Source organism: Fistularia commersonii, chromosome 5 (assembly GCF_037954325.1).
Source record: "Fistularia commersonii isolate RoL2024-O1a breed Wild chromosome 5, RoL_Fcom_v1.0, whole genome shotgun sequence".
Classification (NCBI taxonomy): domain Eukaryota; kingdom Metazoa; phylum Chordata; class Actinopteri; order Syngnathiformes; family Fistulariidae; genus Fistularia; species Fistularia commersonii.
This window is the reverse complement of record NC_141288.1, coordinates 21,324,097-21,464,876: the sequence shown is the minus strand read 5'-3', so window position 1 is coordinate 21,464,876 and position 140,780 is coordinate 21,324,097. Positions and strand designations below refer to the sequence as shown.

The window sequence follows — 140,780 nt, the reverse complement described above, 5'->3', positions numbered from 1 at the left end:
GGGTTGCGAGGCAGCTGCGGTCCGAGTCCAGCAGATGCGGCTGTGTTCAAGTCCGTTAGATGGTGCGACTGCCAGATTGCCTGGTAAAATAATCCTGTGTGTTCTTGTCTGATACGTGAATGAACAAAGAGTTTGAAATGGGGAAACATCCCTGTGCCCAAGTTGTTCCTCCAGCCTGCCACACCACCAACCCGCCACTCGGTGGCAGTATTGCTCAGCATGGAAGTCCTGGGAGCCGACCAATCAGGTCATCCGGTGCAGGCGCCGGGTCTCCACGCCGGTCACTGCTGCTTTCAGACCGTCCTGTGTGACTTCTTTCCACCAGAGAATCTGTCCCGGAAGGACCCGTGGCATCGGCCAGGATGACTCGCTTTGCTGGTGTGACAGTGACTGAGGTGGAACCCGAAGGCGGCTCGCCTTCAAACAATGAATCACTGCGGTGTCAGCCTGGCTCCCCGAACAGGCCGGCGCTTCCTCAGATGTGAAGAAACGCCGGGAGCCGGAACTCTGAGCGACGTTATCTTGGTTCTCCTTGTGTGGCTGTTAATCAGAACGGGATAAAATGGCGGCGCAGCAGGTTGTGTCCTTGGCCGGCGCTGGCCGGCCGAGCTCAGGACCCGTCTTTCCGCAGAGCTCTCCTGCGACTGTTCCGGCTGCCAAGTGGCCCGACCATAAATGACCCCGAGGGTGTTTGTGTTTGGGGGCGCAGACGGGCCTCCTGATGGATGGAGGTCGTTCTGGGCCGCCGGCATCCATCGGCTTGTGATCGGATGTCTGGCCTCCGGGTCGTTCTGGGCCGCTCCGATTGCCGTGGTGATCACAGTGAATTCCTGCGGAGGGTTGAAGAGCTCGGTGTGATGTTTATAGTTCACCTATATGATGCACCCAGATCAGTGTGAGCAGGGCTATTATAGCACGTAATGAAGGTTTATTCCATCTGCAACCGGAGGTCTGCTGACATGGTGTCTCAGCCAGCGGTCGTTCTGCGCTCTGATGAAGAAGGTTTTGTTTTGCACTACTTCCTTGAGTTCTCGGATTTTGATCCCTTCGGCTTTGGCGGCCGTAACAACCAAAAACTTGCCTTAATTTATTTTCTCTTAAATCTGATAAGAGTTGCCGAGTCAGCGGCCCAAGAATCGTCACATCACTATTTGCTGCTCTTGACATTGAAATGGGTGAATTAGCATACAGTCATGTTTTGTTGGCGTTCTTTGGCGCTGCCGGTGAAGTCGTGGATTACCGTTAGGAAGCCGAGGTCTGGTGGCAGCCAGAACGAGACCAATAGTTACTGTTCCAGCTTCAGGCAAATGGAGTTGGATCTAAGGAGCTTATGAAAGCTAAACCTTTTCACGAGTCGAATGTCTTTGCTCTTCTTCGAACGCGCGCTGCCCTCGAAACTGAAATAACACCGTGTGCTCGCTACTAAGCGACACGGCGAATAGAAGGCACGGATGAGGTGAAAATCCCAAACGTTTCAACGGACTCTGTTTCCGCAGGGCTTTGATTGGACCTCCTGCGCGGAGAAGCACCGCCACCTTATACCTTATCAGGTCTCAAGTCTCCCCTCCAGTTCTTTGAAGGGGAATCACTTCCTGCCGCTCCGACGGGGTGCCATATCTTCTCGGGGGGCGTCGCCCGAGGCCTTTCCTGTCCACGTCCATCTGCACCTCACACCCGATCCGGAGTGGAAGTTTGGCCACTTGGCTCCTCATGAGTGGAGGGGCGGCCGGCCAAGTGTGGGGGATTTGGCCGTGACAGGACTTTGGACTCAGCTTCCTTTTAATTGGAGCTGTTAAAAGAATCTGGTGTGTTAGCAAAGTGTGTGTGTGTGTGAGAGTGAGAGAGCTGGAGTCCCACTTAAAGTGTGAAAACACATCATGGATAAATGTCAAGACTTTGTGTGTGTGTGTGTGTTAGTGTGCGCGTGCATGCGTGCAGAGGGAATTAAGAGTTAATCTTCATCCTGGAGTCCTTCCACACCCCACATGAAGGCAGGACGCTTAGCTGACAGCCACTGATAACTATCTGTGTGTGTGTGTGTGTGTGTGTGTGTGTGTGTGTGGCTCCAGGATGTACACCAGAGAAATGAGCTTAGAGAAGTTCCCCACATGAATGAAAACAAGAGAAGCTGCAGCGCTGAGAAGGTCTGCTGGCAGAGTTCTTCTGCTCGGAGAGCCTCCTGGAGTCTGAATGATCCAGCGGGCCGGTGTTCCTTCAGCTGCTCATCTCACCAATCATCAGCGAGTATCGATTAGCGTCGTGACGGCGTGGATCATCTCAGCAGACCGTTATAGAGATGTGTCTGACTTTGACCTCTGACCTGAGGTGGACGTTCCTCCGGAAGCAGCTGAAATCCCCGTCCGTGGCCGCTCAGCAGGTGGCTGCAGATGGGTCGCCACGGCAGCCGTCTTACGTGGTGGATGGCTAGTTGGTCCCCGCGGGGTCAGAGGTCACGGACGCAGGGGCCGGTGTTGATTTCAAACGTGCCTCCAAGATGCTCCGGCGTCTGACTTCCTGCTTGTTCTCAGAGGTCGGTGTTTTTTAAAGCTGTAAAGCTGTGAACTGACTGCTCTGGAGAGTCTTTGTAAATCCCAGTCATTCAGTTTGTCAGTCGTTTATTGCGGCCATCATCTTCTCGCTCGTCTCAAACTGTGTTCTAATTCGGGCGCCATAAAACTATAGGAGCTTCCTAAAAGTCAGGAGCGGTGACTGTATGTGATATCGTTACGTTCATCACTGATGGATCCATCACAGCCATAATATTTGACTTGACTGAAAAATCCTTCATGCTGAAATGACTGAAAGTCATTGACGGCTGGTTTTAGATCCTTCCTGAAGTAGTGCGGACAGACCGACCAGATGTTTATGGCACGTCTTCATGATCTGTCATTTGGTGATTCTTTTTCAACAAGAATTGTTTCTGTCTTTTCCTAACTGGCAATGACAGCTCTATCTTCCCCCTCACACCATCTGACCTGCTCGTCCAGAGATCTCCTCTCTGGTTTTCCTTCAACTTCAGCATCTTTTGACCCAGATCTCCTCCATCCCTCCTGTGTCCATGTCCAAACCATCTCAGTCCGACTTCACCATCGTCCAAACCTGCAGGCAGATCTTTTCTTCTCCGTAGACGAAATCAAAAGTCTTTAAATCTGCGTTTGCAATGATTTAGATGTTTAACCTGCAAGAGTTATTCACTGTGACAGAAGGAGGAAGCCGTCCATTGACCGTATGAGGGTGATGGTTGCTGTCCAGTCAGTCACGAGGAGGTCCTCGATGGACGGAGGCGGCTCATGTTCTTCTGCTGTCCCACAGCAGGACAAGTCTCCGCTTCAACCTGGGAGGTGGCGGTCCCTCACGTGACCTTCACACCAGGTGGTCGGGTTCACCTTCTGCCTGATGTCCAGGGGTGACAACACCATCACACACACACACACACCGTACTGAGCTTTCCACTTAAACATTTCACACTTCCAGCCACGACAAGGGCCTTCACCTGCTGAAGAACGCCGGCTCCACCTGAGGGCCTCCATGCTGGGCTTGAAGCAGCAAAACAAAAACACACGTTGTCACCTGGAAAAGAGCCCGGCAGCAGCTCATTAACATTAGCCTGGCGAACGTCAGGGGAGGAGGGGGCACATTTTACACACACACACACACACACACACACACACTAACACCCCTGTGGAAGGTTAATGCGTGATTTTCAAGAACCAGATCACTTCGTAAACATGATTAGCAAGAGCACATTGGAGCAATTATAGCTGTGCTTGTTAAGTATAACACATTGAAATGATTCTGTGTGTGTGTGTGTGTGTGTGTGTGTGTGTGTTTGAATCTCCATGATCTTTGTTACCTCATTAGATTCTATTCACTCTCTGCTTCTTACCGTGTGTCGGCCGTTTTGATCATCGTAACCTCTGGGAAAGGCGGCGCTCCTTAATGTGGGCGTCCTGGGCTGGCGTTTGCCGACGCTCTGGTCCTCCGGCCGCACGCCGCCGACACGTGACCATGTGATTCACTCGTTGACGGAGCCCTAAGTGTCACTCGGGCTCCGTCCCGGGCCCACTTTACAGTGTGACCCAGATGGAAAGGCCTAGCAGCTCACGCACACACCGCATGCAAAATAGGACAAGGAGAAGGGGTCGCTGACGGTCTCACACACACACACACACACCACTGCTCTGCTGGTTCATTAGTCAAAACAGTCCTCAGTGAGGAAATAAGCCACATCTATTTCCATCCTGGGCTCGGCGCTGCTGCCCTGCTGCTTCCCTGCACACACCCGGGGCCTGCGTGGACGTGGGCCCGGCAGCCTGGGTGAGCGGGCAGGTGTGTGTGTGTGTGTGTGTGTGTGTGTGTGTGTGTGTGTGTGTGTGCCTGGCTGCATGTGTGTGACGGTCTTATAACTGTGTCAAGGGCATGAACCAAAAACCTGATTGCGTTGCATGAGTTCATGGGCAGAAACGTTGGTCCTGAAGAGGCCGGGGGGCTCAGAAGAAGAAGGATCGTGCACGAGCTCGCCGGCCTCCGCCGACGTGCTCCGCTCCGGCCTGTGTGATCGGCGCCGCTCCTCGCCGCCGCCGCCGCGCCACCCGGGCCGTGTGCGTGCGGTGTCGTGACGATGCTTCACGTGGAAAGCTAACGTGTGACTCGGCCGCGCTCACGCCTTCCTCCGCCGGTCCTGGTCGGGAACCGAGCGCTCGGCCCCGGTCGTGAGCGCCGCGAGCGGCCGATGGGAGGATCTTACCCTGTCAGCCGCCGTCGGCCTCGAGCTCGGCGACTCGACGGCGTCTCCGCTCAGCCGCCTCTCCGCCGGGCTGAGTCAGGTCCTCAGCACGCTTTGAAATACACCGTTATGTAAGACGAACCCCTGCTGGTGATGATGAGAGATGAGTTAGAATAATGAGAGCGTTTGACAGGGTGGCGCCGCGGAGCAGCGCCGACAGCTTCCACCTCTCAGCCAGAAGGTCCTCGCTTGGATTCTGACGGGGTTCCTTCCTGTGAGGAGTCTCCATGCTCTCCCCGTGTCTGCGTGGGTTCCTCAGGGTTGTCCATGTTGCAGAAGGTTCAGGGTTAGGGTGACCCGACATTGTCCAGATGTGTCGATGATGGTGATGATTACCACTCGCCTCTATTTGTCAGGTGTTCAGCAATGTAAATTAGCATTTTATATAAAAATACAAGCATCTCTATATATGCTGCATTGTGAAGGTTTAGTGAGCGACCGGGTCCCATGAGCCATAACTCTAATGAAAACACTTAGAAATAAATCTCAAACGCTGATCACGGGTTACGTCTCGGAGATCAGCGGCGGTAAATAAATCGAGCACTGATGGAAAAACTCCCGGGAGGCCCGCGGTGCATCTGCGTAACGATGTTCTCTGAGAACACGCCTGAAGCTCTTGTACCCGCGCTTGTCCAGAACTCCTCCGCGGCCCAGGGGACGGCCCACCGAGCAGCCCCCGGCAGATGCGTCGTCCTCAGCCGCTGGAGCCGAGAGACGCCGGGGTCCGAGGTGATGGCCGGGAGTCAGCGGGAGAAGGGCAGCCACGCCGTTCCCGGCGGTGGCTGTGGGCAGCGGAGCGTGAAGAACATGTGGCGGAGCAAGAAGGTCACCTGAACAGCTCCTCAAGTCCGGCCTGTAGAGGACCCTTCCACCTCAGTGCGCTCACACCTGTTTGGGACGGTTTCTCCTCCTTCGCGCCGCTTTGAAAACCTCCGACCTCTGAGCTGGACCTCGGCCATCGCACGTCCTAGGAAGGACTTCAGAAGCAACACGGGGAGGGAAGTCTCCCGGGTCAGATGTTTGTACTGACCAGGCGGTGGAGCACCGCCCGGGTCCACGGCTGCCGCTCCGGGCCGACTCGTTTCTCAGGTCCGACAAAGACAACGGATTCTGGAATGATGTTCGGGTTCCTTGAAGAACGGTCACGTTCCACCCTCTCCGCGAGCAGAACCTACCTCGCTGCCCTTGGGTCTTGAAGACGATCGACTTCTGGACCTCACGGCCGGAACACGCGTTCACTCGGTCACTTCACGCCGGGACGCACAACCTCTGGACGACGTTGGATCTCCACCGAACCTCCTGCACGTGTTTGGACTGAGGGAGGAACCCCAGGCAGACACGGGGAGAACATGGAGTCTCCACACAGAAAGGCCCCCTGTGGGAATCCGACCAGGGACCTTCTGGCTGCGCGGAGCTCCGACCCCTGCGCCAGTGAGGACGCCTTTTCTTGGTGAAGGCGCTGCCTAGATGTTTGTCCCAGATCAAGTCCGAAGCCCCTCAAAAGCAGACGATTATCTGTCCAGTGGGAAAAGTGACATTTTCTCACAGAGGTTTTCCTCCGATCCGTCCGTCCGTCCGTCCGTCCCGGAGCCACTTTGTCCCGACGCCGCTGCCCGGCTGGACGGAAACAGGGCGTAATAAACCCGAGCTGATGCAGAAGCAGCGGTCCTGGCAGGAGCTAAATCATAAGATCAATAAGATGCCGGCTCCGGGGACGATGTGAGTCCGGACCTCCGCGACCTCAGCCTCCCGTTCAGGATCTGCTCTGGACTCGCCGTCCGTCACCGGAAGCCGTCACGGAGGCGGAGTCATGTGGCAGGTGTGCTCGGTCACGAGGAGAACGTCTCGGTATCGCGGCCGGGCTACGAAGCTCCGGGACGCGGAAACACTCGGTCGTGCGTGAAAGAGCGAGTGCGTGCAAACGTGCGACTTCGCCGTTGTTATTCTGGACCGGCGTGGGCCGTGAACTGCCAATTGCGGCGCGATTGGGCGGCACTTCCCGCGGCGTGGAGAAGCACTCAGAGAGCGGCGTCCGCCTCCTCTCGCGCCCGGCTCTAATCAATATGCACGAGAGGAAACGGCCAGGTTTCACGAACAGGAAAAGAAAACACATGTCACACACTCCTCAGGAGAAGAGCTACGGGTTCAATTATGCTTTCACTGCCTTGCCAGCGACGGTTTAAAGGAAAATTGATTTTTTTTTTTCCCTCTGAATTCTCGGCGGTGATGGATGACTCACACCGTCTTATTGCCGTGAGACTAAATGAATGGCGGCCTGGCGTCGCACAAACAAACCCCCGGGAGAAGACGGTCCTCCAGGCTGGTCGCTGACAGAGGAATGGGTTTGTCCGCCGTGGCTTCTTCTTCTGCGCGTCCAACCTTTTCGAGACGGACCGCTCCAGAGCCAAGGCCCACTCCTTCATTCTTTGTCCACAACTGCTTATCCAGGAAGGTGCTGAAGATGCAGATCTTCTATCATGAAAACCTGCATTCAGTGGTTCATCTGATGCTGTTCGTTTGTTGCTGAGGCTGGAGCTGATCTAGAGGCAGAGGAGGATGGATGGATGGATGGATGGATGATGGATGGATGGATGGATGGATGGATGGATGGATGGATGGATGGATGGATGGATGGATGGATGGATGGATGGATTCAGACTGTGTAAACTCATCAGCAGCAGCATCACAATGCCACAATGTTTGAGGTACTGTAGGTGACAGCGGGATTAGAACCAGCGGCAGGTTTACCGGTAGAGAGCGTGAGGTGGAACCTTGTGGAAGCGGCATGGAGATGTTGGGGTTTTAGACGCCAATCTTGTACATTTAAGCCATTGCCTCAGGAAAGGCTCTTGACTTTTCGATAAGATCGGGAGGGCTTTCCCGTCACGGCCGTCTTCTTTCTATTCGGTCCCGTCCGCTCGTCGCCCTTGGCAACAATATCTGCTTTTGGTGATCATGCCAAAGACCCGGATCTCCGCTCATAAACAAGCGACTCCCTGTGTTTGTCTAAAGCGGCCGTGAGTCGAATGTCACGGCTCATTTCTTTTTGCATATTTTCAGAAGGCCAGTTTGCGAGCGACGCGTCGGCGTCGGTTCCCCCTTCCGATCTCTGGACCGATGGAGAACGGGGGCCGGAGACGGGGACGGATGCTCGCTCCCCCTGTGTTTTCTTTCTTCTCCGCCGGAGAATCTGCCAGGCGGAGTCTATTTCTGTCGTCGGCGGTCACCGGAGTCATTTGCGGTCTGCCAGCGCTAATACTTTCTATCAACCAATCACCCAAACATTTCCACTTCCACTTCCAGACAGAACAAACCGTTCCCTCCTTTGTTCCATTTTCCCCTCGTTCGTCCATCAGTGTAATTGCACTCTCTCCAGGAATAGAAAGTAGCTGTCGCCGACTGTCAAGGAGCCGGTGGTTAAAGTGTCCTTCAGCGGGCCCTTCAAGCTCCGTGGACTTTCTGTTGTTTCCCTACAACTTATTCAAACCTCACGCCGAAGGCGGAAGGATCGACGGTGTATTTGTGATGGATTTCCATCATAAGCCGCCATTCTGGCGAGTCCAGGGAGGCCGTCTTGGTTAGAGATGCTTCCAGAGCCTCCCGAAGGCTGACAGTTTCACAATTTTGCAGGTTTATCACGAGCGTCTCCCTCTTACTCTGATCAAATACACCTGGATAGGATTCCAAGCTCCAAGCGGGGTGACGGCGGCGCCGAAGGCTCAGATGATAGTCAATGAAACGTCATCAGCGAGCATCATCCGTCTTCTCACGCCGGCACCGTCCCAGAGAAGGAGGAGGGAATTAAACAGCAGCTGCTCCTGCAAGACATTTGAATGTCTGGAAACAAACCACCAGGAAGAGGAGGAAGAGGAGGAAGAGGAGGAAGAGGAGGAAGAGGAGGAAGAGGAGGAAGAGGAGGCTGGATGGAAAATGTCCACTGCCAGATTTCACCTTCCAAGGGGGGCCGAGGGGGAGGAGGTCCACCGATGTCCAGAGAAGACGGATCCGTCTTTAGATCTGAACCTCATTAATGATAGATGGCCTCCGCTTTCATAGCGCTTTCATCACCCTTTCAAAGAGCATTCATCCATTCACACACACACACACACACACACACACACACACACACACACACACACACACACACACACACACACACACAATGGCAGAGCTGCCATGTCAGGAGCACGTGGGCGCTCAGAGTCTTTCCACTTGCAGACAGAGAAGGCTGGGAATTGAACCAGCAACCTTCCTCCCCCAAACAGTGCTGCTCCTGTGTTGGACTTGTTATCTCCTCAGGGTTCTCCAGACCCTCAGGGTTTCCTTCTCAGCCCTGACGTTGGTTGGAGCGGTCGCTTTCGGTGTCGGTGCGAGGTCCAGCTGGGGTCCGGGACTGGACACGGAGCGCCGGTGCCGCCGCACTGGTTTTGATCTTGGAGGCCGCCTTCTCCTGAAGCCGCCCATTGGTGGTGGAGATGTTAGCAGCACAGGAGCGGTGGAACGCAGCGCGGTATCGTGTCTCAGCTCATCGTAGCACGCCGACGCGCAGCGAGCACCGCGTGAGCTGCTTCGATGGCTCGTGACCTCGATACTACGACTATTAGAAGCACCGCTGCTGGAAATGACATCATCTTCATCTTCATCGTCCCGTGGCTGCGAGCGGCACGAAGCTCGCCGCTCTGACAGCTCGACCCGAGAGCCGGCTCATCACCCGTGACTCACCCGCTCCGAATACCGACCATTTGACGTACGATTTAAAGAAAGATCAGCTCTCCGCCGCTTTCAAACCAACTCTTCACCCGTCGCTTCTGTCCAACTCCTCATCCTTCTTCTCAGACCTTCTCCTCGCTCGCTCCTGAATGAATCACTCCAGGAAGAGGAATCTACGGCGACGCTCCTTCCCTCCACACCGGCCGACACCCGGACATGAAGATGCAGCCGTGGTGACAGGATGACCCGTCTTCTCAGTTGTCCTCAGATCTGAAAACCGCGACCCGGTACCGTCGCAGGAGATCGGTGGACGTGCAGAAAGGCACCACTTGGACTTCAAAGTGAAACATCAGGACCTGGCAAACATGACATGGCTGGGAAAGATCTCCTGTCCAGCTTGTTTTGGAAGCGTTCTGGGTGCAGAAGGACAGATGGAGGCTGCGCTGTGCTCACGCACGCAGGAAGAGGTCCAGGACAGCATCCTGGAAAGTCTCTGGATCTTCTCAACTATTCCAGTGACATGATCCTCAGAGCTCCGGAGCACCAGAGAGCTTTCCAGAGCTGTAGGACCAAACGTCTCCATCTCACGGTACGTGGACGACGCCTTTCTTCTGGCTGCGTCGGAGGAGCTCCGGAGACGGCTTGGTGAGGCGGCCGACGTGAAGGTCGATGGACCGCAAGAAGAACGGAGGGTCATTTCACAGACCTGAAAGGGACGACGGGACGGGCAACAGAACGGTCGCGAGTCTCCACGCGACATGTGGACGGTTGCGCGTCCGTACGTGGCCTGTGATTGGTCGGGGGTGAATGAAAGCCGGGATAGGCTCCGCCTCTGCTCAGGAAATAACCAAACGCAGTTCCTACAAGATCTAAATGTTTGATTTTGATTCTTTGACGGAAGCGACCGAGCAGGAGGAAGGACCTGGATGCACGTCAGCCCGCCTGGTCCAGAGGAGGAGACACCTCCTCATCCATGCTCCCTCTAATTTTCCATACATCTGTGCATACAGTGAACCTCTGAGCACACTGAGGACCGCTGGGCGCAACATTACACGTGCACGCTGTGGCTGCACGCCAGTATCACACCTGGGATCACGGCTTCCATTTAGTCCATATTTTTCCTTGAGAAAACAAGCTTACTGCTTCAGCTTGGCTGCATGTTTTGCAGAGCGGATCTTTCTCGCTCCAAAAAGAAAAGTTTCACCGTTTGTTCTTGTATTTTCATCCTCAGACAGTCGTTCCAACTTAGAAGAACCGCGTTTCTTTTTTCCTTCGGTTTGGTTATTGAACGTTTCACGTTCACCGCCCGCTTGTTTCACCACGATAAGGGGTTCACTTACCTCCGCCACACCGTTATTATTGTTATATAGCGTGTGTGGGCAGAGCACGTGCGCAGGTACTGTCAACGCCGTGATTGGCTGCGTCGTGTGGTTGCATCGAATCGTTCGATTGGCTGGACACCCGTCACTCACTGAGTTACACAACAAAATGATACAGAAAAAACTGTAATATATCTGGTTCCTTTGCAGCGCGCTCACTGCGCTGGACAGGTCGTCTTGTGCGGCGAGAGTGTGTGAGCCGTGCGCAGCTTGGAGGGAACATTGCTCCTCATGCTTTGGTGGTGGAGATGGCGTCCTCCTGGATAAGGGTCGGCCAGGCGGGCCGGCGGGGACACGTGGCGTGCCGGGCGTGAGAGACGGCGAAGCGGGAACAACGTGACTCAGCTCGGCGGCGGGATCCGTTGGTGGCGATGAAGGTGTGACTGGATGGCGCCGGTCCCGGTTCTTCTGGCGAGCTTCCGGCCTCGGAGCTTTGCTCTTCCTGCTCGGGTCCGTCGGACTCGCTCAGCCACGCCTCTGCCTTCGTGACACCGGAGGATCTAGGTAGAGGTAGAGGCCCTGCAGGGACTCGGAGAGGGGGTTCGTGACCGTGCATGTGTGTGTGTGTGTGTGTGTGTGTGGTAGAGATGACGACGGGAGGCCGTTTACCCTGCATGGCAAAAAAAAGGAAAAAGAAATCATTCTGTTGACTCAAAATCAATGCCATCCCTCCCCGGCTCTGCGAGGCTCTGGGGTCTCCAGAAGATCCACGGCCACCACACGGTGGCGCCGGAGATCCAGGATCTCCTCCCTCCTCTGCTGCCACCTGATCGCCTCCGTCCTCCATCACCGTCTCCCGTATCCTCTTGTTCTATTGGCCTCCACTCACACACTTCTCATGTAGATGGAGGTGAGGGGGTCAGGTGTGTGTGTGTGTGTGTGTGTGTGTGTGTGTGTGTGTGTGAAAGTCTTAAAAAAAAATCACCTTTTGTATCGGACACGCTCTCCTCAACACTGAGTTATTGGCCTTTTGAATTCTTGACTGCAGACGTTCAGTGTTTCTGGAGATGATCTGAAGGTGCTGTGATGAAGAACCCAGCCGAGGCCCTTCTCTTCTTCATCGCTTATCAGACAGGAACCGTATTTGCAACGTCTCCACAGACCATCGAGGACGGATGTGACATCTTCAGCCTGGTCTTCCTCCTCTGAGCGAGCAGATCCTCCAAATGTGGCCCCGCATGCACTCGGGTTCCTGAAGGTTCAGTTGATTTCTGCTCTTCTGAATCGCCTCTTTACATCCGCCATTTTTGTAGTTTCAAGACTTGCCTACGGAGCGAGGACGGTGGTCTGATGTCCCCAGGCGGTCTGTGCCTGCGGGCTGGTTCTTAAATATCTCCTCAAGGCTCCGGCGCCAAACATCGCCTCCATAAGTCTTTCTCTTTGGGCGCGTTGACGTTCTCTGCGTATCACGGACACGCGATGCTGATTTGCTGGCGGCATGTGAGGAATATCAGCAGGTCACCAGCATCATTCTATCTCAGAGGACGGCGTCCCAAAGTGGAAAACAAAATAAAGCAAAGCGGCTCCAGGGTCGGATCCGGCGGGAGCCGACAGGAAGAAGAGTGGCCTTCGTCCATGATATGCGTCGCTCATCCTGCGGTGGCGAGAGGCTCCGCCCCCGCCAGGCCAGAGGCGGGTTCAGCCCGGTCGATCACACCTCCGACCGTGCGCCCTCTCGCTCGCACGCCATTGACCGCTCGCCCGCCCGCGCCGACCGAGGTTCCCGTCAACCTCCTGCGTGTTCTCAGAAACCCCAGCATGGTGTTTTCTCCTCACAGACACACCGTAAGAGGAGCTGAGCTGAGGTGCACCTCCTGATCTTCTCTAGGTTGATGTTCTGCATTCTGATGGAGCGGGAGGGGGCGGGGCCAGGAGCCGGGGGGCGGAGCCCGAACCTGGCGCCGCACACCGGGGCCTCCTGTCGCTTCTGCTCGCAGAGGGCGCGGCGAGACGCCCGGCGCTGGAGAAGCCTGGGGCAGCGGCCCGACAGGCAGGACCGGCACATGGCGGGTTAATAAGGGTATCCACATGCATGTGTGTGTGTGTGTGTGTGTGTGTGTGTGTGTAGTCGCCGGGAAGGGAGCGGAGTGTGGATCAGCTCCGATCAGACTCACAAACACATATAGACGCAGAAAAGCGTCCACGGCGGTTATTTTTAGCGTCCGTCCAAGGCGGCGCTCGGCGTCTCTCACACAAACCCCCGCCTGGCAGAGGAGGCGCTCATTCCTTCTTCTCTCTTTGAGGGGACAAACATCAGTCCTTCACCCTCACACACCCTCCCCTCGTAGTGTGTGTGTCCTTCAAAACATCTCTGTGAACATGGTTACCGACCAGCGTCCATCCCCGGCCGACCCTCGGTTTATTTTTACACGGCCTCCTCGTGAAGTCCCAAATGTTGCGCGTGGACGTCGGGCCCGTCGGGGACGCTGCTGCTCCCGGCTGATAATCTGACGTCTCCTCGGTGAAGACGTTGTGACAGCTGATCTTTCCCGCCGAGAAGCTGCAGCAGAGCTCCAGGAACTCTGCGGCGCATCCTTATCTCCACTCCAATTCTTCTAGCAGGTTTCCATATTTTGTATTTAATGCTTTTTACAACCACTTTGCCTCGCAGTCAGAAGGTCCCTGGTCTCCATGTTCTCCCCGTGACCCAGAGAACCCGGAGGAACCCGCGGAGAGAACGTGGAGACTCCAGACAGAAAGTCTCCCTGCGAGGATCCAACCAGGGACCTTCTGGGCGTCACCAACGCAGAGGTCCTCCTCCTCCCGGCACCTCAGTCAGCGAGGAGCGCTCCTCGTTTCCTGCCGCCAAGCAGGAGGACAGAGGCAGGAACCTCTGGACGGCGAGATGTTCCCGTGTCCTTCTGATCGCTCGCACCGAGTCACAGAGGGTGTGAGAGTGTTGACAAACATTTCTTCTTCTCTTCACACGAGCGAGGCAAAGGCGTCTTCTTTCACACGGCTCTCCGAGCAGGACGACTCACACGTTCTGCTCCACGACCTTGCAAGTGCCAGAATGACCTCCTGCCGCCCGCCGTCGCATCCACCTCGAAGCCATGAGGTTTCTCCCGCTTCTAAGTCAGGCCTGCCCGATACGTCGATCGCGATCTACCGGTCGATCGCAAAGGTAGCGTGCAGATCGCATGGCATTAAAATGAGACGTCAGCCTATCATCCTCACTATGAAATTTGTCACTTGATTGACAGTCGGTCCGTCCAATCGGACCTTTTCTGTCACTGCGCATGTGCACATAGCATGCCTTCTAGCAAGCTAGCGAGTTAGCCTTCAATATTTGTCTTCTAAACTTATGGGTATAAAAATGAGTGGTAAGAAAAAGACTAAAACGTATCACTTCTGTACGGAATGGGAGGTGGACTTTTTTTTTAATATCCCATTTTTAAAGTGCGTTTGCCTCATCCGCCGGTCTGCCGTTGCTGTACCAAAAAAGGGAAATTCGGAGCGTTCATAAAAACCACGACACCGACTTCCCTCGGAAAAGTGAGTTGAGAAGGAGAAAGGTGAAGGAACTAAAATCCCAGCTGTCATTTTTCTCACAGCTAACTTCAACTATGCTGCAGACTCCATTCAAGTCATCAGAATAACATATTTACCAAAAAAGTACTCTACAGAAAGTACTTGTAGTGTGCCTTAAGAGTTATGCAAGATCTCCAAACATTTATTGTGTTACGTATACTCACTCAATATTTATCCAGCATTTTTAGTGGAGGTAGATCATTCTCACATGGTCATTTGAAAAGTAGCCCACAAGGTGAAAAAGTGTGGCCACCCTTGTTCTGAGTGTTCCAAGTGGGCGTGAGGCCTCTGGAGCGCCAAACATCTGCAGAGGGTCTAACTCTGCTTCTCCTTCAGACCAGGTTCACGTCCCTCTATTCCAGCCGTCCATCTGCTCTGTAAGCCGAGCCCAGACGTCCTTCTCCCGACCGTCTTCTCCGAGGGGCTTCCACAGCGTCTGCAGGCCACGTCCTTGTAGCGTCTCATGGGCGGACCGGTCAACTTCTGCAAGAGAGACCCGGCTCGGAGGGTCACCTCCTCCGCGCGGCTATAATTGAAGTTCTTCTCACGTCTCCGAAGCCCGCCGGCGATCGCCATCTTTCCACGGCGAGCCGCGCAGCCGGGCGTTCCCTCCAAGTCAGAACATGGGTGATATCGCAGCGACGCGACGACCTTTGCGAAGCGAGACATCTGCTGAGTCCGTCTGATCTTTGCACGCTCTCTGCACAGCCCGGCCTCGTCCCAGCCGGGATATTCTGAGGGCCGGCTTGACGTGATTGATGGCGCTGCATGAAAATGAGTGGAACTCGTCATTTCCCTTCATAGGCCATTAATGCCAGCGCGGACCTCGGGGGAAATTCAACCGGAGGAGACGGACTCACCTGGGACGTCTTCTTCAGCGCGCCGATTGAAACATGCACGGGTTTGTGTTCACAGGGAGTGAGCAGTGTGTGTGTGTGTGTGTGTGTGTGTGTGTGGTCATGGCATTCATACAGCTTGAGAACACGGAGATCCGTGGTGAAATTAAAAACAAGACTTTTGAAAGAGCCGACTGCATCACAAAGGTGTCCGTAATTTCCCCGGCGATGCCTTGAAATGATGAAAAGCTCCCGCCTGGTGCTGCCATTCCTCCTCCCAAGATCTTCTTTCTCAGCTCGTGAACAAGGTTTTGATCATTTGAAAAGCCAACTGTCTGGAGAACAAGTCTTTTCTCCACATGCGTTCCCAGCTGTACCTTCAAGTGAACGCGCTGCTGATCAACCTGTAGAATTCCCAGTTGATGCTTCGCCTCTGTTTTTTTTGTTCATGTGTTCTCTCGCGTGATTCTCAACTCTCTAAATAACTTCTCACGGTGACTCGACTTCCTCCACAGCGAGCAGAATTTACTGGTTCCAAAAAGTAACAACCAAAGAAAAGCCTTCTCTGCTGCGACTGAGCGTCTCTGGACCGACGCCTTCAGCGGACCTCCTAGCATTGATGGAACCCTTTGGTCCCACAAGCCCTAGTAGATACACGCAGACCTCCACCTGGAAAAAGCATTCAGTTGTTTGCCAAGATAAACCAGAAGCTCGTAGCCCAAGCATACAAGTCATGCGTCTCTTCCTTGCGCCGATGGCACCCCTGTGTTTCAAGTTGAGGCACCTGGAGGACAATCTCACAGATCTCCAGACAGCTTGACTGACAGTCATCGAGGTCCCACCGCTGACCCCAGGCCACGTCATGTTGTTCAACATTCCAACTGACGCATATTCCCATATGCTATGCTATGCTATAGTTACTTCAGAAAGCCACAGCAGACATGTCCTCATGTCCAATCAACACGGCTCTTTTGGGTTTGTCGTTGTCAGTTCTCGTCGTGGCGTCTGGACTTGGTTTCGTCTCAAAGGTTGTCCAGTTCTAGGTGGCTGCTGGGGTGCCTGGTGTTCCCCTCCTGGGGTTCGATGTGGATCTGATGTGGATCAAGCGTTTGTCATGTAGATGAGTAGTTGTTGTGCAGCACTCGGGTTGAAAGGGACGGTTGTGTTACCATGCGTATCCTTCGGTGTGTGTCGTTTGGGTCGCAAAGGCCCAACTCAACTTGTAAAACACAAGATGTCCATTTGATCAGCTGGGCTGAGGTTCAGGTGGAGTCCCCTGGACCTGCTTTTGGTTGCAGACCTCTCCAGGTGAGGTGCAGGGTGCAGATGGATCTGTAGGTGAGATGGCTTCTTGGACTCCTTCCAGCGAGTGTGGACTTCACTGCCTTCGAGGAGGTAGCCTAGGTGTGGGAGGACCAGGGAGTCCCGCCATGAGGAGGTGGTTCTCCGGTGTTGGACCATCGGAGGTTGTCTGGTCAAGTCTAGTTTTCTTCAACGAGGTCGGACGGTGCCGGGCAGATACCCTCCCACCCGCTGGCTGTGCCGACCGCGGCTTCATGTTGCAGGCGGGACGTCAGAGGCAGAATCTGCCCGACCGCTGGTCTTGCGATGACTTCCAGTGCATTGTTCAAACCCTCCCACGACCTTTGGCGGACCTCAATCATTCTCGCGCCACCTCTCATGTGATGTTCGAACTTGTACTGACATCTGAATGCTATCACGCGACGGCCGCCGGTGGGTCCGGAGAAGCGAACCCTACCCTCGCCGCGGCCCAACAGGTCAATCTTGGCTTTTGACGGTCGGGAGGTGTGAGTCCACGGCGAGACGCCTGCCCTCATCTGATTTTTCTGGTGGACCCTGCAGCACCTCGCACCTTTCCGCGTGGTTAGCTCGACGCCGGGTAAACACAGTGACCTTTCGGTCGCCAATTAACACTGTGTACCCTTCATATGTTCACATAAAGCTAAACAGGAAATGGGATATGAAATAATTCATGCAGGATTCGGTGACGTCTGAGCCGATGTCACCCGCGCTCTCAACCTCTCATAAAACCATCCTTGCTCAAATGTCAGATGTGGTGTGCAAGCATCCCCGGGACAATGAAGGGTATAAGGTTTCCTGGCAAGACTTAGCAACACCCAAACTTAGAACTGACTCCCTAAGGATGTTGGTATGTGTGTGTGTGTGTCTGTGTGTGTGTGTGTGTGTGTGTGTGTGTGTGTGTGTGAGTGTGCGCCTGAATGTGTGTGTACGTGTATGTGTTGATCTTGATAGAAGGGAGATGCAAGGTAAAATTAGCTTCTTGCCCAGAGCCCTCACAGTATGTTCCACAGTCCACAGCGTACTGTAGATTCCTCCGTGTGACGAACCCAGAGCATCGGAGCGAATGGCGAGGAAAGGCAGGATGGAAATTTGGAAGTAAGGATATGGAACATCTCAGCCCTTCCATTTTATTCAGATGTTGCGAAGAACAACTCAAATACAAGGGATCTGATTCCGGTATGCAGTGACGTGAAGGTGGACAAAGACGGTATCGGCTGGTAAAGGCTGCGGCGCTCCGGCGCTCCGGCGCTCCGGCGCTCCGGCGCCCCGGCGCCCCGGCGCTCCGGCGCTCCGGCGCCCCGGCGGCCCTCGCCGGCCTCGCTGCAGGATAAGGAACGGTTGAATGTTTGACACTGAAGCTGTGGACTCTTTGTGCAAAGCAGCATGTAAGGATGGATTTTATCGTGACGGCGGAAAGTCTTCCGTCGTTGTCAGGTGTTGTGGCGCCCGTGGGGAGGGCGCCGCTGCTCCACCTGAGAGCGCCGCATGGGGCCGTGTCTCCAGAAGTCGATAACGGGGAGCTCGTACGCCCGCGGACCCGTTGCCCCTCGCCATCGATCGAGCCGCCGCTCCCCGCGAACGTGCGGGTTGTTGTTCCGAACAGACAAAACGCCTCGCCGATGACGGCGACCGGCTCCGCCGTGCGATCGCCGATCGGCTTGTGTTCGGCGGATACAAGCGCGGCGGCAGAAACTATAGCCTCTCCAATAATACCTGGTCGCATTACGAGCCGAGCAGCTGTCGGTCAATGCCAAGCAGCCGAGCGCCGGCTCTGTCGCCATGGAAACAATATATTTTTATGAATAGCTAATTACGGCGATCGCTCGCCGTCTGATATCCATAGTTTCAAGGACCGGTTGTGCGGAAGCCTTGCCATTCTTCACCTCGGTATGAGTCACAAGCCGCTCAGCAAACGGTGTCCAGATGGAAATGCGGGTCTCGTCGTCCTTGCCGGCTTCTTTTTCAGCAGCCTGTTTACCGGCGTCGTCACGCTGAGCGCGAATCGATGGCTGTGCTCTTGAAATCGATGGCGGAATCGGCGGCATCGAAAATCGGTTCGTCCGCCATCGGAAAGGAGTTGGTTTTTAGTCGTCCGCACGCAGACGTACCCGTGTGTCCGTGTGACGCACAAGATGGATTCTGCATCCCGGCAGTCGACTCTTTGAATGAATGTTTACCCAAAGCTATTCACTCTTTTTGCGGTCCCGTCATGTCCTTCGGCGTGCCTGCCAACGGTTTTCAGTGTAAAGGACCTCAGAAATATCCACCCTGCGGGAGAAGTCAAAGCCCAAACCCGGCGGCCACCGCGGACCGAGCGCCCTTGAGTAAAGTCGACGCCGCTCTGGCTCCTAACCGTCAGTCACCTGGATTCGCCCGGCCGGATTATTCGACAAAAAAAAAAACGTATGGTTGAATGCACGAAAATACCCCCATCAAAGCAAAGGAGCCTGAATGTGCTGCACCCGAGCCCAGGCTTTTGCAGAGAGTCGCTGAAAAGCCAGCGCATAATCGAGTGACGACAGCAGCGACTACAAAAGAGGCTCACTTTGTTACTTGCCAAGGTAGCATCTTTTCATTGAGGAGGCGGCGGCGGCGGCGGCTCCGTGCCCTCCAGAGACTGACAAATAATGTACTCGAGTCTTTGCAGAGAGGACGGCTTTCATTGACTCCCTGAATGTCGGCCGTGATAAAGCGCAGCTTGAATGAGTGCAGTGAGCTTTATCGTAGGACACTCAGACATGAGGCTCCTTCAAAAGGCACGGAATGCCTTTTGGACATCTACCAACTGTAGCCCGTCTGATTTTTCATTTTCCACCCTGGAAGGTGTTTCGGCGCGTCTTCGGATCGACCCGGGGGTTCCGTGACTCGGCCGGCGGAGCGGAGCGGAGCGGAGGCCCCTGCGATCGGGAGGTCGCTCCGTCGGTCGTCACGACTCGGACGTCGGACGGTGTTCTCGGCGTGGAGCCGGTCCGGAGCGCGCTCTTTAGGGCGATCTACGGAAACCCAACGTCCCGCCGGGAGCAAGCACTTGCAGACGGCGGCGAGGAAACACCGGCTCTGAACGGCCAGAATCCTCGGACTGAGTGCCGGCGGCCTTCTGCCTCGACCGGTGGGGAGGGGAGTAAGAAGGACAGCGTCCTTGGCAAGACTCTGAACCCCCAGGTGCTCCCGCTGGTCTGCTCAGCCCCGGCAGTGTGTGGGAATGTAAGAAGCACATTCAATGCTCCGTAGATGGAGGGCGCACCATTTACTGTAAAAGCAAAGGATAAAACCCCGAAAGATGCGGAATAGGTGCCAGTGTGGGAGGTAGCTGTGTGGCTCAGGTGGTCGGGAAGGTTGTCTTGGAACCAAAAGTGTCCGGTTCGATTCCCGACTTCCTTGTTGAGCAAGACCCTGGACCCCGAACCCCGGCACCAGGGAGTGCTCAGGCGTCGCTGATGCTGTGCCGCAGGTAGAGCTGAATGTGACTTCTTCTTCTGGAAACACTGCTATGTAAAGGAGCAGACGGTGAGCACGGGGTCAGAGGGTCCACACAGGTCTCCTGTCTTGCGACTACACTTTTCATACATACGACCCATTTTCTGCTCAAATGACTTAGTAAGAAAGCCAGATGGGGGTTTGACTGCTGGGGCAAAACAAAATAGTCCTTGTAAACAATGTGTGAGTGTGTCGGGGCAGAATGGGCCGAGGACAGAGAGGACCCATTAACCTGGAAATAAGGAGGACGGGACGGTGCTTCAGAAAAAGCATAAAAATGGTGAAATGAACTCAAGAATGCAGGAACGGGAAGAGAAGGAGTGAGAAGGTAGACAGCGGTGAGACGGAGGAAACACTGAGGCTGGAGATCGGCCATTCACGGAGTCTCCTACCCTGCCGTCAGATGCCGACTTCAAAAAGCGCATGAATCTTTTGAGATTGCGAGTGCAGCCTCGCCGCCCGGCGCCTCAGGGGGAAACACTACTTAGAGCACACAAAGGCAAAGGCTTTGAGGATCTACAGAAGCGACGTGAACGTCCACACGGCAACAAGTGCTACCGCCGATTCCACATTTTAATCACCTCGCTCATTACTTCATGCAAATCAGAGCTGCGTGTCAACATCTGGAGCCGGAGAGGGTGGGTTCGGATTGAGAGCGGCCGGATCTTCTCCGGGGCGGCCGGATCCACCGGGAGCGTCGTCGGGAGAAGGCGGCTTACAGTCCCGGATGATAATTTCCTTGTATGACTCCGGGAGATCCGGCAGAGAAGGCCGATGGAGCCGGTGGCTCCGTCAAATTGCACTCATCCTTAATGAAAGCCAGTCAGGATTGGATCAGCTTAAACAGATTTTGGACGCGGAGCGCTGAGCCTCCCGGCGAGCCGCCTCGTTATCGACGGGATCGGTGGCTCTCGGAAGCATCGGCGAGCGGGGTTTTACAGCTGGTCCGAGAGCGACCAGGTAGGGATTCACGTCTCTGAAGCTGCTCCATACGTTAGATTTCCTTTAAAAATGCACCTTTGGACCGGGAGGCCGTGTCCGACACCGTCGCGGAGGCCCAAAGTATCCCGGCCAGATCGTCGCTCGCCGGAGCTTCTGCATCCATCTTACTTTAGTTGGTGTCATGTGATTTATGCCATGGTGTTGGTCACGGAGGCGCAGCGGTTAGCGCTTCCACCTCGCTTCAAGAGGGCTGGATTCCCACACCTTCCTGTGCAGAGTGTGTGTTCTCACCGTGTCTGCATGGGTTCCTGCAGGAGCATTCATGCAGGAGCTTCATCGGAGACCCTTCATCGTCCAGACGTGTGAGCGAGCGGTCGTCTCCACACGCAGCCCACGCATAATTCACCCATTCCGTCACCAAGTAGTTCCGACCCTGCGCCCGCGGCGGCCCGACCCCGGCTGCGATTGGACGAGAGGCGGGTTCACCTGAAAACTTCCGCCGCGGGGACGCAGATGGACATCCGAGCGTTCGCCCGCTCCTTCACCGCCGGACATGTTTGGGGTCTGAAGCAGAAACACCGCCTGGTCTTCCAGAGATGCTCCAGCTGAAGAGTCCAATCCTTCCTGGTTCGGCTGAAGCTGAATCAGACCGAATTCTCACCGGGCCGTTTTGAAGGCGTGAGTCCACGGCGCTTTTATTTGCCCGTCCCGGCGACGGAGGGTCTCCCGCGCTTTGACCCGCTGCACCGACCGCAGTCATCCGGAGGATTTCTCGCCGGCCGACTTCCTCCGCTCTATTTTCCTCCGCCGGCCGTCCGCCGGGGAATTGCTCCACATTTTATTCTTAGCGTTTTACTCTCCCGAGGCCCCGCGGATCATCTTCTCCACGGTGCTGGTGGTTCATCCGTCACGGTGACCTCGGACCGCTCGCCGACTCCCGGCCCGCCGTTCCGTCCCACATCAGCGAAGTCGGACGCCGGCGAGCCGGCGAGCCGCCGCCACCCGGAGAGACCTTTCCATGAACATCCACGCCTGTGCTGCTCATAAACCCAGATAACGGCTTCTTAATGACATGGATTGTTGTTTATGCACTCAGTCACACACACACACACATGCAGGAGAGCGATCGTGCATGCTCGCACACACACACACACACACACACGAAGCGGGTTGTGACTGGCCCGTGATGTACGCCACGGGTCTGTGAAGTGGGTCCATGCTAAGAAAAGGCGCCGCTTCTATCGATCCCCTCAATCTATTTTCCTTTCTAGCTCATCCCCAGCGCTGAGGGCGCCGCCGCTCCCCTGGCGGTGTCATGGTGACATGTAAAGACACATGTGGTGTTGCTGACGTTGTGTGTTCTAGACAGATTACCAGTCCTGAAATAGATCAACCTTTTTGTCACCCCCCCCCCGCTCCTCCCCCCCCATCACTTCGTTCCCGGTGATCTGCCGTTTCCATCCCGCCGTCTTACCGTCATTCATTCATATAAGATAGATTACGGCGACGCCGGCCGGGATGGTGTAGAATTATGGATTTGTATCAAAGGTCAGGATGGTCTTATTCCTTGGGAGGATTAAACGGGAGTGTGTGGGCCGACACGGGACCCCGTCAAAGGAACAGCGGTGGCGCTTTGACCCGCTTCACGTGGCGCCGGGCCCGGCCGGGTCAACCCGCTCTCGGCATCGCATGGCTTCTGCACGGATATTGTAACCAAAAGTGGAATTGTGGCGGCGGGGGGCGGAGCCTATTCCGGCCGCGACTGGGCGAGCGGCGGGATTCATCGCCGAGCGGACGGTCACGGGGTCATCAGTAGGGACCAGGACCGTCCTCCCTTCTGTTCACGTCCGCCCGTCCACCCTGGAGGTCCCGCCGACGTCGCCCCAGGGTGAGATGGTTCTGCTCCACCAAGGAGGACGCAAAGACCACGGCGGCTCCACAGCCGAGTCTCCGGGGCTGATCCTGATCTCCTGATCAGAAGCCGTTTCCCACAGACTGCTCCACCTCACCGGCCGCCAACATCTAATAGGATTTACTTTATTGATCCCCATTGGGGAAATTCTTTCATCGATGGAGGCAACACAACATCTTCCTCCCTAAATCTTCTCGTCGTGGCAACTGGACTTGAATTTCTTCACTTGAGGACGTTTCAGAGGCTTCTTCAGTTCACTGCAACTTCTTCCTCTTCTTCTTCTTCTTCTTTGTCTGTTGGCCGCCCCTGTGAGAGTCAACCTCCTCCATCTCACCACATCGCGCCCAAAGAAAGCCGACCCTTCCCGGCCCTCCGTCAGGAGAAGGTGCGAAGCGGCGGCGGAAGCCGAGACCTTCCGAACAGACGCGGCCGCGGATCGGTGAAGTCCATGTTCCACCTGGTGGAGCAGCAACCGACACCATCAGCAGGAGAAGAAGAAAGTGTTAACTTCATGTATTTCGGGCTTCTTCTTGCCTCTATTTTAGGCAGGAAGAGGCTCGACGAGCTCAACGAGAGAATGGCGCTGACGACCAGAGGAACCAGAGGAACCAGAAGGACCAGAGGGACCAGAGGGACCAGAGGGACCAGAGGGACTAGAAGGACCAGAAGGACCAGAAGAACCAGAGGGACCAGAAGGACCAGGGGAACCAGAGGGACCAGAAGGACAAGGGGAACCAGAAGGACCAGAGGGACCAGAAGGACCAGAAGGACCAGGGGACCAGAAGGACCAGAGGGACCAGAAGGACCAGAAGGACCAGAGGGACCAGAGGGACCAGAAGGACAAGGGGAACCAGAAGGACCAGAGGGACCAGAAGGACCAGAAGGACCAGAGGGACCAGAAGGACCAGAGGGAGTCTCCATGAGGAGAGGAAACAGCAGGATGGCCATCCGGCTCTCCGTCCTGACAGCCATATTGTCGGCTCCTCGCTGTCGCCAAAATGCCAGGAGGAGAAACCAATTACCGGGACCTCAGAGCTCCGGCGGGCGCCGCTCGGCCCGCCGAACAATACGGCGAGGAGCGTCGCATTGGGGCGGCGTCGGCGTCGGGGAGGCGGGCCTATCAGGCGGCTCAGGCACGGCGTGGAGAGGAAGCCGGCTCGGCGGCGTGACATTTCATTCAGGCAAACGTCGCCGAGCCGGCCTTTGTCCGCCGAGCCTCCTGACGGACGTCCAGGAAGGAGAGCGAGGAGATTGTACTGTTACGTAACGCCGAGATGGATGTGTGTGTGTGTGTGTGTGTGTGTGAAGCAAGTGAATTGAAATGCCAAGGTAAAAGGGGTCACTGACTCACATCGCTGCGCCCAGGGTTTAATTTACTATCTCACCGCCCGTGATTATGAAATGCAATTTCATCAAATAAAACAGGGGACATTCATAATGCTGCTTTGATTCACTAAATTATTTAATCCGCCACAAATGCCCCCGCACACACACACACACACACACACACACACACACACACACACACACACACACACACACACACACACACACACTCATGCACGTACAATATATTTCGGTCCCGTAATGACTCCTGGCTGGAAACCCCGGCGAGCAGCGGCGTGTGAAACGGGTCCAGACTCTCTAGCAACAAGTCTGTTTGACCAACGCCGATTTTTATTTTTTCAAAGAAAGTTGACGGGAGGTCACCCTGCCGGCGGATTATGCAACGTCTGCTCATGTAACTTCTGTGGTCACATTGGACAGCGGCAGTCAGAAGTGTGTGTGTGTGTGTGTGTGTGTGTGTGGTGCCGGAGGAGGCGTCAGGGCTGACACACACAGTGAGAGGCATGCTCTTCACACCCAAGCTGGATGGTCTTCACCAGATCTTTTGATGGAATCCCATGGAGCAACTTCACCGGCTTGGGATGTGCTGAAGGTCACTGAACGTCTGCCCGACGCAGATGTTCAGTGACCTTCTCGGTCTCACATCTGGACCACGCAGGCTCTCCGTGGACCTCCTGCATGTGTTTGGACTGCGGGAGGAACCCGGGGAACCCTGAGGAACCCCATGCAGACTCCACACAGGAAGGAACCCTGTGGGAATCCAACCGGGGACCTTCTGGCTGCGAGGTTGATGTTCTGACCACTTCTCCACCATCTCCTACTCTTCCTCTGTCACACCGTCAATCTGTCTATCTAAGCGTACATTCATGGTGCAAATGAGAAAGGAGGTGTTCCTCTCAGGGTGCAGCGACAGCAGCTGCTCCTGCAGGAGCTCCTCGGTGGAGGTTCAGAGATCTTCAGAGATCTTCTGAGATCTTCAGCCCTGTGTTTCCCTCCCAGCAGCAGAGTTTAAACATTTCAATCGCCTTTCTTTTCCAGCCCCGGGGAGGGCGTTCTCTTTTAAATAAATGAACCTCCCGACACACACACACACACACACACACACACACACACACACACACACACACACACACACACGCCTCCCAACCCACCCATTCCGTCATGTCAACATGGTTATTAGTGAGCGCGCACCGGCCAAGATGGCCTCCAGGGGTTTACCTCTTTCATTCTCCCGGCAGAGTCGTGTCGTGTTCCCGTGTGTTTATATTTTTACACGTCTGACGAATTGCGCACGGCGTGGACGGATGTCTTCCCGTCACGGACGCCACGGACGCCCCGGCGCGGCGGCGGCGGTGAAAAGGTGGCCGTGACAAATGGTTTTGTTCCCGTTCCGCCGTGAGCCGCCCGCGTCCACAATGGCCTCGGATCTTGCGATGAAACTTGCTTTCACTGGGTGAGTGTGGGTGGTGTCGGTTTTAAGCATATCATCTGTCAACACGCACACACACACACACACACACACACACACACACACACATACGCACACACACCTACCTCCCTCCCTGTTCTCATTTTGGCATCCAAGGCCAGGGGATAATAGTGTCACAGTGTGTAAGGTTTGCATGCGTGTGTGTGGGTGTGTGTGCCCTCAGGCTGCATGAGTGTGTGTGTGTGTTTGTGTGTGTGTGTGTGTGTGTGTGTTGTTGGCAGGGGAGACAGCCAGACACATGGCACATGGGAGCCAGTGTAAGCAAGTGCCAGAAACACCTGAGCCCCAGTGTTTGCATGCATCTATGTGTGTGTGTGTGTGTGTGTGTGTGTGTGTGTGTGTGTGTGTGTGTGTGGGCAGCCGTGTTGCAAGGTGAGCTCCTCTCCTCGCCGCCTGTCTCCGGCCGATGAAGGCTCGCGCTGCTATTCTTATCAGCTCCTCCCTAATTGGTGATTAGCGTCCTGCTGTCTCCTCGCTCTGCAGGAGGTCTTCTGCGTTCACGCGTCTGCTGATTTCAAATTCCATCTCGAACCCGTCCCGTCAAATGGGCGTCCGTTCACGTCTTCTGAGGTCCAGGGATGACCTCCTTCACCGAGGCAAAGAAAACGCAGCACCTCAGTGGTTTTGAGGAAGGGGGTTATTGAGATGTCGCCAATGAAGGAATCTTCTGGAATGAGGGATTCATCTTGAATCTCCTCCGTGATGATTTATATCTGCAAGAGAATCTGAGGTTCTCCAACGCAACAGATCTGCCTTGAAGAAGAAGGAGAAGAAGAAGAAGAAGAAGAAGAAGAAGAAGAAGAAGAAGAAGAAGAAGAAGAAGAAGAAGAAGAAGAAGAAGAAAAAATGCAGATGGAAATAGGTGTGTGTGTGGGGTGGTGTGTGAGGTTGATCTGAGGGCCGACCGCTCACGGATCTTCTCCTCCCTTCAGGGGTTTCCACAGCTTCCATCCTCTCACTCCAACTACCTCCTGTCGTCTCCCTCAACCATCCAGCTCATCTCTGGTCTTCCTCCAGACCTCCTCCAACCTCAGCATCTTCTGCATCCCTCCTCGGCGTGACTTTATCTCCTAGCTTCTAGCCTGCGCCGTCCCTCCGATGGACCTTCAGCGGCGCCGTTCAAAACTATCGCTGGGTCTGTTTAGCCGAAGCGTCATCATCTGCCTTGAGTCGAAGGGCAGCTGGTTTACGGCGCTGCGTAAACCAGCTCCGGATTCTAAGAATAGACCCTTAAAACCCTCCTCCGCTAAACCGGAAGCCTCTATATTTAACTCATCTAAGTCTGGTAACAGTGACAAACGAGAACACGCATCCCAGATCGCGGCTATAGACTCCCATCTCGCACGGAATTAGCGCACGGATCTGATCGAAGGACGGCGGCCGAGGACGGTCACGGGCATTGACGCCATCCAACGGTGACAGGGTGAAGCCCGCCCATATGAAGGATCCCTCCTCTCGTCCGGTGGTTCCGGTGGTTCCGGTGGTTCCGGTGGTTCCGGTGGTTCCGGTGGTTCCGATGTTTCGCCCCGAGGGCCGCAGACCAGCAGCATGGGAAGGCTCTCCACACCATCTGCTCATTTCAGATCCGAACAGGGAGAGCCGGGCGCCGGGCGCAACTTCCTCTTGGACGGCCGAGACTGTCATCAAGGCTTCCGGTCAGAAGCTCCCCAGAAGCTCCCCTGAACTGCAGTACCGGCTCACGCTTGTTCGAACCTCGGATGGACTCCAAACGTTCTCGTTCAAGGCGATGGGATGTCGGGCCGTGGACGAGAAGGCCGTGGTCGTGCATCTCGGGACGCGTCCTCGAATCCCTCTGGGCGTGTCTGCCCGCGGCTCGGCGTACGGTTGCCATGCAGAGTCGGTCAGGTGACGGATCCGCCGATGAACCGCGTCGGGAGCCTCCGGAAACACTCGGATGTCCGCGAGTTCCACGCCGAGCCCCGATAAGACCAGAAGTTTCCCTCCTTCCCGGCCCGGGGGGGATGAAGATGGCGGCCTATCTGACCGCCGTCGCCCGGTCCTCGATCTCGGCGTGCACGTGAGTGTGCACGTAAGCACGTGAGAAGCCCAGGTCCGCCCGGCACGTGCCGGGGTGGAACTCCGAGCCCCTCCGAGCGTCGACGTCGGCGTGTCGCCGCCGCTCACGCCCGGCGCCGCCCGCGGCGTATTGTTCATTTAGCGTCACATTCCATGTATTTTGGAGACAAAGTAATTGAGAGAAATCAGATTATGTTAGATCAACACAAAGGATTATATTGCTGGGTCAAATCTCGAGCGGGCGCTCGGTAATCCGTAACAGATTACATTTTTAAATGGAGCCTCTTCCGTGGTGTGCGACCGAGATTGAAAACGGTTTTGGAAAACAGAGCCTCGCCGCCGGAGGAGGGCGGGACGACGGGTCGACGCCGACGCTCGCTCTCACATCCGGCCTTCCTCGCCATCACCGGGGGGAGGAGCTGATCAGGGGAGACGGCGGGAAAAGAGTCAGCAAGGAAGAGCAGGGAAAGAACAACTTTTAGTTTTCTATTCTAATGATTGCTCCGTCAGGGTGACGGGGAGAAGGGAGTTATTATGAATGGTCTACTTGCGTGACGCAATTTTTCGCAGGCGCCTCTTTCAAAGATTTCATGTGAGAAAAGCTAAGACGTGTGTTTGTTGCTTGTAATGGAGGCTGAAAAGGTCGGGAAATATATCCAGTTCAGTTGGAAACACATTTGTGTGCTTTGTTTTGATTTGTCAAGGGGTTTAGAAAACAGCTTTTATTTCAGTTCAAGGCATTAACAGTTTTTATTTACCGCATTTTCAGACTTTGTGTTTTTCGTTGTGGAGAGACAATGTTTGTCCCATCCAGAGGAGGCAGCTTCTAAATATATTGGAGGGCATGTTGTCATGGCAGAGGTGGAGCCTGGTGTCTGCTGTGGAACTCCACATATGGTCAAGCTGCCTGCGTGGACAACCACCGCCTTCCACAGCTTCCACTCTTCTTGTCTGTTTACGGTGGGATCGGTTTCCTAGTTGTCAACCACGCACTTTATTTCACTGATGTTGTCACCGATCCCGCTAGAAAAGCACAAACGTCCTCCTGGTGGCTCCTTGGCAGCCGCGGAGCCTCGCAGACTTTATCAAAGTGTGCCGTCCCGCCCTGCCACGTGGCAAACGGCCTTCTTCCTCCTGTGGGCATCTTCTGGGCAAATCGCTAGCTTACGCGTCTGGAGGTTGGGATCAGATGTCTGACAAACACCAATCTGGAAGACGGCGATGCCACGGCGGAGCCGCCGCCTCGGAGCCACGGGACAGAATCGATTGAGATGAAGCCGCCGACGTCCGACGGCACCGACTCCGATTCACGTCTCACTGCTAAACCCGCCGTTCACATCCGTTTGGCAAAGCATCCGCGTTGCTTCTCCAGTCCTGGTTTATTTAGAAGGCCTGCAGAAGATCTCCAGCCTCTGAAGGTCACCGACGTGGACCGGATGGACCCGAGAACCACGCGGACCATCCAGGACCCACAGGACCGTCGTTTGGCCGAGCTGGCAGCATACTGGGGATCCAGATGCTCTTATATTTCTTCATCCATCCATCCATCCATCCATCCATCCATCCATCCATCCATCCATCCATCCGTCCATCCATCCATCCATCCATCCATCCATCCTCCCATCCATCCATCCTCCCATCCTCCCATCCATCCATCCTCCCATCCATCCATCCATCCATCCATCCATCTGTCCATCCATCCATCCATCCATCCATCCATCCATCCATCCATCCATCCATCCATCCATCCATCCATCCAAGCTGACCTGTGTGCATACACACCTGACCATCATGCATTCATACTTCCAGTCCCTGTTCTCTGTCACAGTGAGTGTGTGTGTGTGTGTGTGTGTGTGTGTGTGTGTGTGTGTGTGTGTGTTGCATTCCCTGGTGACGGCGCTGACAGTTTTGCAAAGATGGCAGCTAGTTTGTGATTTAATGAGACTTTCACATTTCATTACCATCACTTGACAGCGTCCGTTGAAGGACAGCACCAGCACCTTCCTTCTGCCCCTCACACACTCCGCTGTGAGTGGAGTGTGTCGGCCTTGGCTTGGCTCCGCCCCCTTCCTCCCCGCCGGCAGCGCAACCTGCAAAAACCTGGTATTTTTCGCATCTTTGGCTTCCAAGTGTCGTCACGTTTCGGAGAAGCGTCTTTCCCGTCCTCCCGGTGCTGGAGATCCTTCCCTGTCACGGCTCGCTCTCTCGCCGTTTCCTTCACGCTCGCCGTTTCTTACCCGTGCGTGCAAAGAAAACGCCGCCGCAAAGAAAAGCGGACGTTTAGGGGTTCTGTGAGAAATTAGTTCTGGCATTTAGCTCCGATAGCATCGGGCGCTATCAGGCCGTGGAATGCATGATGTCACCTAATGTCCTCTCAGAGATAGGAGAAGGTGCATGTGTGTGTGTGTGTGTGTGTGTGTGCATGTGTGCGTGCATGTGTGTGTGTGTGTGTCTGTGTTTGTGTATGTGTATGTGTGTGTGTGTGTCTGTGTTTGTGTATGTGTATGTGTATGTGTGTTCACACTTCACAGGACATCAAATTGATAAATCAATTTGAAGGCTCACGGGGAAAAGAAGTGTGCGTTCTTATTTATGTGTGTGTGTGTGTGTGTGTGTGTGTGTGTGTGTGTGTGTGTGTGTGTGTGTGTGTGAGCCATGCAGCCATATTCACATGGCCTGGTTGCTCTGTGTTCCTTGCACTGGGTGAACACACACTGCTCTGGTATGAGTGTGTGTGTGTGTTTTCCTTGATGATCATACTGCCGGACTGAATGGACCAATGAGAGGGCGGGTCGGCGGTAAAGAGGCGAGAACCCGGGTTCTTCTCGAGGCTGTGAAGGACTTTTCTCGCAGGGTTCCCCCGAGGACTCATTACATGGAAGGCAGAGCTCATCCATCACCCGCACCTTCTCCTGGCTCCTCGGCCAATCAGCGCCACTTCGGTCTCCGCGGCTCCACGAGCCGCCTGCGCCGCCGGGCTCGTCCACGCCGCCTCTCGTATCTCGGGGGGTTCGGGGGATCTCCACCGGGCCGGAGATGTTGAATTGGATGTTGCGCAGAACCCAGCGGCCGCCTCCACCTCCACGCCCCGAGGCAGCTCCTGAACATGTTCTCCACGGCTGATGTCCATCCAACCGCCGACCTTCAGCAGGAGCTGAGTGGTAGTGCGCTCGCTCACGGCCCTGCAGCTCCTCCACCAGAAGGTCCACCTACCTTCAGGAAGGACTGTGTCAGCCTTCCTCTAAAAGTGACTCAGCGAATTTTGTCTTGCTGCTTGAAAAAAAGCAAAGACGGCGAGGCGCGTGCGGGTGTTTCCTGCCGCCTCCGGGAGCCAATCAGGAGAGCCGCCGGTGGACGCTGTCTTTCCAGAACCTTCTCAACCAGGAGTGTGAGTGTGTGTGTGTGTGTGTGTGTGTGTGTGTGTCCCTCTGTGTGGTGTCAAAGCCCCCCCGCCCCTCCCCCGGTCTGGAGGCTCCAAATGTCAGCCTCATCAGTTCAATTATCCACTGACTTTAACGCCGTCCTTACATAACCCATTTAGCCTCGCCGCCGTCTCAGAGCTCGCAGATCACGGACTTGTACCGCCGACTCCCCCGACCCCCGAACCCTCTGACCCCTGACCCCTGACCCCTGACCCCTGACCCCGGGTCTGGGTCACCTGCGAGCCTTGGCGCTCCCTCCAGGTGCTCCATGTTTGTGCAAATATTAACCCTGCCTGCCCCGACCCTCTCAGAGCGCCTTCACACACAGCCTCTCACAACATTTTGCATTTGTTTATCTTGGTGTGTGTGTGTTTGTGTGTGTGTATGTGTGTGTCTGTGTGTGTGTGTGTGTGTCTGTGTATGTGTGTGCAACCAGTCAGTCCAAAAGGTTGCCGACTGACTGAATGATTCCTTATGAATACACAAATGGCTTATTCAAGAACGCCACTAAATAGACCCTTCCAGGTGCCGTCACTCAAGCATTTCATTCACCTCACACACACACACACACACACACACACACACACACACACACACACACACACACACATACACACACACACACACACACATGCAGTGGTATTTATGGATCAGCGTTTACACAGAAAAGACTCACTTTGATGAGTCAAAGCTCTGCGGGAGGAGAGTGTGATCTATTTTGGTGCGGCTGCACGTGGGGCTCACGTGGAGGCTAATAAAGAACCCTGGATGTTTGCCCTTCATCCCACTGAGGGGGGGAGGAGGAGGAAGAAGAGGAAGGAGGACGCGGAGGACGAGGACGAGAAGGAAGAGGAAGAGGAAGAAGAGGAAGAGGAGGAAGGAGGACGAGGAGGAGCACGAGTAGGAGGATGAGGAGGATGAGGAGGAGGAGGAGGAGGAAGACATGGAGGAGGACAAGGAGGAGGAGGATGAGGAGGAGAAGGAGGAAGACATGGAGGAGGACAAGGAGGAGGAGGAGGAGGAAGAGGAAGAGGAAGAAGAGGAAGAGGAGGAAGGAGGACGAGGAGGAAGGAGGAGCAGGAAGACATGGAGGAGGAAGAGGATGAAGAAGAGGAGGAAGAGGAGGAAGAAGAGGAGGAAGAGGAGGAAGAGGAGGAGGAAGAGGAGGATGAGGAGCAGGAAGACATGGAGGAGGACAAGGAAGAGGAGGAGGAAGAAGAGGAAGAGGAAGAGGAGGAAGGAGGACGACGAGGAGTAGGACGAGGAAGAGGAGGAGGAGGAAGAGGAAGAGGAAGAGGAAGAGGAGGAAGGAGGACGAGGAGGAGGAGGAGGAGGAGAAGCAGGAGGATGAGGAGGACGAGGAAGAAGACGAAGGAGGACGACGAGGAGTAGGACGAGGAAGAGGAGGAGGAGGAGGAAGAAGAAGAGGAAGGAGGAGGAGGAGGAGGAGGAAGAGGAAGAGGAAGAGGAAGAGGATGAGGAGGGTCGGGGGATATTTTGAGATATTTTCTTTCCCCCTGCTGGTGGATGTGAACCCCTGCACCCCTTCATTAGCTTCAGCTAATGGCGCCCGTCTCTGGTCTCCAAGCTGTTGAAGCTCCGTCCCTCAAGAACGTGGACAGATCTCTGTGATGGTGGCGATGACGCCCCTGTTGACTTTTGGGGAAACGCCGGTCATGTGACCTCCATTGAAGATCTGGAAGGTGACTCCTGCAGATGTCCACCCTGCTCCCCGTCCTCAAATATCTCCTGTCTCTCAGGCCGCAGAAAGCATCTAGATGCCCTCAGAGAGCGTCTGGACGCAGGACGCTCTCAAACCGGGAACTGACGTTCACGTAGCGGCAGAAGGTTTCTAGATCCCGTCCGTAATGATGATGACCTCCGGGACCTTATCTCCATCACCGTCTCTCCTCCCCACGCCCTTCACTCCTCGGTCGGGCTTCCAATCTCCTCTCTCCGTCTCCGACTGGCCTCCTCGTCTGTGCACGGCGCTGATAAGAAAGCGCCGCCCGTCTCTGAGGAGAAACCATGGAAACGTAGCAGCCACATGTTGACATCACGGCGTGTTAAATATAACCGCCTCCCGCCGCACAACTAGTCGTGGTGCCGTTGATCCTCCGAGGCTATAAATACACCCTTCCATCCCATAATTGCAGCCCCGGCAGGCTTGTTTGGATGGAAGGGGGGCCGAGGAGCTCCGTGTGTGTGTGTGTGTGTGTGTGTGTGTGTGTGTGTGTAGCATATTAACATGCAGTCAGTGTCTTGGTGCTCAGAGTCCAGGCAGATGTTTATTTGTTTGCTGGAATATCACCCCTCAGACGTGTGGTGGTGCTTCCTCTGCGGAGAAGGTCTGGACCTCTGAGGTTGGAGGTGAAGCTTGAACGTCTCTGTGAGCCGTGGCTCACACGTCTGGACGATGTCAGATCTCCGGTGAACTTCCTGCGGAGGAACCCTGAAGAACGCTCTGGGTTCTCCACAGGAAGGCCTCCCGTGGGAAGCACCACCAGGGACCTTCTGGCTGTGAAGAGGCGGGAAAAAAGATAAGCGCTGTTAAATGACGCCATCGATCACATGGCCCTGATCGACAGACGGCGAGATGGTGGAGATGGCAGTTATTTGGCGTCTTTAGAAAGTTGAAGGAAGTGCAGGACACCAAAGTGTCTCCTCAGCCGGATGCATCAGATCCAACGGTGTCCTCAGATGTTCCTCAGCCTGCGGTCTGATGGTCCACCAGGTGGGGTTACAACCCCCCAATGGCCACAACTTATGAGATCCTACGTGGATCAGTGTGTGTGTGTGTGTGTGAGTGTGTGTGTGTGTGTGTGTGTGTCTCCACTCTGCAGCAGCCAACTTCCTCCGCCCTGCAGGCCACCAGAGAAGAAGTCATTTCAGGAGATGCAAACGCCGGCCGGTGTGTGTGTGTGTGTGTGTGTTTGTGGACTGCACGGGAATTTAATATTCTCTGAGTGTGAATCACAGACCTAACTGCTTCTGTGTGTGTGTGTGTGTGCGTGTGTGTGTGTGTGTGTGTGTGTGTGTGTGTGTGTGCGTGTGTGTGCGTGTTTGTTTCTATCCCATTGTTTCCTAATGCAGTTTAATCTCTCCTAAATCCTCACGATTTGTTTTCCCCTCCTTTGACACACTGGTGCCCACTCACACACACACACACACACACACGCACACACACACACACACACACACACACACACACACACACACACACACACACACACACACGCTCACTTTTACAGATGAAAGTGAATGACTGTCTTTAATGACGTGTGAATGAGAGGATGTGTGTGTGTGTTTGTGTGTGTGTGTGTGTGTGTCTGTGTGTGTGTGTGTGTGTGTCCATGTGGCCTTGTCAACCCCGACCCTCTCCTCCAATCACAGCTCCAAAAGCAGCACCCACCTTAAGCGTGAAGAATGAATGAATGAATGAATGAATGAATGAGGTGCAGATGTTATGGCTGCATGGTGTGTGTTGCTGCATGGTGTGTGTTGTTGCTGCATGGTGTGTGTTGCTGCATGGTGTGTGTTGCTGCATGGTGTGTGTTGCTGCAGTGTGTGTTGCTGCATGGTGCGTGTACCTGGATGGTGTGTGTTGCTGCAGTGTGTGTTGTTGCATGGTGTGTGTTGCTGCATGGTGGTGTGTTGTTGCATGGTGTGTGTTGCTGGATGGTGTGTGTTGTTGCTGCATGGTGTGTGTTGCTGCAGTGTGTGTTGCTGGATGGTGTGTGTTGCATGGTGTGTGTTGTTGCATGGTGTGTGTTGTTGCATGGTGTGTGTTGCTGCATGGTGTGTGTTGTTGCATGGTGTGTGTTGCTGCATGGTGTGTGTTGCTGCATGGTGTGTGTTGTTGCATGGTGTGTGTTGCTGCATGGTGTCTTGTCCGTAGTGCTGGTTGTTCTCCGTCTCACCTGGCTGACACACACTCACACACGCATTGTTTACCTTTATTTCTCAAGAAGAAGATGTGGAGGTTCTCGTTGGAAGGGACCAGGATGGAGAGGACCAGGAAGGCGTCCATCAGAGGGATCCAGATGTTCTGGAGAGAAGGTCAGAGATGGTCAGGTCATGGAGAGAGGAGGGAAAGGGAAGATATTTGAGGTCCAGAGGAAGAAGAGAGATTTATGGAAGTAGTGAGAGAAGATATGAAGGTGGTTGGTGTGGAGAGGAGGATCCAGAGAATAGGGTTGGATGGAGAAGGTGAGACAGCAGAAGGGAAAAGACCAAAAGGAGAAGAAGAAGAATTCATGTTGAAAAATAGTTCCTATCAAAGTGCCTGGAGAAGAAGAGCCCGAGCGTCTCCGCTGGCCCTGGAGGAAACACCTGGGAGAACATGGAAACCACCAGGACGACCTTCATCCGCTCGCCGTGATCCTTGGCTCGGTTCCTCTGGTCCACGAACATCACCGCGGCGGACCGAGACGTTTGAGATCCTTCCATCACACCGCCAGGCTGAGCTTTAGGCAGGAGGAGCTGGACCTTCCCCATGGATGGAGATCTTCTTTGAGGGCCCGTCCTGGATCCCTTGGAGGGAAAAGCGATGAAAGAGTCGGCAAAAGTATCTTCTGAAGTAGCTCATTTTCAGACGTTCAAAGTCTTCATTTGGAGCTCGATGTTCCTGAAGGAGGCTCCTCTGAGGTCTGAGGAGCCGGGAGGAGCTGGAACGAATGTGGGGAGAACCTGATCTCCGGGAGCTCGACGACCTTTGCCCTCCGCGGTCCTTCACACCTCGGGTTGCAGACCCCCTGAGGACCTCCTCGGCTTGAAGGCCCTCGGCTCTTTTATTGTCGATTATTTTAGCTTCCTTCAGAATCCCAGCGAGGCTTTAGAACCTGAAGGCGGCGAGATGTTTGAACCCGACCCGGATACCTGACACCTTCCCCTGCAGCTGAGGCGGTCTGGTGGACCACAGCGTGCCGCTGGACGCCGGAGGTGACCTTCCTCGAGCCAGATGTTCACGCCGTCCCGTCTTCTCTTTGGCCTGAAACCCAGAAGGTCAGAGATGTTTCTCCACATGTTCTCCAAGCTGTGCCATGAATGTGACAACCGCCTTCATCCTTTCAGGCTTACACTTACACAACGCAGACATCTGATGCCTCTCTTTTTACAACCACACACACACACACACACACACACACACACACACACACACACACTCAAAATACCCATTGGTGCAGGCAGTGAAGGTATGGGAGGTATGTTGGAGGTTCAGGGCTGTGCGTGTGTGTGTGTGTGTGTGTGTGTGTGTGTGTGTGTGTGTGTGTGTGTATTTGAGTGTGGGGGGCGGCAAACGAATGACATTTGTACCCAAGGATTTCCCCTTAGCTCACCCCCGACACACACACACACACACCACACACACACACACACACACACTCCTCCACGTTGTTCCCCTACTTTTCTCACTTCCCCTTTTAGATGTGTCCACTGGGGCCGGTGTGTGTGTGTGTGTGTGTGTGTGTGTGTGGTTGTGTAAGTTGTTTAGACGGGGCTGCAGGACGGAAGGGTGAACGTTGGCATGAAGGTCTGGGACGTGGACGTGACCTGCGATGTGTTGTTGCTTCTCCACGGAGCTGGAGAGCGAAGCGGACGTCCCTCCGACGGCGAGGTCGGCGCTGGAGTTTCCGAGGTGACCCAGGACGAGGCGCCGAGCCGCCGCCGCCCTCCGGGCTCCGTGCACGGCTCCGTGCACGGCGGACACCGACCCATTTCATTTGCAGAATGAAATCATTCATAATTAATCTTTCATTTAATTTTCCAGATTTTATCGCGGCAAACAAATGAAATGATGTTTCATATCTGGGTTGATCGCGGCGCCGCTGAGGATCCTGGTTGTTTCTCCTCGCCGGTCTGAGCGGCGAGTTCCTCAGGACGGCTCTGGCACCGTTACCCCTCAAACCCTCTGAGAGCCTCATCCCTGCAGCTCCGAGCGGCTCGAGGGTTCGAGCGTCCGTCCTCGGAACCCGACATTCCCGGCCGGAGCGTTGCTGAGCGAGACCCCGAAGCCTCGCCGCTCCCCCGGCGCCGCTCCTTGCCAGAAGCTCACGGCGCTTCCATGTCGGGTTCAATGCGCCGCTCAAATTTCGCCGATGTTTTGCTCGGCGTGGAACTCAGCGTGGCAATAAAGATATTTCTTCTCCAGCTGGAGATCAGATGATGACATTGGCGCGCACGTAGGTATTTTTAGAGGCGAAGAGCGCACGGAAAGCGGGATTTTCCTCCCGGGGCAGCTGCCAGCCCAAGTGTCCCGGGGAATGCCCCCCCCACCTCACAACCCCGCCGTCCCCAAGGTCATGTGACTCCCCCGGGTTCGACCTCCGACCTTGAAGCGCCCGCGGTCCGTCGTCAGGGCCGACGCTGCATCTCAGCGGGGTTATTTTTAGCCTCCAGGTTCCGGGGCGGGGGTGTCCGGGGTGTCGGGGGTGTCCGGGGTGTCGGGGGTGTCGGGGACTTTTCGGGGGTTCCGGCGGGGGGTTCCCGGCTGCGGACGGCGAGCGCAGAACGCCCTGCGCGGAATGTCAATCATCCGTTCACATGATCTGAGAGCGTGACACGGCGTCGGGCGGCGGCGGAGACGGGGATCTGGAAAGTCCTGTGGAAGGCGGGGAGTCCGGGGGGATTTTGTCCGGCTCCGGGACGTGTTTCCATTTCCTTTCAAAGTGGAGGTGTTAATGTTTTGGCTCCAGCTGAAGCTCCTGTCAGCGCAGAGGGGAAAGCAGCTCCGCCGCCGTGCACGCAGGCTGTGCACGGCCTGCGTGCACGGCCTGCGTGCAGGCCCACGACCACACGTTTACATTCAGGGCTTTTAGTGCCTTCTGGCAGGAAAGGTGTCTTCAGGACACCTTAGCAGGGCCACGGGGGGATTCCCCTGCGTGCGTAAGTGTGTGTGTGTGTGTGTGTGTGTGTGTTTGTCAGGGGAATTCACATCCTCGACACGGGCGGCTGTTTTGATCGAGTAAAGCTGGGCTTGAGAACATGCTGCTCAGATGTTCCCCAACATGAAGGTCAGATGGTGGACGACTGTTCGCCGTGTGTGTGTGTGAGTGTGTGTGAGTGTGTGCTAGTGTGTGTGAGTGTGTGTGAGTGTGTGTGGATCCTCTCGAAACATCTCAAACACTGTCGGACGATCTTTAACATCCTGTTTACGGAGCAGTAAATGGTCAAGAATGTTTGAAATATTCTGAATCAGCCTGGTTTACTAACACGGAGAGGCTTTCCAGGCACAGGAGGACAGATCTTGAGTCCTGCAGGTCTCCAGATCTACAGGTCTTCAGACCTACAGATCTTGAGTCCTGCAGGTCTCCAGATCTACAGGTCTTCAGACCTACAGATCTTGAGTCCTGCAGGTGTCCAGATCTACAGGTCTTCAGATCTACAGGTCTTGAGTTCTGCAGCTCTTCAGATCTACAGGCGTCCAGCCCTGCAGGACCTCAGCTCTGCAGGCCAATTCATAACATGGTGGTTCTGAGTGTTTTAGAAAGAGAGCAAAGCTCCTCAGGCGTCCCCCCCCCCCTCCAGGAGGTTGGTGCTCCAGTTCTCCAGCTCCCCTGACCAGCGCTCTGCATGCGAGCTCTGCTGGCGTGGGCGTGTGAGAGGGCGCACGTGGTCGAGGAGGAGGGCGATGAAGGTGAATTTCTCTCTTTCCAAACTTTCCAAACGATTTCTTACATTTTACCTGAATCATGAAACAAAGCGATGAAGAAGGAGACGTAATTCTATGTATCAGGATGTTTTACTCTAATCTGAAGATCTGGAAGCGTCGCCATGACGACCCTCGCTGACCTCCCCACAAGTGCAAAACCGCGGGTCCCTCAAACATCTTGGCCGAGGGGTGGAGATGCGGTTTATGTCGCGCTCGGGCTGCGGGTCACATGACCGGGTCCGACCCTGAAGGCCGCCGGAGAAACAGAGGCGCCGCGTTGGTTTGATGTGCTGATGCCGGGCTTTACGGGCCGTCTTTCAGCGCACGGCGGGGGGGCGGGAGGGTCCGTCCGGGGCCAAAGCCCGACCCAAGTCGCCTGGTTCCAAACACAACCCCCCCCCGCCCGAGCTCACCTCATGGTCTGGCCCGTGGCGGCGGCTGACGACTCGGATGATGTCACAGCAAAGAGCCGAAAGCGGCTTTGGCAGCGGTTGGAGACGGAGCTGAAACAACCGTCATCGCAAGAAACACAACGAAACTGAAATAACAGACGCATGCGACAGTTTTAACTGACAGGAAACACGCTGGTGAACGTTGTCGAACCCCAAACAGCAGCAGAGAGATTAACACGCACACACACACACACACACACACACACACACACACACACACACACACACACAGTGGGATGCCAGCGGGAAATCGTCTCACCGCAAAAGCCATCATCAGATCAGCACAGTGGTGATCCTGAGATGTTGGGGGGATGTAGGCGCGGGGTCACGTGATGATGCTGTCTGTGTGTGTGTGTGTGTGTGTGTGTGTGTGTGTGTGTGTGTGATGCAGACTGGATGGCCACCAACCATGACGTAATTCTCTCACACTGGCCTCTGGGCTGCACAGCGGGCGCCTGGAGGAGCTCGCCGAGCAAACGGCGGCGCTCCCAGCGAACGGCGGCGGCGGCGGCGGCGGCGGTGCACGTTCTCCACCAATATTAACTATTTTCCCATTGGTCCAAAAAAATGTCATGTTTGGAGGGATTTAAAGAAGCTTTAGCTACCGGATGAAATGATTTGAGTGCTGCGCTGCCCCCACCCCGGCAGTATTAGCACAAGTCTTCTTCGGGGACATGTTGAATGGCGACCACACACCGAGTGGGGCAGCGGGGGCCGCACACACACACACACACACACACACACACACACTCCTGTATCTGTGTGTGTCCCTCAGGACTGGTCAGTGGGTTTATTCTGGGTGTTTATTCTGTGGAAGAGCGCGGCGTGCCGCCATTGTTTGGAGGCTCCCGGCGTGCTGGGCGGCTTCCAGCCCTGGAGCCGCATCGATAGGCAGCGCCCTCTGCGACCGGACCAGGCGTGTTCATTAGGGTAAACAGGCTGTGCTCCGGAGATAGCACGGAGGCCCATTCACCCCACCCTGGCGCAGAGATGATAGTAATCCCAGCCCGCCCGCACACACACACACACACACACACACACACACACACACACACACACACACACAGCGCCGCACAAGCATCATTCAACTCCTCAGCTCCCTGTTTACTTCAATGCACGGCTGCACTGCCGGCGAGGTTAACAGGGCTCGGAGCAGAGACAATACAAACACCCCGCTGCCCCTCGCTGCCCCCCCAAACCCCCCCATCCCCCCCCGGCCCCCCCACAGGATCCCCAGACCTCTGCGCTCGCCCCCGGCTGTCAATCTCATTCACACTCAATGGCTTTGGACGGTTGCGTCCAGCGCTGCGCCTGTCTGTGTTTGGGAGCTCGCGTGGAGTAATGACTTCATCTGACAGCACAGCTGCCAGTAGCGGCAGACTGCTTATGAAACCAGGCCATTCTATCCCTAAAATTTAGAGGTTGTGCAACTGGAGCGAGAGCACAGTGTGCTCGTGAGCGAGCACAAGTTTGTGTGCGGTGCGAGCGAGCGAGGCGGCGTTACGCAACCGGGCTGATTTTGCATCTGCAAATAAAATTCGCTCACATTTTGAATTATGCGTGTTGAAGGACAATCTGCCGGGTTGCGCGCGGATAATGTGCACGCACACACACACACGCACACACACACACACACACACGCACACAAACACCTGAAAGTCTCAGTTCCACTGGTGAATAATCCACACAGAAGTGATGTGTCAAAGTCCTTGGAGTGGCCTGGAAGCAGTGAGCAGATTAAATGTGCACCAACCCTGACCTTACACACACACACACACACACACACACACACACACAGTCTGCTAGGATGACAACATTTTCGCGCTGACCAATGACATAAGCGTCCGGCTCCCGGAGGAGCAGCTTCATGATGGGAAATGATGAATGTGTGTCTCGGCGCTGAGCAGGAGGCATTTCTATCGTTTGACATCGTTTGACAAAAACTGGAATCTCTGAGTGATGAAGCTGCAGAAGGTGAGCCGCCCCGACCTGCGGCCGACGAGCCAGGCGGGGGCCGGAGATGCGCGTCAGACACGACACGGATTATATGTAGCAACAGTCATTCATTCATTTATTGGTTGGTTGTCGCTACCGTCCTGCGGTCGCGGTGACGAGGACGAGCGAGAGGCCGGTCGTCCGTGGCCTCGCAGAGCCACGTATGGACACGTCTGACCGGCGGCTCCTCCGTGCACACCTGTGGACGGTGCAGGGTCTCACGTATGTTCTAGCTGTGGACGGTGCAGGGTCTCGCGTATGTTCTAGGAGTGTTTAGAAGAAAGTCCATCTATCGTCCGCCTGCAGTAACGGCGGCGTCTCCTGTCCAATGACCGTGAGGGACGTCCGCGAGGGTGAATGAGCGAGTGCGGCGCCGGCCGCTGGTTCGCCGCCTCTCCGAAGCGCCTACGTTAGCGAAACTATCCGCTTACGGCCGTGACGGGTCGGGACGCGCGATCGTTTTTCGGGGACATCGCATCCTAGACGGGTGTCGCTTTGCAGCGGTGACATCAGACACGTACAGTAGCTCGTGTGACGCAGCCCGGAGATGGTGGGAACCACTCGGACGCTTCCTGGAAGGGAATCACAATGCTCACAACTCATTTCCCACTCCGCTGCTGATGCTGGGAAACTCAGATCCATGACACTCCACATCTCCTCTGGGAGGTTCACTCAGCAGTGATGATACTCTGAGGATGCTAACTGCTAAGCTACGTGCTGGAGCGAGCTGCTATCTAGCGATGAGGAGACGGGAGTATGGCTCAGTCGGTGTTTTATTTTGAAAAGCTTTCACGAGAGGACGGAGGAAGCTCTCTACTCCGGCCGTCACGGCTTTCACGCTGACAATATGGAGCTCGCTGATCAACCGCTTTGCAACCCCTCATTTACATACCGCACCCCTCGGCCAACGGCGTCCCGGAGGCCGCCGGGAAGCCGCGGTCCGGAGCGACAAGCCGGGGAGAGGTGGGAATGAGCCGGCGTGAGGCCGCCTGAGCGGAGGGCACGTTGCAGAAGAACAGGAAGTGGGGAAGCACTTGTCTTCTTCTTCTTCTGGTCTTCTTCTTTTGCAGAGCGTCTTCCCTCTCAAGCCCTCCGCGGTCAGACGTCCACGGCGTCGGTAACCCTTCTGCAAAACCACCCGAGGCAGAGTTGGTTGCGCTGGAGGCAGCTTGTTCCATCTACCTGTGGCGCCGTGTTGACGTCTGTGGGTTTTGAGGGGGTCTTTTCCGGTCGTATGGAACCTCGACGTCGAGGGGCGTCACAACCGTCCGTCGGTCGGTAAAGTCAAGCTTTTGCTCCGGGTTAAAAATCCCAGCGTTCGCCTCGAGAGCGTCGGCCTCCTGCAAAGGAGGAGCCTGGATTGACTTTGCTGCTGCGGCTCCTGGGCTTTTCAGCCAGGAACGCACATGACCTACTTGTTGATAATTGGATGCCTGAACATCCTCTGCTTTCCAGTCCCTTCCAACCCCCCTTTTAAAGAAGCGATGAATAATGAAGCGGGCTTTGCATCATTATTTGTACAGGTAACAATGTTGGCATGTCAGGTCGAGGCATCCGATCCGCCCTCCAGTGACATGATGGAATATGTTGACGGGTGTTAGCTTTCACCAGATGAGGCTGCAATATTGATGAAGAGCGTGAGGTGGATTTTCCACTGCCTTTCTGCGGCTCCTCCGGTCGTTCGCCCGCCGCGATCATCCGATACAGCGGCGCGGCGCAACGGGACCGACGGGCCGGGTGGCCGGACGGGCGGCGCCGAGGAGCGGGGAAGGAAAGGGACGGGCCCGAGCGTGGCGTGGCGTGCCGCACATTTTCCATCTGTCATGAAAGTGGAGCAGCTCATTAGCGCAGAGTGCTCTCCGCTGAGCTGACCTGAAAAGACAAGGAGAGCGCGCTCCAGTCGCTTTGAGGAAAAGCGTCATAGTGACGCGTCCCGGTCGTACCTTTCCGAGGCGTCGGCTGCAGGTATGTTACCCCGAAAATACGGAAGGACCCGTCCCACGTGTCCCCTCAGAATGAGAGTCCACCACGGGGGTTCATTCCTCCACCAAGCGCCGCCACGTTTGTCGGAGCCGCGAACCGACTCCACGAAGCGAATCCGGACGCTGCCGCAGATGCTGCTCGGGATTTTCAGCCCGTTCACACAAACGCAGGAGAAAAGAAGGCGCCAGAAAGCATCCGGATCTGTTTGGAACAAACACGGCCAGAGGCGTCGCGTGTCTCGGTAGTCAGGATGCTGCTGTCGATGACACACGTTGAACATCCGCACATTAAATGTGAGAAAGCAATTCACTCATTCGTCATCTCCACGGCTCGTCCTGGGGGTCGGGGTCACGACCGGGCCGGAGCCGATCACAGCTCTCGTCGGACGGCGTTGGACCCGGACCCATCGCGGGACCGCATGGATGGAGAAACCAGTCCGTCCACCCTCTCACTCACACATCCGGGACATTCAGGGTCTCCGGTGAACCTCCTGCATGTTTCTGAGAGCGGGAGCAACCCGGAGATCCCTGAGGAACCCGGCTCGGACACGAGGAGAACCCGGAGACTCCACACAGAAAGGCCTCCTGTGGGAATCTTGACCCCGGACCTTCTGGCTGGGAGGTGAACGTCGGAGAACCTGCGCAACCGTGCTGCCTGCTCCTCGAACCTCTGCGGTCAAAGCTTCCGGCCGCGGAGCGTCTGCACGCGCTCTCGTTCACGATCATCCACGCAAAGTTCAGGAAGTCCCGAGAGGTTTTTATAACTTCTTGTTCCGGCCTCGGCCGGCTCTGTCGGGATGCCAAGGTCGGGCCGCGGCCGCGTCAAGCCGTCCTCCGTCTCACGGAATTATCACCCTCAAACGTATATAAATAACCCGGCGGGGGAAGCGGTCAGAAATGTGAGGCGGCTGCGGGGCGGCGAGGGAGACGGAGCACCATGAAGGTTAGGAGTGACGGTTAATGGGGGGGAAATTGCTCCGACGTTCCATCCGGCGGCACCTTTTGATTACAGGAATTTGCCTCCCGCGTCATTGAAACTCCCCCGAACGCCATTGGACGCTTCTTCCGAGGAAGGACACCGAGGCAGAGCGGGAGTCGCTCGTTACCTGAATGATAACGAAGGAATCAAACATCCGCTGTGGATCTTTGGAGAACTCGCAGCCGGCAGGTGTTGGACGTGATCCTTGCAGGAGTTTCTACGGAGTTGCCAATCTGCATTTTATAGTGTACTCTTGTCTGTTTACTTTGTATTGACGTCACTTCTATGCTATGCTAACGTCGTTCAGCGCGGAAAGCCATCCCAGAACCGCACTGAGCACGGAAGTGGGTTGACAAATATACTCGGAATCAATTTTTCCACTTGGACACCCACATGAATGTGCAGAAATGGCAGTTTGGGAATAAAACGTTGATCCGAAACTTCAGTCGCCCCCCTCCTGCCCCCCCCAGGAGATCTGAGATGGGCGCCGTCGGTCCTTTGCGGTGAAATCCACCTCGTGCACCTCCTGATGAACATAAACAATTTCCAAAGGATGAGGATATAAAAGGGCTTTCTCCGCATCCCCGATCCCCGGGGTTTAGCGTCCCGGTCGGGAATTCAGCACGTCAATTTCTGAGTGTGCTGCAGGGCGCGGCAGAGGCAGCGGCCCGGCTACAGGAGGACGGACACAATAGGAAACAAATAAAGAGTAGAGAGGATAAAGGCGCAGCAGGAGAGAGTAGCAAAATAAATCTGGAGGGACCTTGCAGATTGGTAATAAAGCCTTTGAGCCCAGATGTCCATCTGAATAAAAAGCTATTTCCACTGGGGGTTTTTTCACTTTCCTTTCTCGCACCAATGGTCACACTAACAGGCGAGCGGCGCTGCGTCAGAGGAAATTCATCCCGGCACGGGTGAAAAGAAGATCCCCGTCGAGTGCCGGAGAATGAATCGCAAAATTCTCCCGAGTCGGCGCAGCGTCCGAGTCCGGCTCCACGGAGAAGAAACCCGCTCGGTAACAATGGGACTCTGAGGGAAAGGTCTGCAGAATAAACAGCCGTCCCGAAGCCCTTCGGCGGGCTCCGTCTGGACCCGGGTTGGCGTCCGTCCGTGATCGGACGCTTCCGGGCCCTGCCTGCAAACCTGCTCGCGGCCGGGAAAAGAATCTGCTTTCAGTTGCCCTTTTATAATTGGCACCCCAACAAACAGAGGCATACCGTGCACGAGTCACCGACCGCCAGCCACGGCCCTGCTTGCTCCACCGCCCGGGAACCTCGTGGCACATTTGGAGCGTTCTTCTGGACCGTCCAGCCGTACGTCTTCTCCGTCTGACCCCGGCCGGGGTCTGGGGTCGGACCCTGAGCAGAAAGACCCCCATTTCCTGCTCCTCATCCACGTGGTCCATCTTCTCCGGGGGGATCCCGAAGTGTTCCCGGTCCGGCCCGGAGATGGTCTCCGGGCCCCGGGCGTCTCGGTCTTCCCCCCGGGGCTCCGTCCCGGTGGGAGATGCCCGAAACACCTCGCCAAGCAGGTGTCCTGACCAAATGCCTGAACCTCCTTCTCTGGCTCCTCCAGAAGAGGAGCAGCAGAGGCTCTTCTCTGAGCCCCTCCTGGGTGATGGAGCTCCTCATCTTATCTCGAAAGAAGAACCCAAGCTCATTGTGGCAACCTGTATCTGTACATCAAGCGGTAAATCGAGAGCTTCTCCTTCTGGCTCGGCTCCTTCTTCACCCCGAAAGATCGATGCAGCATCTTCCCCTCAACCCAGACCCGCAGATTCCACTCCAGCCCTTTCCGGGTCGGACCGCGGCCTCGCATTTGGAGGCGCTGATTCTCATCATCTGGTAAATCGGCGAATCAGCGAACGTCATGCATGAAGCTTGGATCTCTGAATGAAGCACAGAAATGGAGAAAGTTCGGTTCATCTCTGGTTCCGTGTTCCACTCGTCCGCTAACATCGTGATGTCGGCGCAGGGTTGACCGTCTCCGTCGGGTCTCTACTAACAACTCTTCAGCATCGGCGAAGTTTCACATGCTCAGACGGACGGACGGGTCGACAGCTCGGCCAATCCGTGGGCTCGCAGAAACAGGAAGTGCGGCGCGTCCTCTTTCTCGCAGAGATTATCTTGACCCAAAGACGGTGAATGCGGCACCAGAACTCTATTTCTGTCATCAGTAGCAAACGTCTTTCCGTACGTCTTTAATTCCTGTCGTCTAACGTGTGTGTGTGTGTGTGTGTGTGTGTGTGTGTGTGTGTGTGTGTGTCACACACGCTACTTGTGAAACGATTTCCTCCTTCGCAATAAACTTGAATTGCCTTTCCGAGTTACGCAATCTGCCCTTCAAGCGTGGACTCAGCAAAACGCCGTCCGCCGGCCTGGGAGAGCAAAGGTGGCGGAGCAGCGACGGGCCGGAGGTCAAGGCGCACCATGTTAGGACGGAGCCTGGGATGGTTTTTTTCCAGCACTGGAATAAATAACATGCAGGGATGAGGTACTTTTGCAGTATTACTGCAGAAAGACCCGCATTCGATGTACTTCAGCTTCACTCGATGAGTACCTTTGCTGCTACTCCAACTCTTGCTACTCTTGCTGTTTCTTTGTGGGCTTGGAGTACTCCAGGCTGACCTACAGGCCTGCTGCACGGTAGACCAGGATCATCTCCACGCTCCAGAGGGCCCTTTTGCCAAAGGGAGGAATATTTAAAAGAAGGAGTGCCTCTGCGGGATCTTCTCATGATGGACACAAGCATCGATTTCCATCTATTTCCAGGTGTTTGGTGAAGAGGAGAGGACGGCGTGAGGAGACCCACTTCTCAGTGGACTACATACTTGACCTCTTGAACCCTGGACACAGAACCTCAGCTGAGTCCTTTGAACCTTCAGCCGTGGTGCGTCCTGCTCGTCTCCTCTGCCGTGGGAGTTCAGACGTGGCTTCTCTTCGCGTGAAGCATCAAGCGTGAGCAACTCGGTGCGAATGTGCCGCTGCTTGCGGTTAAGTTTAATCTCCACGAGTCTGAAAGCCTTTCCGGGCCGCAGCGGGTTAACGCCGGTCGGGATGGAGACGAGTCCACGCTGAAGTGACCAGACGGCGACAGGGCGTCCTCGGCTGACCTACTTAACCACGTGCACAATCTTTCTGTGCTCCAGTTGCTGCTGATTCGCAGCAGGATGACGGCGCCTCCGGTGCGAATCCTTATATGTGACTCTTCATGCGACGTGGTCGTCTTCTGTCCCGAGCGGACCAAAGCGTGACAAGAGAACCGCCGCCGATAAATATTATTTTTAGCTCCTGAAATGAAACCTCCGTCTCCCCGGAAACCAAGTGAAGGACCTCCAAAGAGAAGAGCCTCATCAACGTCTCTGTGGGACACAATACATGTCTTTCAACTCAACGCTAATTCTAGCATCGCGCAGATGTTCTTACTCATCGACAGGCCGATACTCCAAACTCACAGGAATCCATCCCATAATTTGGGGATGACTGTGCGTGACTGACAAGTAAGACAACAGCGATGTCTCGGACAATGAATGAAGGAGCCCCGGGGGGGCAACGGAACGCTAAGCTCACGTCCGAAGCGTCCTGCAAACGCTCTCCTGCACCCAACTTGGACGTCCGGGCGATGAAGTCAAGAAGTTCATACTTTTTAGGTCGACCGGTGTTCACCAAACATCGGAAGGCGACGGAAAGATGGCTCGCCGGGCGGGTAGAGGAGGAACCGTCTGACTTCGCTCGTCCTCCGCCGTGACCTCTGCTCCCCGGCTCCAACCGACCCGACCCGACCCCTTCGCGTGGTCGCAGGGACCCCGAAGCCATCTTCGCTTCGGCGTGGGCTTATTTCTGGCCCGGTCACCCCGCCCGTCCCCATGGCGACCCGTGTTTCACGGCAACCCGTCGACACCTGTGCATCCTCTGAGTGACGAGCCGTGACACAGGTCGCCTCGGCTCCGACTCCTTGTTGTCATATCGCTTTCCTGCCCTGTATTTATGGACCGGCGGCGTGTGTGACGAGCAATGCTCGCGATCATTTGAGCCCGCGGCTTTCCCTCGCCGGAGCCGAAGCACCTGCTGTCCTCTGACTTTCTTGTACTTCCTGAAACTCTAAGACCTCCCGAGTGCAGCTTTGCCGTCTCTGGTGACCGGATCGTCTCCAGTCGGGAGGAGCAGCTTCTCTGTGCAGCGGCGAGCGTGGATAAAGCTCAGGACCGTGGCTGTATCTGCTGGAGCGGCGAGGAGCGGCGAGGAGCGGCGAGGAGCTGAGAGCCAGCGTCCATGTTTGCGTTCAATCCCTCCACCGTGTCTGTTGACTTACGCCGGACACGACGCTGTTTGCCGGCATGAGGGCAAACATCAGGCCTTTCTTCAGCCGGGATTGAAGTGAGCGGAGAGAGTCTCCGACATCTGATCTCGGTGGAGATAAATCCAATGTTTGGACACTGAGGTTTCCGTTCTTCATACTCTGGAGTTTATTAGCTACAAATGAGGAGGCGGAGCAGCTCTTGGAACCCGCTCTTCACAGCGAGAAGGTCCAGTCGGATTCCCACGGGGACCTTTCTGTGTGGAGCCTCCATGTTCTCCCCGTGTCCGGACGGGGTTCCTCAGGGTTCCTCGGGGTTCCTCGGGTTCCTCCACAGCCTCGGGAGGTTCGGCAGAGACCCTTCGTGGTCCAGACGTGTGAATGAGACCCGGCGTGGAGATGAAGCAGAGACCAGTTCCATCCTGAGGACAGAGAAAGTCATCCGCTCGGCCTTTCATAGAAAGGAAGTTAGACTTTCCTGAAGGTCCACTCATCCCGAAGGCAGCACGAGGAGCCAGAACTCTCCGTTCTGTGAAAATCATATTAAAGTTTTGAAGCCGTAGCTTTGAAGTGTTGAAGTTACAAAGTAAAGAGTACTGCATACATGGTGTGAGTACCATGAAGTACTCAAGTACCTCCTCCAATACGGAACCCCGGAGTAATGGTGTGTCTGCCACATTGGACCAATGTGTCTGTGTGTGTGTGTGTGTGTGTGTGTGTGTGTGTGTGTGTGTGTGTGTGTGTGTGCTTGTTGCTCGGGCTGTTGTCTGAGAGAGAGAGAGATGACATCATGTTTTCATAATCATCATTCCCATGAAGCCTGGAAAACCATTAGAAGCCATGGTGGTTCTGCAGCCCTTCTGTAATCTCCACTGTGTGTGTGTGTGTGTGTGTGTGTGTGTGTGTGTGTGTGTGTGTGTGTAAGAGAGAGAGAGATGATGAGTCTAATCCCGGTATGTCTGATGGTGTTGGACTTATCTGTGTGTGTGTGTGTGTGTGTGTGTGTGTGTGTGTGTGTGTGTGTGTCTGTCTGCCCTGTTAACAGTTCTGGATCTGCACATGTGCATGTGTTTGTGTGTTCTGATATGACGTGTGTATTCCTCACAGACAAATGTACTGTGCCCTGCAAACACACACACACACACACACACACACACACACACACACACACACTGGTGGCTGCATACAGTACAAAGAGCAGAGCCGACACACACTAATATCAGAGCGGCCAAATGCCTCTATCAAACCCCCTGCAGTCCCACTATCATCCTATTGGCTGGCATGGCACACAGCTTAACCAACGAGTCTGCAGTGTGTGTGTGTGTGTGTGTGTGTGTGTGTGTGTGTGTGTGTGTGTGTGTGTGTGTCCTCACATCATCCTCCTCTCCAGCTTTTCTCACTTTCCCCTCCTCCTCTAGGTTTATCACCCACCTGGCTCCCCTGAGCTTCCCTCTCCCTCCTCCTGTTCAGACCTTCTCCAGCGGTGGACCTGGCAGAGGAGGTGGAGGAGGTGGAGGAGGTCACTGGAGATCACGTCCCGGGACGGAGAGCGCCATCGCTCGATCACATGTGGTCAGTCTTCTGGAGATTGGTCCTGATCTTGGAGGAAACACAGGTGTCTGACGCCTTCAGGAGGACCTAAGCATGTTCCCCAGGGTTCAGGTTGGGGGTGGTAGGTCCATGGAAGAGGAGGTGGTGAGATGATTCACTCGCCTCCAAGAAAGAAGGAGGATCTGAACACCAGCACCGGCCAGGAGATCCACAGAATGCATGAGAAGAACCCAAGAGGAACGGCGAGGCTACGGGGAGTGGAGATGAAGAAGGTGGAGGACTTTAAGAACCAAGAGTCAGCAGTCCAGAGCGATGGAGAAGGTGGAGAAGAGGTGGAGAGATGGTCCAAGCAGGTTGGAGAGAAGAGCATCAGCAAGAAGGAAAGGGGAGGCGGAGAAGATAAAGGTGAAGAGCAGCTGTGGGGTCTGCTTTGGACACACTGGGGAGAAGAGATGGAGGTGTGGAGGTTCTTCTTCGGGACGAGGAGATCGTAGAGGAACAGAGGGACGGCACACGTTAGATGTTCCGGAGATAAAGTCACATGGAGATGGTTTGGACGTGGACAGAGGAGGGATGGAGAAGATCTGGGGAGAAGGACGCTGAGGTTGGAGGAGGTCTGGAGGAAGAGCAAAGAGGAGGTGGATGGATGGATGGAGAAGACAAGAAGGTAGATGGAGGGAGAGAAATGCATTAGATGGAGGCCAGTAAGTGTCTGCAGGTTAGAAGGAGGCAGGTGATTGGATCCTGAGGGCAGTGGACTGAAGGAGGAGGAAGAAGAGTTACATAAAGGATCTGCGTGCATCACACACACCACCTCTAACACAAGATCTGTCTGAATCCTCCCTCTTATTTACATCTTCTATCACTCAAATGAGGACCTCCATCTCTGTGAGAAGCTCTCCTGATCACCAGCGGGCGGCCCAATGTTCACAAGTGACGGGAGCTTCGGTGAACACGGGAGAGGGCGGCAGATGGAGGAGACGGAGGGGGAGAACACAAATGCAGTGACATCACCGGGGTTGTGTGTGTGTGTGTGTGTGTGTGTGTTACGTGTGTCATGTGTGTGTGTCGACGTGCATGTGGTGGAAGTGGATGTGAGTGCGGCGAAGCGTGTACTGGGAGGGAGGGGGGGGCAGTGACGTATTGTAATCTGGAATACTCAGAAGCCCAGCTGTGCAGAATCTGGGCATAGCCAGGGCTTATGTTACGTCACACACACACACACACACACACACACACACACACACACACACACACACACACACACACACAGATGCACACATAGCCTGCCGTGAGTCCTGAAGGAACACAACTGTCACTAGGGAGAAAGGTCAGGGTGGTCTGCTCATGTGTGTGTGTGTGTGTGTGTGCACCGCCTGTGCGGTATACACACACACACACACACACACACACTCTTCCACGTTGACCAGCAGATCTCCAGGCTTCACCTTTCCGCGGCCTCTCCCAGCCGTCCTGCCGTGCACCCTGGAAGGACGCGGCGCTGCCAGATGGAGACGTGGTGAACCTGGCGTCTCCGGCGACCAGATCCGGCCGGCGAGCACAAACAGAAGCGTCTGAGGAAGGTCTCCGCCTGCGTCCTGCACCGTGGCCATATTTGGGCATGACCTCAGGAAAAGGAAATAACTCTACCCCTGTCAAACACACACACACACACACACACACTCGGACGGTTATTTTTGACCCGCGGCTCCCGTAATCCCGAGCTCTGTTTGCGCTCCGTTCGATAAACATCGCATACCTTTAAAAAAAAACATGCCGGCAAAAGGCTCCGGTGCTCCAGAGACGTTCACGCATCTGCGAGGAGCTTCATGGAGACGCAGCCGCCGAGATGCGCGTGACAAGCGGAGCTGCGAGGATTGATGTTTATCAGCGATGCGGAGCGCGTTTACCCCGAGGTCATCTGGGAAACAAGGTCATTGCACCTCGCGGCAGCCGGAGTGCCGGTTTATAAATAGAAGCCACGCAAACGTCCCGGCCGCCTCACGTGTCCGGCTGATTTACTCAGCGCGGCCCAGAAACACCTCGGGGGAGTCGGACGACTCCGGGAGAAGGAGCCGCCGAAGGAGCCGCCGTGCACTCCTCTGAGGGCTTCCTTTGGCTTCGTGGAAACCGTGCTTCGCCGCCATCGAGCCAGATGTCTGTATGTGGTCCGGGGCAAACCCCGCCTCTCACCCGCTGTGATTGGCTGCTGCGGCCGCGCAGGAGGGCGCGAAACATACCGAAGGAAGGAACTTAATGACAGCCTGGGCTTCTGCAACAAATGGCCACGTTTAGTTCTCTCACAGGAAAACGACCAGGACATACGAAGTCCTGAAGGAACCATCCTGGGATTCACACCCGGGACCGGGTCACCGGTGCGGGTAACCAGGCTGTTACCGGGTGACCCGCCGGTGACCTGCGGGCTGATGTGTGTTCTCTACCAGCAGAGCAGATCACTGGGGATACGTTTGAGGAAGGCGCTCAGGAGAGCTTAGCTGTGTGATTGGCCGAGGGTCAGATGGAGGCAGGTGATTGGCTGTGGTGGACCCTGAAGGGAGCTTAGCAAAGGAGAAGATCAACTTTCTCACTCCATCAGTGCAAACAGTCCCAGAGGGAGTCCACCGAGCGACTCCTCCTCTGCACGCATCGGCAGCAAGGTAGCTGCAAACCCTCTCCGGTGACGTGCGGCGATATGAAGCCGCGATCTGACGCCGCACACGTGCAGAGGCGGACTCGCCACGGAGATCGGCGAGAGCCGCCGCCGAGTCCAACTATCTGCCGGAGAACGCAGACACCGACCGACGGGTCGGTATCGACCGGCGGCTGGGCTGAAGCGGCGAGGTCACCGAGGGGCGGCGTGGAGAGTTTCATGGAGATCCAAGGATGGTCGCCTGCAGAACCTTAATTGTTCTCCGCTGAACTCTCAGCGGCTGCAGTCGAACCAGAACGGGGGGTGAATAGCGGCGACTACATTAGCGGCGGCGGCGGAGGAACCTCCAGAAAAGGTAAAAGCCCACTTTGGCCTCGGGACTCGGCCGCTAAAAGGTTGTGCGACTTCCACGCGGCCTTTGATTTGATTTCCTGCCGCCCGCAGCCGCCGGCGCGCCGCTGCCTCGTACGTCAGAGCGCTTTGTGCCGCGTCTCTGCTCCGGCCCTCTTTAGGAGGACCGACGGCCCGGATTCACCGCCTTCTTCCACCTTAACAACCGGCGCGTTTTCAGCCCGTCCCGTCCCGTCATTAGGAGGTCTGGATGTGATTGAGGAAGATGGGCGTCGGAGTGCCATTGACATGGACAGAGACAGTCAGGTCATTACTGCTCCGCCCAGAGGTGAGAGACCTCTCCGGAGTCTCTTAAGTGCTTCTCCTTCCGCTCTAACATCATCCCACGGCTGCTGTCACCGCCGGCCGTCTGCCAGACGGCGCCCCGTCAAAAAATCTGCGGCGGTAGCGAAGCCGTGTCAGAGACGCAGCTGGAGACGCCGCGGCGGCCGGGGAGTCCTGGCGGGCCGGTGTCGGCCAGGATCACATTCCCTGTCCTCGCCGAGGGGAGGAGGACGTACGCCGTTCATCTTCTCGACCGAGGACCACCCCCTCGCCCCCTCGCCCCTTCCCCCCCTTGCCTTCGCCCCATCGCCCTTCGCCCCTCACCCCTCACCCCCTTCGCCCCCTTCGCCCCCTTGCCCTTCGCCCCCTTGCCCTTCGCCCTTGCCCACTCGCCCACTCGCCCCCTTGCCCCTTCGCCCCCTCGCCCTTCCCCCCTTCGCCCCCTCACCCTTTGCCCTTCGCCCCTTACCCCTCGCCCCCTTCGCCCCCTTGCCCTTTGCCCCTTGCCCACTCGCCCCCTCTCGCCCCCTCGCCCTTCGGCCCCTTTCCCCCTCGCCCCTTCACCGTTCGCCCCCTCGCCCCTTCGCCCCCTCGCCCTTCCCCCTCTCGCCCCCTCGCCCCCTGGCCTCAGCAGCGAGGAGATGCGAGCCCACGAACGTCTGAGGAAGGTCTGAATCGGCGTCGGTCACGCCTGACTGTGTTTGCTCACAGGCTGGCTGTGTGCTCACATACCATAATTAGCGTAATGAGTTATTTATAGCCAGCTGTGGAATTAGCTGTGGGATTGCCAGGCCGCCTCAGGGCTGATTAAGCCACTTGCCAATCAATTATTTATGGCTTCCTGGAGACGAGGAGCTTGTCCTCTTTTGTACGCAGCGCCATGGAAACACAACAGGAAGCAGGAGGCCTGTGGAGAGGAAGTGAAACTGTCACAGAATCAGCTGTGCACTCTCGCCGGCGCCTGTTCACACAGGGCGCTGTAATCTTAACCCCACTTTCAGACCCCCCAGATCCCCCGGACCCCCTGGACCCCCTGGACCCCCCACCCTATGCTCTGCATGTTAGACAACAGGATGCAAAACCAAGGATGGACTCAGATTGTTCCTCAGGGGTTTGGAGGAGGAACTTTTTGCTTTTTGTCATTACAACAATCAACATGACAACAACGATCAACCCTGCCTGGATTGGTCTTGTGCACGCTCTCACACACACACACACACACCGACACACACAAACTGACCTCAATTACACAATGAAGTGAAGGCTCACAGTCCAGACTCACATGTTTACTTTGAATATAGCACATATTGAGGATACATATAAATCTTCACAGGGTTGAATGTCCAGAGGTCGGCTGTGGCGAAATGAAGTATTGATCAGCCCTGGCATGCTGAGGAGCAGAGGTGGGGGTGCGACCGCACATCCAGAGGTGAGATCTTGCCAGCTGTCCTGATCTCCTCCTGTCATTCTGACCCGGAGAGGAGGTCCCTGGACACCCTGGTCTCACAGCCTCGGATGGAGGGTGGAGCTCGGAGAAGATCTCACAGGCTTTCATTCATTCGTTCAGTCGTTCATTCATTCATCATCCGTACCGCTAATCCAGCATGGACGGATGGACGGATGGACGGATGAGAGCTTCCTGGCGGTGTGTGTTGGCCGGCGTGCTGCCGCCGGCTCGGCCTGTCATGAGCGCGTCCGTTGCGTGAACGTTCCACACATTGACGGGTAGACGTGGCTGACGGCGCTGTATCTGGGGCCGAGTGGGTGCAGGTCCGCGGTCCCCTGAGGGGGTGAGGAGCTTCTCAGGCTCCGTCTGCACCTCCAAAGTGCACCAATTAACACCTTTTTCCACGCAAAACCCAAAGTGTAAAAATCCCAGCGTGCGGTTTCTGGAGGGAACCGGCCGATGATCGGGCCTCGTCGGTCGCCGGGGCCGACCTTCCGGCTCAGACGCCGTCAGGGAGGCTTTTAACCTCCGTGAAGTGAAACCTCCACCTCTGAGGAGGAGCTTCTGATGAACGACTGCAAATAAACCTCTGCTGAAATGCTGTCATCCCTTCATCCCTTCATCCTTTCCTCTTCCTCCTCCTAACTTCCTCGCTCACCCCGACGCCGTCGCCCGCTCTTGTTTTGTTTTCCGACCCGCCGTCGGATGTTTGCTCACCGATCAACACGTCCTCATTTCCCGTCCGGCTGTGGACAAACACCCGCTCACGCAGCCCCGCACGGGACACGACCCGCTCGCGTCCGCCAGCAAGACGCTGGACTGGTTCTTCTCTGGAGATAAATCAAATGTATGCCGTTAAAACCTTCTAGGAGCCGTTCAGCTCAGACATCTGTGTCGGGACGCGTCCTCCTCCTTGTAGCCCTGTATTCCCACGACCGCAATGATGCTAGCGTCTGCGACGCGCACCCCACGACGTGCTCCACACCAAAACGAACCAGCCAAGAAGAAGGAGAAGAGGAAGAACCACACAGACACCATGGAGGTGGAGCTACCTCAGCGTTCATGGGATGATAACCTTGGACGGGCGGATGGCCGGAGGGTTTTTATCTTCTACCCGCTCTGCTTCGCCGTCTGACGAACGACGTTAGCCGTTGGCTAACGTAAACTTATTTTAACCAAAATGTGGATGTTCCTCTGCAAACCAGCCGCAGCAGGACAGAAGAACTTGGACCTCTTGGACGCTCCATTTCTTGCTGCATTTTATCCAAGAAAGCATGTGAGCAGCAACCACATGTTTTTTAAAACTCACTCTGCAGTCTGCAAGCAGTATCTGGTGATGGCTGTGGCTCATGGGTGAGTTCCACCAATCACCCATGAGTTCCTCTAGAGCTGAGATGGTTCTAGGAGGTGAGGTCCACGGTCCCTGCTTCCTCCGCTGCTGTTCCTAAGAAGGTTCTGGTAGCTGCAAGTGTTCCTGCTCTGAGAGCCGGGCTGCGTCAGCTCAAACGGACCCGAGGGGACCGGTGGCTTCTCTCAGCGCGTCTGGAGCTCACAGGAGACCAACCCTCCCGTTAATGTTCTCCTGGAGCTGCCAGGCCCGGAACAGAAAGGGGCTGAGAGGGTTTCGGCGAGTCAGCGAGCCAACAGGTGCTCCATCACATCTCCAGCTCAGACCTGCACCTGCTCCTCCCCACGCCGCTCCGAAGCCTTCAACCCCAACCCCGGCCTCCGTCAAACCAGCCGCAAAACCGGGGGGCTGCAGCTGCAGAACTGAAACACACACACACACACGCACGCACACACACTGGCCTTTGCCCCCGACATCATGTTTCCATTGCTGGATGAAAGCCGACTGGCACAGCGAGCAGCAGCCGCTCTGGTGTCCAGAGCCGCCACGTCTTCTTCTCTGCCTGCGCCGACGTTTCTTCTCAAAGAAAAGTGACGACACTGAATGCGTCACCGCTCCGAGGTCATGGGGGGGAGAGGGAGCGTCACCGGGTTTGGACGCACAAAAGAGCTTCTGCAGGAGGCATGTTGCAGGTGCACACACACACACACGCACACACACACACAAACACACACACACACACGTGAACAGTCATTGTTCCCCCACTTTTACACTCATCTTCCATTTATATCGTCTAAAACTTCCACAAAGCAGGATTGAGCCGGTGTATCCTCCATCACTCAAAAGCAATGACCAGCCAAACAACTGGAAAAGGGGCAAAATGATTTTCACACACACACACACACACACACACACACACACACACACACACACACAGCTCCTGTTAATTCTATCCAATTAAATCCATCATAAAGACTCAAAGGCAACAAGAGGCTGGAATCTCCACAGCCGTTACTGGCCTGGTTCTCATTACCTGAAGATCTCTCAGGGGCGAACAGCCGCATGTAAGGAAAACACACACACACACACACACACACACACACACACACACACATTTATGGCTGAGCTCTCACTAATTTGAGATCTGGTTAAAAAGGTTTTTAAGTGGAAAATTCTCAGCGTCAGCAGCGGCTCAGAGAACGTCTTCTGAATTCCTGCATCAACAGCTGATGAGCACGCACGGGGGGCGTGCACGCAAGTGTATTACACACTGTATCCACCCTGTGTGTTTTAGAAAGGTGTGTGTGTGTGTGTGTGTGTGTGTGTGTGTGTGTGTGTGTGTGTGTGTGTAAGGCTTTTTTCACTCTCCAGCCCTGAGGCTCTGTGAATGTATTGGCTTCTGCTGCTACACATTTCCTTTCAGCCCTCCATTAGATGCACTCACACACACACACACACACACACACACACACACACACACTCACACATACGCACATACACACACACACACACACGCGTTTAGAAAATGCATACTGGAAATGATTCAGTGTCAGCGTGCAGTCTCTATCAAGCAGCCCGCACACGTGATGTGATGGATATGCACTGCGTGTGGTGTGTGTGTGTGTGTGTGTGATTGTGCTGCGTCCGAGGGGAACACACCAACCCAGATACACACACACACACACACACACACACACATCTCGCCACGCGTTTGAGGTGGAATGTGCGTGGTTCTGCCCATTGCCTAGGAAACGGCAGGCTGGCTGAGTGGAGGTAGCAGCTCTGCGGAGTAATGATGTTATCACTGTGCCGGGGTTAGTTCAGGACAGACCCCCGCAGACCTACTGTACACACACACACACACACACACACACACACGCACGCACACACACGTTAGTGAGCAACCTGCACGTTTCTTTTCGTGTCAAGCAGATTTAAAGGTAGATAATGTCCCTTTTTTCCGAAAATCATTTGTGACACAGAAGCCTCTATCCTGCGGAATCAGCTTATGGGATGTGACAGAATCCAGGAGGGTAATCTTAATCTGACCGCCCAGACTTTATATTCCTTTATTTTTCGCTGAAATTCCAGACTTACCGAACGTTCTCGGCTCGGCTGGAATCCCGGTCTCTAACCTGACCTAGAACCCGCACCTGAGGCCCAACACGTCTTGTATTTTATTCACTTCTTCACACAATTCCTTGATTTTTATGTATTTTACAGTCATTCATTCACTCATTCATTCATGGATGCATCGTTGTGTTTTCTGGCCTCCTCGGACTTTACCTTGTACTTACCACTCCCATTCATTTAATATGCTGACGGGGATTAGATCTCAGATGTCCATGGTGTGTGCGTGTGTGTGCATGTGTGTGTGCGTGTGTGTGCGTGTGTGCATGTACATGTCTGTGTGTTGGAATGATAATGTTAATGGTAATGGGGCGGGGCTGTGTGTGTGTCTGTTAGTTATTTATAAAGTGTTTTGTGCTCAAGGGTATGTACAACTCTCCCCCTATCCTGTTACGACTGTGTCCTAGTGTAGACATGGCACACACACACACACACACACACACACACATACACACTCTTTAACTGGCTCATTTCAGAAAGGAAGACAGAAATGCAGTCAGTCTCACTCGGCTTGACGTTGGATGATCTTGGTTTACGTAACTCTTTCACCGCCTTCGGGGTCTCATTCATTCATTCATCCATTCATCCATTCATCCATTCATCCATTCACACCTAATGGCTGAGGAGCTTCAGCTGGGAATTGAGCCCTGCTCTTGCTACCCCTCTGGTTTCCTTCATGTTAAGCATGCATGTCATTCGTGTGTGTGTGTGTGTGTGTGTGTGTGTGTGTGTTGAATTAAACTGTGCAATGAACCATCCCAGGCTCCGACCAATCAGTGGGTGCGTACGGACACCACGTTCTGTTGTGTTGCCATGGCAAACAATCATAGGTATGTGCTGCTCTCATCCTTGAAGCTGCATTTGTCTCCTCACACACACACACACACACACACACACACACCTTTGAATCAGGACTGTGCAGATGTTTCTGTCTCCTGTGAAGGTGTGAACGTTCACACCTTCACAGCGGCATCGGTGCCATTCAAGCCTCCGTCCAGCTGCGGGTTGAAGCGGCTCCTGCAGGCCAGCCGCGCTCGCCGCCTGGAAAATAGGTCGCCGTATGGAGTCGGACGCCGATCGCGTCAGCGTGGATTGCAGACGCGCTCCGGCGAGCGCCGGACGAATGGCCGGAACCAGGAAATGGCCGAAAAACCAGGAAAATGGCCGCCCCCGACCCTCTGGTCAGCTTCACACGTCCACGGCCGGCGCCGCTTTAGATCTTCTGGTCTTCATCTTGGTGCCGAGACGAGTCGCGCATCGCTCGGCAAACATCAAGCCTTCCCGTGAACGGGTGTGTTTGTATTTCCCCCGTACGCTCTGTGTGTATCGTTAGCGACGCTCCTTTCCAAAATGAGACCAGATGTCCATTTCCCCCGACAAAGGGCTTCTGATTTTCACGTTCCAGCCGATCCGCCAATATTTCATCTCCCTCGGCCGCCGATGACTCATCAATCACCGTCAGCGTTTGGACGTCCAGTGACAGAAGCCTCGCCGGCGTCGTGTCCGAGCGGATTGATGGGGGATTCATTCCCCTCGCTGGCGAACGCTGCACCTTTTTGCCTTTTGGAAGGTTTTTTTTAGTTCATGGTTATCATTATCATTATCACAAATGGGCTGTGGGCTCGCGGCTGCTAGTGGCAAGATTTAATGCAAGAAATAGATGGATGTTATATTGCTGTATATAGTTGTACAAAATGAGATTTTACACAAATGAGAAATGGAGGATAAAATGAGCCGAAGTCCGAGTTTGTCCGTGTTTCATTTATTCATCGCCCGTCCACCGGTCCTTCTCTGATCGAGGTGATTGTCGGTGGGCTTTCGGGGGGTTTTCAGATGCAGCTTCGCCTTCCGACGGCAGAGTTGAAGCATGTCGTGGAGGCTTCTGAGCAGGCGTCCGTCAGGTGATAGCTTCACGGGGAATCGTCCTCCGGATGCGACGCGTTGACGTGCGATTGCAAGGACGCCGATTTGCAGTGCGACTTGGAGAGCGTGATGGGAGCGGGCCCGGCTTCGTGGCGGCGGAAGCGGAATCAGCGCAAAGGAGGGCGTCCGGGCAGGTGGGTCCACTCATCCAGAGCTTCACCTCCAAGCACTGTTGGGCAGAAGGTCTGTTTGGAAACCGCACATGAGTCAGGAGTATGCCAGACTTCTGTCAGGAGTACTCCAGGGCTCTCTGGGGTTGCTCTTCAGGGGGGCGTAGCTGTGGGGTCGCTCAAAGAACTCTTAGAACCCAGGCAGATCTCGGGGCTCCAAGGACGCAGGTCTACCTGTGATCCCCAGAGCCTCTTAAGGCAGAAGGGGAGCTCCTTCTCTGTGGAACCACCTTCCCACCTCCATCCAGGAGGTGGGCCAACGTTACAGTTCACCTAGCCTCTGGTCACGCTGCCATTAGCTTACTGTGCTAGGTGATATCCCGCCCCTCTCCTTCCTCCCAGCTTTCCTTCCTGTTTGCACTCATGATAGGAGCCTCAAATGTTCTCCGGAGTCCCCGGGCTCTCATTGGGCAGGTTCCCGGGGGGCTTAGCTTGATCCCCTGCTCTCGCCGGGCCTCCGCCGCTGACATATTGAAGCTATTCGTGCATCAGTGTTAGCGGTACGCCTCCCGGTCGAGGCAGAAGGCCGCCCACGCTGACCTGGGATCTGTCCGAGGTCAAAGATTCCTCGCCGCCTCCTCCTTGTGGTTGCTCCTGAGGGAACGCCGGTTTCCAGACCCGCTCTGCATGGAGAAGGTCGGCAGACGACCGGGTCGTGATTTGGTGCGGTGGAAATAAACCTCCGACTTGGCTTGACCTTTCAACGCCATCCCGAACGTGCGGCAAACATCTGAGCGCCTCTGAGAGCCCGACGCTCTGCATCAACAGATAGCCGACCCTTTTATTGCTCTTTAGATTGTGAGTGTTTGGTTTCCCCGCCTCCTCCGCGGGGACAAAGCAGGCCTTCCCCGGTGACCGTCCCTTTGTCAGCGCCGGCCGAACGCCGTCCCCCGTGTCTCCCCTCCAGACGCCCGGCTTCTTCTGGCGGTGCCCGTTCACCCTCGGAGGGAGTCATCACTCAAAGTAGGCCGGAAATCCCTTTCAACCTCGCAAATCAATCGTCGGGCGCTTAGAAGTGAGGGGACTCCAATCAAATAGATGGAGCGCGGCCATGCTGTCGGGGAGAAGAGGGGATGAGGCGGCGGAGGGGTCGGCGTCCGAGGGGCCAAGCCATCTAGTCCAACGCGAATGGACAAAGAGGCCACACATCTCGGAGTGCGTTTGGCCGGCCTCGCCTCGGACCCCGCGCTCCCCTTCCACGCTCGCACAGTCATCGCCGTTTCCCATCTGTCGCCCTCCGCCCGGCCAACGGCGGTGTCGCCTGTCAAAAAGTGCCGGTCATTGATTGCTGGGTTGAGGCGGGGCCCGGCGGTGTCGGCTTTCCCGGGGCGGCGGCGACCCCCCGGGGGCCCGAGCAGCTGTTCGGGCACAGAGCTCCTTTTGTGGCCGTCCCGCTGACTCAGACGTCTCATGGTGGACGCTTCATACTCAGCTGCCTTCGGCCGCGCAGCCCTTTCCCCCCGGCGGAGTCCGGGGCCGACGCCTTCCCGGCACCGCCGAGACCTTTAGGAACCACGAGAGCTGCGCTAAAATCTTTTTTCATTCTTAAGTCAAATATGCTGCCTTTGGCCTTACAGGGGGCCAGCTGGGGTGACAGAGGAGACCCGAGAGGAGATTTACGGACGAGGACTCGAAGCGAGAGGCGGGGAAGTGTGTGATTACGTTACAGTCATTTGGCGGACGCTTTTGACCCAAGCCACTTACGGCGGAGATGGCGGGGATCGAACCCAGGACCTCATACACGCCCAGCATGCGCTCTAACATTGAGCTGCAGACGACACACAATGCTGGGCGGCGGCGGCGACAGCAAAAGCAGGGAGAGTCAAATAAATCCATCTGAGGGACCAAACACACACGTCGACCGGCGATGCGCTTGATCGAGCCCAGCCCCGCCGGGGAGCCGCCCGGGGAGCCCAAGGAGCGCCTCGCCGGCCGACGTGTTTGTTTGTCCCCTAATATGGATTTATTTGACTCCCCCTGCGTTCGCCGTCATCGCCGCCGTGTCCGAGCGAGCATCGTGTTCTGAGTTTTCCAAGAAAAGGCTCGCCGGCCGACGGCGGGAGGAGGAAGAGGAGGCCGAGGCCGAGGCCGGAGCCGGAGCCGGAGCTGGTCTCCATGTCCCGGCGCTTCCTCAGGTTACTCACCGGCCTCATCCATTATTGCCGGCCCTCATCCATAATGGATGAGCAGGTACAATGGCGCGGCGCTCTGGAAGCCGCGCTCCCAGCGGTCTGCCCTTCCCACACCAGTCGGCCAGAACCCTCGGAGCTCCTCCTCCGCCCTCCGGGCCGTGACCCGCTGCCGCAAACACAAGGGACGATGTCTTGTGGAAAGAGAAAAAGTGAAGGACAAAAACAAGAAACAAGAGCGAGGAAGTCGGGGTGGACGTGACGCTGTGCAGGACAGGGAGCTCCGCTTCAACAGGAAAGGAGAAGATATTTGATGGCCCCGGTGCTGCTCCAAGAATAACATCTCCCATACCTGCAGGTGTCTCCGAGCCAGAGTTGCCGTCCTCGCGCCGTAATGACGGCAATTAGCGCCTAAAAGCGTCTCTGCTGCCGCTCGCAGAACATCCAGTGTTAACTTCTGGATAATAACAATGATGATGACTTGCAGCCTCCGAGCAGACGCCTCTCCCGCGCTCCACTTTTCCCTTTTATAGCCGGCCGAGCCGGACGGGAGCGTTCGGTCACGGCTTCCCCCGCATTCGACAAGCGAGAGGCCAATGTTTGACACGGGGAAGTAACGTGGAATTTAGCCGTGTTTCATTTCAGCGCGGAGCACGTCGACCGTTTCGGCTGACGTTTCCCCCATCTAGAGCCGGAGAACAACGAGAACCTTCCTTATCGGAGGGTTAGCACACCCCGGGACGGTGAGGGGTCATATTGTGCATGTAGCCCAGCCCGACCATTAAAGGCGTGATGGGATGCGAGCAAGATGGCGGCTGAAGCCGGCGGCCCGCTGGTTTGGTGTTCTTTATCCCTGACGCCGCCGTCCCCGGCCCTCGACCGCCACGCGTCCCGCCAAGGTGTCCTTAAGCGAGCTTCCATCGCTGAGGACAAGCGTGTCAGATGGTCACCTAAAATATTAATGTCATCCCATCCCGGTTCTGGCTCCGCTCCTCATCGTGGGGCAAAGTCTGTGGCGTTCGCCCGCCGTCCCCGTCGCTTATTTGGGCTCCTCACAGAGGCTGGCTCTTCTGGGTGATGTTGTAACTGGGCTACATGAAAGTAGGCTAACCCGTAACTAGGCTCCTTCATCTGTGCTGGTCACGCCGACCGGGCTATGTAGGTCCGCTCCTCACGTCGGCGTCCGGCCGCCGTGCGCGGCGTGGCAAACGTCGGGAAGCGACCACCCGCGCGGCTCCATCCCAGCCTCCCGCTGACTGCGACCCACCGATTGATCGCATCACAACAAATACACGACAAAATGAAATGACAATAAGACCTCATGTTACCTTAATGTACAGCAATCAACATATTAATACACCAGCTCCTATATATCTTCTTCTTCTTCTTTCGGCTTTTCCCGTTAGGGGTCGCCACAGCGAGTCAACTTTCTCCATCTAACCCTATTCTCTGTATCTTCCTCTCTCACACCAGCTACTTTCATATCCTCTCTCACTACGTCCATAAATCTTCTCTTTGGTCTTCCTCGAGACCTCTTGCCTGGCAGCTCCAATTCCAGCATCCGTCTACCAATATATTCACTATCTCTTCTCTGTACATGACCGAACCATCTCAGTCTGGCTTCTCTGACCTTCTCTCCAAAACATCGAACATGTGCCGTCCCTCTGATAGATTCATTCCTGATCCTATCCATCCTGGTCACTCCCAAAGAGAACCTCAACATCTTCATCTCTGCAACCTCTAGTTCTGCCTGCTGTCTTTTGGTCATTGGAACAGTTTCTAGTCCATACATCATCGCTGGTCTCACCACTGTCTTGTACACCTTTCCTTTTATTCTGGCCGATAGTCTTCTATCACATAGTACCCCTGACACTTTTCTCCACCCATTCCAACCTGCTTGGACCCGTCTCTTCACCTCTTTTCCGCACTCTCCGTTGCTCTGGACTGTTGACCCTAAGTACCTGAAATCCTCCAGCTTCTTGATCTCCATTCCCTGTAGCCTCACCGCTCCACCCGAGTTCCTCTCATTCACACACATATATTCTGTCTTGCTGCGACTAACTTTCATTCCTCTCCTTTCCAGAGCATACCTCCACCTCTCTAGATTTTCCTCTACCTGTTGTCTGCTCTCACTACAGATCACAATGTCATCCGCAAACATCATGGTCCATGGGGATTCCTGTCTAACCTCATCTGTCAGCCTATCCATCACCATTGCAAACAAGAAGGGGCTCAGTGCTGATCCCTGATGGAGTCCCACCTCCACCTTGAACTTCTCTGTTACCCCTACAGCACACCGTACCAGTGTCTCACAGCTAGCATACATGTCCTGCACCAGTCCAACATACTTCTCTGCCACTCCAGACTTCCTCATACAATACCAGAGCTCCTCTCTTGGCACCCTGTCATATGCTTTTTCTAGGTCTACAAAAACGCAGTGCAACTCCCTCTGGCCTTCTCTGTACTTTTCTATTAGCATTCTCAACGCAAATACTGCATCTGTAGTACTCTTCCTAGGCATGAAGCCATACTGCTGTTCACAAATGCTGACTTCTGCTCTCAGTCTAGTTTCCACTACTCTTTCCCATAACTTCATTGTATGGCTCATCAACTTTATCCCTCTGTAGTTGCCACAATTCTGCACATCCCCTTTATTCTTAAAAATAGGCACCATCACACTTTGTCTCCATTCTTCAGGCATCTTCTCACTCTCTAAGATCCTGTTGAATAATCTAGTCAGAAAATCTACCGCTGCCTCTCCTAGACACTTCCACACCTCCACAGGTATATCATCAGGACCAACTGCTTTTCCACTCTTCATCCTCTTCAATGCCTTCCTCACTTCACTTTTACTAATTTTTGCTACTTTGTGGTCTACAATAGTCACCTCTTCTACCCTTGCCTCTCTTTCATTTTCCACATTCATCAGTTCTTCAAAGTACTCTTTCCATCTTCCCATCACTCTTCTAGCATCTGTCAATACATTTCCCTCTCTGTCCTTTATCACCCGGACCTGTTGTACATCCTTTGCATCTTTATCTCTCTGTTTCGCCAACCTGTATAGATCATTCTCACCCTCCTTACTATCCAACCGAGCATACAAGTCATCATAAGCCCTTTGTTTTGCCTTTGCTACCTCTATCTTTACCTTTCGCCGCACCTCCCTGAACTCCTGTCTGTTCTCTTCAGTCCTCTCAGTATCCCACTTCTTCTTCGCTAACCGCTTTCTCTGTATACACTCCTGCACTTCCTCATTCCACCACCAAGTCTCCTTATCTACTTTCCTTCCAGATGACACACCAAGTACTCTTTTACCTGTCTCCCTGATAACACTAGCTGTAGTTGTCCAATCATCTGGAAGCTCACCCTGACCACCCAGACCCTTTCTCAACTCCTCCCTGAAAACCATGCAACACTCCTCCCTTTTCAGCTTCCACCATTTTGTCCTCTGCTCTGCCTTTGTCCTCTTCATCTTCCTTGTCACCAGAGTCATCCTACAAACCACCATCCTATGCTGTCTGGCTACACTCTCACCTACAACTACTTTGCAGTCACTAATCTCTTTCAGGTTACCTCGTCTATACAAGATGTAGTCTACCTGCGTGCTCCTACCTCCGCTCTTATAAGTTACCCTATGTTCCTGTTTTTTCTGGAAAAAGGTGTTCACTACAGCCATTTCCATCCTTTTTGCAAAATCTACCACCATCTGTCCCTCTGCATTCCTATCCTGGATACCAAATCTGCCCATCACTTCTTCATCCCCTCTATTGCCTTCACCAACATGTCCATTGAAGTCTGCACCAATGACCACTCTCTCATTTCTGGGAATATTCTGCATCACTTCATCTAACTCATTCCAGAACTTCTCCTTCTCTTCAGATTCACATCCCACCTGCGGGGCATAGCCACTAACAACATTGAGCATCACACCTTCGATTTCCAGTTTCAGACTCATAAGTCTATCTGACATTCTTTTCACCTCTAGGACGTTCCTAACAAACTCCTCCTTCAAGATAACTCCTACTCCATTTCTCTTCTTGTCAGTACCATAATAGTACAACTTAAAGCCTGCTCCTAAGCTTCTAGCCTTACTACCTTTCCACCTGGTCTCCTGGACACACAGTATATCCACCTTCCTTCTCTGCATCATGTCGACCAGCTCTCTACCTTTTCCTGTCATAGTCCCAACATTCAAAGTCCCTACTCTCAGTCCCAGACTCTTTCCCTTCCTCCTCTCTCTCTGCTTCCGAACACGCACTCCACCTCTTCTTCTTGTTCTTGTTCTTCGAGCTAATTAATAACTAATCGAGCTAACCAGCTCCTATATATATACTGCTCAAAAAAATAAAGGGAACACTTGAACAACACAATGTAACTCCAAGTCAATCCCACTTGTGTGAAATCATAGTGTCCACTCAGGAAGCAACACAGATTCATTTTGACTTGTTTTAAGGACATTACATCAAAGTTGGATCAGCCTGGAGTTTGTTTTTACACTTTAATTTGGAGTGTGATTCCTAATCCAGACCTCCACGGGTTGATACAATTGATTTCCATCGATCATTTTTGTGTGATTTTGTTGTCAGCACATTCAACTGTGTAAAGAGCAAAGTATTTCATAAGAGTATTTCATTCATTTAGATCTAGGATGTGTTTTTTAAGTGTTCCCTTTATTTCTTTGAGCAGTGTACATATTAAGTGTGTATCTACTGACCCGGGAGCATCTGTGGCTCCCGAAGGTTTGAGCAGTTTATTCATTCGTTCGTCCATTTGTTTCTAGCACTTATTCAGCTGTCGGCTGCTGTGGGGGTGGTGGGCCGGCGGCCTGTCCTGTCCCAGCTGTCACGGGCCGAGAGGCGGGTTCCCCGTCGCAGGGACGCATGTGGAGACGAGCCACCATCCGTCCTCTCACTCGTCCGGACAGCGCGGGGTCTCCGGTGAACCTCTCGCATGTGTTTGCATCGTGGGAGGAGCCCGGAGAACCCTGAGGAACCCCACGCAGAGAGAACATGGAGACCACATTACATTACATTGCAGTCATTTAGCAGAGCGACTTGCAAAAATTGCAATTCAATAACCGAAAATCCAAAGTACCAGCAGTCGTTATTCAGAAGTCACCACTCTGCCAAATAACCATCTCAAAACCATATACATACATACATTCTGTTTTTTTTTTTTTGTTTGTTTGTTTGTTTTGGGGGGGCTCAGTGCGGTTAGTGTGGCAGCGCTTGGTGAAGAGGTACGTTTTCAGCTCACGGCAGAAGATGGGCAGCGACCTCGCTGTTCTGACCTTTTCCGGGAGTTCGTTCCACCACCGAGGAGCCGAGACCCGGAAGAGCCGAGACCGTTTGGATCTGCAGCCGGGGGCTCGGAGTGACGGGGTGGACGGTTGCCGAGAGGCGGTGGATCGGAGGGGACGTGTGGCTGGACCATATCCTGAAGATATGACGGGGTTGTCCTATTCGCCGGTCGGTAGACGAGCACCAGGGTCTTGGACTTGATGCGGCGGCTACCGGGAGCCTCGGAAGGCTTGATGAGTGAAGGGACATGAAGGTCCGGCACAGAAAGGTCCCCCCGAAGGAGTCCAAGCAGGGAGCTTCTGGCAGCGAGGCGGAGGTTAGAACCTGCTTCTCTCCAAATGTATATTGTGGTTCTCGCATGTTCCGGCCGGGAAGCCAAACTCCCGAGGAGGTGGAGGCGCCCGAAGGTGATGGACGGCTTCTGGGAGGAGGGAAAAGGAAGGTCCTCCTCGAGAGTCTTCGGGTTTTTGGGAGAAAAAATACAAACAAACAAACAGACAAACAAACAATATACCTTCTGTCTGGATGGTTTCTCGGATCCTGGATCCTCGCTGCTCCGGCCCAAGAAGAGGCGCGTCACACACTCCCATGTACACGCTCCACGTGCACACACACACACACACACACACTCCGTCCAGCTGGGGGTCAGAAGCGGGAGGTTCGCCAAAGCCAGCTTCGGAAAACATTCCCCCCTTTGAGTCAGGCCGTTGTTTCTTCTGGAAAAGTCCCGCCTCGCCCTTCACATGACACAACACCGGAGGAACGTTTCCACCAGGTTCTGCTCCAGAGGAATGACGAGGACCTCGGGCTCAACCGCAACTCTACAACACACACAGTGCACGAGAAGGTGAAGGCTAGAAGACCTGGTCAAACAGAGCCGGAGGTCAGACGGACTCAGAAGAATCTGTGAAACCTCCTCGAAGAGGATGGGGAGATAATGGACGGTGGAGGACTCGGGGCTTCTTCAGGAGGGACAAACATGATCCACCACTGCTAACGACACAACCGCTAACAAGCAAGCTGCAATAAGAGCAACGATATTCATGAGAGAAACAACGATGTGGACGAGGACGGTTTGGAGAATGAATGGATGCATGAAGGACAGGTGAAGGCTTCCTTCTTTCCATCTCACACTGATGAAACATCTCTCTATCTCTGCAAAGAGTTTTCCCGAGACAGAGCCAGGGCTGATTGGAGCGTTGCGTTGGGGGGGAGGGTCGACACACACACACACACACACACACACACACACACACACAGGTCATTACATTTAGCACTAAGCATGTCCATAAGCCCAAGCAGGCCCGGCATATCTGACATATCCATCTGCTGTGCCAGGACCCTCCCGGATCCTCCCGGACCCTCCAGGACCCTCCCGGATCCTCCCAGACCCTCCAGGATCCTCCCGGACCCTCCCGGACCCCCTCTGTCTGTGCTATTCACGTCTCGTCAGGAGGTTTTGGCGGAGCGGCGTGGAGAAGACAGCCAGAGGGCCGGAGATCGGGACGAGGTTGTGCCGCTCCTCATCCTCCGCGGCTTCCCCGTCCTTCTGCCTGGAAGTTTGGACCTCAGATATCCCAGACGTCCCTTTGGGCTCTGCAGAAGAATCCCTCCCCGCTCTCAGAGGCCCTGCTGTATCTTCTCCCCTGGTTGCCTTGGACGCGCACGCATGCGCCCCGTGCGCTCCACGCCGTTGTTTTCTTATTCAAACTCCACGAAAGCCGCGTCCTGCCTCTTTTTCCCCTCCGTGCCTTTTCCCCCCCGAGGGAAAAGCCCCCATGTGAACGGGAACAAACGGGGGTTGCAGAGGGCAGCGAGTTCCCATTGGATGTGGTCCTGGATGCCCCCGTGAGCGCCCGGTCCGGCGCCGCAGCGCCAGGGACAGCGCCGCCCTCTCATCTGGCCACTTTTGCGAGCCGAGTGGGAACCCGCCGCTGCCGCTGCCGCTGCCGCGCTGTAATTAAGCCGCCATTAATTGTCACGCCTGATCCCAGCTGAAAGCGCTTACGGAGTTGGGGGGATTTACGGGCCGACGGCTGAAGCGGCGCTGGGTCCACGCCCGGCGCCGCCCCTTCACCCGCTCGCCTCCAGGAAGCACCCCGGGACGCCATCCACACTCTCACCTTTGTCTCGGATGTTTTGTTTTTCGCTCCTGGCCGCCGCCGGATTCCAATGCTCTCCAGAAGCGCCGCACAAAAGCTGAAGGATCCTCTCCGCAGGCGGCCGCCGGACGGGACAGTTTCCCTGCCCTGCTCCGACAAGGGAGCCGGATGAAAACTGCCCACGCAAACGGGAGTCCAACACGTCAAGTCCAATTTTAGATCTTTAACTTCTTCTGAGGGGCGGCACGGTGGAGCCGCCGTCAAGGCTTCCTCCTCACAGCGGGAGGTTCCTGCTTGGATTCCCGCAGGAGGCGTCTCTGTGTGGAGTCTCCATGTTCTCCCAGCGTCTGCATGGGTTCCTCAGGGTTCCTCTCACAGTCCAACACATGCTGGAAGTTCAGTGGAGACCCTATGGTTGTCCAGATATGTGAACGAGAGGGCCAATGAGATGAGATGAGATGAGATGAGAACAACTTTATTTATCCCGAAGGAAATCGTTGTGCCAGAGTTTCAAGCAAAAACATAACAATAATAGATAATAGTAGGAAGGAGGGAGAATAAGAAATACAATAAAATATAAAGTGTCAATGTTAAGGCTATCAAGTGTTTTAAGGTCTTAAGTACAAAGATTTGAAGATTCCCTGCGGCTGAAGGAAGAGGAATTAAAAGGCTGATAGCCTCAGGTAGGAAAGACCTCCCGTGGCGTTCAGTGGAGCTCCTTGGTGGTATCAGTCTACGACTGAATGGTTGGATGTCTCTGTATGTGGCCCTGTGATTGGTCCACGGTTGGACCAATCACAGGCCGACCGCAGGGTGAGGGTTGGAGATCAGCAATGAATGAATGAAGGAATGAATATTTTTTGTCGCGCTGGAGCAAAACCCCTGCTGGTGCACGACTCATCCAGACAACTTCAGCTTCATGTGTACACACACGGTGGACAACTCTGTGTGTGTGTGTGTGTGTGTGTGTGTGTCTGTGTGTGTTGGGGGGGTTATTTCCCTGTGGAGCCTTCCTGACTCGGTGGACTTCCTGTCACGACGGTCCTACCTCTCCGCTGCATACCCAGGTCGCCAAGGTCAGGGTGTTTGCGTACACACTCTCACGACACACGTGCAGGGAGGCTTCTTGTAATTTTCCGTCACACACACACACACACACACACACACACAGACACATACACATCTGCAGGGCTGAATACTATAACCACGCACAGCGCCGTCCACCCCCTCCTCGGATGGGTGGGTTGCTGTCCTGCCCTCAATGGGCACTTGAGGTGAATTATTGTTTGTGAGTGGAAACTTGGCCAGATAATCTCAGAGCTGCTGGCTCAGGGCTGAGTAAGACCACTGTCTCCCTCTGCACACACACACACACACACACACACACACACACACACACACACACACACACACACACACACACACACACACAGCTTTTGTTTTATCATCTATTTCACACTTATTTACTTCCTCCCTGCTTCTTTTCACACCAACCCCCCTCCGTCTGCCATATCTTTCTTGTCTTTCCTCCCTCTTTTTTTTTCATCCCAACGACTCTGGCCTCTGTCCTGCAGGCCGTCCAGCGCTGCAGCTGCCCCTTCTAGTGCCTGCAGTAAATTCCAGGGCTAGATGGAAACACAAACATGCACGGGCCCAAGCAGCTCGGTTATGATAGACCCCTCCCTAGCAGGGCCACTGCGTCCCAGCCACCACACACACACACACACACACACACACACACACACACACACACAAAGGAGATCTTTGTGCAGCTCCTCCACAAGGTCCCCCTTCAGATCTCCCCTGGTGTACCTGCAGACGACACAGTACCTGTTCCCCCCCCGCCCTCGCGCCCGCCTACCATCATAACATGAGGCGTATAATTGGAGGCTCCGCCAGGAGATGGAAAGCCGGTGGATTTGGGGAAAAATACGATGACTGTAATTCAGTCGTTCTAATAACGCGGTGGATGGGAAAAGGTTTATTATTGCCATTTAGAAGATGGTGTCCACACCCGCAGCCGCGCTGCTGAGAGGTTTTCACGTGCAACAGCAAGTCCTCGCCCATGGTGAGTTACTAAACGTGTCAGCGGCCTCAAAAATATCAATTTCTTCCAACGTCTTCAAAGGAGGAAGCCCCCCCCCCCCCCCCCCCGCTCCCCTCTAGCCTCCACATTTCTCCCCGCCAATGTGCTGAGCCAGTGGAAAAATCAGACTTCCGCTCAAGAAACAAAGTGTAGAAAGATCAGATGACCGAAGGCGGGAATCTTCCTGCGGCGTGTCGCGGCTGATAGAGGCCCGCCGGCGTGGACCGAGGAGACGCCGCCATGTCTGCACTTTCCACTGGTTCCGCCTAAAGAGGAACACCGGCTCAAAGTGCACCATCGGCATTTCCATCCCGGTCAGATGTTTACTCAGAATGTGTTCGGGAAATAACCGATAATCTCCCCGCGGCTCGTGATTAATTTTTTCCATCCCCGTCGGGAGTTTGGACCGTGCCCTGCGTGAGCGGCTTAATCAGTCGGGAGCAGCGATGCGAAGGAGATGATAAGGTCCCGCCGCTCACGGACCCGCCTCTTCTCCTGCTCCACGGCCTTCCCCCGAACCCGCCATTATTTCTCAAGCCACCGGGCGCGACGGCGTCCTGGCGCGTTGACGGGAGGAAAACCCGCGAGCAGGGCTATCTTCCGGTCCTCTCCGCGCTGGCTATCTCCTTCCCCAGCGGCTTCCTTCCACCTCCTCCCCTGCGGCGCCGCGCATCCTCGCCGGCGCCTCTGTTCACGGCTCGCGTTTTAAAACCTTTCTCCGGAAGGCTCTCTTCTCGCGTGCCACGGCGCCGCCGCCCGCTCAGACGGCACATTAGCGACGCACGAGGCCCGGTTGACACTTGACATTTACGGGAGTTCACGAAACGCTCCGGAGCATATGGCAGATTTCCACCGTGAAACTGAGTCAACGGCACAGACTCAGACAACAGCTGTGGGGAAAATGATTGGTCTCCCTCCATTATTTAACCCTCGAAGCACGTTGACCCGGCTTTTCCCGCCACATCTCACCGACGCCGTCCATTTCCGGCGGCGAGCGGCCGTGCTTTTATCTGGTCCCGGCAGCGTGGCTGGAATAAGTAACGCCTCCCTCCTAGCGGGTCGGGAGGCAGCTAGGTGAGGCTAACGGGCCGCTAGCGGGAAGGGATCGCGTGCACTGGAGCGGCGGCGAGGTGGCGCCGGACGAGCAAACAGTCGCCGTGGAATTCCAAGGTGTTGCCTGGTAGATAAGATAAAAGAAGAGCCATAAAGAGAAAAGCGTTGGTCAGCTGAGGGTTTGACATTTGCTACGTGCAGGAGTTTATGAAGCGGCCCGTGCGGTTGCGTGGAGTTGTCCGGGCGACGCCGGTTAGCTATTTATCTTGCCGTGTTCTGTTTGCATTTCAAAATGTAAAGAATGGCCGGTCAGCGGGCGGATGCTCCGAGGCAGCTCCGAGCTTTTCGCCGAACCGTCGCGTTTACAATCCGGCAATGTGTCTTTTCTCCTCTGTCCAAGCTTGAAAGCGACGCGGGCGGACGGGGTTTCGGCAAAACCATGGCTTATCCTGCCGCGCGTCCCGGGGTGAAGGAAGAGCAGCCCGTCGGAGAGGCAAGGCCGGCCGGGCCAACACGGACGGAGCGGGCGACCGTTGTGTCGGGGGCGGCGGCGCGGAGGCCCGAGTGCGGAGCTCCCGACGAACCCCCGGGCGGCGCAGCCGGGTCTGCTGACAGACAGACTGCCGAGGACCGCGGGGAAAACGCGCCGAGTCCGTCTCGGCTCCGCGTCCTCTCAGATGCTCGGCCGTCTCCTCGGCGTCACGCGGACGTGTTCATAACAAAGTTATTGTCTTTATCTCCAACAGGCTACTTGAGGAATAAGTGTGGAGAGATGGATGTGTCAGTTGCACCCGGGCGTCTTTGCTATGATCGATGCTTTCCTCTTCCTCCCTGCCGGACCGGCGAACACAAATCAAACTGACAGACGAGCCACCAATTGCACAACTAAACTTGCATGATCTAGCTTTTTTTTTCCCCTTCTCTTGTTTTTTTTCTCTTCCGCTTTCTTTCCAAATTTCTCTCTCTCCTTTACACAGATCTGACTCAGAAGTTCTGCAACATAACTTTCCAACGTTTAAATGGTCACCCTGGCGTGGAGATGGCGCGGCCCTGTAATGTGGTAAGTGCTCGGCTGCGCTCGGTGCCGCCGCGTTAATGATAAGTCCCATTACGTGAGGATGCGGGTGTATTACACCGGGGTTTGACCTCTCCCTGGTTACTCTCTGTTTATCATCAACCGCCGCTTGTGTCTGCACCAACCGGCGCTTCGCGGCAGCGGCATCCCGGCTGAAATAGAGCCATAAACGCCTGGCTCCGTGCGGAGCTGAAATGCCTTCACTGCACAGACCGGACCTGCACGCCGACGCCTGGATCGGCTGCAGAGGCTCAATGAGCAAAATGGGATTTCTTTTTTTTTTTTTGCACCAGGTGAGTCCTTAGAAGGGCCTCCCCCTGGCAGGGATGCACGCTGAACCTGCAGACGGGTCCGGGGCCGCGGCCTCCTCTGCGTTTGCCAGGCCTTTGCACTCGCTCGGGTTTCAGTGACAGTTGCCCCTGCTGGCGGTCCGGGACGCTGAGCTCGGTGTGTGCCTGCCCACCGGGTGGGGTGGAGTGGAGTGGGGGTGGAGTGGGGGTGGAGTGGGGTCGGGGGGGCTGAAGAATCCCAAAGAATACAGGCATTGAATCCGAGGAAGAAAGCCCTACGTCATGGAAAGAATGACGTCAACTTTGATGAGGCGCCGAGGGAAGAACCTTGTGCGGACGAGGTGGAGTTCAGGCGGCTGCAGCGATGGAGGGGGGAGGGAGGGGGGGGTCGGCGGGCACTTTTTTTTGCATGCAGCATCATATGATGGGGAACTGTTGAATAATCCTGTTATTATAAAGCGAGTACGAGAGGATCATGACGTAACCGTTTCCATAGGCGACTGATATGCGGGCTGAGCCAATGGGAATCCACACCGGCGCGGCGCAGCCATCACACGGCCCCGGCGGAGAGCAGCCGGGAGGAGCGAGATGCTTCCCCCCCCCCCCTTCGCCAGCCGTACTCGGCCAATAGCTTCCTCTCGACTGCGCCGGGCGCCGTTCTTCGCGCAAAACACCCACAGACGTCAAGCTCGAGGAAAAGACGCAGGGTTGCGATGGTGAAATGTAGCTCGATCGGGGAAACCGAAGACACCGTTGCAAATGACGGCCGTGAGTTCTAGAAATCCGCCTCCCGATCGGGTGGCGACGCGCGGACGGAGGACGGAACTATCTTGAGCCGCCGCCCCGCAAAGCCTTTGGCTGCGGGGGTGACAGCGCGGGTGGGCGGGGCCTGAGCCTCTGGTGGGCGGAGCCTGATCCCGGGGGGCGGAGCCTGAGCGCGGCTCGGCGGAGAGAGTCTAGTCTTCGGTGAGACTGAGGGGGAGTTCCAGGGAGAGCGGGACGCGGGACGCTCCTTCGCCGGACGGAGTAAGTATTCCCGGGGAGACGAATCCGAGCCGCGGCGACCGGACGACACGCCCTCCGAGCCGCTTCGAGGGGCTTTTGTGTGTGAAAACGCGAAGCGGCGCGGCGTACGTTTCGGGGTGGAGCGGTCACCGAGGGCCAGCCGCTGGTGGGTAGCCGCCTCGGGTAGTTAGCTTCACGCCAAGCTAGCGCTAGCAGGCGGCGGAGCCGGAGCGGAGGCACCGCCGGTGGGCGTCTCGTCCCCCCCGCCCAGGTCTCCAGCGCTCCCCGGGCCGGAGGGGCTCCGCGCCCGCGTCCTTCGACGCACCGCGCCCGGTTCTGACCCCGCTCGCATCGCCGGGGGAAGTTTTTTCCGACTTGTCAGCGCGTCGGAAACACGGACTGGTGTGTTTTTCCATTCGGAGGTTGTGGCCGGGCTAACGGCCGGGAGCTACGCGGCTAGCACCCTAGCGCCAGCGTGGGACACATTTTTTTTTTTCTTGTTCTCCTAAAGCCAGCCGTGGCGTGGGCACCGCGGCCGGATCTCCGCTCCGCCCCTCCTGCACCGAACACGGGGAAACCAGCACCGCGACCTCCCAGGAACCGGTCTCTCTCCGCGGCTGCTGCATTCCATTGTGGCAGTGCAGTAACCCGGGATGCGATGGCGGGCTGTCACCGGGCTCCCCGGCGGGTCGCGGGGAAGAAAACCTACAGCATCCCGGCGAGGTACGGGAGCCCTTTCCCGGCTGTCGGTCAGTGCCGTGCACCGAGATACGATTAGCCCCGGCCGCGTCGACGCTCGTCCCCCGCACTTGTGTGTCCCGACGCGGCTGCAGGCTGCAGCCCGCCGGTGCTTTGGACGGCGGCGTGGAGGAAACGCCGTCCTCCGCGGTGCATGCTTCTGAAAGCCGGTAACCCGGTAGCGAGATGCAACGGCACATTTGGACGTGCAAAAAAAAGCGCCGCACGGGACACACCTCCAGACCCGTCCGGCTCCTGCAGCCGCCCAGGAGAACATCTCACACACCGTCATGCAACGCAGGTTCACCCCCACGGATCAGCCGGTCCTCAGGTCGCCTTGGATCTGCTCTCTGCGTGCCTTTTGGCGTGTGTTTAAGGGGATCACTCCTGATCCCATTAAATGGCCCCGGGTTGTCGCTGCCAGTGTCTTCTCTGTAATGACATGTGTGTTAAAGCGAGTCGCCTTGGATTGTCACTTTATCACGGTCCGCGGTGACTTATCTCGACCTAAAAACAAGGTAACCGCGTCGCCGCTCACTGTAAAGCGGTTATCTCAGGCCCTATTACATAATGCAGCAACAGCTAAGCATTTCCACCACCGACCCGCCGTTATTGTCAGGATATTCAGGATATGGACTAAACGCCGGGGCGCTCGGAGTTTCTTGGAACCGCAAACTTGGATTTGATTGTTTGTTTGTTTTTACTATCTTTCCCCGATTGAAGGGGGTAAACACGGCATTGAACGCGTCCGTCGCTCTCTTACTCAGCATATAGGCTCGTTTAATGATTTACATAAGCAGAGTCAGTGTTTGCGAGGCCTTTGAACAGCAGCTCTCACCCAGACCCAAGCGCTTTCCCTTTGTATTTCCTCGCTTCTCACACTGTCTGCCTGCTAACTGCTGCCAGTGCTGCCTGACTGACAAAGGATATGAGTCAGTGGTTGTTGCCCTCGTTTTGTTTTTTTGGGTGGTGGTGGAGGGGGTGCGCTTTTATCTCACTGACAAGCTCATTTGACCCCCCCTTGACTGTGTCATTTATTCAGATAGCGTGGCTCACATCTGTGATCGGGCCCAAACTGACCATGTCAAGGTTCATATCTTATGTGCGGCGCTTATCAAGCGAACCCCTTATCCCGAGTTTGTCGTTAAAATAAGATTTGATCGGCTCGCATCGCGCGGGCCCTTTGGAAAGGGGCACTCGCGGTGTTGCCATGAAAACTGAGTACCCTCCTCTCCGAGGCCGTTATCGCCTCGCAAATATGTCCCGGGCCTGTCGCGGGAGAGCTCCCCGCGCAGCTGCCGGGGAGGCTCCGCCATCTATTCGTTATTCGTCGCGCTCCCGGGCCGTTTTCGGACGCGGAAAACTAGCGCGAGGCGTCTCCGGTCGCCCGCGGTCCTTTGGCCGGATAGAGTTTGGTAACGCGTGCCGTTGAAAGCGGTCTCCTCACAGCTCGCCGCCGTGGGCCGGTAATCTAAGGTGACATTGAGCCCCGTGTAAACTTGCATCGGAGGCTAAATATAGTGCGGTTGTACCAACGAGTACTATGTATTTATGATACTATTGGCCCGTGTTTGAGTTTTGCTTATCACGCGCGCCGAGCAAGGTTATTGCTTTTTAGCCCCAGTTTAAGGTTACACGCGGTTTGTTACTCCTCTTTCATTCATGCAAACCTGAAGAGAATTGGAGCAGGAGCGAGCGCCGGCGTGACAAAAGGTCATTTTGCTTTCGGCTCGGATCGCTGACATTTCTGTTCCGGGGACACTAAATAGGAACCGGCGGCTCCGTTAATTGCACCGACTTTTCATGGTCGCATTTGGATATCTCCGAGGAGCAGTTGGGCTCGCGGTGTCACGTGTCGCAGATAACAGGGGAACAGACATGCCGCGTCCGCCCTCGGCTCGTCTTCGCACTTGTCTTCGCGTGTTCGGAGGGGAGAAAAAGTCCTTTCCTCCGAGGCCCCGAATCTCCTGCCGAGGCGTCGGGTGTTTTGCATTTCTGCGCGGGAATGTGGGTTTTCCAAGGTAAAAGCAGATAAGGCGATGATGTCGCGGGGGAGGACGAGGCCGATGTCACAAAGGCAAACCGCCGCGTCACAAAGACCAAGGCTGTGTGGGGCGACGCGGGGATCGGTTAGCTCCCTGTCGGCTTCGCGGGAAAGCCCGGAATTCCGCGGCCACCGTCCATTTCGATAGAGCTCCCGTAGTTCGCTCGGTTCTGGCGGCGACAAACCGTAATGCGTAGCCCTCGTCCCGGTTTCTCTCCGGGGTCAGACCGACCCAGAGACGACCGGAACATCAAATAAGAGAGACGGGAGGCAAACATTGGCGCCGTGGCAGCGCACCAGATGCAGCCCGCTGCGCTCCTCTTTGACGCGCCAGCAAAGTAGACCTAAAAGTCATAATGAGGTACAAGATGTTTTGCCGCAGCAGAACCTTTTGTATTCTGCCGTAGTCCCGATTGGCCGTGATGGAAAACCCTGACCGATTGACTGAGAAGGCACAGAGAGTGAAATGCGGCGGCAGGCGTGATGTGACCGTGGAGGGGCTTTCATATTAAGGGTCCTGGCAAATAGTGGATTTGCAGCGCACAACTCTTCCAATGCTGTGTTGCACGATTGAAATATAATAACTAGGTTTGATTGTGTGTCTGTGGCGTGTGCTGCACATTTAAGGACATCCTCTGTCACGTCGTTTCCTTTGGGGAGACGAGGCCCGTTCGACAGCGTCCCTGCCTTTTTCCAGAAAAAGGTGGTTAAATCAATGCTTACGTGCAGCACAACACGTGAATGAAGGAACGGACAGGTGCACGTTCACATTGATTTAGAAATCCTTCATTTTGCGCAGCCTCCAGCGCTACCAGTCACGGAAAACTCCATAGGAACCTTTGTGAAGTGGATGTACCACGTGAAGCAGCGGCGCTCTTCTGTAATCCGGCATGGAAACTGTAGCTCAACATGCTCTGACACGTCACCGCCACCGTCAATGTTCTCATTAATGAGCGGCGTTACACATTTCACCGTTCTATTTGAATCGTGCCGCGTTACTGTGTTTCCAGTACGCTTCGGTGCGGCGTGAAGGATGACGTGTGCGTACGGCCACACATTTATACATAATTACACTGTATACATACCGGGTAAAGCCCAACACAAACTGGACTTCAGAACCAGCCAAACCGGTTGACCTTTTTTTTTTTCTTAAAAGGGGGCGGGCCCTAGCAAATATAACCCCGTAATTACTTTTAATACAAACAAATAGATGTTTGTATTGCTAATTGTAATGAACAGTAAGTGATGGGCTCTGCGACCGCTCCCGGCAGAAGAGCGCCGCAGTGCCCAGGGAAGAGAAGTCCAAACTGTTACATCATCATGCATCTTAGCAACTTCTGGCTGTGATACATTGTCAGTTAAAATAGAAAGGAAAAAATAACAGGCAGGGCTCCAATCCGCATTTTTAACAGTTTTATAATCCGTCCATCTATCCTCCCATTCTTTCTTTTCCGACCCGCCGTTCTAAAGAGGGAATAATTTGATATGAAATATTGGTCGGGTTTCGGGAAGTACGGCGGTCGTGCTGACATGTTGTCCGGCGTAATAAACTCAGCTCACCTTTACTTTTCTGGGCTGGTTGTCCGGCAGCCGTGACGACGGGATGGCGGCTCCCGGTCCGCCGGAGGGATGAGAGCCATCCAGCCGTTTGTTTGGGGTCAAATCAGGCTGAAATCAGTGATCGTCGCTGAAAACAACACCAAATGTGATTTCAATATGGAGCTTTTGACGGCAGTGACGTTTTATCCCCTGGTGAAAGGGTCGTCGTTCGAATGTCGCTGTGGAGATGAGTTAAAGGCGGCCGAGTCAACGGCCGGCCCCGAGCGGCCCTTCTCCCCGCGTCCCCCGCCGGCGCCGTACGTTCTGACGAAGGAAGTTTCCCGCAGAACACGAGGGAAAGGTCGGGGACGGCAAGGTCATCCTATGGCAGCGAACGGCGTGGCGGCGCCGCCTCGGGCCGCTGACCCGCTATTGAGAGCCGCTCGTGACAAAGACGGCAGAGCTTCTCATCTTCTAAGTGGCTCCTTGAAACGCGCGTCGCCTCGGCGTATTTTCCATGAATGAGTCTGAAACCCCCGTGTAGCTATTAAGGACAAGCAATGGGATGGTTTTAGTCGTTACCTAGAGGTCTTCGAGCGACTCGCGGCAGATTCCCCATCTTTCGCCGGATGGTTTTAAAGGTTGAATTGCCACTAAATCCGCTCTGCCGTTTTTAGTGGGCGGTTCGGCGGGCAAGACTAAGGACGTCATGTTTTATGCCGCTGTCGTAAAGTAAACAACACGCGAGAGATCAATTCCCTGCGTCCGCCTCCGACCGTTTCACATTCTACTACTTATCGGCCTCCGGGCGATTTTATTTTTCCAACTACTTTTGTTTGTGAACATCTAATGGCTCTTAAATCTGGGCTGAAATCCTATATTTGAACACAGGAATGACAAGAAATGTTACCCGTCAGGGGTCTAGATTGGAGCCCACACTATAAGGTACCGCTTTGATTTGACTTGATTTTCTTAACCGTATTATTAATTTAGTATGACTAAATTAGTGAAGGTCGTTAAACATAGTCTAACAGTTATTGTTATTGACACTCAATTACATCAGACAGTCGTAGTAGGGAAGGTGAAAAAAAACCCCAAAGACATTTTTGTCTTTATTGAGTAGAAATGATTATAAAAGCTAAAAGAAATAGGGTTTCAAAATGATTGAATTTCAAAGAGCAAACAAACAATGAGGATCATGGCAGCTGCCAGTGGTGTCTCCTGTGTTTGCCGGCGGCACGGTAAACGCAGACCTGTCTCCACTCCGCTCGCTTCGCCTGCAATGTCTCAGGCGGGGAAGCAAGAGGAACTGTGGATAGATGGCGTGTGTGTGTGTGTGTGTGTGTGTGTGTTGAGTAGTGACAGCTCACACTGCATGTTCCTATGATTTGGCAGCGTGGCGGTGTTGAAGAGCCTTGTCCAGGTTCCAGTGTGTGGGGTGAAGTGGCACTCTGGGCTGCGAGCGCTGCTGCAGAAGGAGAGTTGGGTGTCTGTGCTTTGTACCCTCCACATTTACATGGCCTGACCCAGTTCAGGAGCGGCGAGCGGCGGGCGGCGAGCGGCGGGGGGAGGGGGCGGTCTGGGGGAAAGCTAAAAATACCAGGCCGCGTGTTCGGCAGCTCTATTGCGGAGGGATCCCTAGAATTGCGATCCTTAACTTCCATCAAGTTGTTGGCAGATAGAGCGGCGCAAACTGCCAGAGGGTTTCCTGAGCGCGGAGAGGGAGACGTTTGTATTCGCATGTTTCCGACGCTCTTTTCCCGAACGGTTTGGCCTCCGCACACTTTTCTGTTTGGGAGATTTCACCCATCTCGATCCGCCGCCGTACCAGGGTACAAAAAGCTCGGTTTGCCGAGCCGCCGCCGCCGCCATGTCTGCGAACGGTTAATGTCAGCCGCCGCCGCCGTTCATCCATACCATGCCAGCTGTTGAGTCCGAGATCCAATCGCAACGATTTTCCACTGTTGTGACACGTGACCGGCTCCGCGACCCGGAAGTGTGGCGGCGCAGCAAACGTTGGCACCTCCTTTCATGCCGCTGTCGTGGCTCCTCTCTGGGTGACCCGGTGCCGAGGGATTAGCCCCGTGCTCTGTCCGCGCCGCGGAACCACGCCCGAAACGCCGCTGTTATTTGCGCTCGCCGCAGGCTGTCGCGTCTCAAAGGCATCAGAACCCGAGCGGCGGAAAAAAAATCAATTCACTGTAAAGAAGGACACACTTTCTTGCCCATCTTATGTTTAGCGATGCACGATTTCAACGCCCGCTGAAGCGCGGCGTGGCTCGACGCGTGGCGGCGGTTTGAAACAAATGGTTTTGGACGTACCCACATCGGCCTAGATTTGCATCGGCAGCTCCGAATCACCTCGTTTGACGCCAACAGGAGTCGTCGAGCGGCCGGGTGGGACGGGCATCCGGGAAGGGGGCTCGGAGAAACAGTCCAAACCCCATCCCGGGCCTCCCAGCTTATCTAAGGCATCGCCCGGACAGAGAACTCGGCATGGAGACGAGATAGAAGTTAACATATCTCAAATTATCTTTTCTTGCCACGGCGAAAACCGGGAGAGACAACCTGCTGAGCGAGAGTGCCGAAGCGTCACGGCTCCCGGCAGCCGTTTGCATCTTCAGTCAGTAAAGGAGGAAACCTCTTCTCTGCGAGCCATTAGCTTGAATTCCGCTACGTTTGAACACCGAATGCAGAAAGGACCGCCGGTGCTTCCCGAGCCAGCCGCAGATAAACGCTCAATGACGCTCCGCGCTTCTGCTCGCCCTTCCGTCTCCTCCCATTCTTATTTGCCGCTCGCGTTTGTCGTTTGGCCTTTCGCTATTGAATGTCAGCAGACCTTGGACAGTTGATGAAATAGTGCACTTTGTTCCATTGTCACGGCCGCGTTCAGCAGCGACTCTTAATATTTCAATCTGAACGGAGCTTCGCGTATCGTCGAGGCGGCTTTGGGGTTGTTAAAATACAGGGATTGGACTCAGCCGGAGATGCAGATCCTCACTAAAAGGCAGGTACATAACTAGGCTTCGCTCCTTTTTGCACGTGACTGAATGAATTGCAGGGTAGTAAATTATTATTACATTATTAGCCGATTCCCAGTAATTACTAGCTGAGGCGGCCAAGCACCATGAGAAGTGTAGCTACAGTCCATGGTTCTATCACGGGCTGCGGAGAAGAGAAACCCATATGGATATTTTAGGAAAGCTGCTCGGGAACATGAATGAGCTTTTTTTTTTTTTTTTTTTTTTTTTTTTTTTCCATTGGTATTTTACAAATAAACACGGCGATACCGCGCCGCGAGGGGGAGATGCACATTTTATCTTTAAACTTTCGACAAAATGAAACCTTTGATCATTAGAGGAGGTGCAAATCCATTTTTTCCCTTCAAAGCAGGGATTTCTGCTATCTCTCCCACCTCGGTAATACACCCAGCCCTGCAATTACGCTGTGTAATAAATAATAAATTCTGTCCTGTTTTCCATGGCAGATGGCTCCAAATAGAATCTCAACATGTGACAGAATAGTTTCCAAGAATCTCAATGGAATAAGCTGCAAGCGTTCGTTTGTGCAGCGAGCATTAAAAACGTTTTCTATTGTGCTGCATCTGCGTCCCAGTTTTCTATTCTGACATATTTGGAGTGAGAGATGTTACCTTAGCGTTTCCTGTCTGAATCCCCGTTTGCCGTAAAGGCGGATCAATGGCGTTCTTTCAACCGAGGCTGAGAGTATTGATTTTCTTTTTTCTTCTTACCGCTTCCAAGGCCAAAATTAAGCCCCATGATTTATAACAGACATTTTTCACGAATGTGTCGTTTCTTCATTTGCCTTACTAGCGCTCGGAGGTTGTTGGTCTGCCGTCCGGCCATCCTTTCGGGATGTTGTAAACCGTGGCGTTGTTTCAAGCCAGACAAAAACTGCACGGTAATGAACCCGAATACCCGCCGGTCCCCCTTCCAGAAGCCTTTTAAACGCCGTTAGCGGTCAGTTAACGGCTCACCAACGACCCCGCGACGCTTTGAGCGGAGTCTGCCCATCAATCGGAGGCCGTGTCGGCGATACGTCGATGAATCAAATTTTCCACGCTCGCCGAACATGTGCGTAACAGATCCGAGCCCCGACGCGTTGCGTAACCAAACACAGTTTATCTTGTGGTACCGGTTCTTGTAAAATATGAAAGTGGATAATGAATTGCCGGCCGGGAATAATCGCCCCTCGATCGATTTCCCCGCCAGTGGCCGGTAGACGGCGAGGTTTTTAAAATGTCGGCGCGGTCCGTTGCCCTCGTTCACCTTCCCGAAGAATATCGGGCCCGGAGAAATGTTTGTAATCAAACAGGCTCCGAAGAAATGTTCCATATTCTAATAGCTTTCCTTCCCCTGTGGTTTTATGCAGACGCCCTCATCACATTAGATAGAAGAGAATGATGAACGTCACCGCCACAATAATTGCGGCGATGACAGTCATGATCTCAACCCCGCGCCATGTATCACCCGAAACACAGTCTGTGCTTCTTCTACTCTCCGTCCCAGTCTGGCCTCGACGGATGCTTCCAGAACTGCTGAAATCAAGGAAAAATATTCCTGTCTCACGAGGTTTTCCCGGTGTTTTTCGTCCACGCCAGCGGGGTACGCTCGGTTCACGGGAACGGTCCGTCGCCGGTCCCAGCGGACCTCCTGAACTGGAGTGGCGGTGGTGTGGTAGCGCAGTGACGGCTGATGGCGTCCGGTCGCTCGCGGTGCTGAAAGTTGCAAGATCGGTCAAGTCCGCCGTAGCATTTTACACATCGGTTCATTGGGATTTGAGAGGCATTTTGATCGTTAACGTCGCCGTTAGCCCTCAATTACCCATCATTTCACCAGCAGCAAGGTTCCGTGGAGAGGCTTTAGATGTATCCTGGAGTATCTAATGATCACACCACTCTTGGAGCCAGAAGTAGCCTTAGAAGAGACACGTTCTTCAGTTGCCGGGTGATGGCGGCCGTCCCTGCGGGAAAGCGACGGCCGTCGCTACTCGAAATAAAAGTTCTTCTGTTTTTCGCCTCAGTCCGGCAGCCCTTCTTCTCAGCTCAAGATGCGGTACCTTTCTGAAGTGCCACCCAGCTACTCGGACGAGGAAGGGTCCGGCCTTGGAACGCTGCCTCACAAAGTCCTCAACTCAGTAGTTCCTTCTGTCGGACGAGTTTCCGTCAGCTCGGCCGCTGCGGACGGAAGCCGGCGAACTCGAACGGACGGCAGCCTCTCATTAGAACAGACTCTCCCGTGGCGAGCGCCGCGCGGCTCTCCGATGCCGCGGACAGTCTTAATTAGATTTAACGGGAGGCTTCTCCGGAGCCGATCGGTCAGTTGTTTCCGGCGCGCCGCGCTGCTCCTCCGCCGGTACAGATGCGGAGAAGCCGTGATTATTGTAATGATGGACCTGTTTAGTTCAAAATGGCGGGACGCTGTTAACCGGCCTCATGAATAGTGATGAAAGGCTCGGACCGGAATGCTGGATTGAATGGCGGCCGCCCGGACGCCTCGGCCCGGTGTAAAACTCCGACCCCTCCGGCATGGGTGTCGTCTCAGCGCTCCCGTTGCAGTCGGTCAAAGTTTCCGCCGCAATCGGTGGAAATGCAGCTCGACGAGCAGAGCTTGCGGCGATCCTTTGTACGAGTATTTAAAGACGCCTCCACTCCGGTCCGGTCGAGCGAAGCGGCCGCACGACACGCAAGGGGATAATGGCGTCCGCGGGATTTGTTGTGCGCAGTCTCCTTGTGTCAGCGAGCCACCGCTAGCCAGAGCTCAATGGGAAAATAACCCTCTTTCTTTTACAATCGTCGTCCGACCGTCATCCTACGATAGCGGGAAAATGCTAGCGGTGTTATCGGCAGGGGAACGCGGCGTGGTACAACTTGAAATCTCCTCGGCAAATTCCCCCGTGGCTCCGTGACGCTAACTTGTTTTGACTAATGGTGAACTGAAATAGCAGCAGAAATAATGAAGATAAAAGATGCAGTCACTTTAAGTCCACTTTATGCCCGGCTTGCAATTAAGGTCAGTGACACGAGCCTCACAACCGAAGCGCATCGATTCGCATGATATTTAGATTTTGTTTTTTGGTAGATTAGGAGTCCAGGGGGTTTGATGAGGCCATCGTGGCGCTGGCAGAAGAGGGTTGTGTTTTGGTGGCACGCTCAACATGATGCCACCCAAATGAAATCCCTGCTCCTATGGACTGTAAGGGGCGCGATCTTCTGGACGTGTTCTTTGGGGGCGGTATTGATGAGAAGCATTCTGATTGATTGAAAGCGGCCGGCCCACTCGCGGCTGGCTTCCTGCGCTGACAGCTGGCGTAACAGGTAACCAGGCCTCCGCGACACTGACTCATGGGCCGAGAATGCGCTGGCTGTATTTTAAGGAGCGCTGTCAAACACAAGTTATCACTTGCAATCAATGTTGCATGCACTTAACACGAGGCCCAAATTTCCTTTTGTTTTCGCACCTTTTACTACGGGTGTCACCGCCCACGTCGTGAACAACAACAGAGCGCGTCCTGACGCAGGATAAGCCTATTGGGAATTTAATGAGGGGAAAATAGATTTGCAAAGAAGGAAAACAACATTAACAGAAGTATTTGAAATGCTCTTCCCCTGAAGGACCCGTCTGCCCCAAAGGTCTCCCCAAAACCTCCACGGCTATGAATTCACCTCATGATCTGATCCATCACTTGAAGACCAACGTGAACGTACGAGACATAATCGAGCTCCGGCTCTTGATAATTGCTCCTTATTTGAGTTTAACGTAACGGCGGCTTCTGTCGATTTCCGCGGTGCATTAAATAGCGGTTAGCGCGGCGCGATGTTGACGCTCTTGTTTGCTCGCTCCCCTTGCAGATCTGCATGCATGGTGATCTCCGGCTCCGTGGGCGATCCCCGGTCACCATGAACGACTAGGAACTCAGCTCTCCGAGGGAAATGGCCTGTTTTGTAATTACCCTGCCCTGCTTCCTGGCCGATGACTGCAGCTGCCTCTGAAGGGCCCGTCAGCTGTCTATGGGAGCTTCCGCTTCGTCTGCACCTTTAAGGATTTAAACTTTTACAGGACATCGCCTTTTATTCGCCCCTCCCCGTCCCCTCCGACCCCCCCGGCCCCCTCCTGTCAACTTGAAGCGGCGAGACCACAGCGGAGCGAAGAGGCGGCGAGACGATGGCGAACAACTCGTACAGCGGGGTCAAAAACTCCATCGTGGAGGCCAACCACGATGGGGAGTTTGGCTGCACACTTAAAGAACTTCGCTCCCTCATGGAACTGAGAGGCACAGAGGCGCTAACCAAAATCGGGGAAACTTACGGGGATATTCAAGGACTCTGCAACCGATTAAAAACATCACCTATAGAAGGTATTGTAACACGCTCCCTCGGCGACGCTGTCCCTGCTAGCAGATACCGCCGGCGCGCCTGAGCTGTTTGCACGCGGTCGAGGCGGCGCCGCGTCATCCGTGTTGTAGATACCTTGACATCACTTCCTTGGAAAACTCATATGCCAGACAGGTGGCATGCAGACTGACTCTGACTTGGGCCAGTCCTGCTCTATTTCAGGGCTAGTAGATATGTCCCTCACCCCCCCATCCCCACCTCTGTGTGTGTGTGTGTGTGTGTGTGTGTGTGTGTGTGTGTGTGTGTGTGTGTGTCTCAGACAGACCAGCTGTCTGCTTGGGCACTGCACCAGGCTCCGGGCAGGTTAGTGTCCCACATGTGGCGGACAAAACAGAAGGCTTAAACGGCGACTGTAATGTAATGACTTGAACATGTTGGGCAAAGGAATGGCTGCACCTTTACCGTCGCGATGCTTGAGATCCTCGACATGTAGAGAAGATTGCGGCGAAGGGTTTTGGGAAACGCCGCGTGTTGGACCCCGGCGGAGCCGCCAAACCTCGCCGCCGTGGCGGTTGACGGCAATCTCTCTTTTTTCCCCCAATTTCTACCCCTCTGGCGGTCTGTTTCGGTTTGTCTCTATAGACAGTCCGCCCTAATCGCCAGTATGACCTTGATTGAACTCTTATGGGAGGGGATTTTCAGTTTGATCCCAGATTAAAACGGCACCACATATTCACTGTAGCAGCAACAGTCCTCTGTATGCAGTGTTTCAAAGCCGGGGAAAAGAAAGGGAAAAATCCCCGGGTTCCATCTAACCGAAAGGAATGCCGTAAATACCCCGCTTTTACGACATCGCAAATCATCACTCATTCTTGCGAGAATCGGCACCCGACTATTCAAGGCCCGTCGCGCCGCTTTAGTTTGTTTACAGCAGGAGACGGCAGGTTTGTAAACCTGGAACCGTGTCACCTGCGTGAAACTAATATGCAGAGTAAATCTGCAACTTCACGCTTCCTGGCGTCCGGAGCCGCCGTTTGGTCCAGCCGCTCCATAAATCAGATCACGTTAATGCGGCGAGCGAACGCTTTGATCGTTCATTTGCGGCGGGAGCCCGATCGGCTCCTCGGCGAGCGCTCCGTCCGCTCGTCCTGGTCCACACCGGGTGCAGGAGCGCCGCGTCCACCCGCTCACGGAAGCGAAAGACGCGACGGGAGGCGTGGCGAAACACCGCGACGACGCCGAATTTGGCCGCCGAAGCAGCGGAAGACATTTGACCGTCGCTCGGCCCGTTCGTATCGCAAACACGAGCGTCAGCTGTCTTTTTCCTCTCCTCGCACTTCCGGTGGCGGCGAAGCCAGGATACGGCGTTTCAGCTGCGTGCCGAGGCGAAGCGAGCAGAGTTGTGCCGAAGCGTTCCGCGTCGAAAAAGTCAAAGCAGTTTTCAAGCAGCAACTTTTGACCTCCTCGGGAGCTGCGCCGGATTTCTCGGGGATGCAGTCGAGTTACTTTCCAGTGAAACAATGGGAGCCTTCAGCGTATTTTGAAATGGCCTTTTCTTGTGTGGCGGTGCTGATTAAGCTACCCGCCGCACGGCGAGCTGCTCCACTTGGTACGCCGCCACTGGGTTTTGATACTTTACAGTTTCAATCAACTCATTCCTCATTGGCTTGGGATTATAGAGGCTTGACAATCGCAAAGGGATTTCTAATTAGTCGGATGGTTATTTCTCAAACCTTTTAATCCAATACGTCGCTAATCCTCCCCATTTTCAAGCCCATTTTTTGCCACACAAAGGTCTGAATTTTTTCCTCGAATGTTACTGCCGCAGCTATGCGCGTGCAGAAGCCAGTCTATTTTAACACATCGTCAGCGCGGCCTGCTCAGAGGAGCCCGAATGTAATGTATTGTTACGTCGCGATATGCGCTTCCTCTCCGAGGACATAATGGCTGATCTTACCGCAGCCCACAGGATCCATTTTGTCGAGTTTAGTACAAACTGTCGTTGCACATTCAGGCCGAGGAGTATAAACTCCCTGTGCTCTCGACGTCGGTGGCTCTGGATGGCAACGTCATCACAAACGTCTCCACTCGCAAATCAGACACTTTTGAAAAACCCGTCGAGCCGCCTTTGGAATCCGACTGTGCTCGTCTGTTATCCCTAATTTCCTCGGGGCAGACTGACTTTTGTTTCCCCGTCGAACGAAACGCATCGTTCGACGCGGTATGGTTGTTTTCTACGCCTACTCTTATGAGCTTGGGGAAGAATCACGGGCGACCCGGTGATCCCGGTCGACCCCGGTCGTCAAGAGGAACGCGAGTTCCCTCCCAGGATGTAAAGAAGTCGTGTAGAGCTCTGTGGCTGCGCTGGTCCACCGCACAAGCTGTGTGACACAAGACTTTGCATAAAGGGAAGGGGAGGACGCAGAACTTTGGATCATGAGCTGGACATCGGACAAAGTCTAAAGTGCCTTGGCGAGCGTCGCCGCCGTGGCGGTTCCTCTGTCGCCGTGGTCGGGGCTGTCGTCCGCTAAGGAAAGGGCCGCGGCTTTATTTCTATTTATTTCTTTTTATTTCTATTGTTAATCGCGCGCCGGTGAGCTCCACGGCTCTTTTTAGGGGGAACACTGGATCGTTGGAGTACTATTTTAACCAAATTCCCATCCTTTCACCACATTTTCCCAGCATTGGATTTCACAGCTCAGGGTCATAGCGTTGCCGTCCTAAGTGTACCCAGATGTCTGCGTTAAGCTCCGAGTCGCTGGCATTTTTGCACAAACACTCCAATGCTGTCGAAAGTTAGATCAAGCATTGTACATAAACCTCGGCGGACAGATTTCAAGATTGCCCTCGCATGGATAGTGGTTGGGTTTGCAGCCAGGTGGAGCACAGCGCTGCCACATGTTCGCACCAAGAGGTCGGGACAAGCTTTAATTGGGAATCGAGGGACACTTACAGGTTTAATTTTCCAACGCGTTTCCGGATTGGTTTTCAATCCCGGCCGCCCGCTCTGGTGCGGGGAATGACTCGGGCATCGGCTTTATGCGACCCGTGTTTATAATCTCATCCGTGAAAAGGACACTGGAAGGAGAAATCTAGAGTTATCACGAGTGTCGTCTCGTGGAAAAAAAAAAAAAAGAAGAGAAATAATCAGAGCATAATATTCCCAGCATGCCCTAGCGGCCCCGTAGTATTTGTTTTCTGCAAACGGAGTCTTCTGGATAACAAGGCTCATTCAATGGGCAAGGGCACGCCGCGTCAATACTATTGACCGTGTTTGCCTATCTTCCCGTTTTACAGCGATCCTGCAGTGATTGCTGTTTTAGTGTCGTCAAATATTAGGTTTTCCATCCAATCGGCGGCGAACCGGGGCGCCTTTTCAGCTGAAATGCATTTAACCGACATCAACGTGTTCTCGAGCCGCCCCTAACAAAGACCCGGCTCGTTTATTTAAAAGATTAATATGACGCACTCTTGCTAGTGGTAATGCAGGAGGCGGGAAACGCTCGTGTCCGTTGAAACGGACGGGCTGAGTCGGGCTGAGTCGGGCTGAGTCGGGCCGCTGTGGCTCAGCGGACCAACGTCGCCGAGGGTCCGGCGCCCTAAAGCTCGGGGAATGTTTGGTGTCTCCCGGTCCGGTTTGTTCTGTCTCACGCAGGCAGAAAGGCCGAGCCATTTGTGGATAGTTAGGAAAGTATCCCGATGTTATCTTGGGTGCCTGGGATACAGGTCGGTGACGCCAAGGGATAGAGAGGTAACACACAGTTTAAAATGAAAGCGTGCCTGTTAGACGGATGAAAAGCATGTCTGACGGGCTCGCGGGGATAATTCCATCGGAAATATTAAATGTCTGGTTTTTGATGCTAGGATTTGCAAACAAAGTCAGTTGCTTGTGCTAAAAGCGAATCGTAAAGAGGGGGCACGTGCCGACTTTTGGTCATAGCGATTACTGTTAATTTGTCATTAATGTACGCTTAATCTGAAAGTTAATAGCGGCAAATACCTTAACGTTGAGTTTGCTGACTTTCAGCGATGTGAAATCCCATCAGCCGTAAGGATGCGTAAACATGCGTTAAGCCTGTTTCTCCGAGCCGTCCTCGCTCCCGTTGCATCGACCGCCTGACGCCGTGTGAAACCTCCCTCAGCCTCACCCACCCACCCACGCGTTAGACGCTGCTTTGTCGTCATTTTGCTCCGACCCGTTTACATCGACATCCGTATCTAGTGTTTTAAACCCGACCTAAATAAAAGCAGAGTTTTTGTTTTCCGCATATTTCTGTTGTGACTGAGAAATGGCGTTCCTCCGCCGACGCCGCATCCGAAGGGAGACGTTTTCTCCCTGAAAACGAAGCTCTGGGTTTGTTGAAGAACGGCAAAACGGTTGCAAACGTCGTCAGGCGTTGGACGCATCAGGACCGGGGATGGACCGGCTTCTCCGCGCCGAGCCGGGCCGAGTATTCTTTCCCAAAAGCGGCGCTTTTTGCAGAGCGGCGATGCTCATTTCGCTGGCTCTGAGCTGTGGCCGCCTCTACGCTCCCTCCTGCTTCCATCTGATGAGAACTGAGCATTCGGTCGTATTTTATTGGATTGTGCGGAAAGTGAAATACCCTTTATATCGTGATCTGTTCCAAAAAGTGCATCTCCAAGGCGGGCGGGAGTGAAGACCTGCCCGCAAGTGAACATGGATGCTGCAGTCCAAGGTCAACCGAGGTCAACTGTCGATGACCTCAAGGAAGGGGTGTTTGTCGATCAGTGAATCCCAATTTGTGAAAAAGATGCATTTGCATTGGTTCTTATGCGCGCGTTCTGCAAACATGTGGTTGCCATTTGGGTTATGGCACCAAGCTACTCGGTCACGTTGAGGGGAATCCTGTAGTGTACTTAAATACGCAGCGCTGGCTCGCACAGCTGGGTGTTTTCATCAGGACGGTAATGATCGTTGGCTGCTTAGTGCGCCGCTTTTAATTCTGTCAAAGCTTTATTTGGAAACAGTTTGATAAAGAAACAGCTCGGAACGCATCGTGCGAATCGGCGTTCGCGGCAATTCACGTAAATACTTTCACGTCGTCGGAAAGGTGAATAATGTGTTTCGTCGTAGAATTTTCCATCAAGACTAGCCGTTGTTTCATTAAATGACCGGCAGAGATCCCGTCTCTGCCATCTCATAACTTCCCCTTTCCCATCTCGCTCACGCTTGGACGTCTGCCTGCATTTCCGGCGCGCGGTACCCCGAAACTAGCCGGCACAAATAAATGAATAAGTCATTTGGTTGCCGGCTATTTGCCAAGGAAAGATTAAGGCTCCCGGGGCTCTTTATAGAATAGCGACTTCTCAGCGTGACAGCGACGACTAACCCCCGGTGCACTGACAGATCCTGTCACAAACCGCCACGAGCTCACAGGCCACCGACAGCCTTGACAACAATGCGCTGATTGATGGACACCAATACAAATTAATGTTGAATTTAAATGCCTGCCGCGCGGTTCATATTTTTTTTGTAATGGATCTGGTGGTATGGATAAGGACGTGAAAGGCTTGCACGGAGGTGCTGAGAAGGAGTGCGTCGTATGTGCAGCGAAACTGGGACAATGTGGTCGCGAATGCCCAAAACCAGGACATTTCAGTGTTTTACAGATATTACTCAGGACTCAGGACACTAAGCTTCAAACTAGGACAATCTAGGAGAAACTGGGACATCTGCTCACTTTTAATTCCTTTTTTTCTCGCCTTGTACAAAATCAGAAAACGTAATTAAAACATCTGTAGAATTATCTAGGTAAACACCCACACACACACACACACACACAAAGCGTCACATGTTTAAAAGAGAGATTTCAAAACAAACCTTTGTTCCAATTGTCACCTTAGGTTGCCTGCTCTTGTTTCCCCCATTTAACTTCCTTTTGTTGCCCCAAAAGAGAGGAGCCATGTGGCCGGGAAAGGAAGGGAAAGCAAAGAGTGTTTGTGATGTGGCAGTGTGTTTTTAAACCAGTGGTTTGTATATTCTGGTCTGCAGCGCCGGATGAACTGGTAAACCTTTCCGATTTTCCACACTTTTCCGTTTCTTTTGCCCTCCTCGTGTCCCTTCCTATTCACGTCGAAAACACGTAAGGGCGCTCCAGAAGGATGCGCGGAAACGTTTGGCCCGCTTTGCTTCTCCGTTTGTGAAGAAACTCCGGCGAAAGGTATTCGTCGGCGCCTTCTTGCCGTTTCGCCAAAAAGGATTCAAGAGTAGCCTTTCTGCCGGTCCGGCTCAGCCTCTCATTTTCGTCTGCCGCTGGTTTTCTAAATTGAATCATGGGCCCAAATTACTGGAGCCTGTGGAAGTTCACTTTGGAATGGGGTCAGATGGTGTTCTCACCACTGGGAAAACGTTTTGATTTTCTTTTTTCAAAAATCGGCCTTTTCCTGCCAGGGGTCTTCATTCATTAGTTTTGGCTCGCACCGGAGTGGGATTGCTGGAGCGGCGGTCCGCCGGCCGCGGTGCAGATGCCAGGCAGGACATGGAGTCTCTGGCATTTTGTTGTAAAATGAAAGTTTGTCTGGAGGAGGCTCCGTCTGTCGCGTGCTGCCCGGAGAGCGCTTCCGCTCTTCCACCCTAAATGAGCGAACGAACGAAGCAATGAAAGCTAAGGTGGCCGCCACGGCCTTTTTTTTCATTTGATTGTGGCTGGCGGCGACCGGAGGCGTACCTTGAACCCTCCGGGCCAGAATGAGTGTCCGGGTGCCGAGGGTCAGCCGGGGACAGACGCCCAAATTAGAGGGTTAATGATTGGGCGCTCGGCTCGGGCGGCGCCGGAAGGGGCCGGACGGACGCGAGGGGCGGCGCCCCTTCGCCGGCAGGATATACAAGGCCAGGACGGGTGTTGAATGCGCTGTCGCTCTGGCGTAAAATGAAATGGGCTATTAGCTGTCAGCACGTTTTCATTACGGCACAAAGAATCAAAGCAGACGCTGAGAGAGAGGCCGCGAGCAGCGGCGGACAGTCGTGTGGGATAAAGCCCGCGGCCTGACGGCGGCGGCGGCGGCGGCCTGACAGCGGCGGCGGCGCTCCGCCGGTGACTCATTGTTGTACCGGTCACCTCGGCTAACGCACGCTTAGGAAGGGACGCTCGCTGCCGGCCCTAATGTTAATTAGCCGTGCAAGACGGGGCGAAAGGATGCTTTTATTTCAACGGGCTCTGCCGCCGATATTCACGCGAGCATAGTTCATGCTCATAGTTCACTCAGAAGAAATATCTAATAGCGGCGTCAGTGACTTTATTAATCCTGAGACTGTTTAGGGGAGCGGCCGCTGGGGGTCAACACCTGCTTGGCTTTTTGAAGAGCTCAATAGGTGTGCTGGACGGTTGAAAACTAGTATGTAGTAGATAACTAGACACTTGGCGGGCAAAATATTTGATTCTTGGACATTTAACAGCCGTTATTATGATTATGATTATTATCTGCCGAGTTTATATCATCAGTGCCGGTAAAACTGCAACGACGACACGTTTGTCACGATAAATAGCCCCTCTCACAACATGTTTGTCCTAACCGTTTACCTTGAGATTCCTCGTTGATGAACGAAAGCCAGCAGAGCCCGCTTGAAGAATAAAAATCCTTGAAATAGCAACATGTAAATATATGCCTCCAATGGGGGTAGGTAAGTACTTTATTCATCCTCGAGGGGAAACTCAAAAAAATGGGAAATGCTCGGATAGGGTGCCATTCTCTTTTTAAAATAACGATTTCTATTGACCGTAAATACACGGCTCCCTTTGAAGCCGATCAAAGAATCAATTTCAGACTCCAGGGTTTGTCTCTGTAGAAACCCTGATGCAAGAACTCACCAATAATCCCATTTTCCCTCTGGGCAAACCACGGTGCGGCTTCACGCTATTAACCGCTGAATGAAAATGGTGTCTCGAGCCTGAATAGATCAAGTGTGGAAAGATGATGTGGTTAATAATTAATTTTTTTGGCTCATTATTAGGACTTAACATAATTGCACCGCAGTCTTAAAATAATAAACATTCAATAAATGGAGATATTCATCACGGAGGCCCGTAGGACTCTTGGTTCGGAAGCCGCCGCCGACCCGTTGCCGCGCCGCGCACCGGGTCCGTGACGTGCCGAGAAATAGGATTAAACGGCAAGACGACGTGGATACCGTACGGCCGTTGCGTCCGACCCGTCGGCCGAGCGTCTTTCACGCCGAGCGGATGCCGGGATGCTGAAACATGCCGGCGAAACACACTCCCCCGACGGGCGGGCGGGCGGGGGAACACATGCTCCGTTGCAGTTGGCTCTGGACGCGGAGGCGGAGGCGGCGTGCGGCTCGCTGAGCCGGCGGAAAGAAAAAATAAACCCACTCATCGTCATGATTCCAAAAGTACCTTCTCGTGGTGACCCTGTTCCCCCCTGTTCTACACACACACACACACACACACACACACACACACACACACACACACACACACACACATACACACATACTATAGTACCGCGTTTGAAAACAACGGAAAAGCTCTGGTGCCAAACACACTCTAAGACGTGAATTAAGAATATATTCATTTAAAGATACAGGTCACTCGACTCAAACGTGCATGAATACACATATGTGTTTGTGCCTGCATGCATTCCTGCGTACATTCACTCATGCACACACACATTCTTCCATTCATTCATTCACTCACTCATTCATACATCCAGCCATCCATCCATACATGCAATCAGATATATAAATATACTTTCATCCATCGGTGCATACGTTCCTCCGTACATCCATGCGTCACAAAGAGCATTGAGACTCTTTGCATTGCTGGGCACCGTGTTCGCTGTTTGCACAGTGATGGCAGTACGGTTTCCAGAAGAGCTGTTCAAACTGGTGGAGAATGCTGATGTTTCTACAAACTGTGCTGAAAATGGAGGAAATTGTATGCATTGTATGTGGTAGTTTTCAGTCTTTGCTCAAGTAATATGGACATTAAAAGAAAACCTTTATGGCACATCTTGCTTCTGTCATTGTCCTTTCATGAGTCATTATTTGTCTTTTCTTTAATAGTTTTTATGCTCAAATTAGTCAGATAAAGAAGTCATCGGACGCTTAAGGAAGCGTGGTTCTCGGTGCGAAACATTAGCGGCGACATTACCGATGCAAATGGGTGCAGTTTCTGATGGTGTCATATTGAAGACCGATTTCCTCTCAAGAAGATCACGGGGACGGAGCTTCTTGCGCTTCCTGTACGTCTCGGTCTTTGAGACGTACGTTCTCCTAATTCAGATGCCGCCGCTCCCCTGCGGCTTCGCTTTGCTGATCAGAAGCTCTGCTCTTTATTATGTAATATCATATACATAGTCCTTTGCACCTCCATCCTGACCCACACCCACCCCCCATCTGCCCGTTAGTAGCAGTTTCACACAGTCACTCTTCCCCGGGCCCCGATTCTGCTCCTCCTCCTCTTCGCTTCACACACACACACACACACACACACACACGTGTGCACGCACATGCGGCTCCATCCAGCCTGCGCCGCCACCTACACACAGCCCGTCTGCATGAATAGAACAGAAAAACTGTCATGCATCATCAAATGTGTGAAGGCCCTTTTGAATATGCGTCCGTGCCTTGAATGTGGAGCCCTTTGAATGGGAGGTGGATGAGCGGCTCTCCGGCCAGCCAGACGTATAATGTGTCAAAGAGATGTCAGTAGTAAACACGGGCGACGGGACTCGTTTGTTGTCGTCTTTCAGAAAATCCCTATATTCCGGATTGAGCGGGCGACCGCGTTTGAGGCGCGCTGTGCGTGCACGGTGTCCGCCGCCGCCGCGTCCCCTCCGAGCCGCCGATTCCCTTCGGGGATAAAACCCCGAGATCCTCGGCGACGCGAGCGGCGCCTCCGGCTTACATTTCTCTCCGAGGCGAGCTTTATTCTTATAAATTAAAGATCGGCGGAAGGCGCGGAGTGCATCTGCATCCGGAGCGAAAGGACCCCTCATTTAGTCTTTTACATGATTCAAGTATTCGACACGGAGTGAAAATGAAATGTTAATGCGGCCTCCTTCTCACGACCCTTGTCTTCCTCCCCCAGGTCTAAGTGGACAGCCGGCAGACATCGAGAAGCGGAAAACAGTCTTCGGGCAGAATTTTATACCGCCCAAAAAGCCCAAAACCTTCTTACAGTTAGTGTGGGAGGCTCTGCAGGACGTCACACTGATTATCCTGGAAGTGGCAGCCATAGTATCACTAGGCCTTTCTTTTTATAAATCCCAAGACACCGAAAGAGAAAGTGAGTATTCTCTCCGCATCCTGCCGTCACGCCGCCCACCTCCGTCCGCAGACGCCGGCCGCTACGTTTTTGACGTATCCGTCCGAGACGTTTGCGCTCCCGGCGGCGCGAACACACCGGCCGCGCTGCCTCCGAGGATTTGCTTCCGACGGCCACGTTTGAAGCTCGGCAGCCGGCCGGCGCGGCTCTGACGCAACGTTTGTTCTGCGTTAATACCTCATGGCGTCATTTTTTTAGCGCGTCGCCTCGGTGATGCGGCGGTAACGGCGGCGAAAGGCCGGGGATGTTTCTAACTTAAGTGTGTCGATGATCTCCGCAGACTGTGGGAAGGCTGCCGGCGGTGTGGAGGATGAAAATGAGTCAGAGGCAGGCTGGATCGAGGGCGCCGCCATCCTCCTCTCCGTTATATGTGTGGTGCTGGTTACTGCCTTCAACGACTGGAGTAAAGAGAAGCAGTTCCGGGGCCTCCAGAGCCGCATCGAGCAGGAGCAGAAATTTACCGTGGTTCGAGGAGGACAGGTCATCCAGATCCCCGTGGCGGAGATTGTGGTCGGTGACATCGCACAAGTAAAATACGGTGAGATCCTTCACGGCCGCGCAGAAGCAGCGGGTGTTCGGCGGAGGACGAGCCGCTTTGAGCCGACGCTCTCCTCGCCACGCGTGTAAGCGGCGTTTCGTGTGCTTCAGGTGACCTTCTGCCCGCCGACGGCGTTCTCATCCAGGGCAACGACTTGAAGATCGACGAGAGCTCCCTCACCGGGGAGTCGGACCATGTCAAGAAGACGCACGAAAAGGATCCCATGCTGTTATCAGGTGACGCCGCGCCTCCGCCCGACATGCCTTTTCCCTTCTTCGCTTCTTTAGTTGACTCAAGCCCGTCACAGCGAACCTCCAGGAGGTCCAGCCCAGGATCGCCGATGGACGTGTCGTTGAACAGCATTTCCATCCCGCCGCTCCCTTGCTTGTACAACACTTTGGCGGAAAGACATTAGAAATACATTTCGTATCGTTATATACTTTTGAATTTTACGTCGCGAGAAGCCGAACGCGGTAATCCTTGCCTTCGGAACATAGACGCCGTTCGGATTATACATCGGAAGAAAACAGACTGAAGTTATTCTATTCTGCCCGGCGACAGGTGAGCGTGAACACGAGTCTGCGCTGTTTGAAAAGCAAAGTGAGAATATGCAACTTGTTCATATGTATCTCACCCCAAAGGCCGTCATTAACATGGGAACCGCAGCGACGCGACCAGAGACACTGTGAAATCAGGACGCGTTCTAATTGTGTTTATTGTAACACGGCGATTCGCTGTTGACTCCCAAACTCATCGGCGGGGGTGTGGACGGGGAAAATGGTGAAATGGCGCGACATCGCGGACTCTGTCTCGTCCTGTCTGACTCTCTGATTCAGCTTGAATCAGAATTAAGAAAAACAGCCCCCTCCTCCCCTCCCCCACCCCGGGTTCCTCACACAGAGGAGCGTCGGCCACCAAACCCCACGGATCACCTTACGGATTAATAATTCATACGTTGCGAGCGCCGCTTGAAAATGTATCCACATGTGCTCCGTTACACCTCTCCTGCTTGCATGAAGATCACCAGGCTGCGTTTTAAAGACGGACCCGGGACGTTTCCGTATTCATGCAAAGTAATGACAACTACGGTCGACCCGGGCGGCGTCCGGCTGATCTCCGTCCTTCCGGCGCTGCGTTTCTTCCGTCACAAAGCGTTCTCCCGTCCGTCCGCTTCCCCCCCTGAGCGTCTGTACGCGGCCGCCGTTGGATTTTCCCAACCCGGTCCGTCCTCGCCGACCCCCCGATGAAAAGACGGCTTCCTGTAATTAGCGTGGCCGTGGCGAGGGAGCGGGAGGGCGAGACGGAGACGTTTTGAAGCCTCTGAAAGTTTCGCCGACGCCGACGGCCGTCCGCTGATGAAAGTGTTTTTTTTGGAAGTTGCGACGTGCTGTTCGCTAATGCACCGGCCCTTTGTATCTGCAGCCCGCATTGGAAATAACTTCTTTGTTGCACAGTGGAGCTTTTAAGTGACACGGCTCCGCAGAATAATCCAGACAAAGGTTCAGTTGACTCCTGAATGAAAGGAATTAAAAGGCATCACTTGTCTCAAAGCACGCTTTGAGCAAAACAAAAAAACGGCACATGTGTTTCCCTTCCCACCTTCCCTCGCTCACTGGTTTCATTTCCCCGCTCTGTTCGAAGGCACCCATGTCATGGAAGGCTCAGGGAAAATGGTGGTCACCGCAGTGGGTGTCAACTCTCAAACTGGAATTATCTTCACTTTACTCGGGGGCGGCGAGGACGACGACGAAGACGAGGAGGAGAAGAAAAAGGAGAAGGAGGAGAAGAAGAAGCAGAGAAAAAGTTAGTATCCTCTCTCTCTCTCTCTCTGCTGTTCCTGAGCGCCGCCAGCAGCTCCTCATCTCAGAGTAACGCCGGCCTTCCTGTGTGGCGTCTCCATGTTCTCCTGGTGTCTGCGTGGGGTTCCTCCGGGTTCCTCCGGGTTCCTCCGGGTTCCTCCCACAGTCCAAACACAGGCAGGAGACCCTGATTGAGCAGCCACGTGAGCAGTGTCTCTCTTTGTGTCCCCGTGACGAAGCCTCCCGGCCGGGACGGAGGAGCGACGTCGATGAATGAATGTTTTTTTAAATAGTTTTCCTGTCACAGGTGCTCACCAGAAATCAGGGTCTTTTAAAAAGTGTCTCCCTGCCGACGACTTTGTCTTAGTGTCTAACTTTCTTTCTTTTCTTTTCTTTCTTCTGTTCTTCAGACAAGAAGCAGGACGGATCGGTCGAGAATCGTAAGAAAGGTAGGTTTACTCCCCCGAGCCGCTGCGCCGGCCCGTCCAGTCCCGTACGCAGCTTTCGGTGCCGTAACGCTCGGTCCGCGCGTTCTGGGTGTGGACCTGGTCAGAAGGACCTGCTGACGGTGAAGGCAAGCCGTGAAATGACGGCGGATGTCTCTGGAGGCGAGGGTCTGGGAATCTCTGCACCTCCTGGGGATCTCCCTCCAGCGGAGGTTGCTGAGGACAGTTAGCGTGCTGGCGGCGGTTCTCTGAAACGCCCGGCTGGCGTCCGGGTCGGAGAAACGGCCGAACCGGTCGCGGGTGTAAGAAACGTCGTCAAACCACATAGACGTACTTGCATCTTCTGAGGTTGCCAGGAAAGAAAAGCGAGGCGGAGCGTGACGCTCGGGCCCGCAGCGGCAGTCACCATTTACCCCGCCTGAATTGTCCACGCTGCTTCCCATCCCCTCACGGGCACAATCATTTCAGCCAGTTTCAGCTGGACAGGGTTCTCCCATCATCTCAGGCTACTTTCCTGGACTCAGAGGACCTCCTTCCAGCTGAACGCCCTTAGGATTTTTGTTTAATCACCGAGTTGTGCAGGAAATATTAACTTGAACCAAAATGCCTGCGGGCTGCTTTGAGCGCCTCGTTTGATCCACACGGCAGAATACGAAGACGGCCTTCAGCGAGGTCAGAGCCACCGAGGCGCCCAAAGCTTCTGCTGGGTCAAAAAGTGCACCCCTCCTCGTCCCACCGCACCGAGGAGTTGGCCACGTCTGTTTCGGTTAAAATGATGAAGAGTTTGATTTCGGGCTCTCCTGGCTCTCCTGGCCCTCCCGGCACGCCTCGCTCCCAGCGGCAGGTGCCTTCCAATCCAGTTATGGCGATTAGTGATGAGGAGATTAACGCTACGCCACAGTTCTGGGGCCGAACATCTGCTTTCCCACCCATTCCTCCGTGGCCGCCCCCCCCCCCCCCCTCTCTCGGCTCCTCGTCGCCCATTTCCGGTTTGGTTATCCCGACACGACCTGTTCGGAGTCAAGTGCCAAGACTCTTAATTTGCCCGATTTTTGCCCCGCGGCAAAGGGTTAGTTAGTTGCCGTTTAGCGGCAACTGTGCTGGCGAGGCTGGTTTGCCGGGCTCGGGTCAGCGACGGCGACCCTGGCACCGGTCAGCGCTGCGCGGATCCCCTCCGTCTGCCAGGAATCCGCATTAATCCTTTAGACTGAGATTACAGAGCCCACGTAAGCGCAGAACGAACCACGGTCTGCGGCAGCTGCAGCGAACGCAGCTGCAGCCGCAGCCGCGTGGCGCCCGCGCCCCTCCCCTCCCCTCCCCTCGCCGCTACGTATATCAACGCGGGGCCGCGGCGCTCGCCGGAGTAAATGAAGACTAATCCTGGACCAGGACGGGGAGAAAAGACACGACGGGTCCTTTCCTCTGCAGAAAGTCAAAAGGCCGGGGGAAGGACGTGGACGTTGTGCGGCGGCGGCGTCCTCGGCGCAGAGCCTCGCTAATGATGCTCTCAGAGAAGGAGTCGTGGCGAAGCCTCCCGCTGCCTGGCGAGGCTCGCCATCTCCAAGGTTACCTCGGCAGACGTGGCTCTCGGAATCCTGAGGGAGGAGGCCCCGGGAGATGGCGGAGATCTGCGGGATTTTTTTTTTTTTCTTTACCTGCCACCCGAAGGGGGCGGCGGCGCGGCAGATCCCGGTGTTACATTCTAGCCCTCCTAATCTCTCGGTGGGAGGCGCTGTAATTACACTTAAGTCTTTCTGCTAATTACCGTGCAGTCAGGTCATAGCGACGTAATTACTGTGACATTTCCCATGTTCCCTGGAATAAAAGCGGGACAAGAAAAGCACGCGGGCGGATGATTGATGTCACATTTCATGTCTTTGCCCTTTTCTGCCTTTTTCTCACGGGGGTTTCGAACCCGCTATTTATATCATAGAACTGTAGAATTAAGACGTGTTTAGAGACCCTGTTATTTACACAATAACCGGGCGAAATCTGCAACTCCAGTTCATTCATGTGAGTTCTGGCTGTCAGTGGCTTCTGGACGACCCGAAGGAGGTTCGGGGGTCGAAGAAGCAAGAACGACGAGAGCATTCGGCGTCGAGCCGAGGACGGCATGGAAAGCGCTAACCGAGGCTAACCGAGGCTAACCGAGGCTTAACACGGCGTTTGGTCGCCTGGTTCGCCGCCGACGCTCGGAGGGTTTGCGAGCGCGAAGACCCCCGAGAACGGAGTGACTCGCGCTTGTCGATGTCGACGTCTTTCGGATGAGTTTGAGCTAAATGGCACGCCTGCCTCCGCGGCGAGGCTAAAGAGAGTCTCGGGCCGTTGCGTTCAAGAGCCGTTTTCCTTTTGTGGCAGCTAAAGCGCAAGACGGCGCCGCGATGGAAATGCAGCCTTTGAACAGCGACGAGGGCGCCGACGCAGAGGAGAAGAAGAAAGCCAGCCTGCCCAAGAAGGAGAAGTCTGTCCTGCAGGGCAAACTGACCAAACTGGCGGTGCAGATCGGCAAGGCGGGTGAGTCGCGGCGAAACCCCTCGTGCTCCCTGCCGCCGCCGCCAAACGGGTAACCCTCGCCGCTCTCCCGCCCTCTCCAGGACTGGTGATGTCAGCCATCACCGTCATCATCCTCGTCGTGCTGTTCGTGGTCGACACCTTCTGGATTCAGAACCTGCCCTGGATCAAGGAGTGCACGCCCATCTACATCCAGTTCTTTGTCAAGTTCTTCATCATCGGCGTCACGGTCCTGGTGGTGGCGGTCCCCGAGGGCCTCCCGCTGGCCGTCACCATCTCCCTGGCCTACTCCGTCAAGGTAACGCCATCGCGCTCCCCGGCCGCTTAAAGCACGCGGGGCCGCTAAGACGAGGAGATTTGAGCGTCCGATGTCCCAAAGCCCAGCTTTCATCTCCTCCACAGTGGTCCCGAGGAGCCGGCACACTCGTCATCTCAGCCCGACGCTCTTCCAAATCCCATAAAACCGTTAAAACTGCACTATTAATAATGTTCACAGGTAATCCTTAGAGAGAGCGAGCGAGCGAGAGAGAGGAGGAGGAGGAGGAGGAGGAGGAGGATCGGTTGAGGGTCAGGAAAGGGGATTCTCAGCTGAATCACTTCTCCTCCGACGAGGTTAATTAGGAAATGAAAGGAGGGGGGATTTAACGGGAGGGGAAGCTGCTCGCAGCATTCGTGCCAAACCAACGGTAACTGCCCGCGTTCGACCGGTCGCCGCGCAGCCGCCGGTCCGCGTTGAAATACGAGCTCTTTGTTTGGATCCGTCGCGCGCTTAAAGGTTCATCTCTGTGAGCAAAAACCTCATTTTTCAACGTTCGGGATCTCACCTCACGCCTGTCCGCCTGCAGAAAATGATGAAAGACAATAATCTGGTGCGGCACTTGGACGCCTGCGAGACGATGGGCAACGCCACCGCCATCTGCTCCGACAAGACCGGCACGCTCACCATGAACCGCATGACGGTGGTGCAGGCCTACGTCGCCGAAAAGCACTTCAAGAAGGTCCCCGAGCCGGAGAACGTGCCGTCGTCCGTGTTGGACATGCTGATCCTGGGGATAGCGGTGAACTGCGCTTACACCACGAAGATCATGGTAAGGTCGCCGACGTCGCGGCGCATCCGCCCCGAGAAGCGCGTCTCACCGCCGTGCCCGTTCTGTGCTCGCAGCCGCCGGAGAAGGAGGGCGGCCTGCCTCGGCAGGTGGGCAACAAGACCGAATGTGCCTTGCTGGGATTCTCTGCCGACCTCAAGCGCGACTACCAGATCATTCGCAACGAGATCCCCGAGGAGAAACTGTACAAAGTATACACCTTCAACTCGGTCCGCAAGTCCATGAGCACCGTGCTGAAGATGGCCGACGGCAGCTACCGGATGTTCAGCAAAGGGGCCTCGGAGATCCTCCTGAAAAAGTAAGACGGCGCCCGGGACCCGGCGGGGATGCATTTGGTCGGGACTCGCGGCTACGCTCCCCTTCGGCCAAAGGTTATCTGCCGGTTTGTCGTGTTTTCCTCGCGCCGGCCGGCCAGACTTTGCTGTGAACGATTCGTGTGACGTCTTAAGCGGCTAAGGAGTTCAAGTGCATCCCACCCGAGCCCCTTACTTTGCGACTTAAAATCAGGCACTGAGAAAATGAGCTGGTAACAGCTCTGTAAGCCTCTTAGCCAAGCAGGCTTCTTTTTAACCCACAGAGGGCTTAGCGGGACGTCTTACTCGCCGACCCGGGGCTTTGTTTTCTCCTCGGGCGCGGCGTTCGTCTCATCCCCGCGCCCGTCCCCGTATCCCCTCCCAGGTGCTACAAAATCCTGACGGCGAACGGCGAGTCGAAGGTGTTCCGCCCGCGGGACCGCGACGACATGGTGAAGAAGGTGATCGAGCCCATGGCCTCCGAGGGTCTGAGGACCATCTGCCTGGCCTACAGAGATTTCCCCGCCACCGAGGGAGAGCCCGACTGGGACAACGAGAACGACATCCTCACGGGGCTGACCTGCATCTGCGTGGTCGGCATCGAGGACCCAGTGAGACATGAGGTGAACCGCCGGTGAACTCCTGGTCCTCCGAGCCCGAGGAGAATCTCTTCGGTTCTCCGCGGGAGAAATGATGGCGGCGGGTCGGGAGGGAGCGCTGAGCTCCCGGAGGAGGACTCGCGATCACGTCTTTCTCTGGGGTTCCTTCCTCCCCCCAGGTCCCGGACGCCATCAGGAAATGCCAGCGCGCCGGCATCACGGTGCGAATGGTGACCGGCGACAACATCAACACGGCCCGCGCCATCGCCACCAAGTGTGGCATCCTGCAGCCCGGGGACGACTTCCTCTGTCTGGAGGGCAAAGAGTTCAACCGAAGGATACGCAACGAAAAGGGCGAGGTGGGCGGCGGCGGCGGCACTCAGGCCGGAACCCCTCCGCTTTGGGATTTAACACGCGTTTGCTGCGTATTTACAGATCGAACAAGAACGCATCGACAAAATCTGGCCGAAGCTACGCGTGCTGGCTCGATCCTCCCCCACAGACAAACACACCCTCGTCAAAGGTACCTCCTCGTCCGCCGCCGCTGTCCGTCAAACGCGCTGCGGTCTGTCCGTCCGCTCAGCTCGACGCTCTGACGCCGGCTCCTCCAGGTATCATCGACAGCACGGTGGCCGAGCAGAGGCAGGTGGTGGCCGTGACGGGAGACGGTACCAATGATGGGCCGGCGCTGAAGAAGGCGGATGTCGGTTTCGCCATGGTGAGCCTGCGTTCGGCGTCTTCGGACGATTTCAAATCCCCCCCCCCGGGGTTTTAGCGGGTTTCAGTGGCCCCGTGGCGAAAGGCGTGATGGGAGACAGACGTCCGTCTTTGCCTCTCCAGGGCATCGCCGGCACCGACGTGGCCAAGGAGGCGTCCGACATCATCCTGACCGACGACAACTTCTCCAGCATCGTCAAGGCCGTCATGTGGGGGCGCAACGTCTACGACAGCATCTCCAAGTTCCTCCAGTTCCAGCTGACCGTCAACGTGGTGGCCGTCATCGTGGCGTTCACGGGCGCCTGCATCACACAGGTCCTCAGCCGTGACGCCGCCGGTAGCTCAGAGCACCAGGGGTTAGGAGTTCACTGTTCAGTGTGAGGAGACACAGGGCGGGCGTGTGAAACTCCCTAAAAATCCCGCAAACATTGCAAAACGCACATTTTTCATCATGAAAGAAAAAAACTAATCTGCCGAAATTGAAATCCGCTTAAAGATTTATCGAAATGAGCGTTAAAAACTAATCAGCCGGCGTGATATTACGTTTTTAAAAAAAAAATCTGCACCGGATCACCTACCGATACTACACTGCTCAAAGAAACAAAGGGAACACTTAAAAAACACATCCTAGATCTAAATGAATGAAATATTCTTATGAAATACTTTGCTCTTTACACAGTTGAATGTGCGGACAACAAAATCACACAAAAATGATCGATGGAAATCGATCGTATCAACCCATGGAGGTCTGGATTAGGAATCACACTCCAAATGAAAGTGTAAAAACAAACTCCAGGCTGATCCAACTTTGATGTAATGTCCTTAAAACAAGTCCAAATGAATCCGTGTTGCTTCCTGAGTGGACACTATGATTTCACACAAGTGGGATCGACTTGGAGTTACATTGTGTTGTTCAAGTGTTCCCTTTATTTTTTTTGAGCAGTATATTTGAAGCAGCACAAAGATATTGATAAAAAGTCCATTTTTATCAATATCTTTTCAATTTTGGTGGTCGCAGAGGAGAAGGTCAGATGGAGGCAGATGATTGGCTGAGGGGAATATGAGCGTGCGAGCTCGCGGACGTGTGAGAGGCGCATGATCTCATGTGCCGTCCCGTCCTCGCAGGATTCTCCCCTGAAAGCCGTCCAGATGCTGTGGGTGAACCTGATCATGGACACCTTTGCGTCCCTGGCGCTGGCCACCGAGCCCCCCACCGAGGCCCTGCTGCTGAGGAAGCCCTACGGCCGCAATAAGCCTCTCATTTCTCGCACCATGATGAAGAACATACTGGGCCAAGGGGTGTACCAGCTGGTGATCATCTTCACGCTGCTCTTCGCCGGTACGTGTCGCCGTTCCTCCGTTCTTAGCCTTACCGTCCCCCCGCTTCCTGTCGGTGAGTTTCCCCCCCCCCCGCCTCCGTCTCCAGGGGAGAAGCTGTTCGACATCGACAGCGGCAGGAAGGCGCCGCTCCACGCCCCGCCCTCCGAGCACTACACCATCGTCTTCAACACCTTCGTGATGATGCAGCTCTTCAACGAGATCAACGCGCGCAAGATACACGGCGAGAGGAACGTGTTCGACGGCATCTTCAACAACCTTATCTTCTGCAGTATTGTCTTCGGCACCTTCATCATCCAGGTAGGAGGCTCTTGAAGGGGCGTTCGGGTGAGAGGAAGAAGACCCGGACCGTGACCTGTGCTTCTCCCGTCACGCCCGAGCAGATCGTCATCGTGCAGTTCGGCGGGAAGCCGTTCAGCTGCGTGGCTCTGACCATCGACCAGTGGCTGTGGTGCACCTTCCTGGGCTTCGGCTCTCTGCTGTGGGGACAGGTGAGACCAGCGAGCGCCGCCGAGCCTCCCCGCCGCCTCCTACTGCCCTCCCGTGTCGCCGCCCGGCCGATCCGTGTGCCGCCGTCTTATATTTGTCAATCCCCATTACACGATGAAGGGGTTGAAGTTGCCATTTTTGTAGTCCTCCAAGTTGTATTTTGTAGTCCTTGCATCCTGTTAAGAAAAATGGAAAAAAGTCACTTCCCAAGTTGTGAAAAACAGACGCAGGATGGGAAAGGAAGGCTGACTTTACTCATCCAGAATCCTCGTCACAACCTCCTCTGCACGTTCCCCACCAGAAGCATCAGATTCACATGTGTTTTTGAACCGGGCGGCAAAAAGGTTTTTTTTTTTGTTGTTGTATTAATTCTTTTGAGAAACAAAGCCTGTTCACTGTTCGGCCGTCTGACTTTCTCTGTTGCATCCCGACTGTCCCGAGCCACATTTCGAGCAACGCATTAGTGTTTTCGGTAGAAACCTTTGTATCGCATAAACTAGATTGTTCCTTTTTTCCGCGAAGCTCCGCGTTGCGCCCGAAAGACCAACCCGGACCAGACGGACAAACGTTCAAGCTATGTTTGCGCGTCTCCTTTGGCCCGGCACATAACGTGTGGAGCTTTGGGTGCAGACGGAGCGGAAAGAAGTTATTGTTGGTTGAGATTTCCCACCCAGACGGTAATGACAGAGAGAGCCGGAGAACGGCTGCAGATTTTCGCTCAAAGTGGAAAAATAACAACATGTTTGCAAGTGCAGACGGCCAGCGCGGTCCACGGCGAGCGCCTGATTCCTCGTTCCCGCTCGGCCGGGAATATCCGAGGTCCTACAAGGGAGCGGCGCAAATGACATCGTTCGCTTGTCACGGCGGCGCGTGAAGCGCGGCGACATCGGCTCGGCTCGGCACGCCGCTAATAACTGGGCTGCACGGAGGACACGCGAGGAGAACGTCTGCCGCCGTCACACGGGAGCCTCTATTTAGAAGTGAAGTGGCGAAGGAAGGATGCTGTGAAACAACACGCTTTAAGCAGATCCTTCTCCATCTTCTCCGCCAGGAGCAGCTCACAGGGGATCTTCCTATTTTACCTCTTAACATGTAACCGCCTGACGTCTCCTAGGTCATATCTTCAATACCCACCAGCCGCCTAAAGTTCTTGAAGACGGCGGGTCACGGCACCCAGAAAGAGGAGATCCCCGACGAGGAGCTGGAGGAGCTGGAGGACATGGACGAGATCGACCACGCCGAGCGGGAGCTTCGCCGCGGGCAGATCCTCTGGTTCCGAGGACTCAATCGCATCCAGACTCAGGTAACTGTCACCCCCCGTGCGTGTGCGCGCGCATATGTGCGTGTGTGTGTGTGTGCGTGCGCGCGTGCGTGCGTGCGTGTGTGTGCGTGTGTGTGTGTGTGTGTGTCCCAACACGGAGGGAATCCAAAAGCCATAAGCCTTTTAACCAAGTCTCCGTTGCTCCTCCAGCTTAGACGGGTTTGGTCCCGTGAGAAGGGCCGGCGCCCTAAAGAGCCAATCGGCTTGTGTCTTACTGAGGTCCTCGGTGCGAGGCTATCGGCTCACGGCAGCTCGGCGAGCCGCCCGGGTCGCCTACGCGGACCGGGATAGAGCAGAATTACTCGCGTGGCTCTGAACACGGAAAGACTGAGTCGCGACCCGGGCCGAGCTCCGTCCAGTCAGTGCCTTCGAACCCAAACTTTTTCCTTCCTCTTTAACTACAACACCTAAATCCAATTTCCAAGTGAGGTTTTTTTCCGATGGTTATTGGTGCCGTCTCTTTATTTTCTCTCTCTCTCTCTCTCTCTCTCTCTTCTCTCTCTCTCCTCTGGCTTGTGTTGTGCTCTTCCTCTCCTGGGCTGTTCTCCTGTCACGCTGTCTGATTCTTTGCAGATGGATGTAGTGAGTGCGTTCCAGAGTGGAACCTCCTTTCAGGGGGCTCTCAGGCGGCAGGCCTCCAACTCCAGCCAGCAGCAGCACGATGTAACCAATGTTTCTAGCCCTACACATGTAGCCTTTTCCACTACTACCACTCCTGCCGCTGCCGCCAACACCGCTTCTTCCACTGTGGGGTGTGAGTGCGTGTTCTCCTCTAGTGCATGACACTTTTCTTCTACTTTTTTTTTTTTTCTCGATCTCCTCTGTTCTTCTAACATCTTCCTCCTCCGCTCTCCTCTCACCTAACGTTGACACTTTGACTCTCATGCTTCTCCAAATGTTTTCCTCTGTTTTCTCCACAAAAAAAAAAAAAAAACAATCCAGCCCAAACTACCACATCCTCCATATTGCTTGGATAACACTGCTGTGTGTATATATACATACATATATATATATATGTAACCAGGTGGCTTCTGGCGCCCGGGTGTTTTCTCTGTGTCATCATGTTTTCTGTTCCCGCTTCTGCTTCGGGTCTGAGACTCGGAAAGCGTAAACGAAAAAAAAGCAAAAAGAGGATGCTCTGAATTGACGGCGCCCGCCGTACGCCGTACGCCGTACGCCGTAGGTGTGTCCGCAGCTGCCTCCGTCCGTCCTGTGCCCCCGTAGCTCTCGCAGCTCTCGTGGGTCTGTGTCCCGGCTCTCCGGCCCCCCATCGGGTAAATGTTTTGAGTATACGCCCATGATCACCGTCTAAAAGCAAAGAGGCGCCGAGGGTTCCGGTCGGGGTCGGGGTCCGAGTGAAGGCGCTCCGCATCCCGGGATGAAAGCTCACCTGGTCCTTTTTATAGGAGCCGCCCCGTCGCCGCGTTTGGACGGCATACTCGCGTAGACGGCGTTCGAAGCGTTCCCGAGAAGGCGGCCGGCGGCTCGGAGCCCCGCGCCCCTTGACAATGACGGCTTTTCTCTTGCAGCTCCTCCCCGACCTGCGGCGCCTTCACCGATGCCTCACGGATGTCGTGACAACGCTGTGTTTTAATGCTCTGACACAACCTCCAGGTGACCCTCGCAGGTTGGATCCCGGGCCGACGGACCTCCGCACCTCCTAACTGACCTTTCCCCCCCCAGGAGCGGCTCTCGGCCCACGTGAAAGCTCGCCCTCAATGTGTCCGCCACTGACTGCCCCGTATCCTCCTTAGATTCTGTGAAATGTGTCATGGGCTATACTCAAAGGTTTACTACGGTTAAGCAGCAGGTAGCGCCGCGCTCTGCATGGACCCAGAGTCTCTGGTCTCGTTTGTGACTTTCTTATCTTTGTGCTGTTCTGTTTCTTTGGACGTGTCGACCGGCTTGTAGACATGCTTGGCTGCTGCAGCTTTCTTTGTTTTTACTCCACAAACATAAGCTGGAACTGACCACCTCCCTCCCCCTCGCTCTCTCTCTTTCTCTTTCTCTTTCTCTTTCTCTTTCTCTTTCTCTTTCCCTCCCTCCCTCTCTCTCTCTCTCTCTCTCTAACTCTGTCTTTCTTCCTTCCTCCCTCTCTCCGCTGTCCTGTCGTCCCTCCCTCTCTTCTCTGAGCATGATGTCCAACTCCAGTAATCTCCTCCGCCCGGCCTCCCCTCTCCTCCCCAGATGCATTCTTTCTCCCGAGAACGGCATCTCCCTCATTTCTGCGGTCCCTTTGCATTTTGATTAATCGGGCGTGGATTCTTTAGTTGGTGTTCTGTGGAAAACTACTTACTGTACTGATAGACTCTCTGCACTGGGTTGGTTTTGCCCCGTTAACATCAGATGTAACTTCCCTTCCGGCCGAAGAGGCCGGACAGTCGCCTTCGCCATAAATCCAGACATTTAGAAAGATCGTTCCCACGTGGAAGAGTGGATTTAACCGAGCCTTTATTTCAAATTTGCCAGGAACGAGCCGAGTGTGAGATATAATGGAAACGCAGACAGGAAGTGGCTTAGGAGCAGGTTAGGCTTTGGCTGAAGCGGGTGTGGAAGATGCCTGAATGTGCACGTTAGAAAGAAACAGGTGGGATTTGTTTTGTAAAAGCGGGGACTAAATAAATACCCGTTTGTATTTCTTTATTTCCCAGCCGTGGCGGCGGCGCCAGTCAGACAGGTACGCTAGGTGGCGCTCAGGTTCTTGGCTAAGCTAGACTACCAGGGGCCGCAAAGCGCAAGTTAGCAGCCATTCGAAGATATCGATTCACACCTGCACGTGTCTCTGAGCCCCCCGACCCCCGACCCTTGACCCCTGACCCCACCTCACTCTTTGAAGCCCCTTAAAAAAACTCACCTCTGATTGGCCCGGTGCGACCTTTGCCCTCGGTCTGTCGTCCGGGTGTAACAGCGACCGAGCAGCCGTGTCACTGCCGTGTTTTACTAAAGGATTGTGTGTGTGTGTGTGCGTGTGTGCGTATGTGTGTGTGTGTGTGTGCGTGTGTGTGTGTTTCCTGTCTCCCCCTCCCCCCAGATCCGGGTGGTGAATGCATTCCGCAGCTCCATCTCCCTCTATGAGGGACTGGAGAAGCCCGAGTCCAGAACATCGATCCACAACTTCATGACGCACCCCGAGTTCCGGATAGAGGACTCGGAGCCCCACATCCCCCTCATAGACGACACGGACGCCGAGGACGACGCCCCCACCAAGCGCAACTCCGCCAGCCCCCGCAACACCACGCCCACGCCGCCCTCCCCCGTCACCGCCGCCCCGGCGGCGCCGCCGGCCCCGTCCCCGAACCAGAACAATAACGCTGTGGAGAGCAGCAACCACCTGGTCCCCGAGGGCACCAAACCAGGACCCCCCGCGGCCCCGGGGAGCCCGCTGCACAGCCTGGAGACCTCGCTCTGATCGCCACGCCGCACGTCGCCGCCGCTTTTTCCGCCCGCCGCCAAGGAGCTGGGACGCACGGGAAGGGAGGGGAAAGGAAAGGAGAAAGCGGGGAGGGGAGAGGAAGCGAGGAGAGGACGGGAGGGGGCGCCACGACGGGCCGCGGAGGACGGGGCCGTCGGACGGCTCGGCCCGGAACACCAGAACATCAGACGTTCAGAGGAATGTACCGGTTGGTGTGGATGCTTTGGTCTTTCTGTTTCCTTCTTGATCCCCCGCCGATACACGAGGACTCTGCCTGCACCCCCTCTCTCCTCCGTTACTTCTCTAGGGGTGGTGATAAACTCAGATTGAAAGTGACCTGTTTTTATGATTTATTCTTATTCTTATTATTAATATTATTTGAATTGAAACGGGGGGGGATCCTCCTCCTGGCTTGAAGACCGTCTGTAAGAATTCTGAAAGAACCTTTAGCTTCTCTTTTCTCTGAATGGTGTTGTATATTTAGCTCTTTGGCCCTCGCTCATTCAAAGGTTGTTTCTGCTCCATCGGCTGTTAATATTTTGAGTTATTTATGTTTTTGGAAGAAGAAGTAGAAGAAGAAGAAGAAGAAGAAGAAAAAAAAGAAGCAGGTCTGTTTACAAAGTTTGTAGATACTTTTTTTCCGTTTGTGGGCAAAAGAGCTTCCTGATATATGATGCAGAAAAAGACCTGGGACGGAGTCGGGAGACGGACGGGAGGATTATTTCAGATACTGCTGTATTTTCAGGAAAAAAAAGGGTGTTTCTATTGAAACTTAAGTATTTTTGCCTGCAAGTTTTATTTGTTATATATTTGTAGATAAATATAGAAAGTTCTAGCCAAACTGATAAACACTAAGTCTTGTATAGAAGAGAGGTCCACCGGGTGAGGTGTTCCCACAGGAGACCCGGCTCGGGCCCGCGTCCACTAATTGCTCTAAATATTTACTTATACCGTTTCTGGGTAGTTTTCACGTGCACAGAAGCCCCCGGAGCCGCGGACGGCTCTTCTCATCGGTTCTGTTGTGTCGAAGGATTTCCACATGTTGAAAGGTTCTCTCGGCGGGGCCCGTATTTAGCAAGCATCCCAGGAGGAAACGCCCGGGTTCTCCTTCCGGACCCGCGGCGCCGTCTCGGTCTTCTCCCCGTCGCGAGGATACGACCCGGGGCCGGGCGCCGCGTCCCCGCGCCTCCCGACGCCGTCCGACCCCAGATGGCGCCCCGGACGGAGAGGGCTCTCTGGGAAAAGTGGGCCGGCGCCGGCGAGCGGGGAGTCTCCTAAAAACCAGCAGAGGATCCGGACAGTGACTTTATTTGTTTTGCACCGGACGTGTGATTTCCATACCAAAGCGGACGTCGACGAGAAATTCCCGTCCGGCCCGGCCGAAAGGAGGAGCCCCGAACCAGAGACGAGTCTCGGCCGCGGCGACAAAACCCCGACTCCTGCTCCGCGAGCCCCCCGGCCACAGCCCGCCTCTGCACCCGGGAGGGGGTTTTTAGACCAAACGAGAACGTGCCTTGGCTACGACGACCACTGAGACGCTTCATCGCCGCCCCGGGCGGCTCTCGCAGCAGATCCCGAGCAGCTCCGGGACGCTCTCCTCCTCTGAGATGCTTGGTAAATACAGGCCCGGGTCCTTTTTTTTTTGTTTTTCTTTCTTCTGTAGTCATTGTTTCTCTTCACAAACCGTTCCCCCCCCCCCGCCAATGTACAATATTGACATTTGTTTACTCAGGCATAGAAAACAAGTATTTAATTTAAAAGGAATCTATTAAGACGAAGAAGAAGAAGAAAAAAAGACAAACAACCTTTTAACCACACCTTTGTGTATTTAGATAGAGTCAAAAAGTCGTCTTGGTCGGAAACAAGTTATTTTCATATTTCATTCTCTCGAGGATCTCGCTCTAGGAAAAACTTCACTTTTACTCCTCCGAGTTCTGGTTTGTTGACATTTTAAAGAAAAAGGAGAAAAAAAAAAAAGAAAAGGCTTATTTTTCTTCAGCCCTGTCCAGAAGACTACTTCCTCCATGAATAAATGTTGCTGCAGTTAATTTGTAAAAAAAAAAAAGAAAAAGATATTTTTGACACCTGATGTACTGGAAACGCTACAATTGGACACATGCATTTTTCAAGGGTAAACACTAGGCATACACTGGTATCTCTGCACAGGGTACTTTATTTCATAGCGTTCCTCTGGGACGACAATTTTGATACAAATGGTTAAAAAGAAAAGTGTACCTTTGTATTTTTATGAGGAAAAAAAAAACGATGCTACCGTCACCATACTAAACCGATTTTGGATGATTTGACACTAATCACGTTAATGCGGGGACAGCTTTGGCCACTAAAACGTGTGTTGTTCTGGAATATTCATCTCAGGGTGCAAGTGGTGTGTGTGTGTGTGTGTGTGAGTGTGTGTGGGTGTGTGTGTGAGAGACAGAGAGAGAGAGAGAGAGAGAACGAGAACAGGCCTCTTTGAGTTTGTGCATCCATGAAACACTGACTCACTGCCGGGATGCTGCTCGACCGCCGCACAGGAGGACTCGGGCAGCCGGCTGCACGTTTTTCCTGCAGCCTTCTGGCCGTCTTCACGCGAACGTCGGAGGCCTGAGGACGAGCCGTCTCTTTCTCCAGGTTTCACAGATAGCGGTTGGGATTGCGTACGGCGGAGGAACGGAAAAGACGAGCGGAGTCCACGCGAGGAGTTTGTTCTGTAGCTTCTTCCTGTAACGGGAATGAATGTTTTTCCATCTGTTTTATGGATTATTATTTTTTTATCTTTTAACATTTGGAAATAAAAAAAAAAGTACTTCATGTCTGTTTATCTTGAGCATTTTAAATGGATATCGTGATTGGATTTACATTTGAAACTTGTCGAGTAATGTGTATGGTTTTTAAAAATAAAAAAATGTATTTAGCCTACCCCGCGGGGCTGTGCTCTTCATTCGACCCGCCAGGTGCGGCTCGGACCCCCCGCCGGCCCCGACCCGACCCGGTAAGTCCTCCGTCCTCGGCGGGGGAGGGAGAGCCGCCAAGACGTGCTGACCTTTGACCTGTCCTCAGAGGTGTTCCCCTCCTCCCGGCCGTACCAAAACACAACACAGCTGATTTTTCGGTGTATATTTGGGCAATACGGAGAAAATCTTTCATTGTGTGTGAAATTATAACCTTGCTGCACCTCATTTCATATTAAGAGTGCTAGTTCTGAGGTTACAGTGTTATTCTAATTAAAGTTGGGACAAAATACATCAGGTGCAAAGGACGATGGTGATCTGGCGAAGTTAAAAAAAGTTTTGATCGTGTGCCGTCAGCAAGATCATAGAACCCAGCTCACATCTCCAACAAAAGCTTGGAAATGGAGAGAAGAAATGTAATGAATTCTGCTTTGTTTTGACGAAGGGCCTTTTCTGCTTTGTAAATTACCGCTGAACATTTTATGATTTCTGATTATTTTTTTCTCAACTGGCTTGTGAAATTGAAACTCAAGTGTTCGTAAATCCCGTGGTTAACGGGCTCTACGGGAGGATTTTCCCCCTTTTTTCCTGTCAATTAACTTTTAGATATATATCTATAAACTCCTTCTCCTCTGGGCTTTTCCCGTCAGGAGTTGCCACAGCGAAGCCACCTTCTCCATCTCACCCTATTCTCTGGATCCTCCTCTCCCACACCAACTACCTTCATATCTTCTCTCATGACGTCCATCCATCTGTCTTCATCCATCCCTGTCTTCCTCTGGACCTCCAATTCCAGCATCTGTCTTCCCATACATCCACACTCCCTCCTCTGTCCAAGACCCAACCATCTCAGGCCGGCTTCTCTGTTCCTCTTCCCAAAACAGATCTACTGTGCTTCCTCTGATCGACTCATTCCTGATCCTATCCGTCCTGGTCCCTCGCAAAGAGAACCTCAGCATCTTCATCTCTGAAATCTGTTTCTAAACAGATGTTATCGTCCTGGTGCTGTTACGCTTCCCGGCCAGCAGGTGGCAGCACGACTCCCATGACCTCCTGCACTGTCAACAGAGAAGCCGGTCAAAGATCGTATATGTTAGTAAGATGAGGCACTCTGTCTTCGCGGCGTATCAACGGGGTTTTCGTTGTAACCAGAAGGGAAGCCGCTAAAGTCCCGGTCCGGACTGCGACTGACAAACGGGTTCAGAGTGAGACGTCTATCCTCGTCCTCCCCGCTCCGGAGGAGCTATGTTTGCAGGTGATGGGACCGGGGCGAAGGTCTTCTCATGAAGGCTCGTAACATCTCGGTGAGTATCTGCTGCCCGGGAACGGGGCGATGACATTACCCGAAGCCGCGGAAAAGACAATATCGGGTGTTGTTTTGTGAAGTTGCGGTGAATTTGCCGTTGCGAGATTCTCCCCTTTAAACCTAACCTAAGTTAAGCTAACTGTATGAGCAGCGGTTAGCTAGCTAGCGAGCTAGTTAGCTCTCGGGAGCGGAAGCTAACTTCGAAGCAGGTCCACCAGGGTCTCCTTCAGACCTCCACCCTCCGGGGCTTGTGTCTCCTCAGAGGCCGCCGAGCTCAGGATGAGAGAGTGGTGGCTCCATGTGGGGCTGCTGTGTGTGCCGCTGGTGGCCGTGTACCTGCACATCCCGCCCCCGCGGCTGTCGTCGGCCCTGGAGAAGTGGCGCAGCGCCGGGCGCCTCTTCCGCTTCAGGGGCAGGAACATCTTCTACAGAGGTACACCGAGGACCGTCCACCCCTCCTCTCAGGAGGCCGGGTGGATTCTGTCCCCGCGGTGGCTGGACACTCGATGTATTCGGAGTCACAGGAAGTCGCTCAGAGCTCCCACTGGATCTTAGACCGGTGCTGGAGATTTACACCAGGACACTCCAACACCTGTTTGCTTCGAACACACAGCCAATCAGCTGCCTCCATCTAACCTCCAGCCAATCAGCTGCCTCCATATTGACCTCTCCCTCCCCCATCCATCCATCCATCTCTAGTCTTCCTCGAGACCTCCTCCAACCTCAGCGTCCTTCTATCCAGATCTTCTCCATCCCTCCTCTGTTCATGTCCAAACCATCTCCGTGTGACTTTACCTCCAGAACATCTACCCTGTGCCGTCTGTCTGATGGACTCCTTCCTGATCCTCTCTGTCCTCCTCACACCCAAAGAGGAACCTCCACGTCTTCATCTCTGCCTCCTGCTTTCTCCCCAGTGTCTCCAAAGCAAGACATTATGGCTGCTTTTCACCTCCTCCTTTCACCTTCTTTCTTCTCCTTCTGGCTGAAGCTCTTATCACAGTGTTCTCAACCTGCTTCAAAATGCTTGAACAAATGTCCTCACCTCTTCTCCAACAGGAACATCGTGCAAAACAAAATGCCACCATCCATCCATCCATCCATCCATCCATCCATCCATACATGCATACATAAATACATCCATACATCCATACATCCATACATCCATACAGGCCTGCCAAGAAATATTTGGACAGTGACACAATCTTCATGAGTTGTGCTCTGCATGCCACCACATTGGATTTGAAATTAAACAACGACAACGGCATCGGAGTGCAGACTTTAGGTTTAACAGAAATTTATGATTAAACATGTGGGAATTGTAGCTATTTTTATTCAAACGCACCTCATTGGACAGAAGCCCAAGTGAAATATTACTTTTTATTATTTTGCTGAGAATCCTCAGCAGGCAATGAGTGGCTGCAGTCTGGAACCCATGGAGGTCACCAAGCGCTGGGTTTCCTCCTCTGCGATGCTCTGCCAGGCCTTTATTGCAGCTGATGCTTGTCTGTGACTCTTCCTGCCTTCAGTTTTGTCTTGAGCGAGTGAAACGCACGCTCAATCGTGGGTTGAGATCCGGTGACTGACTCGGCCATTGTAGAATATTCCACTTCTTGGGTGCTTTTGCAGTATGTTTTGGATCATTGTCCATCCGTGGTGCGAAGCGCTGTCTAATCGACTTTGCTGCGTTTGGCTGAATCTGAGAAGAAAGTAGATCCCTGAACACTTAACAACTCATCCACCTGCTTCTGACTTTTGTCACATCATCAATAAACACAAGTGGAAGCCATGCACACCCAAACCATCACATTTCCCATTTGTGCTGTGCTTTGGATCATGAGCTGTTCCAGTTCTGCTCCAAACTTTCTTCTTCCCGTCCTTCTGGTGCAGGTTGATCTTAGTCTCACCTGACAGAATGCTGGCTTCGTCAGGTGTTTTTTGGCACAGTCCATTCTGGCCTTTCTATTTTTGAGGCTGACTAATGGTTTGCACCTTGTGGTGAATCCTTTGGATTTACTCTCACCTTTATGGTGACTTAAATACTGATACAACTTCTTCCTGGAGAGCGTTCTTCACTAGAAGAAGGGGTTTTTCTTCCCATCTTCCCATCTTTTCTTCCCTTTTTTTCTCAGAATGTACCAAACTGTTGATTTCACTTCTAACATTTCTGTTATCGCTGATGGATTTCTTCTTTTTCCAGCCTCAGGATGGTCTGTTTCATTGAGAGCTCCTTTGACCGCATGTTTGTTCACAGCAACAGCTTCCAAATGCAAACACCACACCTGGAATCAACTCCAGCCCTTTTAACTGAATAATTGATGACAGGTTACCGAGCGAAGAGCCCAGGCAGCCTTGTTATTTTTTTTGCAGCCTTCTGAGTCAATTGTTCAATTACTTTTGGTCCCTTTAAAAAGAGGCGGCTGAGTATGAAAGAGCTGTAATTCCTAAACCCTTGTTCCAATTTGAATGCTAATACTCTCAAATCAATACTGAGAGTCTGCACATTAAGCCCATATTGATGATATCATTCTATCCTGAATATGTTTTCATAAACAGCTAAAATAACAAAAATTTGTGTCATTGTCCAAATATTTCGGGGCCTGACTGTACATACATATGTTTGTGTCTGCATTTATGTATACGGGACTGTCTCAGAAAATTGGAATATATTAGAATAAAGGTCTTTTTCTTCTGTAATACAATTGCAAAAACAAAAATGTCATACTTTCTGGATTCATTACAAATCAACTGAAATATTGCAAGCCTTTTATTATTTTAATATGGCTGATTATGGCTTACATGTTAAGATAACTCAAAAATTCTATCTCAAAATATTACAATTTCATGAAAAAGTAATATTTGTTTTTTTAATTGCATTACAGAAGATAAAGAACTTTATCACAATATTCTAATTTTCTGAGACAGTCCTGTATATATATGTAAAATATGGAATTAGATGGATACATCGACCTACCATAAGTATTCACCCCTTGGATGTTTTACCCTTTTAGTGCTTTCATAAATCAATTATGGTCAATAAAATTTGGCTTTTTTAACACAAAAATGTATTGGAAAAAAATCTTTAATGTCAAAGTGAAAACAGATTTCTACAAAGTAATGTCAATGAAATAAAAATATATAAATATTATATATATTACATATTATATATTATTATATATTATATATATATTATATATATTATATTATATTATATTATATAAATAATATTGCATAATTAATCACCCCCTTCCAGTCAGTATTTTGTAGATGCACCTTTGGATGCAATCACAGCAGTGAGTTTGTGTGGATGAGTCTTGGTTAGTCTTGTTCATCTGCACACAACAATTTTGCTCCATTCTTTCTTGCAAAACCGCTCAAGCTCTGTCAGGTAGCAGGGTATCGGGCATGAACGGCCCTTTTTAAGTCCAGCCATAAATTCTCTGTAGGATTGAGGTCTGGGTTTGACTCGGCCACTCCAGAACATTTACCTGCTTCTTTTTGAACCCTTCCTGTGTAGCTTTTGCAGTATGCTTCGGATCATTGTCTTGCTGGAAAATAAATCTTCTCCCGAGCCGTCGTTCCCTTGCAGACTGAATAAGATTGTCCCCCAGGATTTCAATGTATTCTGCAGCATTCATTCTGCCCTCTATCTTTACAAGCCTTCCAGGTCCGGCCGCTGAGAAACATCCCCACAGCACGATGCTACCACCACCATGCTTAACAGTGGGGATGGCGTGTTTTTGGTGATGGTGTTTGTTTGGTCTCCGACAAACATGGTGTCTTGTCGGATGGCCGAAAAGCTCGATTTTGGTCTCATCAGACCAAAGAATCTTCTTCCACTTGACCATGGAGTCTTCCACGTGCTTTTTGGCAAACTGTAGTCGAGATCTAAATGACTTTTCTTCAACAGTGGCTTTCTCATTGCCACTACTTGCACGGTCACTTAGTTTACGAGGGCGGCCTGATCTAAGCGGATTCACTCAAGTGCCATATTCCTTCCATTTCTTGATAATGGATTTCACTGGTGGATGTTCAATGCCTTGGATTTTTTTTGTATCCATCCCCTGAATTGTACTTCTCAATCAGCCTTTCCCTGAGTTGCTTGCAGTGTTCTTCTGTCTCCTCGGTGTAATTGTTGCCAAGAATACTGATCCACCAGTCTGGACCATTCGGATACAGGTGTTTTATACCTCAATCACTTGAAGCACAGCCACACCACTCAGGTGATCTTCATTTCACTAAATGTGAGGTTATTGGCAAGAATTTGATGGACCTCTATTGAATAAGACCATTAACTTAAAAAGGGGGTGATTAATTATGCAAACAATTATATTTCTTTATATATTTCTATTGTAAGTCACTTTGGATAAAAGCGTCTGCCAAATGAAATGTAATGTAATGTAATGTAATGTAATATTTCTATTTCACTGACATTACTATGTAGATATCTGTTTTGACTTTGACAATGAAGAGTTTTTTCCAATAACTTTTTGGGTTAAAAAAGCCACATTTTATTGGCCATGATTGATTTATGAAAGCACTAAAAGGGTAAGACATCCAAGGGGATGAATACTTATGATAGGCACTGTATATCTATGTATGTATGTAAAATTCCTCTTATTTAAATGATCTTATTTTCATCTTGGACATCTGGATTCTCAGAGACATTTTCAAACTATTTTTCAATGAATCTATCTATCGATTGACCCGTGAATCAATCGACGATCGATCCGTGTAATGGCGGCTGACGTTTGCGGAGGTCTGTATGGAATCAGCTGAGCTCTACGGGGAAGGAAAAACAAACAATGCGAGCAGGTTTGACTTTGCGTCCGTCCGCAGTGTGTGTGTGTCGGTGGAGGAGCCGTCTGCTGCCTCAGGCGGTGTGAGGAGCCTCCAGGAGGCCACAGTCACTGCAGTCACTGCAGCCGTGTCTCCTCTCCCCGAGCCAGATTCCCACGGGGCTCTGGGCAGCTCAGACGTGGTCGTCCTGCTGCACGGCTTCCCCACCTCCAGCTACGACTGGAGCAAGGTACGCCCTGCAGCTGCTCCGCGGGGGGGCGCCTCAGCCCCGCAGGACACCCTCTTATCTGTGTGTGTGTGTGTGTGTGTGTGTGTGTTGCAGATCTGGGAGCCGCTCACCCAGCGCTTCAACCGAGTGGTGGCTTTGGACTTCCTGGGGTTCGGCTTCAGCGACAAGCCGGTGAGTGGCTGACCTGACGGTGTGGAGCTCCTCACACCAGGACGCTCTCAGCAGAGAATAACATCCAGAGCCTGTCTGGGGTCCATTTTCTGTATTACCACTTGATATAGTAGGTTTGTTTGCATTGACATTTATTTTACTGCCGGGCCAGAGATTTTATACGTGTTCGTTATCATGGCTTCTAAGATGAACCGTCTGAATAAGATTCCATGTAGAGATGGATTTATTTATGAACCTCAGAGGGAAAGGAATTAGCCACAGCAGCAGGTGCATTATGGTACAGCTGAAACACAATAGTAACAACTTTTAATAGCATTTGTATTTTTATATCATCACAATGGATGGATGGATGGCTTTACATGTAAATATATATGTTTACATGTAAAAATGTATACATATATAAATATATATGTATATTTATGTATATGTATTTAGGTATGTGTATGTATGTATAGGTATATATGTATGTATGAATGTATGTGTGTATGTATGTTTGTGTACGGATGTATATATGTATGTCTATGTATATGAATGTATGTGTGTGTGTGTGTATGTATGTAAGTACGTGTATGTATTTATTTGTGTAAGTATGTATGTATGTATGTATCTATGTATTGTGTGTTTGTGTATGTATGTGTGTATATATGTATGTATATGTGTATATTTGCATATATATGTATTTGTGTACGTATGTATGTATTTGTGTGTTTGTGTATTTATGTGTATATATGTACATGTATGTATGTATGTATATATGTTTATATATGTGTGTATATGTAGTATGTGCATGTATATGTCTATAGATGAATAGGTATATATGTATGTATTTGTGTTGTTATTTGTGTATATATGTGCTATTTCAAAATGTATGTATATATGTTTGTAGCTATGTGTATATATGAATGTATGCTTGTAAATGTATGTATGTGTGTGTGTGTGTGTGTTTGTGTGTGTGTGCATGTACATATGTATTTAAGTATGTGTATGCACATTTATGTATGCATGTTTATATGTATGTGTGTATATTTATGTATGCATGTTTGTATGTATGTGTTTATGCGTGTATATAGTATATACATATAAGTGTATGTATGTGAATGTGTGAATATGTGTACGTACTGTATATGTATGTATATTTTTTTTTTTTTTTTTTTACTTGTGAAGCGTCTTTGAGTGTCATGAAAAGCGCTATAAAAATCCCATGTATTATTATTATTATTATTATTATGTGTGTATGCATGTGTGTTTATATGTTTGTATGGGTGTGTGAATGTATGTTTATGCATATATATAAATGTATACGTATGTGTACATATTGATGTATGTGTATATGTCTGCACGTTTATGTGTATACGTATGTAGATGTTTGTATGTATTCATGCATGCATGCATTTATTTATGTTTGTGTATGTGTGTAAATATGTATGCATGTTTGTGTTTATGAGTCTTTATGTATGAATATATGTATCTAATTATGTGTATGTATGTGTGTACATGTATGAATATATGGTTTTATGCGTATGTATATATATGAATATATGTTTGTATGTGTGTATGTATATATGCACATGTATGTATATTTGTTTGTATGCGTATGTATATATTTGAATATGTATATATGCATGTATGGGTATATATATATATATATGCATGTAGGTGTATGTGTGTATGCATATTTGTTTGTATGTATGTGTGTATATGTTGTATGTATGTGTGCTTGTATGTTTATGCATGTATGTATTAATGTATATGTATATGCTAATACGCTTTTATCCAAAGCAACTTACAATGGAGATGCCGGAAATTTAACCTCATATATGCGAAGCATGCGCTCTACCACTCAGCTACACGTTCATGTATGTGCGTGTGTATTTTGTTATGCGTATGTGTGTGTTTATTTATATGTTTGGTTGTAGGTATATATTTTTATGTATGTGTATATATGCATGTTTGAATGTATGTGTTTATGTATGCATGTGTTTGTATTTGTATGTATGTAAAATTTATGTATGTACTTGAATGTATGTTTATATATATACATGAAGGGGTATATGTATGGATGTATGTATATGTACGTGTGTGTGTGTATTTATAGATGTATGTGCATTTATGCATGTTTGTATGTATGTGTGTATACGTATGATGTATGTATAAGAACATATACATACATGTGTGCTTATGTGTACGTATCTATGTATGTATGTGGTTATGTATGTGTGTGTAAGTATGCATGTTTGTATGAATGTATGTGTATATGGATGTACATATGTATGTATTTTGTTATATGTTTGTATGTATGTATGTGGTTATGTGTGTATATATGTATTCATATGGATGTGTATTAATGCACGTTTGTATGTATGTTTGTATGCGTATGTATTTGTATGAGTGTATTTATGTATGTATAATTTATGTATGTAATTGAATGTATGTACATATGTATGAGTGTATGAATGGATGTATGTGAATCTATGTATACGCAAGTTTGTGTGTGTGTATATATGAATGTATGTATATATATATGTATGTATGTTGTATGTGTGTGTATTTATGTTTTTATGTATGTGTTTATTTGTATATATGTATATGTAAGTATATGTTTGTGTGTACATGTATATATTTATGTAAATGTATGTTAGTGTTTGTATGTATGTAGGTGTATTTATAAATGTTTTTATGAAGGTATGTATGTATATGTTTATGTATTTTGGGTATGTTTATCTATGTATTTTCATGAATATGGGTGTATTCATGTTTGTATGTATGTGAGTATATGTATGCATTTTTGTTTATATATGTTTGTATATGTTCATGTTTGCTGGTATGTATGTTTATGTAAGTATGTTAAAGTGTGTGTTGTATATATGTAGATATTTATATGTATATTTGTATATTTATATTTTTATATATTTAAATATATATATATATGTATATTTATAAGTACTTTTAAATATCATATAGATTTTGTATATATCTTATATATATATATATATCATTTTATTATTATTTGTTATATCCTGTCTTCCACCTTTCTTTAAGTTTTATGCTGCTGTGACTAAGGAATTTGCCCTATTGGGATCAATTAAGTTTATCTTATCTAATGAATACATGTTTGTGTGTATCTGTATATGTATATGTATATTTATGTATGCATGCACGTATGTTTGTATGTATGTAATTGCATGTATGTATGTATGTATGTATGTCTCTGTGTATGTATGCATGTATATGTATTTGTGTTTGTATGAATGTATGTTTGTATCCATGTTTGTAGGTATGTGTATGTATGTTAGTATGTGTATGTTATTATTTATATGTATGTGTGTAATTGTATATATGTGTATTAATGAATGTAACTTTGTATGTTTGTATGTATGTAGGTATATGTATGTATATATGTATGTTTGTGTATCTGCATGAATGTTTGTACATGTATATACGTGTATGTATGTATGTATGTCATGCATGGACATATGCACATAAGTATGATGTAGCGATTTTCTCAACCGGTCGATTTCATAGATGTTTGAGGTGAATCTAGAATGAAGTGATGGACCATCATGTGTGGATTCGAGCGATGGATTTGACACAGATGTCTTGTTTCCCCTTGCAGCGTCCCCACAGATACTCCATCTTTGAGCAGGCCAGCGCCGTGGAGGCGCTGCTCGCCCACCTGGCGCTGAGCAACCACAGGGTCAACCTGGTGTCCCACGACTACGGAGACACAGTGGCCCTTGAACTGCTCTACAGGTGAGTGTGTGTGTGTGTGTGTGTGTGTGTGTGTGTGTGTGTGTACGTACATTCACCACCCTCCCTCCATGTTTCTTCTCTCTTGGCCGGCCAAACCAGGAGTGACAACAACCGCTCGGGTCACCTGACCATCAACAGCCTGTGTCTCTCCAATGGAGGTAAAATGCCGAAAAGCATGGCTTGTCCTTGAACGCTACCCAAGGCGGTCCAGATTTCATTGATCACTGATCGATCGTATCCTAACGGTTACCAATAGGACCTGCTGGACTCCTGTGAATTCACAATATAGATACTTATTGCAGTTTCTCTGCTAGCTTCCTTATTTCCTGCCGGTTGTTGTTTCAGACTCGCGGCTCAAACCTTTACGCTTCACCACAGGAATTCTGCCGTTCAAGTTCAACACTTGAAAGATTTCAAGGAAAAAAAATAAACTTTATTTTTTTATTCATTTATAAATCAATAAAAAATAAAAGTAAAACAGAATGTTCAGGGTGTTTTGTGAAAATAGGTATTAAATAAAACTTCAATATTTCCAGGCAAAGACTTGAAGTTCACTTTTATGGCAAGTGATGAATTAGAATTTAAAACTAGTTTCTTATCATCTTTTTTTTTTTTTTAATCTTTTGCAAATATCAGTCAGTTCTGGCTATTGAACAGCTTTCTGTGAATTCGAAATAATTGTACAAGATCTATGTTGTTCTCTCCAGGGCTGTTTCCTGAGACGCACCACCCGCGGCTGCTGCAGACGGTGAGCCCGGCTCCGTCGCCGCCGCCGCAAGCGACAAACCTTTTCGCAGAAGACGACGCGCCTCTCTGAGCTCTTTCTGCCTCCAACAGCTCCTGAAGGACTCCAGCGTCCTGGCTCCGGTTCTGACCCGCCTCACCAACTACATGATCTTCCAGAAGGGGTAACCGCGGCGTCCGAACCGAAGCCTCCGAGGCGCCGCCTGTCGCCCGGCGGCCATTAAAAGTTCTGTCTCCGGCAGAATCGGGGAGGTTTTCGGTCCGTACACGCAGCCCTCCAGTGCAGAGTTCTGGGACATGTGGACCGGTTTACGCTACAATGATGGCAACCTGGTGCTGGACAGGTGTGTGTGTGTGTGTGCGTGTGCGTGTGCGTGTGCGTGTGTGTGAGAATGGATTTACATGACTACATTTCCTTCCATCTGGTTTCTCCTCCAGTGTCCTCCAGTACATCAACCAGAGGTTGCAGCACAGAGAGCGCTGGGTGGGAGCGCTCTCCTCCACCTTCATCCCATGTGAGTGTTGAGCTGCACCCACAACGGAGGGAGACCCTTCATTTTCAGAAAACAACTTTTAAAATATTTTTTTTATGTTTTATATTAACATCCTAAAATTATTAATAGTTATTAAAAATATTCCATAAAATAATCTGTACAATTTTCTATGTGATGATGATATTTAATTAATTTAGTCATTATTTAACTTTTTATTATTATTAAAAATAACGAGATCAAGGTTGAAAAAAATTTTGGATAATTGTTTTTGTTAGTCTTGGTTTGGTTGACCTGAAAACTCAGCAGGATTTCAGGTTCTTCAACCATTAAAAGAGCAAGTGACTCAGATCGCTGAGAAAATACCAAATAATTTGTATCAATCATCAATTTTTTAACCACAGAAAAACACTGGAAAGTTCCTAAAAAAATGAGCTATAAACTGCTTGAAACCAGAGAGAACTCTCTTGAAAACCAACCAATCACTGCAGCATTACTCCGCGTTTCACTTCTTTTTGAAAAAAACTGCTAACTGAGTACTAAATGTATAAAAATTGGCATTTCATCGAAAGGAAAAAGGGGAAATAAATGAAATTACTCGTCTGTTTCTCAGTGTTGGCCGGTGTTGTGTTGAGCGTGCGTTTCCCCGCACAGTGAAGGCCTCACAAGGTCTTGGTACCGCTTTAATTTTAGGGTTCAGACCTGGACCGTCGCCGCCTCGACGCAGCTTCTGACGCTAAGCTGCTTAACTGGGAGAAGCCTCACGGTCCATCTGTGTGCGGGGGGATGGGATGGGACGGGACGGGATGGGATGGGACGGGATGGGATGGATGATGTCAGTGTCGGGAGTTCATGTAAACCGGAGCGGATCGTCACGGCCGGTCTCCCATCCAAACTCATCGGTCGTCATTTTGAAACCCCGTCACTCCCCCGGCTCTCCTCTGACTGGTCCCTCCCGTCCCTGCAGTGCACATGATCTACGGCCCTCTGGACCCGGTCAACCCCCACCCGCAGTTCATCCGTCTCTACCGGTGAGTATCTGTGAGGCGTCGGGCCGCGGCGGCTGTGCGTCTCAACAACTGTAGATCCACATTAACTGGGAAAGCTGCTGGTTTGGATGAATGAACGAACCCCATCTCCGGTTCTGATTCCGTTTCGCGCTTTCGTACGGAAACGCTCGACATTGCGTCGGCGTCAGTCCTTATCTTTGTCCCCGCAGGCGGCTGGTCAAGAGGTCCACCGTCACCGTCCTGGACGAACACATCAGTCACTACCCGCAGCTGGAGGATCCCACCGGCTTCCTCAACGCCTACTTCAATTTCATCCACTCTTTCTGAGACGGAGTCGATGCGAGAGTCGGAAGCGCCGAACCCGCGGCAGACGTGCCGCCACCGATGATCCAAAGGCGACGATTGTCTGATCCGATGTCTGCCGAGCGTCCCGAAGATCAACTATGTTTTGAAATCGACCTTCCATTAACATTGTGAATGAACTTCCATATGATTTTCTGTGTTTTTCTTGTGCGGGGCAATCAGGGTTTCATTCAAATAAAGCTAGTTTTGTAAAGCACGGCTTCTTTCTTTGTGGTACGGTCGTATTTATTAGACGTGAAATGTCGAAAGTTTGTACACAAACAGAGTGGAGAACCAAAGCGGACGCTTTTCGGTTGTGAAGGAATTTACGGTGAAAGGAGGAAGAGCGGCAGGGGCGGCGAGGCTGACGCTCTGAGACGTTCAGCCCACCGACGCCAGGATGACGTCCACCACCGTCTCGTCGTCGCTGCGAACCGTCACCTGCATGGTGACGCCGTCGGCCAGCGCCAGGCGGGCGCGAACCAGGGCGTCGTGACCGCCTCTGAACACACCTGAGGGGGGAGGAGACGCAGTCAGTCTACGGGAAATGAACAGCCACTTCTTCAGACGCTCAGCGGAGTCCCTGTTGGAGCAGCTCCGACCGCTATTTAAAAAGTTCCCTTCGTTACGGCGGCGCCCACCTGCGAGGAAGAGGACGTGGGAGTTCTTGTTCTCCGGAACTTTGTCAGATCTCTCACATGGCTGCATTCCCAGGAAGCTAATGATGTTGCTCACCGCCTCTGCACGAGAAGAAACACACGGCGGGCGTCAGAACGGGCTCCGGAATAATCAGTCAGACTCCATGTGAAGGGAGCAAATGGAAATCCGTCAGAAGGTCATGGCGACTTTGTTTGGCGGCTTGCTTTTCATGCCGGCGTGCAGACACTTCGCTTCATACAACGTTCTTATTCGTGCAAATGTATTTCCTCTTGGCGTGTATGTGGTGTTCGTACCGTCTAAGGTCCGCACGGACGCCAAGGCAAAGGTCTCCTCCTTCTCAAACTCGTCCCCGACTTCTTCCCAGGCGGCGCCGAAGTTCGGCTTCAAGATCTTCTGGATGTGATCGGCGACCGTCACCTCCAGATCCTCCAGCTGGAGACGGGGAGAGCGAGCAGAGGAGAGGAGGTCAAAACACCGACGGCGCCGCGGAGACCTTCGACGTCGCGGATCCGCCGCGGAACGTACCACGTATTCGTCGTCATAGCCGTCGTCGTCGGGCTCCCCCGTGTTCGGGTCGCAGTCTCTGACCAGGTACTTCATGGTGCAGCTGAACGTGCACGACACTGGAAGCCAACACGCACGGCATCATTCTTTATCCTCTGACGCGTCGCGATAGCATTTACGGCCCCGCTTCCCCGAGAAAGCCCAGGAGCGGCGGCGGCGCCCGCGGGTCTCGTACCTGCGGTGGGGTCGTCGTCGGGCAGGCGGACCAGCGTGTAGCAGGAGCCGGGCTGGCTGTAGGGGAGGCTCGGGGCCGGGACGTAGTGGATCACCTCGTACGCCTCCGAAGGCTCCATCTGGACCACCACCTGGAGACAGGAATCCTCTCAAACATCCTGGGCCGCCATTCTGATGGTGAGACCTTCTTATTCTCCCTCCTTCCTACGATTATCTATTACTAGCGGTGTAAAAAAAAAATCGATATGTATCGATATATCGATCCGACAGCTGACGATCCGATGCGTCGACACGTCCGCAAGAGTATCGATCCATGTATGCATTTTCCCTGTCTATTTTTAGTCTGCTCTGAGGCGTAATTCTCACTCCGTGCTGCGGGTGGCGGTGACCTACTTTGTCTCCACCTACTTCGCTTCCCTTCCCTTCTTTCAGCACAGTCTTTCAGCGGACACACCCTCTTTGGCAAAGCACTCGCATTTAAACATTCGGGAGGCGGACATCGATATGGCTGAGAAGGACGCGGACTTACACACTCCTGTGGGTTTAAAATCGTTCGTGTGGAAGTATTTCGGCTTCCGCAAAAACAGGAAAGAATTGGTAAAGGATGTGGCGATATGTAAAGAATGTCGAATTGAAGTTAATTGAATATATATGAAGTTATATGATATTACAGCTTCCGTTGATTTATTCAAAATTTGAAATAGTTAAAAAAAATCGTATTAAAAAATCGTATCGTCGTTAAAAAAAATCGTATCGAACCGAATCGTGGGGCGTTTTTAAGTATCGAAAAAAAAATCGAATCGATCGAATCGTTGCCTTGAGAAATTGAATCGGATCGAATCGTCATGATGGCTCTGATTTACACCCCTATCTATTACTGTTATGTTTTTGCTTGAAACTCTGGCACAATAATTTCCTTCGGGATAAATAAAGTTGTTCTCATCTCATCTCTCAAAGCTCTGCAGGTTCTCAAAGTCTCCATCCGACCCGCAGAGCTTTGACTTTTATTTTTTAGAGGTTTTTAACTCAAATTAAATATTTTGTTGTTGTTTTTTAAATTGAATGAAATTCATTTTGCAATTACTAGCAAATCGAGACGTTTTGGCCAAAAAAAACCCAAGTAGTAATGCGAGGATGAGCTACCTTCTGCAGGAGCTGGTCGTTCAGGGTGTTGGTGCAGTCGAACTGGAAGACCATGTGTCTGGCGAAGGTGTGTTTGATGCAGCGCACCACGTATTCCGTCTCCGCCTCCGTCAGCTGCACCGGCTCGGAGGACTTGAAGAGCGGCCCCAGACCCTGGAACTCCGGGACGGCCGCCAGTTGTTCTGCGGCAGAAGTTTAGGAAAGACGGTGAAGACGGTGAAGACGCGGCGGCTCATCGGCACCAAAGATCTGCCGGGGCGGCGCCTCACCCTGGTAGATGTCCTGGCGGGACGGGGCCAGCTTCTCGGGAAGCTTGCTGGTGGCCACCGGAGCGATTTCTGAGAAGAGAGCAGACGGATTTCAGACAGTCCGAGGCGTTTGACGGAGCAGAAGATACGGTTCGGACGAGGGGGTCTCCTTCATAGAAGCGCATTCTCAGCGGACGTGACAAATATGGTTCCTGTTTGACTACGTTCTCCTGTTCCCGACATCTCACGGTCCACTCTGAGACTCGCCAGGACGAGCACCTGTTTTCTGCTCGGTGATGGGCGTGGTGGCCAGAGGGACCGTCTTCATGTCGAAAGGCTTCTCCGAGGGCTCCAGGGTGTACTGGTGGAGAGACTTCTCCAGTCCCGGGATGGACACGGACAGACCTGAGAGGAACACGGACGCCGCCTCCGTCAGATACAACCCTCGCGCGCACCTTTTCGTCCGAACCTCGGGTAGATCGCCTCACCGTTGAAGATGTAGGCAGCATTGAGGGCCTTCTGTTTCTGCTGGAGCACGTTCATGTAGAAGGTGGCCCTGTCACGAACCTCGTCATCACTGTCCATCATACACCTGCAAACACACACACGAGGATACGTCGGGGTTAGCGAGCGGCCCTCCGGATGGTTGGATGTCCTCAGGTGGAAGCACACTTTGCAGCATTTGGATGAGAAGATCGGACGTTTTCTACGGATCACTAATCCGGCTGCAGTGTTGGGTCTAGAGACGGTAGCGGAGCAGTACCTCTGCATGAGAACCAGGACGCTCGGCAGCAGATCGTCGTTCTGAGCTCCGAATTTGGCCAAAGCGCTGACGGCAGCTGAGACACACCAGAGAAACATCTCAGCGAGAGCACACAAAAGCAGGAGGGAGTTCGGAAGATCTGGGCCGGCTTTCACCTCCGCGGACGGCCTCGCTCTCCAGCACCACGCGGTTGAAGATGAAGCGGATGTACTTGGAGGGCTGTGGCGTGCGCGGCCCCTCTTTGCCCAGGAGGTGCAGGATTTTGGTGGCCAGGACGGTGTGCTCGCAGTCCTCGATGAACTCGCACAGGTGGGCCAGGCCCGTCTCTTTGCTCTCGGGGTTCTCCTCGATGATGCTGATGATGCAGTCCACGATGGCGCGCTTGTACTCGAAGCCGCCCTGACGGATGAGAACGGCGTTACTGCGCCGTCCCGCCGGCCCGACCTTCCTGCCGGACTCGTCCGCAAACAAAACAAGAGAGGGCGGTGCCGTTGGCTTACGTCATCTCTGAGCATGTTGGACAGGAAGTTCATCATGACGCTGTGCTTCCTGGGATACTTCTGGCACAGAGCGCTGATGGCCTGCACCACCACCACCTGGAGGAAGTCAGCACGAGCAGCGGATTACGTGGAGATAAAGTAGGCCACAAATATCAGGCTTTAAAATAGAAAAAAAGTGAAGCGGGAGGGAAATCTCATTGGAAATCAATCTAACGTGGCTGCAAAGGATGAAATCCGGTTAAAGAGGAAGGAACGGGGACAGCAGAAGCTCGGCGGAGCCGACACAGACACAAAGTTCTGTTCTCCACACGTCGAAAGGATTTCCGGCGTGAGCGAGATTGTTCATTCGCGCAGACGGAGAGAAATATTGGCTGACGGGGACAAACTGCTGATCTGACCTGCTTTCTAAATAAAGCAGTAAAAAAGTGACCTTGAACTCATCGGAGATCTCGGACACGAAGGAGGAGATCTGCTTCATGAGACGGTCCACGCTGCTCTCGCTGCCCGTCTTCAGGAGGGTGGTGATGGCCAGGGTGGCGATGCTGCGGTTGGAGTCGGTGATCAGGTTCTCCAGGTCCAGGTTGCACGCGGTCACAGCTGAAGGATGCTTCATGGCCACCTGGTGGAGGGACGAGCGTCAGACTCCATGCCAACTCAGTGTTATGAAGATAAGATGGATCAACGAATAAAGATTTGAAAAAACACAAGGAGCTCCAACTCCTCTTGAACCAACAGTCTGACTTTTGCAAACATATTTTGACCGGCTGTGACGAGAGGTGAAGGTGCACCTTGTTGAGCGTCCGGACGGCGGCGTATCTCAGCGCAGCTTTAGGAGAGCTGCAGAAGAGCTGAAGCACTGAAAGAAGAATTTATATTCAGTAGAATTCACAGAAATCAGAACGATTTAGAGGATTGCCTCGGGGCCGAGCGATACGGTAACAAAATAACGGCACGATGCCGTGAAATCGTTTTAAAGATGAGCTGCTGTGGCGTGGAGATGGACGCTCACAAATACAGCAGGTGCTTCCTTAAGTATCGACAGTGTCCGCTCACTAAGATCCTGCAGGAATAGGGACCTCCTTATTTATGTACGACGTGTGCGTCTCATCACAGGGTATTACAAAATAAACTCAACATGACAACCAGTAACTGGAACCCTGAGCTGAAAGCGACGCGGCGGAGGAGGACTGACCGGACACGGCGGGGGCCAGCTCCCTGGCGGTGCAGTTGGGCATGTGGACGATGGCGGAGGCCGCCTCGTACACCACCATCTCGTTCTTGTTCCTCAGACAGCTCTCGATGAAGTCGAACAGGGGGCTGTCGTGGCTGAAGACAGGACACGGACGCGGGAGTTCGGGTCATATGGACTCACTTCGGGACCTTCGGGCCGCACGGCAAACGCCGCGGCTCTTCTTACCCTCCTTCGGTCTCGTCCAGCAGCTTGCTGGCGATCCGGATCAGCATGCAGTACGCAAACGGCGACTTGAGACCGGACTTGGTGAACTTGTTGAGCATCTTGGTCACAGCCAGGCGGTCGTTCTTCCTGAGGTGATACAGCAGGCCGAGGGCGTGGTACTGCAAGCAAACGGCGGTCCACTTTAGACTTCACAGCATGGATATTTATCCAACTGAAAGGATTTTGGCATTTCTTTCTACACACCTGGACCATGATGTTGTCACTAGAGGCGGCCTCCTGAGCTTCATTCACCCAGCGTTTCACCACGTCATAGCTCATCTTCACCATGTGCTGCACAGGAAAGCACGGCAGAGAAAAGATAAAGCGTCTCTCCTCCTACATCTGTGGCTGAGGTGGGATCTGTGTCACGTCCTACCAGAGAGGAGACCAGGGCGGAGCTGGACACACTCGGCACCTTGTCAACGATGGCCTGCTTCATGTACCTCTCGATGGCCTGCAACATGGTGGTCTGGGTGGAACACGGCAAAGGTTGAAAAACAGAAAACGTGAGCTCAATACCATTGTATGTTTCTTCCCAGCACAAGATCACGCGGGCGAGACAGCGTGGGTGAGAAAGAGAGGTGCACTCACATCAGTTATCCTGCAGAGGGCTCTGATGGCGGGTCCTCGGTACACATCTTCTTTCCCAGTCATGTCTTTGGTCAGACTGTAGGAAAATAGAGGCGCGTCCGAAACGACACCATGTTACCTCATGACAAGGAAAGGGACGTTGTACCCGGATCATAATTTTCGGGCGTGATGTTACAAACCTGCTGGTGACAATGATGACATCCTCAGAGATGTTGGCCATCTCTTTGATGGTCAGGTAGCACATCCTCCTCAGGGTTTGCTGCGGGGAAAAAACAACAAGACAGACTATTAGCACGATGAAACTTGAATTTTGAAGGTGTGAAAATCCAATAGAGAATGAGCGGAGCCTTACGTCATTGGACTGAAAGAGCCGGGTCATCGCAAAGAAAGCCTCGGTGGCCTCGGTGGTCCCAAAGTGCTCCCCCTGAACGAAGAAAGGCAGACGTCTGAGAAAACTGGGATTTTCAAAAGAGCAATGGACAACTACTTCACACGTGAACCTCCATTCACCTGGTTGAGGAGGTAGATGATCTTGGTGAGAATGTGTAGGCATCTTCTAGGGTTGATAGGGGTCTCGTTGAAGATGCGCGCCTATGAAACACAACATTGCTGTCATTATGGAGGTACGCTTTTATCAAATCCATCTGGTGGCGCCTTCTGCGGTACAAAACATCATGCTGCTATTACGGACTGCTTTTGCACAACTTACAGAGGAACCACTGCTGCTACACAGTAAACCCTCACTATAGCGCGGTTCACCTTTTGCAGCTTCGCTGTTTCACCGATTGTTTTAGTACAGTTTTTTGGCTAAAGGACGGTAGATCACTGTCAACAATCTCCGCGCCTCGTCGCTCTGTACAGCTTGCCAAATTTATATTTGCGAATTTTCTCCATGACAAAACACACAATGTCGATGAAACGTTCTGCACCAGAAAAGGCACCTGACGACGCGCCCAAAAGGAGGAAGATGTGAACTATTGCAGAAAAAGTTAAACTTCTGGACACACTGAATGAAGGTAGAAAACAGGATCTTTAGTTTCATTCTATAGTACTGTATTGTATTTTATGATAACTGCAAAAAAATAAAGCTGCCTACTTAGCAGATATCGCCGATTGCAGATTATTTTTAGAACGTAACCCACGCAACAAACAAGGGTTTACTGTGTTTTCTACATATACAGTGCACAGTATGCTACTATATACACTTAGATATTATGTTTTTGTTTTATTATTTTTACATTTAATAATGGTAAATGTCGTTCAATGCTGTGCACTTCATTGTTTACTTTCGTGTTCGGACATTTATGAAATAATATTGGATATTAAAAAATGTCTTCTTGATTCCTGTTTGTCCGGTACTAGTGAAGAAATGGACAATAAACTTTGACAGTGTGCAAAGCCAAAGTCCGCAGGAGTCTTCACGTACCTCCTGCAGCACCGCACTCTTCTCCAGGTGCTGGAAAGGGTTTGAGCCACTTCCTATCAGCAAGAATAGAAGGGTCAGACAAGCTGTATGTAATAAACGCATAACACAAGCTGACATGCTGAAAGGCTCGCTTATTAAATCATAAGCGCGGTTTGACAGACATCGAAAGTCCTCTGCGAAAGTGGAGAAATCGTTTTGCATGAAAATCCACACCGGTGACAGTCGGCAGCGTATGATGCTAGCACAACAGAGCTAACATCACTCGTACATTTACGACCGGAGACATCCCTTTTCGATGAATTAATCTAAAAACGAGATATATACGGATTTTAATCAGTTTGCTGTTTAGCCTGACAACAACGCGGATAAATATATATATAGGTTTCAGGCGAGAATCTTTGACCAGACCGGTACCTCTAGCTTTAGCTTGCTGGCTAGCAGCGTTAGCAAAGAGTTAGCAAACGATGCGGCGGCGACGCCTCCCGTTAGCACGCAGTCCCTTTTCCGAAAAAGGCCATTATTTAAATCACCGCAGCCCGGAACTCACCGGACTCTTCGTCCTTCTTGTCAAACTTTTTAATCATCTCGGAGGAGCGGACGGAGCCTCTCAGCCTCGGTCAGCACAGCCGCTTCCACGTCGCCAAAGTGAAACGCTAACTTCCTGTTTGCAAACGTCCACGTCGACGGATGTGACATCATGCGGACTGTGGCCGGAAGAGGGCAGCGCGGCTCCTGAACCGCAGCACCTTTTGGGAGGAATAAAGTCGCGTAAACTCTTGAAATATGCCAGGCAACTTAAATAATCTCTAAATATATTACAAGTACGAAATAAGTCCGCGTGTCAAAAAACAGGCGCATTTTCTGGAATAAATTATATCTCTTAGAGCGGCGAGAGGCTGGCCGTCTCTTGTAGTTACAACAAATAGCCACAAGATGGCGACATTCTGCGAAACCCAACGCGAGATGATGGATCCGTGGTTTTGTTGCGGGCTGACGTCCAGACAAATGTTTCATTATTTGAAATTACATCAAACACAATCAGGTGGGGTTCTTGTTCAAGGTCTTTATATTTTCATCAAGTGATACTTTATATAATGCACAGTTGTAAGTATGCAGAAATTCACATAGCTCTTGAAAAAGCAAGTCCTCACAGGAGACACATGACTTTCCAGAGTTAGTAGTTTATGAAAAAAGATATGAAGTCCCAAATTTCTTGCTTTGACTAGCACACGGCTCAAGCAGCTTGACATGAAATAAAAACAAGTGACCAAGTTGACAAGCTGAGTTCTCACGATCCTATACATTCTTGTGCACGGACATCATCTGCTGGCAGATATGCGGGGAGTGTTGCGTGTTTGTCTGCGGGTCGGAAGCGCCTCCAGACGGTGTGTGCGGAAGAACCGGGGTCGCAGTGGGTGTGACTGCGATGCTCTGCGAAGCCCCCGGTGGCCAGATGTTGTTCGTGACACCCGAGGAGTGATCGTATTGATCGATGGGTCAATCCATTCAGACCCACTGATCGATAAATTGGGGGAGTGGGGGTGGGGGGGTAATTCCATGCATGTGTGTGTGTGTGTGTGGGGGGGGGGGGGGGATTGACTGCACGCAGAGCGGCACGGTTTGTTCCATATGCTTTATTAGATCAAAAATAATCCTTTATTTGAAGTATAAAAATAACAGGCATCTGACGCGCGCACACATTCCCGTGCATTTCGCCGCGCTGCGCGACCCCGATGGTATTTGCGACCGCCGTGAGGAGACCGGCTGAAGGAGAGGAGATCCGATGCGACGACGCACGACGACAAGATGCGCGTCTTCTTTATTTGTCGGGGAAAAGATTTGGTCCAAAAAGTAGGACTTGCGGACCGCGAAGGGGCTCCGTGTTCACTTTAACATGGCTAGATGTTCCCTCAACCAATGGATGAGCTTTTCAAAGTGAGGGCGAACCATCTAAACTGCTCCTGACCGGCTTGAGAGCAGAAGAATGATCGGTGTGATTAGAAGCTCCTGGAATGACGCGGGGATTTGTCTGAAGGTCCGGGAGCGACCGAGAAGAATAGAGTCAGAAGAGCCAGATGTGTGAAGGTCAGGTCCTCTGGGAGTCTTCAGCGGCAGCTGTGACGGGATGTCCTTGACAAAGCGTGTCGTGGCCGCTGGACTGGACTTCTCATCCCTGGAGGAGGTGCCAGCGCTCTCCTACAAGAAGGTGGAGAAACCGAGTCCAGCCGCCAGGAGAAAATTTGGATCGACTTCCACAGACACGATGGGAAGCCTTTCATTCATTCATTCATTCATTCATTCATTCATTCATTCATTCATTCATCCGTTCACGGAGTCACTTCCGGCGGCCGATCTGCGCCAGGAGCCGCGCGTTCTCCGCCGCCTTGGCGCGCAGATGTTTGGCTTTGGCCACGTCGAAGAGGACGTTCATGATGTTGGTGGGGACGTCCAGGGACAGGGTGAGCCGGCCGCGCCGCCCCTGCGGCCCCTGCAGGCCCGGCGGCCCCTGCGGCCCCCGCAGCATCTGCCCCCGCAGCTTGGTCCGGGTCACGAAGCGGTAATTTGCGGGACTGGAAGTCCTTCTTTCCCGGCTGGACTGGTCGGAGGAGGAGGAGGAGGAGGTGAAGTACTCCTGCAGGAGGGGCCCCCAGGCGGGCCCGGGTCCGGGGTACCCCGGCTCCTCGTCTCCGCCCGGCGGGCCCCCGCAGAGGAGGGCCGGGGAGGGCCGCGGCAGGCGGAAGCACAGGCCGGAGGCCGGCGGGAGGAGCGCGGCCAGCAGCAGCAGGGTCTTCAGGCACCGCAGCATCCTCGGGCCCCGGGAGGCTGCGGAGGGAGACACCGTCAACATCGCGCCTGCTTCCGCTCTCCGAGCGTGTCGGAGCCGCACCCACCTGCGGAGCTTTCCGGTGCGGGGCTCCGGGCTCCTGCTCCGGTCTCTTCTGGTCTCTTCTGGTCTCTGCCGGTCTACTCTGGTCTCTGCCGGTCTACTCTGGTCTCTTTCGGTCTCTTGAGGTCTCTTGGGGTCTCTTCCGGTCTACTCTGGTCTCTTCCGGTCTACTCTGGTCTCTTCCGGTCTCTTCCGGTCTCTTGGAGTCTCTTGGGGTCTCTTGGGGTCTCTCCCGGTCTCTCCCGGTCTATCCTCCCGGCCGCGTGCCGTCAAAGCGAGCGTGCGTTCGCGCCGACCGGCTCCGGCGCGCACGTTTAGTACAAGCCACGCGCCTCCTGCTTACGTCAGCCTGACGTCACCTCGGCTGCTCCCATTGGCTGCGGCGCACCGCCGCGGAAAGTCACACAAAGAACAAGAAGGAGGTGGAGAAGGAGGAGAGGAAGGAGGTGGTGAAGAAGGAGGACAAGAAGGAGGAGAAGAAGGAGGAGCAGGTGTGCACGGCTCTGGCCTCGGCGCGCTGCGGTCACCGTGAACGTTTCCTGGCGCTTCGTTCATCCCCGGTAAAGAGTGTCTTCAAACCATGAAGAGGAAGAACGAGACGCCGCTCCGCTCATCATGCAGTCATCATTCATCCGTTCATTCAGGGAAATGAGTCGCTACCAACCGCCAACAGAAATCATTAATGGTTTCATTCATGTGTTCATGGAAGAAAGCGCGAATACACTCGTTACTCACTCACTCCTTCACTCATCCGTCCATTCACGGAAACCGGTTATTATTTATTATTGTTATGTTTTACGTGAAACTGGCACAGCAATTTCCTTCGGGATAAATAAAGTTATTCTTATTTTTATTCTTATTCTTATTCTTATTCTTATTCTTATTCTTATTCTTATTCTTATTCTTATTCTTATTCTTATTCTTAAAAGAAAGCGTGACTCTTCTATCTTCGCGCGTTCATTGATGAGAACGGGTGGGTTTGAACCGCAAAGCGAAAGCATGAATGTTTTCTTTTTCTCATTCATTCATGCTCAGAACCACAAATAGAAGCGTGAATATTTCCTCTGCTCATTCGCTCCCCGTAGCTCTCCAGCACCGTGGACAGCGACACGCAGGACAGCGACACGCAGGGCAGCGACACGCAGGACAGCGACACGCAGGACAGCGACACGCAGGACGCTGCTGGGAGTGAATCATTGGGATCTTTATCACATGCAAACCCCGAGGCTCGAAGCTGCTGCTCCCCGGTATCCGCTGAAGGTTCAGCCGCCATCTGCCCATCTGCACCCCGGGTCATCGGTGGAGAAGCGGGGTTCACCCTGGACCGTCACAGGGACACGGACGGACACATCCGTTCACCCGCGAGGACAATGCGGGGTGTCCGTGACCCGCCTGCATGGAGAACCCGGAGAACCCGTGCAGACATGGGGAGAAGATGGAGGCTCCAAAGGGGTTCAGGGGGAGCCGAGATGCTGATCGGTTGACAGCCGGCGGTTTGCGTGAAACCCAAAGCTCGGAAACCCCCTGCGGTGACGCAAAGACGGGTAACGGCGAGGAGGGCGGCGGATGAAAGGCTCTAATGAGCCGCAGGATTCTCGCCAGCGTCATTTCAGCCGAGGGAAGAATCACCATCTGTGACGCGGCGAGCGAGGAGACGTCGTCCCGCCTCCGCCCGCCGCTCTAACCGAGCTCGGCCCGGGAATTCACCGCTCCGCTTCCACTTCAATGAGCAAGAGAAGTCAGAGAAGTCAGAGAAGTCAGAGAAGTCAGAGAAGTCAGAGAAGTCATGTTCTCATCTCGCAGGGCGCCGCTGATGGACTCCAACATGTCGGAGAGTTTCTGCATCGAGGCCTTTTGGGCGGCGAGTGTCGCGGAGACCAAAGAGTATCAACAACTCCAGCGCAGAAGACATTATCTGAAGGTTCCCCGGACCAAACCTCTGGGATCTTCTCACTCAGAGGAGGGATGTTGATGACTTCAATCAGCTGAAAAGCATTTGTTTATCTCCACCTTCAAGGAGGACCATTGAAATTCATGTTCTGCTGCTCTGGTCCCCCTCTCCCCCCCAACGCCCCTTAAATGTCAAATTCAGGTGTGATGGCACTTGAACACAACACTGTTACTCATTGACAGAGGCACGGATGCCGTGCACGTTCATGCATCCATTCACTCATTCACTGTTTGTATGTGGGCTGCAGGCTGTCCCGGTGGAGATCCAGACCAATCCCAGGGCCTCATGTAGAGACACATCTGGTGAGCTGAGGGTCTCAGATGAAGCTCCTGCATGAGTTTGGACTGTGGGAGGAACCCGGAGAACCCTGAGGAACCCACACAGACACACGGAGAACATGGAGACTCCACAACCTTGTGATAAGACAGAGAGGTCATGCATCATTGTTAAATCTCGCTCTCCAAACTTCTTCTTCTTTTCCTCTGGGCTTTTTGCTTCAGGCGTCTCCAAAGTGAATCCGCCTCCATCTTCTAATCCTGTTCCGTTCTGGATCCTCCTCTCTCTCACCAACTACCTTCATATCCTCTCTCACGAC

General features: G+C 53.2%; 4 protein-coding genes and 2 long non-coding RNA genes across 12 annotated transcripts; 2 read left to right on the top strand and 4 right to left on the bottom strand.

Moving 5' to 3' along the window:
• Positions 1-33,537: 33,537 nt before the first annotated feature.
• LOC147234350 (uncharacterized) lies at positions 33,538-35,571 on the bottom strand. The gene is made up of 3 exons (XR_015106113.1): positions 35,524-35,571; positions 35,146-35,239; positions 33,538-33,709 (listed from the first exon to the last, which is right to left on the bottom strand). It is a non-coding gene; the product is annotated as an uncharacterized LOC147234350 (long non-coding RNA).
• A 39,868-nt stretch (positions 35,572-75,439) lies between these two features.
• On the top strand, positions 75,440-114,950 carry atp2b1a (ATPase plasma membrane Ca2+ transporting 1a). Of its 3 annotated transcripts, none has more exons than XM_086147319.1 (22): positions 75,440-75,501; positions 86,673-87,178; positions 97,226-97,423; positions 97,743-98,000; positions 98,111-98,236; positions 99,642-99,803; positions 100,210-100,248; positions 102,604-102,759; positions 102,840-103,054; positions 103,602-103,844; positions 103,919-104,160; positions 104,541-104,778; positions 104,934-105,113; positions 105,190-105,277; positions 105,366-105,472; positions 105,595-105,786; positions 106,597-106,810; positions 106,898-107,109; positions 107,193-107,300; positions 108,413-108,601; positions 109,193-109,309; positions 111,651-114,950. In XM_086147319.1, the coding sequence occupies exons 2-22, from the start codon at positions 86,986-86,988 to the stop codon at positions 112,026-112,028; spliced, it is 3,855 nt and encodes a 1,284-aa protein (XP_086003445.1). In that variant the 5' UTR covers positions 75,440-75,501; positions 86,673-86,985; the 3' UTR covers positions 112,029-114,950. The 3 variants fall into 3 exon arrangements, with proteins under 3 accessions (XP_086003445.1, XP_086003444.1, XP_086003443.1); XM_086147318.1 differs by having other exon boundaries at positions 109,193-109,373; XM_086147317.1 differs by lacking the exon at positions 109,193-109,309.
• On the bottom strand, positions 114,635-116,729 carry LOC147234348 (uncharacterized). 2 transcript variants are annotated; one of them, XR_015106205.1, is made up of 3 exons: positions 116,625-116,729; positions 114,952-115,104; positions 114,635-114,752 (listed from the first exon to the last, which is right to left on the bottom strand). It is a non-coding gene; the product is annotated as an uncharacterized LOC147234348 (long non-coding RNA). The 2 variants fall into 2 exon arrangements; XR_015106204.1 differs by having other exon boundaries at positions 114,952-115,132; positions 116,625-116,709.
• Positions 115,573-128,036, top strand: mest (mesoderm specific transcript). 4 transcript variants are annotated; one of them, XM_086147322.1, is made up of 12 exons: positions 115,573-116,286; positions 116,551-116,721; positions 121,235-121,314; positions 121,408-121,485; positions 125,099-125,235; positions 125,335-125,393; positions 125,943-125,983; positions 126,073-126,143; positions 126,222-126,323; positions 126,418-126,494; positions 127,438-127,501; positions 127,690-128,036. In XM_086147322.1, the coding sequence occupies exons 2-12, from the start codon at positions 116,568-116,570 to the stop codon at positions 127,805-127,807; spliced, it is 981 nt and encodes a 326-aa protein (XP_086003448.1). In that variant the 5' UTR covers positions 115,573-116,286; positions 116,551-116,567; the 3' UTR covers positions 127,808-128,036. The 4 variants fall into 4 exon arrangements, 3 of the variants coding, with proteins under 3 accessions (XP_086003448.1, XP_086003449.1, XP_086003447.1); XM_086147323.1 differs by lacking the exon at positions 121,235-121,314; XR_015106203.1 differs by lacking the exons at positions 115,573-116,286; positions 116,551-116,721 and having other exon boundaries at positions 120,060-121,314; positions 127,164-127,501.
• A 10-nt stretch (positions 128,037-128,046) lies between these two features.
• copg2 (COPI coat complex subunit gamma 2) lies at positions 128,047-136,027 on the bottom strand. The gene is made up of 24 exons (XM_086147320.1): positions 135,895-136,027; positions 135,348-135,400; positions 134,432-134,512; positions 134,274-134,345; positions 134,101-134,180; positions 133,922-133,997; positions 133,707-133,799; positions 133,535-133,621; positions 133,292-133,449; positions 133,067-133,200; positions 132,663-132,730; positions 132,305-132,493; positions 131,875-131,970; positions 131,530-131,773; positions 131,375-131,450; positions 131,100-131,203; positions 130,891-131,016; positions 130,633-130,701; positions 130,364-130,545; positions 129,222-129,351; positions 129,008-129,105; positions 128,776-128,914; positions 128,464-128,562; positions 128,047-128,334 (listed from the first exon to the last, which is right to left on the bottom strand). Exons 1-24 carry the CDS (start codon positions 135,929-135,931, stop codon positions 128,204-128,206), a joined length of 2,622 nt encoding a protein of 873 aa, XP_086003446.1. The 5' UTR covers positions 135,932-136,027; the 3' UTR covers positions 128,047-128,203.
• Positions 136,028-136,984: 957 nt separating this feature from the next.
• On the bottom strand, positions 136,985-138,410 carry ucn3l (urocortin 3, like). Its single transcript, XM_086146182.1, has 2 exons — positions 138,239-138,410; positions 136,985-138,170 (listed from the first exon to the last, which is right to left on the bottom strand). Exon 2 carries the CDS (start codon positions 138,151-138,153, stop codon positions 137,683-137,685), a length of 471 nt encoding a protein of 156 aa, XP_086002308.1. The 5' UTR covers positions 138,154-138,170; positions 138,239-138,410; the 3' UTR covers positions 136,985-137,682.
• Positions 138,411-140,780: the final 2,370 nt, after the last annotated feature.

Bases quoted from the DNA above. Each gene is read 5' to 3' on its own strand.
- atp2b1a (XM_086147319.1), top strand. From the start codon at position 86,986: ATGGCGAACAACTCGTACAGCGGGGTCAAAAACTCCATCGTGGAGGCC. The intron at 104,161-104,540 runs GTAAGACGGCGC...ATCCCCTCCCAG, and splicing joins TCGGAGATCCTCCTGAAAAA to GTGCTACAAAATCCTGACGG. The intron at 107,301-108,412 runs GTGAGACCAGCG...GACGTCTCCTAG, and splicing joins GCTCTCTGCTGTGGGGACAG to GTCATATCTTCAATACCCAC.
- mest (XM_086147321.1), top strand. From the start codon at position 121,051: ATGGAATCAGCTGAGCTCTACGGGGAAGGAAAAACAAACAATGCGAGC. The intron at 121,315-121,407 runs GTACGCCCTGCA...TGTGTGTTGCAG, and splicing joins CCAGCTACGACTGGAGCAAG to ATCTGGGAGCCGCTCACCCA. The intron at 126,495-127,437 runs GTGAGTGTTGAG...CCGTCCCTGCAG, and splicing joins CTCCTCCACCTTCATCCCAT to TGCACATGATCTACGGCCCT.
- copg2 (XM_086147320.1), bottom strand. From the start codon at position 135,931: ATGATTAAAAAGTTTGACAAGAAGGACGAAGAGTCCG. The intron at 131,971-132,304 runs GTCACTTTTTTA...GACTTCCTCCAG, and splicing joins AGATCTCCGATGAGTTCAAG to GTGGTGGTGGTGCAGGCCAT. The intron at 128,335-128,463 runs GTGGGCGCCGCC...CTCCCCCCTCAG, and splicing joins CCACGTCCTCTTCCTCGCAG to GTGTGTTCAGAGGCGGTCAC.
- ucn3l (XM_086146182.1), bottom strand. From the start codon at position 138,153: ATGCTGCGGTGCCTGAAGACCCTGCTGCTGCTGGCCGCGCTCCTCCCG.